Source organism: Grammomys surdaster, unplaced genomic scaffold (genome assembly GCF_004785775.1).
Source record: "Grammomys surdaster isolate TR1022 unplaced genomic scaffold, NIH_TR_1.0 126248, whole genome shotgun sequence".
NCBI classification, from domain to species: Eukaryota; Metazoa; Chordata; class Mammalia; order Rodentia; family Muridae; genus Grammomys; species Grammomys surdaster.
In genome coordinates this window covers 6,833,391-6,977,569 of record NW_021621048.1, presented here as the reverse complement: position 1 = coordinate 6,977,569, position 144,179 = coordinate 6,833,391, and the positions used below count along the sequence as shown (strand labels likewise).

Genomic DNA, 144,179 nt, shown 5'->3' with positions numbered 1-144,179 from the left:
AGACATGTGTATACCTAATGACAGGAGGAGAGGAGGGCTCACCAGTGATCAGGTAAAGGGGCAGGCAGATCCAATGTCACTCTTGAGAGATATCAACCATCTCCTCTGAATCACAGGAAAAGAGGCCAGTTGGTAGGAAAGAGGACAGTGTTTGTTTTTATGCCAATACCATGTTGTTTTGTTACTATAACTCTGTAGTACAATTTGAGGTTGGCAATACCTCCAACTGTTCTTTTATTATCAGGAGTGTTGTCAGGGAGTCCTGCAGAAGAGGAAGCTGAAATAGTGTAAGAGCCAGAAAGGATGGGAGAACACCAAAAAAACAAGGTCTGCTAAGCACAGCAGGACCAGTGCACATATAAACTCACAGAGACCGTGGCAGCATGCACAGGGCCTGCACAGTCTGGGCCTGATGTGGTCCTAGTGCTGAGAGTGGAAGTGGACACAAGCCCATATCCATCACCTGGAAGCTATCTCCAACTGATAACTTCTCACAGATAAAGATTTAGCTTTCCCCCATGGCGGCTGACCAGGTATACAACTATTCTTAAGGACAGGCTCCATGCCCAGCAGTATCTACAAAATAAACTCAGTGGTATTTTGGGGAGTGGTTTTTGGTTTTGGTTTGATTTGGTTTGATTTGTTTTTTTCCCCTTCCCTACTAGGAAAGCTTGGGGGCTGAAGCGAAAGCTCAGCAGTTAAGAACCATTGCTGCTCTTACAGGGACTCCCAAGTTCCCAGCATTCACATTGGACCACCCACAGCTGCCTGTAACTCCAGCTCTGGTAGATCTGACGCCCTCTGCTGGTTTCTTCTGGCATCTGCATGCACACACACAGCAGCTGATACTGAATAAATACCAACTTCACGTCTGTTTCAAGTGTACAAAGAAGATGAAAGTGGACTGCATGCTGGGTCACCAAAGGGCATAGATCTCAATATTTAATAAGTAACCAAGGAACTGTAGCTTCTTGAGTAAGAACCCCCTTCCTCCTTTCGTTTCTATAGACATCTTCTGTTTCTTCCCTTCACCTCACACCCTAGTGAAAGCCAGCAAGGGTGGCTCCTGGATATGTAATCACGTCTTCATTTACCCTAAAGTGCAATTTGTCCCTGTTTCCCCTACTTGTTGTCAGGGTGTCTTGGTTGGCTCCAGGGGAAAACAATCTTAATTCGCAAGCTGGATCTGCAGAAGGGAACATTGACAAAGCCCATGGCAGCAGAATGAAAACGTCTACTCCATTAAAGACCCTGTTTCATGGATCAAAGGACAAGCTACAGAGTGAGAGTATTCGAAGATTACACGGAGGATTCATGTTTGGAAAAGTATAAAACGCTCAAAAATTCAATAGTAACAAAAATCAATCAAGAAATGAACACACGGCAGGGAATGAGTAGGAGTCACATGAAGAGAGGCTCACACCACCAGCCAGGAGGGGCACATGAATTAAAATCACAATGAGATGTCTCCACACGAGACATCAAGATGGCAAAAACTTACAAAAAAAAATACGGGAACAGTATAAATGCTGACAACACTGCAGAGGAATGGGGGCTGGTGGAATGTTCAGGAAGGGCACCCACAGCTCTTTAGAGCATCTGGGTCCAGTTCACAGCACCCACGCAGTGGCTGTTGCCCACCTGTCACTGCAGCTCCAGGAGATCTAGCGCCCTCTTTTGGCCTTTGTGTCACCAGGCACACACATAACACACACACACACACACACACACACACACACAAGCAGGCAAGAACTCAGATACATAAAATAAATCTTTTTTTAAAAAAAAGAATGCAGAGCTCTTGGTCTCTTGCCTTCTTGCTCCTGCTCTGCCCCCTCACCCATTCCCCCCCCTTTCCCCACTCCCTTCCCCCCTCTCCTTCCACATGCTCATGGCCGGCCTCTACTCCTCTACTTCTCTATTCTCTCCATCTCTCTGTCTCTACTACCCTCTTAGCTCCCTTCCCCATGCCCTTAATAAACTCTATTCTATACTTAAAAAAAAAAAAGAACGCAGAGGAACTGGAATATACAGTGATAGAGTTCGGCAATTTCTCAAAAATCATGTATCAAGCTCCCACAATGCATTGCAATTGCACTCAGAAAACTCCTGAACATTAACATTTAGACTAGTTTTCATTGGGAAGGTAAGCCGGGGTCCTATGGCGGTGAAAGTTTTTACAAACTGTGTCAATTCCCTAGAATATTGCCTAGCAATAAAAAAAGGAATGAGCAACGCCACATGCAGCCACCTGAATGACTCCCCAGAGAATTTGCTCTGTGGGAACGGCAGTCCTAAATGCCCGGTAACACATAATTCCATTTATATGACATTGTTAAATGACAAAAGTCATAAAAATAGAGAGTGGCTTGGCATGGTGGCAAACATCTGTGACCCCAGCAGGAAGGAGGCAGAGGCAAGAGGCTCCTAAGTTCTAAGCATGCCTGAGCCACATAGCGAAGTCCTGTCTCAAAAAAGCAACAGCCTGGAGGTAGCTCAGTACTTTCTTAGGTGTCGGAGGCCGTGAGGTCAATCTCCAGCACTGTGAGTAAGAAGTAAAACAAGCACAGGAAAGATGTAAGTTACGGGTGGGTGTGGAGGTGAAGGTAGGTGGTGGGGTGTGGATGTGGATGCAGAAAGGGCCATCCAGGAGCCTGTGTGACAGAGGACCGCTCTGTCTCTTGACTGTATTGTGCTATGTTATGGGTGAAAGGCGGCTACAACTTCACGAGCAGATTCCAGGAAGCACAGGCTCTTTCTATTATTTCTCACAACTGCACATGAATCTGCAGTCATCTCAAAACGAACAGTTTAACTGAGAACGCACAAGTGATAAATTATGTGTCAGCCTGCTTGTAAGGACCACTGTGGTGCCACCTTGTCTGTGTGCCAGTGCCACCACCCAGATCTTAGAACTCACACTTCCAGGTGACCAGAAGTCCTTGTGTCCACACTTCCTGCCCAGCCCTGCACTGCTTCTCTGCTCACCACCCTGTGGGCTTCCCTGCCATCATTTGTACAGCTCTGTCAAAACCAAACACCATGTTGAATCTGACACTGCTTGCCTTCCCAACTCTCTCCTTAGGACAAAGAGCTCTATCCCCAACTGACTCCCCAGTTACTACAGGGGAGACCTTTATTGAGGCCGAGCTCAGGTAACATGGTCACCACTAATATCAATGTCACTTAGATACCTAACTCATTCCTGTGTCTTGTCCTTACTTCCTGAAGAGTCAAAATTCTTGTAGGAATATCCAAGTGACTGAGCTTCATTCAGGGTTCCTGCCCCAGGGGGCCAGGGGGAAAGACAAGAGGATCCAGTCCCTGCAAGGTTCTGGGAAGCTCTTCCCACCAAGCATCATTGGTAGAGGATTCTCTCTAGACAGGAAAAGGGTGCTGATGATGGGTAGCCAAAACTCCAAGTGTCCAGCCAAGGCCTCAAACTAACTGCAGGATGAAAATGTAGAAGGTTCTCTAATTCACCTCTCCCTAAAAAGTTTTCATTTCCTTTCTCTCCCATTAGGAAGTTCTTGGCATACATCAGCTCAAACAGAGATACAGGAGACTCATGTCTACAAAGATGCTGAGGAGAGAAGGAATGAATGATAGAGCTGTCCTACCTCTGTCAATCAGGGACAACAGACATTGGTGGCATAGCTTTCTCCATGGCATCAGAACCCATGGACCTTCTCAACCTTCTTTGGAGCTACTCTGGGATCACCTTCCGTTAGTCTCTAACTTAGCTGTGTTGTCAGGAGGAGAGATTCAGAGGAAGGTGCTGGTGCTGGAGCTGGTGCTGGTGCTGGTGCTGGTGCTGGTGCTGGTGGCTGAAGCAGTATTGATAATGATGTTGGCAGTGGCAGTGATAGCTGATATTCGATGAGCTTGCTATACTCCCAGTGTGATTCTAAATGCCTCTCCTTTCTATTCGACTCACAAAAAACTTCCAAGGCAAAGATACCGCTTCCACCCTCACTTTGACGATGGGGAAGTAGAAGTCTTGGGAGGTTAGAGAGCTTGCCCGAGGTGAGTGAGTGGGGAGCTGAGATTTATCCTTAGCCAGCATGCCACTTTGCCCCTTGACAGCAGCCGCAATATGAATCAATGGCTGGAGCATGCAGGAACTGGGCCTGAGCTAAGGTCTCTGTAGGAAATCCAAGTGCTTCTCGGAGTTTGCATTTTAGGGAGACTCTACTCTCAGGAAGATGGGTCCAGCCTCCTCATCATGGAAGGAGGTGAGTTCTCAGGCTTTGTGTAGACAGTTACTCCAGTTGTTTTTTGATTCTTCACTGTCAGGCTTCTTAACTCCTCCCTTTTTGCCATAGGTTAGAAGCCAGTTTCCTTGAATACAGGAGAATAGACGGAAGCAAACTGATAGTAGCTCTCTCTAGAACTTAGCAGTCGGGTTTGTTTCTAATAATTCCTGCTTGTCTGGAGCCCTGTGGATTATTGTAGCCTTTGAAGAAATGGTAGGAGCCAGCCAGTACTTCATGTTTTAATAATGAACCAAGAGCCAGTGCAACCCGAGCTTCTGAAGTAACCTCACTGATTGCAGGCACTGGGATCAAGGTGTCCACAAACCCTCCTCAGCTATGGAAACCAAGGAGAAATGGGCAGGAGGGAGCCTCCAGATGGTGTGCCCCATTGACATTAAGGGAGACTCTCAGGAAGGAAGGCTTCAGGCCTACTGCCTCCCCCTCCCCCAACCACTCTACAAACCTAATATTCTCCTACTGCTCCAGTGAGAGCTGCTTCCATGTGCTGAGTATCTAACAGGAGTCAGGCACTAGGGTTGGGGATTTAGCTCAGTGGTAGAACGCTTGCCTAGCAAGCACAAGGGTTCGGTCCTCAGCTCTGAAAAAGAAAAAAAAAAGACAAAATAAGAAGTTGGGGACTAAATACATCTGCCTTCACAACCTCTAAGGTCAGATGCTTTGAGTCTTATCATGTCAGGAAGCAGAGGCTTGAAAGCTTGGTGAAGCTCAGAGCCATCTAGAAGTAGGAGCTGAGCACATAGGATTAACTCTGTGTGTGGGGGGGATAGGGGTGGGAGTAGGAGTGGGAGGGGGGTAGTGGAAGGTGGTGCTCGGCCTTTATTGTTTCCTCTACAAGACATGGATTGCCCATTATTGGTTGCTTTTCTTCACACTGTGATGAAAATACATGGCAGACGCAACTTAGGAAAGAGTTCTTTTGGCTCACGGTTCAGAGGATCACAGTCCGTTAAGGCTGGGAAGGCAACGTGGAATGGCTTTATCCACAGTGGTGGGAGTTGGAGGGTTCTGTGCTTACCTTATGGCTGACCAGGATGGAGCACAGACAAGTATAACCTTCAAGGACCTCCCCCACTGACCCACTTCCTGTAGTTAGGCCCTGACTTCCCAAGGTTCCATAGTCTTCCCAACAGCATGACCAGCTGAAGACCAAGTGTTCAAATACAGGAGCTTGTGAGGGACATTTGACATGGAAATCATAGCACACACACTTGTCACCCGTGGTGTGTAGGTAGAATAAAGAGAACCAGACAACAGGACAATGTGACCAGGCGAGTGCATGGTCCTTCATCTTAGCCTGTCTCTGGGGGATGATTCTATATCCTCTTCATTCTCACCAAGAATCTGTTTCCATAAAGATGCATCAGACCACCTCTGCCTTCCAAGAGTTAACATGGTAGCTCAAGACTAGCTAGCTGAGATACACACACAGGTGTCTGAGAAGCTAATTAAATCAGAGCCCCTGAGAGTCTGACAGATTTATTTTAACTAGGTAGATTGTCTTACCTGGTAAGTTACCTGGTAATATCTTACCTGGAAAATTACCTAGTAAATGAATACCTTTATTTATCCCAGTGGGCTATCTCAGCAAAACGGGCTTCAGGTATGCCGCCAGTGTGAGACACAGGGCAGATACCTGAGTTAACTGACAGTATGTTTTTCCAGTACTTAGTGGTACTTAGCTCTGGACACCCCGACTGTGGTGATTCTATGAAGGCTAGGATATTCTTCAATCAAGGATGGACTCCTCAAACCTGTGGCCCCTGGAGTAACAGCTGCCCTTGCTAACTATGAAGGCCGCCTTGACTGCCTGGTGCTGCTCATTGTTCCCAGCCTGTGTTCTCTAGGGTGCCCTCAGGGGAAAGGGATCTCTGGCTCTGTGTTTGAAAGCTGCTGAATGTGTCTTAACCCTGTCACAAGATCCCAGTCTGGTTTTCCCTCTTCTCCTCGATTTCACACACTCCGTGTCTTTAGGGGAAGCGGTGGGGAGAGATACCTTTTACTTTCTTTCTGTCAATGTGACTTTTAAAATCTGCCTCTGGCCAGGTGGTAGTAGCACACACCTTTAATCCCAGCATTCAAGAGGCAGAGCATTTGGATCTCTGAGTTCAAGGCCAGCCTGGTCTACATAGTAAGTTTCAGGACAGCCAGAGCTATACAGAGATATCTTGTCTTAAAAAACCAAACCAAACCAAACCAAACCAAGACACCCTCTGATACACCCCCTCACCCTGTTCCTTTCTCCCCTTGCTGCAGAAACAACTCTTATTTTTCCAATGCCTGGACTGGTCACTTGGGACTTCCAGAGGGCAGCTCACTTTCAGGGTTGTACCCACACTTCAGGCTCCCCCTGTCCGAGGCTCAGAACTATCCTGTGATTTCTATCTACAGGAATGGGTTAGCATTTGCTCCATAACACCGAAGCACAAGAAGCTTGCCCTGCTTTCTCCCCAAGGCAAGTTCAGTCTGACTTACCAAGGCAATGCTCAGTTTAACTCATTGTTAAAGATGCTCTTGTTCCTTTAGAGGTTTTCTGGCAGCCAGTGGGTCCTGCAATCTTGAGAACTGGGGAGAACATCACTGGTCTTCAGTTCATCATGAAGACTTTCATTGTCTGTATTATGCATTTGAAATTCCTCTCTCCTGATCACATTTCTCTCCCCTACCTGAGTCACTGAGTGACATCTCAGAGGACCCAAATCCTCAGCTTGGAACCTGCTCTGAGGACTGTGAAGCAGGATTTCTAGCGGCATCCATTGCCCAACGCTGAGACCCCCCCAAACTATCAATATCTCCAGAGGCCAAAGAATCCCCCCCCAAAAAAGACCTTTTCTCCTTCCTAGAGTCTCCTCACGAGAAATGAGCAACATGAAACACCTTTGCACTTGCACTTTTCTAAGTCCAGCCTGATCCCAACCTTTGAAGGGAGGAAGCAGGGCGTGGGGCGGGGTGGGGTGAGGCTGCTGCTGATCCAGGTCCCAGGAGATGAATTCAGTGTCCAGGGTGTAGGAATGAGTCCCTGGGGAACCTAGCTGGGGTCACACATCTCATTCACAGCCTCAGGTTCTTGGTGGGGAACTAGGAGTATCACAACTTGTTCCAGATTAAGGTCCCTCAGTCCAATTTCTGTGTGACCAATTACCAGTCAGCAAAGTCTACTGCCCTACTGTGGCAGCTCTGGGGATCAGGGAGGCTATAGCAACCCATATCTGGGTAGACGGCTATGTTTAAGGATTTCACCCAAGTTACTTGTGTGAGGGAGGCTGTGGCTGTGGCGCTCTTAGGAGACGGGGCCTGGCTTGTGGAAGAAGGTGTTAGTCTCAGGACTTGGAAGGTTATACCCCTCTTGATTCTAGCTGGAGCTCTCTGACCCCTGGCCCACCATGATGGAGGAGCCTCCTTAACGTGTTCTTGCTGTCTTATCTTATCTGGGTCTCCCATCTTTCACACAACTTTGGACACTCTTAGTCTTTAATGGTGGAAGAGTGTCCCTCCATGACAGACTGTAGTCTCTGAAACCCTAAACTAAAAGAAGCCTTTCCTCCCTCACAGTGTGCTTGTTAGTATTTCTGTCAATGGGATGGGAACAGTAACTAACATAGTAATCCACAATAATCCATGTGGGGTTCTAGAGAGCAGAAGCAACTGTCCCACACCATCCCTGTGCTCAGGAGTCTCATTATTGGGCCAAGAGACTTGCAAGTCTTCTCCTTACACTTCAACAAATAGAATGGGTCAAGTCACTGCTGAGGCCCAGAGAAAGGATGTTTGGTATCTTCCCCCACCCACCTCGCTTCTTCAAGGCATTGTCTGTTTGGAGCTATACAGCCCTGGCTTTCCCTTCCAAAGGCCAAGAGCTTGCAAACACTGCAATGTGAACTCTGTATTAAACTTTTATATACTAATATATATTTTACTGAACTTTTTAATAAGCCTGGGAGAGATGGCTTTAAATAATTCAATATGGTGTTGGCCTCGAGCTGAACTATGCTACAAGTAAACGCGTATAAAATATGACACTAATATTGCATACCTTAATATCATAAATGTTTATCTTGATAATAAGCCATTTGAATTCAAGCAATGTGTGAGTTACGGTTGCCATGGCATGGCCTTGTTAAGGTTCTAAATGAGACATCAACAGCGGCCGCCACATAAAGGCCGGCGTTCATCTACATGCTGTTTGTAAGGGAACCGACTGGACGCTGAATAGCTTATTCATCAATAAAAGTTTGAAATGCCGCTTATGGGGCCATCGAATGGTGAGAGGAAGTTGCAGGAATGTGTGTTTTTCCTCAGAGCTGGCAGTTGGGACTTGACAGGAAGTCTGGCATGGGCTGGAGGTCACTCTCTCTACCCTACAAGGAGGTCTTTGTCAAAGGTGGCACTGACTCATAGTAGGTGTTCAGTAAATTCCCGCCATGACTCCTTGAGTGGCCGATGTAGGAAGGACAACTGAAGAATATACACACCCAAACCTGGCTGTATATCAAAGTCATCAAGCTGCTGTGTTCAAAATGCAGATTCCCACACCTGCCCTATAGGGACTCTTCGGACTGGCAGCTCAGAATCTCGCTCTCCAAAAACAGGAAACTTAACCTTCCTACATCTCTACTAAAGTTCCAGGCAGAGCATCTTAGAACTTACAGAGACTCTGAAGATCACCTAATCCAACCCCTAAAACCACACAGTGAGATGTGGCAGATCTAGTGGAGCAACCCAACACCCCAATCTAGCCTGGCAATTCCCAGGGCACCCCCCACCCCAATAAGTGTGTGCTCTAAGCTGAGGCCCATGTTCCCAGAGGCTTTGCCTCTTTCTTTCTCCCAGCTCAGCTTTCTCTGGTTGGTTCATTATCAGGCAGCTTTTCCCTCCCAGGAGGCCTTGGAGTTCCCTGCATCTGAGCTGAACAGGTCTTCCTGTGTCAGGAGCAACAGACGTCCCAGGTGAGGCTCATGATCTCTGCCTGGATCACATTCCTAGAGGTCACCGTGCTTGGAGCAAAGGAACCTAAAGTATTAGTGAGGACAGAGTGGAGAAATCTCCTTCCCCCAGGGGAAACTGAGGCCAGGAACCAGAAAAGGTATGGAGGTAGAGCAGGGAAAAAGAGTGGAGTAGCATTCTCCTCTCCTCACCCCCTCCGGTAGATTGCAGAAGCCAGGCAAACCCAGGCATCTCAGCAGAAAGTAATTTAACACATCAATGCTACATTGAAATGAGTCCAGAAGTACAGAGCAGAGCCCTCATGAATTTTTAAGTTGCAGTAGGTAATTTTAAAGAGCCCTCTAGCTTGTAGCTGGTATCTAGGGCTCCTCGAGACACCCCCTCCCCCGGGAGCCTCAGCAGAAGCTTGGTGGGCACAGTCATGGTGGATTTGGGAAGCCCCACTGTGGCCCTGAAGTTTTAATTATTCATTACTTGTTCCCTTTGTCAGTCTAATCCCAATTAACACCCCCCAACACACACACACACACACACACACACACACACACACACAACTCGCTCTTCCTTTGACTAGAAGGATCTGATACCCCTACTCTCTTTATATTCTCAGAGACCTGACCATGCTGTGTCTCACCTGAGGGTAGAGATAGAGTGATCAGCGTGGCCTAAGCCAGCGTTGGGGAATACTCAGGTCTGAAACAGCCTGAGTCTCTGGCACTGCAGGGCAAGCCAAGCTTGTAGCTCCTGGGTCCTCTTTGTCGGTTGGAATGAATGTCATGCATGTGAAGGACCCATCCACCCCACTGAGAGCCTGGTCCTGTTATGGATGAGGATGGTGGCCTCCTTGCTCTGAAGGACCCTCCATTCTGAGCAAATCATCAGGGCCACCATACTGTGCAGATTGGGCACTGTCCAAAGGCCACAACTGGGAAGACCAGCCAACACTAACTTGTCTGAATTCCAGCAGATGCTGTATGCTCAGAGAGAAAGCAGAGAACCAGATCATGGGCTCGGGGCCATCCCTGTTCCCAAGCTCAGAGTCAGATATGGAAAGGAAGCTATGAAGTAGAACCATGGAGGTCTGAAACATCAACATCCAGACTTGGTCTCTGAACCCAGCAGGGGGAGGGATGGAGCATCTAAGAAGAGCAAAAGACAGAATACCTGAAAGCCCCAAGAGACAAGAGATTCCAGGGCACAGCCAAGAGAAGGCTGCCAATTAGGAACAGGAAAACTTCCCATTCACCCTCCAGTCAATGCCCTGCCCTTCCCTGGCCACTCTGTGTTGCAAAAACCAGCCTCTCCTTGCTCCTGCAGCCTCTGTTTTTCAGGAGAGTGGTGTGCAAACTCCCTTCCTCCTGTCCCTGCTCCTTGCTGTTCACTTCGTTGTGGACAGCCTTCCTTACCGGCCTGACCTTTTCAGAACTCAGGTTAGGCAACACCTTTCTAGAGAAGCATTTCTCTCCCGCAGAGTAATCCATCCCTCTCTACTCTGGTCTTCTGGCCCTGGCCTGTAGGCACACACTGTGTCCTGTAGGCACACACTGTGTCCTGTAGGCACACACTGTGTCCTGTAGGCACACACTGTGTCCTGTAGGCACACACTGTGGCCTGTAGGCACACACTGTGTCCTGTAGGTACACACTGTGTGGTTCATCCGCCTATATATCTGCTTCCGTCCCTGCCCTTTGGGTTCTGAGTGTCAAGAAAGCTGTGTTCACACATGCCTGAGGCTGACTAGAAAGTTGGGGAAGGGGGTGAAGAACTGCTGATGGAAGAGAGGCCTGGCTACCCTCCCAACAGACCCAGTAGGACCACCCTGGAGCCATCCCCTCTATTCCTCTGGTCATTGCTCCTAACAACAGGAATTTAACACACCTTAGACTTAATGATTTTACCTGTCAGCTTCCTCCTAAGCCTGAATTCAAACAATCATATATATTATGGCAATGTGAGCATCTTCAGAGATAAAGATTGTGACCTTTTCACTTCTACTTCCAGACCTGCCATCCCTCCATGGTGTCTCCTGACTCCCTTAGTCAAAATATACTATATCTCTCCTTTCTCCCAAATGCTGGTAAGTTTTACTTTACATTTTCAAAAGCATGACTGAACCACAGCATCCGTTTCTGATTTTTGTTTATAGGCTGGGTATAAAAACTAAGAGTCAGGCTGGAGAAGTGTCTCAGAGGTAAAGAGCACTGGCTGCTGCTCTTCTAGGGGTCCTGAATTCAATTCCTAGGAACCACATGGTGGTTCATGACCCTCTATAATCAGATCCGGTGTCCTCCTCTGGCACGCAAGTGTACATGCAGGTAAAGCATTGTATACATAATTAACTAATATATAAACTAAATTTTAAAAACTAATAGTCACGAAGCAGGGTACTGTGGTTCTGGGTGAGCAGATATTATTGGCAGCTTAGCTAGCTACTTTATCGTGTTACGGGCACAATAAAGCTGCCTCTCTTGCAAGCTTCTTGTTCCTTCTGAAGTTTCTATTTGCCACCACCTCAAACCTTATTTACCTCCGTCACTCCATCTTTTTGTTTTCTAACTCTCTGTAATATCAGATAGTTGAACGAAACAGGTGTCCTTGACTTTGCCTTCAAAGATGTGAGCAGATACATGTTAGACTGTGAAGGGATGACAGCGGGCCGAAGGAAGTATTCTACCCCATGTCTAGTTTGGTGACCAGCGGGCTTACCTGGGTTACTCACAGGAGTGTGGATGCTGTAGGCAGCATTAGTGAAAAGCCTGCCTCAGCATAGGTGGCTGACTACTCATAAGTGCTGCATAGCTGGAGTTGTCTGCACAACTCTCAGGCAGTTCCACCCAAGAGTCTCCTCCAGATGTTGTTTTCTGATCATCTAACTTCAGGGAAGGGGCTCATAAGTCTTGTGAATTTTCTGAGCTTCCTGAGTCTTGTGAGCATCTCACCTTCCTCCAGGAAATATTTCTATCCGGTAGAAATAGCTACTTAACAGCAGACAATAAGACTAAAGACACTCACCAATCAAGCTAACTTGAGTCAGTATGTGAAGCTGATTTAGACGACAGTCATCTTCAGCAAAGTACTGTCATGCTCAAAGTCTTCTCTTGCACCAACCATTGATCCATCTGGGTCAGAACAAGTCCAAGAAAAGGGTGACCCATGTTACCCACCATTTAACACCTATCTCAATTATTTTTCTATAGCTGTGCCCAAGACACCATGACCAAGGCAAGTTATAGGAGAAAGAGTTATTGGGAGCTTACCATTTCAGAGGGTGAGTCCATGACTATCATGTCAAAGAGCATGGCAACAGGCAGGCAGGCAGGTAGGTATGGGACTGGAGCAGTAGCTGAGACCTTACATCCTGATCCAGAAGTGCAAGGCAGAGAAAGAGAGCTAACTGGGACTGGTATGAGATTTTGGAACCTCAAAACCCTCCCCCAGTGACATACTTCCTCCAATGAGGCCACACCTCCTAATTCTTCCCAAACAATTCCACCAGCTGGGGACCAGGTATTCAAGCTATTGAATTCAGCTATTCAAGCAGTTTCAGAGAAGTCCCTGAAACTGGCCCGATTCACTAGGCCACTCCCTGCCAGAGTAAAGAATAAAAGCTGAGAGTCCCCTCAGGCGGAAAGAAGCTGAGCTGCAAAGAAGACTCACAGAAGAGAAAAGCTACAGAGCCAGACTCAGACCAGACAAGCTACCTTGAGGAAGCAGAATTTTTACACAGTTGCCTGGAAGAAGTTTAGGCCAACTGAGTCTCTTAGAAAGGATACGCTCCACAAGTATTAATACCAAGTATTAAATAGCATAACCTTCAGGTCATTCTCATTCAAATCACCATACCAACCAATTCTGAGGTACTTTAACTAATGCATTCTGACTAATGTCCAGCCTGCTATCAAGTCATTCCTCACCCCTGCCCCAGCCTTTTCTCCATGAGCCCATCTGATGTTGCTGCCTTTGTGCCTGATGCCCAGCAGTGTCCTGGCCTGCAAGACAGCTGGGTACCCCATATCTGAAGTCCCTTGCCTTCCTCTTTGTTTTATCCCCCTTGTTTTGCTAAATAGCACACTTGGTTGTGCCATGTGATATTCATTTTAGAGGATAGTATTATTAAACATATGTCACCACCAATTAAGTAACAACTTTTATCACTGGGCATCTGATAACAAAGACCTTGATGTTTGACAATCTTATTTTTGTAAGATTAACATCAGTGGCCCTTCCACCCCTGCCTGGTCCTTTGGGCTGGGGCAGACACAGAGTTGATCTGCTCCTGTCCTGTGGAGATACTGAATCCTGAGTCATCCTAGAGGAGCCACTGCACTCAGAGCAGCTGATAAGAACTCCATCTCACTCCCTAAGCCCCAGAGATACATCTGGGAGCCAGGAACATTCAGGACACAGCAGCTACCCAAACCCTGCCCCTCCGGAATTCCACTTCCCTTCTGCCCCTGCCTGGTCCTTTGGGCTGGGGCAGACACAGAGTTGGTCTGCTCCTGTCCTGTGGAGATACTGAATCCTGAGTCATCCCAGAGGAGCCACTGCACTCAGAGCAGACATCAGAGTTGGTCTGCTGCTGTCCTGTGGAGATACTGAATCCTGAGCCATCCTAGAGGAGCCACTGCACTCAGAGCAGCAGACACCAAGGTGGTTTGCACTTGGGAGACATCGTATCCTGAGCCATCCTAGAGGAACCACTGCACCCAGAGCAGAAGAATTTCCAGATCCAAGAGGTGGCCTGAGTCCCAGGAGTTCTTCCACATGTGGTCTTAGGATCATAAGACCACAGAGACATCTGAACTCTGAGGAGCTCTACAACAAGCAAGATAACTGGAAATACAGACTCCAGTCTTACACAGTGAGGGCAGGTAACACTAGAGTTAACCAGATGGCAAAAGGCAAGCGCAAGAACATAAGCAACAGAAACCAAAGTTTCTTGGCATCATCAGTACCCAGTTCTCCCAATATAGCAAGCGTTGGACACCCCATCACACCTGAAAAGCAGGATTCAGAATTAAAATCACTTCTCATGATGATGATAGAGGATTATAAGGAGGAATTAAGTAACTCCCTTAAAGAAATACAGGAGAGTACAAGTAAACAGGTAGAAGCCCTTAAAGAGGAATCACAGAAATCCCTTAAAGAAATGCAAGAAAACACAAAGAAGGAATTAAACAAAAGCAATCAGGATCTGAAAATGGAAATAGAAACAATAAAGAAAGCTCAAAGGGAGACAACCATGGAGATAGAAAACCTAAGAGATCAGGAGTCATAGACCAACCGAATACAAGGGATAGAAGAGAGAATCTCAAATGCAGAAGATACGGTGGAAAATATTGACACAGTTGTCAAAGAAAATGCAAAATGCAAAAAACTCCTAACTCAAAACATCCAGGAAATCCAGGACACAATGAGAAGACCTAACCTAAGGATAATAGGTATAGATGAGAATGAAGATTCCCAACTTAAAGGGCCAGTAAATATCTTCAACAAAATTATTGAGGAAAACTTCCCTAACCTAAAGAACAAGATGCCCATAAACATACAAGAAGCCTACAGAACACCAAATAGACTAGACCAGAAAAGAAATACCTCTCATCACATAATAATCAAAACATCAGATGCACAAAACAAAGAAAAAATACTAAAAGCAGTAAGGGAAAAAGGTCAAGTAACATATAAAGGCAGACCTATAAGAATTACACCAGACTTCTCACCAGAGACTATAAAAGCCAGAAGAGCCTGGACTGACATCATACAGACCCTAAGAGAACACTATTGCCAGCCCAGATTACTATACCCAGCAAAACTCTCAATCACTATAGATGGTGAAACCAACATATTCCATGACAAAACCAAATTTGCACAGTATCTTCTCACAAACCCAGCACTTCAAAGAATAATTGATGGAAAATGCCAACACAAGGAGGGAAACTACAACCTAGAAAAAGCAAGGAAGTAATCTTCCAACAACCTCAAAAGAAGATAACTATACAAACATAATTCTACCTCTAATAACAAAAATAACAGGAAGCCACAATCATTTTTCCTTAATATCTCTTAACATCAATGGTCTCAATTCCCCAATAAAAAGACGCAGACTATCAGACTGGATACACAAACAAGACCCAGAATTTTGTTGCATACAAGAAACGCACCTCAGTGACAAAGACAGACACTACCTCAGAATAAAAGGGTGGAAAACAATTTTCCAAGCCAATGGTCCCAAGAAACAAGCTGGAGTAGCCATTCTAATATCAAATAAAATCGACTTTCATCCAAAATTAATCAAAAAAGATAAGGAAGGACACTTCATATTCATCAAAGGAAAAATCTACCAAGGTGAACTCTCAATTCTGAACATCTATGCTCCAAATGCAATGGCACCTACATACATAAAAGAAACTTTACTAAAGCTCAAAGCACACATTACACCTCACACAATAATAGTGGGGGATTTCAACACCCCACGCTCAGCAATGGACAGATCATGGAAACAGAAACAAAACCGAGACACTTTGACATTAACAGAAGTTATGAACCAAATGGACTTAACAGACATCTATAGAACATTTCATCCTCAAACAAAAGAATATACCTTTTTCTCAGCACCTCATGGTACCTTCTCCAAAATAGACCATCTAATTGGTCACAAAACAGGCCTCTACAGATACAAAAAGATTGAAATAATCCCTTGCATCTTATCAGATCACCACGGACTAAGACTGGTCTTTAATAACGACAAAAGGCACGGAAAACCCACATGCAAATGGAAACTGAACAACTCTCTACTCAATGATGACTTGCTCAAGGAAGAAATAAAGAAAGAAATTAAAGACTTTTTAGAATTCAATGAAAATGAGGACACATCATACCAAAACTTGTGGGACTCCATGAAGGCAGTGCTAAGAGGAAAACTCATAGCTCTAAGTGCCTACAAAAAGAAACTGGAAAGAGCACACACTAACAACTTGACTGCACAACTAAAAGCTCTAGAACAAAAAGAAGCAAATACACCCAGAAGGAATAGAAGGCAGGAAATAATCAAACTCAGGGCTGAAATCAACCAAATAGAAACAGAAAGAACAATACAAAATATCAATAAAACCAGGAGCTGGTTATTTGAGAAAATCAACAAGATAGATAAACTGTTAGCCAGATTAACCAGAGGGCACAGAGACAGTATCCAAATTAATAAAATCAGAACTGAAAAGGAAGGCATAACAACAGAAACTGAAGAAATTAAAAAAATCATCAGATCCTACTACAAAGGCCTATACTCAACAAAACTGGAAAACCTGGATGAAATGGACAATTTCCTAGACAGATACCAGGTCCCAAAGTTAAACCAGGAGCAGATAAATCATCTAAATAGTCCCATAACCCCTAAGGAAATAGCAGCAGTCATTAAAAGTCTCCTCACTAAAAAAAGCCCAGGACCAGATGGTTTTAGTACTGAATTCTATCAGACCTTCAAGGAAGACCTAATACCAATTCTCTTCAAACTATTCCACAAAATAGAAACAGAAGGAACACTACCCAATTCGTTCTATGAAGCTACAATTACACTCATACCCAAACCCCACAAAGACCCGACAAAGAAAGAGAACTTCAGACCAATCTCCCTTATGAACATCGATTCAAAAATACTCAATAAAATTCTAGCAAACCAAATCCAAGAACACATCAAAACAATCATCCATCATGATCAAGTAGGCTTTATCCCAGAAATGCAGGGATGGTTCAATATTCAGAAATCCATCAATGTAATCCACTATATAAACAAACTCAAAGAAAAAAAAACACATGATCATCTCACTAGATGCTGAGAAAGCATTTGACAAAATTCAACATCTCTTCATGATAAAAGTCTTGGAAAGATCAGGAATTCAAGGCCCCTACCTAAACATAGTAAAAGCAATTTACAGCAAACCAGTAGCCAACATCAAACTAAATGGAGAGAAACTTGGAGCAATCCCACTAAGATCAGGGACTAGACAAGGCTGCCCACTCTCCCCCTACCTATTCAATATAGTACTGGAAGTCCTAGCCAGAGCAATTAGACAACAAAAAGAAGTCAAAGGGATACAAATAGGAAAGGAAGAAGTCAAAATATCACTATTTGCAGATGATATGGTAGTATACTTAAGTGACCCCCAAACTTCCACCAGAGAACTCCTAAACCTGATAAACAACTTCAGCAAAGTGGCTGGTTATAAAATCAACTCAAACAAATCAGTAGCCTTCCTCTACATGAAAGATAAACAGACTGAAAAAGAAATTAGGGAAAAGACACCCTTCACAATAGTTGCAAATAATATAAAATACCTTGGTGTGAATCTAACCAAGCAAGTGAAAGACCTGTATGACAAGAACTTCAAGTCTCTGAAGAAAGAAATTGAAGAAGATCTCAGAAGATGGAAAGATCTCCCATGCTCATGGATTGGCAGGATTAATATAATAAAAATGGCCATCTTGCCAAAAGCAATCTACAGATTCAATGCAATCCCCATTAAAATCCCAACTCAATTCTTCACAGAGTTAGAAAAGGAAATTCTCAAATTCATATGGAATAACAAAAAACCCAGGATAGCGAAAACTATTCTCAACAATAAAAGAACTTCTGGAGGAATCACCATCCCTGACCTCAAGCTGTACTACAGAGCAATAGTGATAAAAACTACCTGGTATTGGTACAGAGACAGGCAGGAAGATCAATGGAATAGAATTGAAGACCCAGAAATGAACCCACACTCCTATGGTCACTTGATCTTTGACAAAGGAGCTAAAACTGTCCAGTGGAAAAAGGACAGCATTTTCAACAAATGGTGCTGGTTCAACTGGAAGACAACATGTAGAAGAATGAAAATTGATCCATTCTTATCCCCTTGTACAAAGCTCAAGTCTATGTGGATAAAGGACCTCCACATAAAACCAGATACACTGAAACTAATAGAAGAGAAGGTGGGGAAAAGCCTCGAATACTTGGGCACAGGGGAAAAGTTCCTGAACAGAACTCCAATGGCATATGCTCTAAGATCGAGAATTGACAAATGGGACTTCATAAAATTGCAAAGTTTCTGTAAGGCAAAGGACACTGTCAATAGGACAAAACGACAACCAACAAATTGGGAAAAGATCTTTACCAATCCTTCATCTGATAGAGGGCTAATATCCAATATATACAAAGAACTCAAGAAATTAGACTCCAGACAACCAAATTACCCTATTAAAAAATGGGGTATAGAGCTTAACAAAGAATTTTCAACGGAAGAAACTCGAATGGCCGAGAAGCATCTAAAGAAATGTTCAGCATCCTTAGTCGTCAGGGAAATGCAAATCAAAACAACCCTGAGATTCCATCTCACACCAGTCAGAATGGCTAAGATTAAGAACTCAGGTGATAGTAGATGCTGGCGAGGGTGTGGAGAAAGAGGAACACTCCTCCATTGTTGGTGGGACTGCAAGATGGTGCAACCACTTTGGAAATCAGTCTGGCGGTTCCTCAGAAAATTGGACATAGCATTACCTGAAGATCCAGCTATACCACTCCTAGGCATCTACCCAGAAGATGCTCGAACATATAACAAGGACATATGCTCAACTATGTTCATAGCAGCCTTATTTATAATAGCCAGGAGCTGGAAAGAACCCAGATGTCCTTCAACTGAGGAATGGATTCAAAAAATGTGGTATATTTACACAATGGAGTATTACTCAGCTATTAAAAACAATGAATTTGAGAGTTTCTTGGTAAATGGATGGAACTAGAAATTATCATCCTGAGTGAAGTAAGCCAATCACAAAAGAACACACATAGCATTCACTCACTGATTATTGGATATTAGCCCAGAACCTTGAAATGCCCAAGATGCAACTCACAGGCCACATGAAGCTCATAAAGAAGGAAGACCAAGTGGGGGTGATTCGGTCTTTCTTAGAAGGAGCAACAAAATACTCAAGGGAGCAAATATGGAGACAAAGTTAGGGACAGAAACTGAAGGAGGGGCCATCTGAAGACCATTCCACCTGAGTATCCATCCCATGTGCAGTCACCAAAGGTAGATGCTGATGTGGAAGTCAGGAAGTGCATGCTGATAAGAACCTGATATGGATGTCTCCTCAGAGGTCTTCAAGAGTCTGACATATTCAGAGGCAGATGCTCACAACTAGCCATTGAACTCATAATGAGGTTCTCAATGGAGGAGTTAGAGTGAAGACTGAAGGAGCTGAAAGGGTTTGCTGCACCATGAGGAGAGCAACAATACCAACCAACCACAGCTCCCAGGGTCTAAACCACCAGCATGGGAGCACTTAGGTAGGGATCCAGGGCTTCAGCTGAATACGTAGGAGTGGAGGGCCCTGCTGGGCATAGGTGGAAGAAGAGATCCTTGACCTCATGAAGGCTGGACGCCCCAGGGGGTGAGAATTTTGAGGATGGGGAGGTGGGAGTGGGGGGGTAGGTAGGGGTTACATCCACAGAGAAGAAGGAGGAGGGGTGAGGGGATAGGGGGTTCCTGGGAGGGTGGGGGATGGGGTAAGGGGACAACATATGAAATGTAAATAAAACATCCAATAAAAAAATTTAAAAAAAACGATTAACATCAGTGACATTCTGGAGTTGAAGTCTGAAGTCCACAGATGAAAACAGGGGCCAAGTTAGTCCATCCACAGCCTAGATTTCCACCCTTTACTCAAGATCCCTTGGGGCTGGGCTAATGCAAGATTTATAATAAGCTATCATTATTATCATTCTGGATATTAAATAGCATGAGAGGATAATTATGTGCTTGTTATGTAATTAAAAATTAAGCTCAAGGAAAGTTCTAAAATTATTCTTCAGCATCCTAGTGACTTGTTTTAGAGAATGCTGAAGCTCTCAGCACCCACTATGGGGACTAATACTTCATCTAGCAAGCATTTACTAAGTATGTCCTATGCACTGGTCTCCTTCTCAGGGAGACCAGTTGTTAACAGTTTCCTTAGAGATTTAAACATTTAAACCTACAGGGAAGCTTCTTAAAGCAAGAAGGTAAACAACTCAAAAATAGCTTCAGGAAGTTCCTGAAACTGACCAAATTCACGAGGCCCTTCCCTGCCAGAATAAAGAATAAAATCTGAGAGTCCCCATCAGATGTTAAGGAAGCTGAGCTGCAAAGTAGACTCACAGAGGAGAAAAGCTGCAGAGAAGACTCAGACCAGACCACCTGCCTTGAGGAAGCAGAAACCAGCAGAGCTGCCTGGAAGAGATTTAGACCAACTGGGTCACTTGGAAAGGATACTCTCACCAACCTGTTGGACTGCCTGCAGGCTGGGTAGTGAGCTCCGGGGTTTTAGGTTCTGTTAGTTGTCGCCAATACTGGGGTATCTAAAGGTAGTGACCATACAGTCACCCATGTTACAGTGCCTAGCACAGGACTGATCCACCGTCACAGGCCAGTTAGTGAGTTAGTTTAGTTCATGAATTAGGCAGATTTTAGAGTTCAACTAGTCCTTTCTCCTTTTATGGATCATAATAATAGTGATAAAGTTGTCTTTGAGTCATTTCTGCTCCTGTAAGCAACCCTTCACCCATATTCCTATAAGTAAGTCCATTGGTTCACCAAGTTGAACTTCGGTGGTATTGATACTTTGGTCTGCCATGGTTTCCCTGTCTGAGGTGAATATGCATGTGTGTTGCGTTTCCCCAGAAAAGGTCTTGACACATGACAGGAGTTCTCTGTTGAGAGGGGGATATAGAAAACAGGACTGATGCCGGGCGGTGGTGGCACATGCCTTTAATCCCAGCACTTGGGAGGCAGAGGCAGGTGGATTTCTGAGTTCGAGGCCAGCCTGGTCTACAAAGTGATTTCCAGGACAGCCAGGGCTACACAGAGAAACCCTGTCTCGAAAACCTTCCCCCCCCCCAAAAAAAAAGAAAAGAAAAACAGAAAACAGGACTGACCACTATGACAAGAGTAGTGAGCAATGTGACATATTAATGTGCAATGACAGTGACAAGAGAAGCCCTAAGAAAGGACCTCCCTAAAGATGGAGAATCTAAGAAAGGACCTCCCTGCAGGAAGAAGAGCCTGAACAACTCATGATGGATATGAAGGTAGGTGGGTGGAAGAATGGATAGATAGATAGATAGATAGATAGATAGATAGATAGATAAACAAATATGGCTGGGTGGGTAGATGGATGGATGGATGGATTCATGGGTGACTTAATGAGTGGGTGGGATGGCACTGGTAAGTAAAGGCACCACCCTTTGTCTAACTGGCACACACCTAAATGTAGTGACCATACAATCACCCGTGTTACAGTGCCTAGCACAGGACTGATCCACCGTCACAGGCCAGTTAGTGAGTTAGGTTAGTTCATGAATTAGACAGACTTTAGAGCTCAACCAATGCCATCAGATGCTGTCAGTGCTGCAGAAGGGACACTACTCAGGGATCCACATCGCATTTCACTGTGACAGACCACAGGGAGCTAGCATCCCTTCCTCCACCATGGAGCACTCTCTAGAGGCTATTGAGATGCAGAGAGCCTAAATTAGTTTGAAGTCAGGAAGATTGGACTAAATTCCTAGCTCTGCCCATAAATGTGCATGAGTTACTCCACAGTCTGAATCTCTTAAGAACCCAAAGGTGAAATCAGTGCACGTAAAACACCTGGCCGATGGGACATGATTGATAAATAAGGGTGCTTTTTGTTGACCAAGCTAGGAAGATGCAGAAACTGAATTCTGTTTTCTACCAACCATGCTGATCTTTTTAATTAAAGTCACAGGAGAGATACAAAGTTATGATTGGGGTTCACTGTTTCAGTATATGCAATGAAGAGTTCAGCAACTGTTCTGGAGTCTGTAGTGTTTAGAATCAGAGTGTCTACATTCTTTCTCAGCTTTAGCTGAGTGAGGCTTTCTTGGATGGCACTGAGCCATTCGTGTCCCTCACCTGCCCCCTGGTGATAAATGTGGAAATTGCAGCCTCGGTATTCCACTAGCATCCCTGCAAGGAAGCCAGGCTCACGGTTACTTCACGATGCCATCTAGTGACTGCTGCTAGCATTTTGCAGAGCAGAGAAGGGAGTTTGTGCTTGGGAAACTTTCATGGCTGGACCTTACTTCTCAGTCCAGCATTCAGTAGTTCTGTGACCGTGGGGATATTATTTCTTCAAGTAGTTTTCTCATGGCAAATGGGTATATATCCATCTCAGAGAAGTTTTATAATGAATAAGATAACGGAGCTAAAATACCTCGAACAGTAGATGCTCTCCTTTCTCATGGGATAAAAACTAAACAGACCATGATTAAGTTATCAAAACTGGATTTCTAAGTTTCAGAGAAAATAAAAGGTGTTGGTAAAATAGGTCACAGGGCATGGAGAATACTCGGTGGAATTGTTAAACTGTTCCCAGTGCAATGAAGAGTTAAGATAACATTCTAGAACAGATCTTGACCTTCAAGGGTGACCTCTGCTTCTGTGGTCAGGACTCAACAGACTGGAGATAGAGTTGCAGATAAATGGGTGGGTAAAGAGATGGGTGGACTGCTGAGGGGGAGGTATGAATGAACAGGAGAGTGGATGAGCGGATGGATGACCAAGTGGGTGGGTGAGTGGCTAAATGAGCAGGTGAGTGGGTAAGTGGGTGGACTAATGGACAGGTGGCCGGATGGCTTGGTAATGCATGGGTAAATGAGTGGGTTAGTGAATGGTAAGTTAGGTGGATGGCAGGTCATCAATCGGTGAGCAGGTGGGTGAGTGGGTGGGTAGATGTGTAGATGGATAGTGGCAAATGTTTTAGCAGTACTAGGAAAGACTGTGGTTGGATGTTCTAATCAGAATGCCATAGAAGAAGTAATTAAGTGGCCTTGGATCTGAAGAATGAAGAAGGACTTTGTTGGAGATCAGCCGGAGTAATGGTTCTCAGCCTCCCTAACGCTGTGACCCTTTAATACAGCTCCTCGTGTTGTGATGACCCCCAACCATAAAATTATTTTTCTTACTACTTCATAACTGTAATTTTGCTCCTGTTATGAATTGTAATGTAGATATATGATATGAAGGACATTTTATATGCAACCCCTGCGAAAGGGTCATTCAACTGCCCGAGGGGTTACAATGCGCAGGTTGAGAACTGCTGAACTTGAGCAAAGGTGGGATCGGGATCTTGGCCTAGAAGGGAAGGAGCCCATGCAAGCAATGAGCAGAGGCTGATGTGGAGTAGACGCTATGTGCAGAAGCCAATATGGCTTCTGTGTACAGTCAGATGGGCCAGAAACCAACTCAGGTTGGTCAGATGCACAAAGAAGTTCAGGCTGTAGTCCAGGAAATTAGTTCTGAGCAGGCAAGCACAGCGTCTCCTGGCATCCGTGCGTCTCAGCAGGCTCCACTGGGGAATGCTCTTTCATTCAGCCCATCTGTGTGAGACTGTATGAAAAATTAAATATGCTTGATCTCCTGGATTAGAGTCATTTCCTGGACAGGGTTAGATGCATTTTTAAATTCTTTCCTATTTTAGTTTCTATTATTTTAGTTGAAAAAGTGTAACTTGCAGTAAATAACTTGTAAATAAGTAACTTGCAACAAATACAAGTGCACTTGCGTTAAATGTGAACCTTTAGATGGAGGCTACAGCTCACAGATAGACGCCATGTACAAGGCTCTGGATTCAGCCCCCAGCACTGGATAAACAAGCTACTAGTCACACGGCTGTCTTTATGCTTTGGCTGTCCAGATTGTGGCACAGGCTGTCTGCAGCCTCAGGAGGTTTCCAGAATGTCCCTTCCGGGTTCACATTCACCCTCAAGTCACATGCACCTTTTCCCCTGTTATTTTTGCTTGTTCTTCATACGACTGGGATGATGTATATATGTGTGTGTGTATGTGTGTATATACATCATATGTGTACATATATGTAAATTACTATATTATATGTATGTATCATATATACACACATAACATACTGCATATGCTTACACATACATGTTTATACATTTGGGTCTGACTCTTTTGCTGGTCATATATCTGTAAGATCGGTCCATGCTGTTGCACGTCTTGTTACTCCATCCTTTTTCCTTTTTAAAAATCCACTCTCTACTGGTGGACATTGGGTTGTTGTCAGTTTGGGACTACAGTGGACAAGATGTTGATGAAATCACAAACCAGTTTTTTACCAGATGTATATACTTATTTCTCTTGATTATATACCTACAAGTAGAATCTCTGAATTACACAGTTTGTCTCCCATAAATACTGACAGTTAAAAAAATTATTCCAATTTTACTCAATTTGTAAATAATACTTAATGACGTAAGAACCTTAGCCACACTATAGGAGTGACATCTCTTAAAAGTGAACTTTCTTGTATTGCTGAATGTGTAAGGGAATGCCAGAACTCACACCCAGAAACTGCAGAGGGAAAGTGACTTGGTCAGCTTAGCATCAGTATGGACCAAGTGGATGTGACTAAAGCGACCTTAAATGGACAGCACCCAGGGGTTCGAGGGATGGCTCAGGGGTTAAGAGCACTTGCTGCCCTTGCAGAGGTTCTGAGTTCAGTTTCCAGCACCAATGCTGGGGATTTTACAGGAGCCTGTAACTTAACTCCAGGGGAACCTATGAATGGCTCCCTCTTCTGGTCTTCTTAAACAACTGCACTCATGTGGTACATGCTCATAGGCATATATACATATAAATAAAAACATGTTTTTTTTCAAACAGACAATGCCTTTTTTCAGAATCACCAGTGTCAGGCAGCTCTGCTTCCTCAGAATGATGCTTTAAGTAGTTGACTCGTGGTACCCACAGTCACAGGAGACCCATTCACATCAGTAGGATCCCAACTCACAACCAGAAAGCCTTCTTGGCCTTCTCAAATAGCTACTACCCGAGTGACAATATGCAAGGAAGGTGAAGCCTTCGTCATTCAGCCTCTTGGGAAGCCTGGCCTAGAGCTAGATAGTCCTAAAATGACTTCTCACTCATAGCAGAAATACCTCTCTATTGGAAAGATCTCACTCAGGCTAGGAATATTTCTTCCTTGAACTATAGCATCTGTCTGAAGTCCAAGTGTTCTCTACTGCCCACTTTTCTTCCTCTGTGTGTTTTCTGGTCTGGGTCCATGTCTCCACATTTGCTACCATCTTTTCATAGCTCCAGCCACATCAGGAGCCATCCTTTGTGAGGCTCATCCATAAGAACATGGGGTTCTGGGGACCTTGCTAGTGCCATTGCCATCAAGAGTTTGACTTCCGATAAAAATGAGTTTCTTTTCATAATCTTAGTCCCTGGAGCTGCTATGATGCACTCCTATATACTCTCTGGCTTGTACACAACAAGGGCTAAGTCTGTTTCTCACAGCTGTGGAATAGGGAAGTCTAGAACCAAGGTGCTTCAGTATATCTGATGTTTGGTGAAAGCCTGCTTCTTGGTCCAACCTTCTCTTGTGTCTTTGCTTGATCTCTTTAGATCCAGCCAGGGTTCTAATCCATTCACATAAGCACTATCCTTATTGGCTGTTCCATACTCAAGGGCAAGCTTCCACATATATATTTGGGGGGCAGAATACAGATGTTCAGTCCACACAAACTCCCTTTGGGACATTAAAGTCCAACAGGAAAACAAAAGCAAAGATGAAGCTCTGAGGAGATCCAGTTGATCAGGTTCCAATTTGGTATCAGAATAGATGCACTTTGGGGTTAGAGAGTCATCCTTGAGTGACATCACAATTTGGGGCAGAAGTAGAGGAACAAGATCTAGAAAGTGTGTGTGTGTGTGTATGCATGAGAATACAGGTGCATGCATATGAATGTTCATGTAGAGTCCAGCAGACAACTTTGAGTGTTGGTCCTCAGGTATCATTCATACATTTTTCTTTTACTTTTTAAATTTTGAACCATGGGATTCTCACTGGCCTGGAGCTCACCAAGTAGGTTAGACTAGCTGGCCGATGAGTTCCAGGGATTTGCTTGCCTCTGCCTCCCCAGCGCTCAGATTTCAAGAATATGCCATCATACCCACTTTTTTTGCATGGACTTTAGGGATCAAACGGCTCCTCGTGTTAACTTTACCAGCTGACCCATCTCCCAAGACCTAGCCACATCACAGCACACTCATGGATCCCTCTAGCATGCATGTGGTCATTATTCGGCACATTTGAGATTTGACCAGCAGCCTTTGGGTTATGATCACTGTACCTCAAAGAGTTTCCTGTGGTATATGTGGTAGAAAGATTTTGTTCAGCTGTGGGGAAACTTTAGATCAGATATGGAGATTTTGGCTAATCAGCTCCAATTTGCTGTCCGTCTCAGAGATGCAAAGGCCAGCCATGTAAAAGGGGGGAGCTTTGAGGAAGTCTTGGAGATTCTACTTAAGAATACAGAGCAAGCATCCTGCTGTGTGGAGGCTCATGAGAAGTGAGGGAGATGGTTTTTTAAACAAAGGGACTGTGATGGCTATTCATGGTGGTCAATTTGACCACATCTGGAATTAACTAAAACCCAAGCAGCTGGGTACACCTGTGAAGGGTCTTTTTTCCTCCTTACTTAAATCATTTGAAGTAGGAAGACCAGATTTTTAATCTGGACCTTTTGAGGTGAGAAGATCCACCTTTAATCTCGGCTACACCTTCTACTGGCAGCCTATGAAGGATATGGAAGAAGGCTGGCTCTCTTTGCTTGCTTGTATTGCTCTTGCTTGCAGTCCATTCTTTCACTGGCTTTAGAGGCTGCTGCTTTGGGATTGCGATGTATACTAAAGACAAGCTGACACATCAGCCTTGTGAACTGGACTCTTGGACCTTCCATTGGTGGACAGCCTTCGTTGGACTAGCTGGACCAAAGCCATTCTAAAAAAATCACACACACACACATACACACACATAAATATATATGTGTCTGCATATATATGCATATATACATGTTTTATATATGTATACATGTATATGTTTGTATGTGTATATATGTATATGTGTGTGTATTCACTCTATAAGTTCTGTTTATCTAGAGAACCCTGACTAATACAGGAATCAAACTTTGTGTGAAGAACAAAGGCTAGACTACATGAAGACAGAGGCTGTGTTTGGCCATGTTTGATGCCAGTAAACATGGATTATTTTATGAATAACTAACTGAATGAGTAGATGAGAAGATGGAGGGACAGAGACATAAATTTCCCTTTTTATGATGTTTTGTTTGATGACAATTTTATACACATACAATGAATTTTAGTCATCATCTTATCTAATCCCATTACCCTCTCATCCCCTCTTCCCTTTTTTTGACAGAATTTCTCTTTTCCCAAGTCTTCTCTCATTCTCTAACTTGTGTGTGTGTGTGTGTGTGTGTGTGTGTGTGTGTGTGTTTAGTTAGGCCTGCTTACATGAGCATGCTGAGAAGTTATTGACTGGGGCATGAACAACTTATCAGTTGCTACACTACCAATAAAAATGATAACTCTTCCCTCAGGGGACCATTAGCTGCTAATAGTCTCTCAGTAACAGGGCCCCAGACCTTAGCACAACTGACTCCATGATGGAAGTATTGTTCAGGCTGTAAAACTCAGCCCATAGACAGAACCACCTGCCAAAACTAACAAAGGCCTAGTCCATCAATGTCCATAGTCCTGAGAAAGTCTCAGAATGTACTAACCTTGGTTTTTGGCTTCTGTAGTTTCGCTTCTGGCTAACTGTTCTTGTTAACTGAAGTATGTTAACCAAGAATGTGTTCTTTGTGCTTAAAAGCTCACCCTGAGAAAGGCTTGGGCTACACCAGGATCCCGATCTCCCAGTATGGTTGTGGGCAGACTAATAAAGATTTCCCATTGGCTTAAACCCATGTCCAAGAAGTGCTCGTTGAAGATTACCCTACAACATCTCAGGGAGAGGTAAGAACTCTCCGAAATGTCAAAAGATGACCATAAAAGAGTGGGGAGGGGGAAGAAGAGGAAGAAGAGGAGGAAGGGAGGAGGAGGAAAAAAGGGAGGAGGAGGAAAGGATACATGTATATATCTACTTTCCTTGGTTTCTCTTTATGCACCAGAACTGCCAGATTGGTGAATGGCATGTATGTTTATTATTCCATACTGGAAGTGGTATTCTTACTGGACAGACACTTTGCATTTATGAGGTCTTATTGCTAGCCAAGTTAATAATGCACCTAAAGAAAAGAAGAGGCTTGTGCATTTGGCTAGAGCTTATTAATATGATTCAATTTTAAAAGGGCTGTTACTTCAGAGCCCTGATGTCTGGGATGCTGTTAAAGAACCATCTTTACTCCCTTCTCCCTAGGAGTCACCATGACAACAGAGAGGTACCCCATGCCCTGAGTCAATCACAGATTTGTCTACATAGGGGTTCAAATTATTCTTCTTTGTCTTCCTTGGCAAAAGTCCTGGCTTCATGTCCAGACTGAGCTGGAGTCTCAATCCGTCAATATTTATGATGACGATGTCGCCATTCATTAACAGAAACTCGATTCGCAGACATCAGCTATCCTACAAGGCACTCTGGGTACTTGGGCACTACGGTCTGGGAAGCTGACCAGCCTCTCCAAGTCATAGCCACTCTGAGCCAAAAGAGTCACATAGTCAGCCTACACAGACGACTCAGGGCTTGCACGAAGGTCTCAGGTGAAGAAACATGACACATAATGCATGGACTTCATGGTTCTGTACTGACAAGCCATCCCAGACAGGATCGGGAAACCACAGTTGGTCTCGATTTGACTTACATTCGACCAATTGCTGGGTCACCTTGGGCATGTCACTTAACTTCTTTAGCCTTTACTCTTATCCCTGTGTGAAGTGACATGAATGTTTCCCCTTGTGTGGCAAGACTTTCCCTGTGTGGAAGCAAACACACAGGTCTACTCACCCCAGGCAGAGTGCACAACAGCCCAAAGTACAGGTAACAACAAATCCAACTTGGTGAAGCAATGAGTTTTTTTGGGGTTACTTGCAGGAATATGAGTGAGGAGTTACTTATAGGAACAGAAATGACTCAAAGAGAGCTGCATCACCAGAGCCCACTCCAGCATGGGTGACAGCCCACAAAGTCTGGGAACCTGGAGCTCACTGCGCGGTTTACAGGCAGCTCAAGAGGTCAGAGAGTGCTCTTTTCAGGCAGCTTAGTCAGTCTGAACCTCTTCCAGGCAGCTCTGCTGGTCTCTGCTTCCTCTCCCCGGAAGCTGGGCTCCTCTCAGTCTCTGCCGCACATCCTCTCAGAGTGGAACACTTTTTCTTGTTTACTCTTGGAAGGGAGGAGCACAGTGAACATGGTCAATTTCAGGGACTTCCTGAAGCTGTTTTGAGTCTTTTAACTTCCTCCTTAAGGAGTTCCCCTACAGGATGGGATGCTTTAATCTGCAGGGAACTGCTGCAGAACACCACTGCTGAACCTTAAAGAATAGTAAACACCAAACACCAGAAAATGAAGCAGAGAGTTGAGGGAAGGATAGAGCTTCTTTCTCAATGCCAAGGAAGGTGGACATGGAGGTGGGGTCCCCTGGGCTGGGCAGAAGGAGGAAGTCTATGGCCTTCCCAGCCTAGAGGAACACAGGGACCAGAATGCAAAGGATTTAGGAGAGGAACCAGCTGAGCAGGGAGCAGTTTCCCACAGTGCTCCAGACCTGCTCCAGTGCCCCAATATCTTGCACAAACTCATGACAGCTGTTCCATGAGCCATCCATCAGCCTGTCAATCATGTGGGCAACCTATTGCTGTGAACTTCATGGTTACACCTTAGAGCAACGAAGGATTTCTTGATATAGGATGGGGAATTGAGAGATACTGACAGGGACAGGCCTGTGGCTTCCTCTTCTTTGCTCCTTTCTGTCACCCTCCCCACCCGCTTCTCTTTGCTCCAGCTTCCTGTTCCACCTTCATTTCTACCCCAGCTTCCTACAGCTTTCTACCCAGTCAAATGTCCCAGAATCTCCTTCTGCCATATTGAGAACATAGGCATCTCGCTAGCATTACTGTGTGTTCATGGTCTTGACCATTCACTATGTTGGGGAGCAATGGTTTGAAACCTGCATCACTACTGGAACCATCCTTACACCCCTTGAACAGGGTCAGCCACTCACCAGATTGAAATAACCAAGGCACATGTGCCACCCCCCACAAGGAGTCACCCAGTCTCAGGCTCTGTGTCTGAGAAAATAAGGCTACTTAAATTGTGCATTGCCCCCCAAAAGCCCTCCTTTCCAGCCTACCCGTGTCTCAGCCTAGTTCCTAAAAGCAAATCTCTGTGTAGATGTGAAATGTGTTTTTCAGCCAATGCTCTGGGGTGGAGCTAGCCTGGTTAGTGCAGGAGAAGAACTTAGAACTCACTGTCCTGCGCAGATGGGGTCTAAGCAGGAGAGAGAAGAGAGGAGAATCAGGGCTAGGGAAGGCTCAGCACTGAGGGTCCTCACACTGTCTTGCTTTTAACCAACCAATAGGAGAAACGTTCACTAGAGTCCTTTAGGCAGAAGAAACAAAACAAGGTGGAAGTGCAGATCTGCATAAGGTCATAGAGAACTCTAAGAACAGCAAATATATGCTTTGGTTGGCTTCTTGCCAATTTATTTCACGGTTTCATAGGCAGGAAAGTCCAAGATCAAGGGGCTAGCAGATTCATTGAGGTGCCTGTGCTAATTTACATTCCTGCTGTGTACAGCGGTTCTCTTGACCCCAGGTCTTCACTGGCATCTATTTTTTCCTTGATGTTAGTCCTCCTAACTGTGGTGAAGCTGGAAATCTCTATATAGTTTTCGTTTGTTTTTAAATTTCTATTCAATGAAATCTTGTACTTACGTTCACCTCTGTCCTCTCTGTGTGTTCTTCCATGACAGGAGGAACAAGGAAACTCTCTGAAGGTCGTTTTTATATGTGTTTGGTTTTCTCTTTTATTTATAAGTGTATACTTTAGCATTATGTGTTTGTCCATATTCAAATCCCTACCACCCCATCTTTCTGCTCCATCCCTTTCGATGCCCACCCCTCTCGCTGCCCCGCCCCTTTCACTGCCCTGCCCCTGCCTGCTGGACCCTTCTTCTTCCCAAATAGTTTCATTTCTACTTTCATTTTTTTAAAAATAATCTAGACTCTGCATATTTGAGAACACACATGATATTTGTCTTTCTGAGTCTAGCTTATCTCATTTAATCTGATGATCTTCAGTTCCGTTCCTGAAAATGACCTAATTTCATTCTTCTTTATTGGTAAATAAAACTCCACATGCATCTGTCTGTCTTTCATCTGTTGGTGGACATCTAGGCTGATTCCATAATTTAACTATTGTGTCTATTACCTGTGCTGGTTAGGGTTTTTTTTTTTTGGTGGGTTTGTTTGGTTTTGTCAACTTGACACAAGCTAGAATCATCTGGGAAGAGGGAACCCCAATTGAGAATATGCCATCATCAGATTGGTCTGTGAGTGTAAGCATTTTTTTTTTTTGATTGTCGATGATATGAGAGGGCTCACCCCACAGTGGACAATGATACTCATGGTCAGGTAGTCCTGAGTTGTATTTTTAAAAAAAGCAAGCTGAGAAAACCTTGAAAAACTAGCCAGTAAGCTGGTTTCTTTGATGGTTTCGGCCTCTGGTCCTGCCTTGAGTTCCTGCCTGGACTTACCTTCTTGGCTATAACCGAAGTAAACCTTTTCCTGCCCAAATTGTGTTTAGTCATTTTTTTTTAAATCACAGCAACAGAGAGCAAACTAAGCTATTGCCATAACAAACGAGATATGTAAGGGTCTCTGTGATATGGTGCTTTAGAGTCCTTTGGGTATATACAGCATAGCTGGTAGTTCTGTTTTTACAGATTTGGGAAGTTTCCGTATGGATTGCCATAGTGGCTGGACTGATTTACATTCCCACAGGGTAGAAGGGTTCTCCAGTTTCCGTGTCCTCTCTGGCATCTGCTGTTTGTTTTCTTGAGAAGCCATTCCAACTGGGGTAAGATCGGGAATCTCAGTGGAGTTTTTGATTGTTTTTTTAAATTTCTTTATTCTTTTAAATCTTCATACGTGTGTACAATGTATCTTGACCATAGCCACTACTCATGACGGTTACTTCCCAGCTTCAGAGCCTCCTTTTATAATTTTATAGATTTATTTAAACTCACTGAGTCCATGTAGTGATGCCCTATCTCATAAAACCAATAAAATAATAATAATAATAATAATAATAATAATAATAAATAATACATCCTGTGGGTGTTTGTCACCAGGATGGAAAGACTAGCACAAGGGTAAAGGCAGAATGTTTACAGCCTAAAGACTTTCCCCTCCCCTCAAGAGATGGCACTAATGGAGATTAACTAAACCTGTGTCCTGATCCAGCTATATACCATAAACCCCGCTTCCTTTTCTATTGCTCTACTCCCTGTTCAGCTATATGCAATAATCTCACCTCTGTGTTCAACCAACCCCATACGATAAACACACTTCCAGAGTGCTGTGCTTTCCCCATCCGAGAGCCCAGACCACCTGATCCCAGTATTTCAGTGTCAGTGTGTTTGTCTGTTTATCTTTTCTTAATTCCCTTGATGCCCCAGTAAGGTCCATCCCTGGATCTCTGAAAGGATGTGACAAGGCAAATACGTTGAAGGCTGGTCCCTAAGTATTGACATCTCCTAGGTGATTGGAGATTGAGTCAAGTTGACAATGCAAATTAACAATCACCGTAGGCACATGCTTATTTTCTTAAGAAACCGACTCTTTTCCAGACTGCTTATCCTACTTTATGATTCCATTATCAATGGGTGGGAATTTCTTTTATTTATATCTTCACTGGCACTGGTATGATTGGCATTTTTAATTTTAGCCATTCTGGTAGATAGATAGCAGTATCTCATTATTGCTTTAATTTGCATTTCATCAATGCTTAATAAGAGGAGTGTCTTTTCATGTGCTTCTTTGCCATCTGTTTATCCTCCTTGATGAGTTATCTGTTCAAGTGTGCCTTCAATTTCATTGGGTTATTTGCTATGCTAATTGACTGTGAGTGGTTCTTATTTCTTCACCATCATCCGTGTCTGTCAGCTATAAAATGTATTCTTCAAGCTTGAGGCTTCTATCCTAATTTATACTAATGTGTTTTAAAGAAAAAAATTTAAGTTTGATGATGTACTTTTATTCTTTGTATTTATGGCCCTTGACTCACTGAAGAAATGTTCACTAAGCCAGGTGCAACTAAAATCTTGTGCTAACCTTTTCCAGGAGTTATATAGTGTTGGCTATTCCCAACTTATTACACATGGACCACTTAGGTCTGTGATCCACTTCAAGTTAATTTATGATTAAGGTATGAGTTAATGGTGGAGATTCACTTTTGTATTTTGTTTTCAACTGTTGTAGGATCAATTATATGTAAACATTGTTGGCTATACATTAGTTTGCCTTTAAACATTTTGTAGAAAAATTTAAATTTTGTTATCACATTTATTTATTGGGGGAGGGAGGAAACACATGCTAGGATGCACAGGTGGAGGTCAGGGGACAGCTTGCTGCAATCTCTCCTTCTCCCACTCAGGTTCCAGGAGTAACCCTGTAAGGTTGGTTACAAGTGCCTTTTCCAGTGTCTCAGCATCTGGACGGCTCTCTTTTGTTTTGTGGGCTTTTTTGTTTGTTTGTTTTTAAAGCAATTACCTCCCCTCCCTCTTTTAAAAAAAAAAACCTCTCATGTTGTCAGTGCTGGATTTAAACTGGTAATCCTCCTGTCTCAACCTTCTGCTGGGATTATAGGTATGTACTACCATGACCAAGGCCAGCTATCTTGATTGGACAACACAAATATTCTGATTTCATCTTTATTTAGAGTGGCTTCAATTGTTCTAGGCTTTGTGTTTTTTGTTTGTTTGTTTTGTTTTGTTTTCATTTCCATATGAATTTTTAGAATTAGCTTCTGAATTCCTAAAAATTTTCTTCCTAAGAATGTGGTTTTAGGTTTCATGGACTTCACAGGCATTTTTTGAGCCTACACGCTCTAACAATATTGGTCTCTGGCCTGTGGAGTCATTTCTGTTGCTTCAGCTCTTCCCACTCTTTATTTCATTATGTAGGTTTTACACAGGTTTCTTTGATAAATTCACTACTAAGGGTGCTCTTATCAATGATTTCTTGTTGCTATTTTGAGTCAGGGTCCCGAGTAACTCAACCTGTCATCAAACCCAATAAGTGTATAAGGATAATCACTTAAAACATTCTTTCTACCTGTTAAACAGCTGAATCAAAGCATCTTTATTGTTGTTGTGTTTGCTTGCTTGTTTGTTTGATAGACAGTTGTTTCTCTCTGTGTCCCTGGCTGTCCTGGAACTCTGTAGAGCAGGCTGACCTTGAACTCAGAGATCTGTCTGCTTCTGTCTCAGGAGTTCTGGGACTAAAGGCCTGTGCCACCACCACCTGGTTCATCTTCATTTCTTAAGCAGTTAGTGTCTCACTGTAAAGAAATGTGTAGTGGAGCAAGTCAGCATCACTTGAGTGCCGCTTGTTTCCACTAAGATGGTGAATTCTTTACCGGGCCCCCTTCACAAGGGTCTAAGGGGACACAGAGATTCTGAGCTGTCAGCCACTCTGTCCCAATATAGAAGCTGGAAGCTCCTCAGAGTGGGGAGAAATGGCCACATCACATATATCTTTTTCTGACCACCTCTCCCTTCATGTATAAAGATGGAGCAGGAGGCAAGGCTCTCAAAATCCACAACAAAGCAGAGGCTCTGAGGGAACCTTGCTTTCTTGACAGCCATTCTGACTGGGATGAGAAGAAGCCTCTTGGCTTGGATTTGCTTTCCCCTAATGGCTAAAGCTGTTACAGGTTTCACTTATCCATTGGCTGCTTGTATTCCTTCTTCTTGAGACTCAACTATACAACTCATTTGTCCACCCTCCGACTGTGTTTAGGTTTTGACTTCCGTGTGTTTGACTCCTTGGTCAGATGACTAGCTTGCAGATGTTCTGTTCTGTAGGGTGTCCTTCCAGTTGTTCCTTGCTCCCTTTGTTGTGTAGGAGACTCTTAGTTTGGTGTAGCCCATTTGTCAATCCTTACGATTTCTTGAGCCATTAGCATCCCGTTGGGGAAGTCATTGCCTATAGCTGTAGCCTGAAATGTTTGCCCTACATTTTCCTGTAGTAGTTTCAGTTGCAGATGGACTTTTTCTCAACTTTCCTTTTTTCAGCTCTGTCAAGAACAGAGGGTTCTAGATGGATTTATTCCAGTTCTGCTCCTCTATGGTCTGTAATGCAAATATTTGTTGCAGATTTTGTACATATATGACAATTGCTTTATTTTTATTGTTTTTTAATTACTATCTAATTGAGGTTTTATATTTCTTGGTTTAATTTTGGTAGGTCATATGTGTCTATAGGAATATCCCGTTAGTCCAGATTTTCAGATTTATTGGCATGTAAGTGTTTTTACATCTATTTATTTAGTGTGTGTATGCGCACAGACAAGCAGGTATGTCGTCACACTTGGGGCTAGAAGATGATACTATATGTGAGTTGATTCTCTCCTTCCACCTTCACATGGGCTCATGGGATCAAATTCAGGTCATCTGGACTTATGGTAAGTACTGTTACCCACTGGGCCCTCTCTCCTACCCTTTGATTTTTTTTTTTTAACAAAAAACCCTTCTAGTTCTAAACTTTCCTCTTTGCCTTGCTGTATCCCCCAGATTTTTTACTATGATAATTTTTATTTTCCATTTATTGTAGCATTAAGAAATCCCCATCCATTTCTTCAATAACCCATTGAATGTTTAAAGCAGCATTGGGCCACCAAGATAGCTCAGTTGGTAAAATGCTTGCTGAGCAATTCTCATGAGCCAAGTTCAAATCCTCTAAGTCCACAAAAATGTATAAAGAACTGACTCCACACAGATGTCCTCTGACCTCCATACACACACACACACACACACACACACACACACAGAATATAATAGCAATAATAATTTCAATTTTAGAATGCATTGCTAGTCTCCTTGTACTTGTATATTCAAAGCTCATATGCTTTCCTTTACTATTCATTTCTAGGCTTATTCCATTATTGTCTGGTAATATTAGAGGAATTGCCAAGTCCACTAGAATCTCTTATTGGGCTCACAGAAGCATCCAGTTTTTAATCCATCCCTGTTCACTCCCCTTCGGCCTCCAGGGCTGCTCTCCAGAGTGATGGGCCAGAATCTGCTTAGAGGCCCTTCAGTAGCTTCTGGAGCAGCTGGAATCAGCATGAGTTCCCTCCCAAATGGCTTCTAGAGAGGTAGAGAAAAGCACCTTAGCTCTCACTTTATTCTTAGGTTACACAGTAGTGGGCCCATCTCTCCTGGCTGTAGGCAGCTGCTGCAGGGAGCTGAGGTCTGAACGCACACCAGGACAGCATTTGTCTTATCAGGAAGAAAATCCTTAGTGAGAAATAGCTGTTTAGACAACGCCCCCTATGGATTTCAGCCTATCGTATTAGCAGTGCAATCCCTCGGAGTGTGGAGGAAACAGGGCCATCAGTTTAGTGGCACCTTATACTTCCCTGCTGGGTGTTATTACCACAAAGGTGGCCAACATTAGTCACATCCCCCTCTTTAACAAGACCAGATGAGGACCTGGCCCTCAGGACTCACTCAGGCTTGAGAGTAGCCTCGGCCCCTCCAGCCTTCCTTTAACCAGTTGTTCCATTGACATGAGGAGGAGTTAAAGGCCTTGCTTGGCTGTGGCACAGGGGAAAGATTTCCTCTGTGTTGACCCTCCTCTGTGAAGAGTTGGTTAGAGCTGGGGTCTTCATGGGCTTCTTGAACACTTACAGGACATTTTAGAGATGCTCCATAGTCCCCTGGGGGCCTAGTTGACCTCAAAAGACAAGGTAAAATATTCTCCCTTTTCAGTCCCTCCAACCGTATCAGTATAAGCCTCCAAGTATGGCTGCTGAAGGTTGACTACACCAGCCTGGTACTTTTAATTATTGTGTGATATTTAGATAAAACTGGGGCAAAATCTAACCACTTTCAAATAAGCATTGCTCTGACATACAATTAAGCAGGGTTTTGACAGCAATGTGTTGAACTTTGACCTTAGATGTGTTAATATCACAAAGTCTCTTCTTTGATATACCTTCATGCCACTTGCTCAGACCTTTATGGCTTGCTTCAAACTTTCCAGCTTTTTCCCATTCTGGAAAAAAAAAAACCACCCCAGGCATTGCAATCTTTATCAATAATCAACAAGGCCAGCTGTGATGATGTTTCATAAGCAGTCACAGCTGGTCTTATAAAGACAGTAATTGTTTGGCTTAGAGCAGTGGTTCTCAACCTGTGGGTTGCAACTACTTTGGCAAACCTTTATCTCCAAAAATATTTACATTATGAATCATAACAGTAGCAAAATTACAGTTATGAAGTAGTAATGAAAATAATTTTATGGTTGGAGGGTCACCACAACATGAGGAACTGGATTTTTTTCTTAAAGGGTTGCAGCATTGGGAAGGTTGAGAACCACTGGCTTAGAGTCTTAGAGGGTGCAATACCACCTTAAAACACTGGACAGTCAAAAATCTCTATTTGTGCTTTGCACGATCCAGGGAATGATGTGCTTTTGGCAAGTAGCAGGCTGAGAAAAGCAGAAACATCACAATAAGACATCATTGAGTTGATATTTGCAATCTCCCGCTGACTCAGCTAAGGAGGCTCCGTTAAAACTGTGAGGCTGGGGTTCTCAGAAAGGAATCGCATCAACTTGTTGTTCTGTAGCCTGTCAATGTCACTGTAAGAGGAAAGTCAAACAGAAGCAAGGTGCCCAGGGCTTGATGTAGAGATTCGGACGATAAACATAGAGCAAAGGAGTCTCACGAAGGAAAGACCATCTCCGTCCGAGAAAAATAAATGTGGAGATGCCAGGCAGGAAGAGCAGGCATTGATACCCACCACAGTCCATCCTCATCTCCGGCTTCTCATCCAGCAGGCTGAATCCTCTTCACCTCCAGCTGTGGGAGCTACTCTCTGGCAGCAGCTTGTCTAGCATGGAATCATCCTTTGGTGCCAGTTGAGATCTGTGCTTTTCCGTGGTTCTCCCTGGGCTGCTGTAAATTTATAGGTCCTTTCCAAGTCTAGCCCTCCCAGTCTCAGCTGTTTTGTAGCTGGCTGGTGCTGGTGGCACATAGCTGGGGAAACTTTTAAGTGCTCTCTGAAAACCCTCAAATGTGTCATGCAAAATAATGTGTCAAAACCGAACCAAAACAACCCACCATGGAGGTCTAGTATTGCCTCGCTAGTCTGACATAAAAATGCATTGACCTTGGCAATGAGAGTCCATGCTGGAGTTGTCTCTGAATCTCCCACTTCCATGATTCCATTAGGCATCCAGGAACATAAAAATCAAAAAGAAAAAAAAATGGAGAAGAGGACAGGAAAATGGCACAGGAAATTCTAGGGATGGAGATGGTTGTCTAAGGTCTCAGCCATAGCAGGAAGTTTTATGGGTGGTAAAGTCATTTGGTCATCCTCATCTTGATGATGTTACTAACCAAGATGGAGGTCAAATGGCATGATTTATCCCATCTTGATGACATCATTCAGGATGGCAGCCAAGTTGCATGGCTGTCTCCACCTCAATGAGGTCACTAGTCAAGATGGTGACAAAGTAACATATTTTTTGATTGTGGTGAGGGTGGATTCCTGATAAAATGAGCCCACCCCCAGCCAGGGAACTAGTCCCTGTGAGACCCACCTGTCTCACAGATTAAATATGGATGCTTACTCCCTTTTCTTTAAAACAATCACCTGAGTTAGGTTAGCATAGCTACAGGAGGAGATAGTCCACGTGGTTTGGGTATTTTGGCCTGAAAAGCACAAAGCAAATAAGCAGAGGAAGGAATTCCATGGTTTCAGCCTCAAAAAATGGAGTCCATATGTCTTACCACCAATTGTAAATAGTAAATGCCAAGTAATGTCATCTGGACTCTGTTTCCATTTCTCCTCTGCTCATAGATCCAGACAGTTGCTAGGAAAGGGAACCCAGGAGAGAAGCAAAAGGAATAAAGGTGTGACCAAAGCCCATAGGTGGCACTGTTGCTCTGGGAATATATTGAGACAATGGGGAAGTGACCTTGATGTCATTTTGTCCCACCCAAACAGATCAGACAAATCTGTGACCTTCTGTGCTGGCTGAAACTTAAGACTTTTAGGAAACCACTTGTTAAAAATAGTTAACCCTGACTTAAAATATTGATAGCCTTGTGTCTTAGTTAGGGTACCCATTGCTGTGAAGAGACACCATGACCAAGCCAACTCTTATAAAGGCAAACATTTAATTAAGGCCCGGCTTACAATTTCAGAGATTCAGTCCATTATCATCATGGCAGGAAGCATAGTTCTGGAGAAGGAGATGAGAGTTCTATATCTTGAACTGAAGGTAGCCAGGAGACTCTCCTGTACTGGGCAGAGCTTGAGCACTAGGAGCCCTCAAAGCCTGCCTACACAGTGACGTACTTCCTCCAACAAGGCCACACTTATTCCAACAAGGCCACACCTTCTACTAGTGCCACTTCCCATGGACCAAACATATTCAAACCACATCTTGTGTAATGCTTTTGCGTAATTAGAACGGCAACTGCCTGGGCACCAAAATGTCTACTGAAGTGTAGAACTTAACCATACCAAAAGTGTGTTTGTTTTCTCTTCTTCTAAACTTGATTCAAAGTGTCCCAGGTTCTCTAAGGGAGCAGTCTGGAAAGATCACAAAGAGAGAACCCATGTCCAGAGAGTGGCATTGACATAGAGAGGTTGTTGAGCTTGGGTCTTGGAGGTCTCTTCACATTGTTCAATCTCTCCTTAATAGCAGGAGAAGTATAGTGAATAGGGTGGGGGAATCTCTGGGCTAGCCAGAGGAATTGGTTTCCCTCTGTCTGAAAAAAAATCTGCTTCTTCTTTTTGATAAATTGTTTCCTGTCTGTGTTTCATGAGCATTAACCAATCAGAGAGCCTGAGACCCTATAATGAAGGTTTCTCTCAGTCTGACTTCCAATGCTTAGTCAATCTGTGATTGATTCCTTTGTAGGGTGGTGATTGTGCTAGGTGCTCCTTTTCAGTAGGCTTATCATCAGAAATCACCAAAGACACTGACCAAGCTCAGGATTCTACAATAAATGTCATGTCTCATTCCCTCTCATCCAGCCTCTAGGATGACTAGACAACCAAGGAGGACCTTGCTGTTCTTGGCCTTGGGCACAAGAGTTACCTGGTCTCCTTGATGTTTTCTTGGGCCCTTTTTCTTATTGTAAAGAAACTTTCAATCCTGTTGTTGTTACTGATGCAAATAAAAGAGTATAGTTTACCTGAGAACCACCACAGCATGGTGACTGTCTGAGGAAAAGATCTTCACCAAGGGAAGAAATCCAAACATTCTCTCAGAGGAATTTGAAATCCAGGACAAGCCCTCATATTGAAAGAATATTGAAATGATAATTTCTGTGTGGCACAAAAGAATGCACAGGTAAAAGTACCTCAAGCAGGGCAATTTCTTTTTGCAAGAAGGGTACGCTAGAACACAAACTGAGCTAGCAAGCACCCATGGCCAAGATGGCCTCCATCTTTTAATCCTAGCAGAGGTGGTGACTGTTTCTCATGTCATTTGTGAGAGCACAGCTTACTGAGCCACGTGACTGGCCAGTAGCACTGAGGAATCTCTAGGGGTTGGACAAAGAGTCAAGTCACAAAATAGGGGAGAGGCTTAGAAAATATGGACCCTTGTTGGGTTAACTACCTTTGGTAGGGGGACATAAAGGTTTCCTACATTTATAATGACATTGATGCTACCAGAGTCATCTATTAAGCTCTTTTTGTGTGATATTCTTCCTGGGAAAATGTAATTTAAAAAAAAACAAAACAAACAAACAAACAAAAAAACCTTAAAGGGAAAAGTGATTTACGCTCATGGGTTCAGAGGTTTCAGCCCATGTTTGGCTGGTCATTGTTTCTGGGCCATGAAGAAACAGAAACCAAAGATCAGGGCAGAAGGACATGTAGCAAAACCAAGTTGCTTAACTCATTATGGCCAGGAAGCAAAGAGAGCAAGAACTGTCTGAGGAAAAGATCTATCTTTCAAAGTCACATCTCAGTGACATATGTCATTCATCTAGGCCCCATCTCCTTATAGCCCATTCAATTATGAGCTCTTCAGTGGGTTAATCTTGATACCATTAGACGCTCATGATCTAATCACCAATAGCACTAGCAACTGGGGACCATACCTCCAGCACATGATCCCCTTGGGGTAATACTTCATATTCAAATCATGACACATGTTTCTAGCATACAGACCAAGGAAGGTCACAGGGATGCTGTTCCCTCAGACAGGGAGCACCAGTGCAGCTCTTGGCATGAGAGTCTGTGGTGCTCTGTGCATCAAGTTGAATCACTGAATAAACAATTGCACGATCTGGTCTACTGCTCAGTAGAGAAGGCTGGAGTCAAAGGATGTCAGAGCCTGACTCAGCTAGTGCCCAAACAAACAATGACCTGGACACACTGTGACTTCGTATGTAGTTTTTTGAGGAGTTTCAAATCAAATTTGTTCAGCTCCTCTATGGGGCTGCTGTGATGTTTTGTCTTGTTTTTTTTGTTTGTTTGTTTTTGTTTTGTTTTGTTTTTCTTTTCTTTTCATTCTACAAGCCGGGTTCAGTGAAAGGGCCCTGAAGTGTCCAGAGGACTGGATTCTAGCCCTCACTGTCTTACCAGCTCAGTTTGTGGGTAAATTTGGGACAAGTTGATTATTCTTTACCTCAGCTCTCCTTTGGCCATAGACTTCTGCATGAATTGGCAACGACTCTCAATATTTAACCCTTTTAGCTTCCATCTTACTACTTTGGGCCCTAGGGGAGGTCTGTGGTCTCTCTTTTTCATGGACCCTCAACTCCAGTTGCTGTAGCTCGTGTCACTGTGAACTTCAGACATCTCTGCTGGGCCCGTCATCCCTTCTTGTCTCCATTCTGCATTGCCTCTTATTGTAAACTGAGAAGGCTGGACTCGGCTCATCTGTCCATTCATCTGGCTTTTGTAAAGTGCTCACTCTATAAACTTGACTGTTTTAGATACACAGCTTGCCACAGCTCTTGTCGTTTTATGACTTCTAAATGTGATTCGTGTGAGTTCATCTAATGCTTGCTTCGGTTGTCCTTAGAAAGATTTTTCAGTTGAGCTGAAGGTTTAAGAGGGGGAAAAAAAGAATATTTAGATCTACGATTCATTGAATTACTCTAATATTTTTGTGATTTTTTTCTTCTTCTTTTGGCTCACGGTCAGGTTCAGAGCCCTCTTTTATTTTTATTTAATGTGGTTATTTTGTGTTCTGTTCTCCCAGATTTGACTTTATAATTAAATTTCCCCCAGATAGATGGGAAAATGAGTTCACCCTCCCTCGTTGCTCTCGGGAGTGGGAAGGGGCTTTTATAATAAGCCTGTTGGGGTGGGGGAAGGGACTGCAGCTGGTACCAAGGAAAAAGAATCATGCATGCATAAATGAGAACGGACCACCCTGGAGTTGGGGGGTGTCTGCCTTTCTAAAACATGAACATGTTAGGAAGGGCAGCTCTGCAGCTACCTAAGAATGGACCTTTAACCTTTTGCAAGATATTTATCTCTCCGAGGTGCTGGGGTTGCAGATGTGGGGTAGACAGGACAATTTCCATTTAATATAAATATGTCAGTCAGTCTGGTGTTCGCTGCTATATGAATCGACAGAAAGCTATCCTGAATGTTTTTTATCTTAATCTTTAATATTGAACACTTAGTATTTTTCCACATTCCTGTAGTGAATGAACATTCTAGTTATAACCAAAGAAACCAAACCCACAGTGAAGAGAATTTTGAAATAATATTGCCCATCTGAACATTTTGGTGGGCAGCACAGAAATATTTTGTGGAATTAATAGATTTGGCTGTAAGGCAGAACTGTGGGCACTCCAGGTCTTTGCAATGTAGAAACTGGCTCAAATAAAGCAACCTGTTCTTCTCCCTAGGACGACCCATTGGCATGGCCTTTTGTTAACTTAGCCTAGGCACCCTGTGGCAGTGCCCCTGTAAGAAGGGAGGGGACAGAGAGCAGGTTTTATAAGTCCACAGACAAAGGAGGCTGTGCAAATATTTGCAGGCGTTTTGCTTCAGAGGCAAGATTGCCTTGAAGGTGTTCATCCGCTGATGGCTGCTCCAATCCAACTAGGGATGCTGGGGCAAAGTGGCAAAGTGTGCTGCCCAGCAGAATATTCATGACACGCCCAGTGTTTTTAGAGGGCAGGCAGACTCAGCTTTCAGTGAATGATGGGTGTTTTCTTGGAGGCATCAACGATCTGAGTGTAGTGAGTGTAGCAAGGACAAAGGAGCAGGCAGGAAGCCGCTCAGGAGGAAGGGTGAGAGTCCCTGGTATCTTGCTAGTTCTCTGTTTTATGGTCATCCAGGGGCACAGTTTGCTGCTCTAGCAGATGAGTAATGAAGGTGACAAGTGCTGTTTTGCAGGAGCATGTGACACTGTGCTGGGTGGGGGTTTGTCCTAGTCAGGACTCTCTTGGTTGCCAGGGCCAGAGAAACAGAATTTTTATTTCACTTGGAGGATAGTAGGGGATATTTGGAACACGTATTTGGATAACCAGTATTATGTTGGCACCCAGCATGAGAGAAATCTGCCCCCTCCTTCCTGCTTGAGGGTATCTGGGACCTACACTCTTTGGCACTGCCTCCCCAGCTGTTAGCCAAGTGGCTCCAGCTGCCTTAGGCACACATCCTATTTCATCACTGCAGAGTCTCTCCTTTTCCCTTCCCTGGAAACCCTTCCACCCTTAAAGGTCCTCAGGAAAGGAAGTGGGATGTTTTCTCCACTGTGGGAAGGATGTCAGTCTTTAGGGAATAGGGGACGAAGGAAAGAGGCTGGAAATGGCCAGGACTGAAGCTCAGACAATTGTGGTATCAAATCTTAACCTAGATTGCAGGATGGTGCAAAGATGGAAACCCTAAGTGCTCTGCGGAGGAAGATTCAAGCCGAGGAGGCCTGTTCCCACTTCCAATGTGTGCTCTTCCAGAAGAATGCCCCAGTCAAGTGGGATAGAGGCAAATTTTTATAGAGAAATGGTGCCCAAGTCACCTTTCATCCTCTTGTGATTGTATTGAATCTAGGACTGTCCACATATCCCATGTGAAGGGTGAGTAAGTAGCCAAGAAAGGGAACAGACCCCTATGGGTTACAGAGGTTGTGACACAGAACTGACAAGGGCTCAATCCAGAAAAACAAAACCAGGCCTGGGTAGTTTGCAGAAAGAGGCTGGTTTTGTGTTGGAGGCAGAGTAGTGAGCCTGGGTCTTCTGGAGACTCCTGTGGTCCTGATAGGGTGGTAGACTTAAGAGAAAACAAACCTGAGTCTCTGGGGTCAAGTTCCAGGCCTGAAGCTGACATGGCCTGCGCTTTTTTTTTTTCCTGATTTATTTTTATTTTTTGCTTTGGGCTAGTGTGGATGGAGCTGTCTGTCATCTGCAGCCTGTGTGAATTGTGAAGGAGTGGAACTTGGAATTAGAGCAGAACTGTCAAAGTCTGTGGAGGGAAGGAAGAGTCTGTATTGGGTAGGATGCCTGGGCTGTGGAGGTCCTTGAGGGTCAGTCCAAGTAGGAATTTAAGGGGGAGTGAGAGTTCATGCTCATGTATTGAGGACAGCTGTCAATAGTGGTCAAGGCGTAAACAGGCTGAAGGTGGTGTTGAGTCTGGGTAATACGGTGAGACTGATAGAATTAGCTAGTAGCTAGTGTCCTCAGGCAAGTGCCAGCTGGCCATCAAGGCATTTGGACAAAGACGGCATTCCAGATGGCTTGGACCACGGAGGTAAATGGAATTCCGACCAGGGAAGTAGAGTCTAGCTGATGGGGGGGGGGAATAGAGGTAGATAGAAAAATGGATAAAATATAAAGTGTTTTGATTTAGTCACTATCGAATGAGTTAGGGAAAACCAAGTGATGGTCTCCCTTGGAACTGCACCTTACAGGCGAATTGCACCTGTTTTGTTCAGGGTCAGTTCTGGGTGTCACTGTAGTCCCTAGTCCTGGAACTGACAACAAAGGCAATCTCACAATTGCAGTTGGTGAGATCTTTCTCTACAGCAGTTGAAAAAAAAAAGACCCACAAACACCAGACCAAATAAAACAATACAGCCTTACAGAACGAGTGCTGCGCGGGTCTTCGGCGGCCAAATCTGGGGCTATGCAGAAACGCCCCCGGGACTCAGCCGGGACCACTCAAGGGTGCCTGCAGGCCTTTAGGGACAAAACTACTGCGAGGTCTAGCGTAGACACAGGCCGGATGTGGCCCGCGCCGGAAGAGAAGCGCGGGACAGGCGCTTGGGTGGAGGTGGCACAGTGGCTAGGTTATGACAGTTTTGAGTCCATGAGGCACCGCGGGACCCATGTCGGTGACTAGATCCGCGGCGCGGGGTCAGGGCACGCAGTCCCAAAGCACCCACGCCAAGGCTGGGACAGGTCTAGTGCCGTGTCCGGGGCCATGGCACCCTTCTGGGTCCTAAGTCCATCGTAGCACAGGCCCTGTGCGCTCCGAGTGCGCGTGCTTTCCACGACCGGGACGGCGCGACCGGAGCCTGTCCGGATGGCTGTTTGGACACTCCGAGGCCGTGTCCCCTTCCAGGGCCCGGGGTGCGGGTCGCCGCAGCCTGCAGGTCCCGCACGGCCGCCTGGGGGTGGAGCTCCAGGGTATCCTGAGCGCGTTGGGCTGGGCAGGGACCCGGCGGTCCCGGCAGGGGGCGCTGCGGAACCCCGAGTCCGGCGGCCTGCGCGCGCCACCGCCGCCTGCACTCCCGCCAGGAGGAGCTGGCTGCCGGTGGAGAGCCCTACGCACAGCAACGGAGGCCGGGACCGTAGGCGGTGAGTGAGGCGCGCGCCGGGCCCCAGCGGTTGTGAGGCTCCTCGCTGGGCGGGCTTGTGTTTAGGGTCTCGGTGGGCGACCCCGGAGAGGTGTCCGCGATGCCAGGATCCGAATGCAGGGGCGGGCTTCCAAGCAGCGGGTGTGAGCCCTGCTGCCAAGCTCTTTCCCTTATCTACGCGTTCCCCAGTTTCCACCTCTGCCCACACCCCTCCCCGCGTCGGGGGTCCCCGTCCTCCGATCTGTCTCCCTTTTCTCAGCCCCGCACCCTAGAAGCCTGCCCGCACACCCCCTTTTCTCCCTCAAGCCCTCCCACGCCTACCTCCTCCCGGTTGCCTGCCGCTCGCCTCTCCCTCCCAGCTCTGCTCCTACGGTCCCCACCGCCACCCAGCGGGGTCCCATTCTGCCCCCGCGCTCCTGCTGAGCGACGCAGCGGGAATCTGAGCTCCGGGGTCCCCCCTTCTCCTGGCTGTCCCAAAGCAGCGATGTCCAGGTAAAAGGCGACTGCAACTTCACGGCCTGCCCCGGGGGTGGGGCTGGTACTTCCCCAGCTACCTGCTGCCTGCTGCGCCAGAACCCTGGGCCCAGCCGAGGGCCACTCCACGCTTGGAGGTTATGCTTGCTCAATGTTCTGCTTAGGACCGTGTGGTTACTTCGTTGTCTGCTTTTGCTTGGTGAACTTGGGTAGGTTGCGATTTCTAAGGAAGAAGCCGGCTTTGCCACACACAAATATGGAGCAGGTTTTCTTTGCGGCTGCGACTGGCTTTCAGTAGTACCTGTGGATGGGGAAGGATTAGCGATGCTGGGGGAATGGAGCCATATCACCACTCTCACTCACCACGGCCCTGAGAAGCACAGGGGAAGTTAACTACCCCCTCTTGGGTGGGCCAGTGTCTTTGTGGAAAGGCAAGGATGCTTTCTAAACATTCAACAGGTAAAACCAGTCAAGAATTTGGATCGGATCTGGTGCCGATAGGGAAATGTGGGATGAGTGACCCAGGCTCTCCCAAAGCCCCACCGCTTAGGGACATTTGTTGCTCTTTTCGGCAGGCCCCAGGTTGGACCCCTACTATGGATTAGACAGTGCTGAGCCCAGCCTACCCTCTGGAACTGTCGGTCGGGCTTGGCACCAGCTCCCTCCTCAGAGGTGTTGGTGCCCTGTGGTGACATCTGTGGGAAGAGGATTTAAAGCAGATGGCTTGGAAAGCCTCCTTGTCCCCGGAGAGAAGTGGAGATGGCATGGTGACAGCCAGTGTGTGTATTTACCCCTTCCCTTCTGGGGTCTTTCATTAAATCTTAGATTAAATTAATTGCCTATTCAGAGAAAGAACATATAAAGGGTAGTTCTCTTTTAGGATTGGCTCCTGGCCAGTCCGCCCTCACAGATACCTTGGGAAGCTGCAAATGGGTTCCAGTGGCAGTGTGGACCACCTGGAGCCCAGCACTCTGGGCTGTAGAACTGCCCTATCTGTATCTGTGGTTTTTCTTTGATGGCTCCAGTAGTGATTAGTTCCTTTACAATTAAATAGATAAGTAATTAGGCAAGAATACAGTGGAGCTCAGTAGGGCCCTTCTGAGTGTTCACAGCTCTCTGTATGAATCTTCTTGTCCTCACAGTGATAGGCTGCTGTCAGGCGTTCCCTCTGGCTAGGAATGGATACCTGCAGGACTGGGGTGGACCTTAGGACCTGGCCAGGTGTCCCTGCCTGGTACTCAGTGTTTATTTAAAAAAAAAATCTTCGTGCATTAGTCTTGAGCCCACAACCCATGTCCTCCACTGGGCTTCAGAAATATCTCTCAATTCAACAGATTTGAATATACATGTATATAAATGTTAAAGTCTCTCTTGCTGGAGACAGATTCACTGTCTGGTAGGGCGGGGTGTGAAGGGGCAGAGAAAGGATAGAAAGTTCAATTTCTAGGTCAGGCTCTGACAGCTGGACCTGTCCCTCACTGGGGACTCCAGACTTCTAAAGAGGGAAATAGTTCTCTTCATCCTAGAAATAGGAATGGGAGGGTGATGGACGTTCTGGGGAGACTCCAAGGCTACCTACTGAGAAGCGAAAAGTCCACCAAGACTTACCCTGAAGGCCCTAGCTCCTTCATACTATTCTCATTCATTCATTCATTCATTCATTCATTCATTCATTCATCATTCTGGCTGGCCTGGAACTCTGTGTAAACTAGACTGACCTCAGACTCAGAAATCCACCTGCCCCAGGGTCCCAAGTGCTGGGATTAAAGATTTGTATCACCACACCTGGTAGCCCTGGCTTCTGGGACATCCTCCACCTCTGCCTGGTAATGGAGGAAGCTGCTAGGGAGTTGGGTCCCTTGCAGAGCCCCACCTGCCACTTCAGGCTGTGCTGATCTCACTCTGGTGGGTGCTGCCCACTCCAGACCTGGTTACTGTGGCAGCCCAGGGGTGCTCTTGCATGTACCTTTCCGGCAGTGTGTTTTACAGTTCTGCTAGGGGGAGGGACTCCAGTGTTGGGGGGAATTGCTTTGGTCTTTCAGGTGTAGCTTTGCCCTAGGCATAGAAAGCAAAGTCTGGCCCTTCGTCCTGTGAAAGGGCAATTGGAGGAAGAGCATACCCAGAGTCCCTGCTGCTGTAGGGCCTTTGTCCACTTCGCTTGGGAATCTGGAGACAGCTGGAATTCAGCGTCCCACTTGTTTGTGGGGGCCTGTGCTGCCCTGGTTGTCATTAGCTTATCTTTCTCAACCAGACTGTCTCTGTTCAGGTTTGGCTGTTACCCAGAATTCCTGCAGCTGGCAAAAATCTGTTTTCTAGAAGGGGTTTAATTAGTGCCTGCAGTTTGAGAGTGAGAAAGGAAGGGGTGGGGGGAGAGAAAGAGAAATGCTACAGTATGAAGAGGGTGGGAAAGAAGACAGAATAGTGGAGTCTTAACCATCCAGAGAGAGAGAATTCGACTCCAGGTCCTGTCCCCAACAGGACTCTGGTTGGTAGGTAGAGAATATGCCCACATTATGGTGTAGGGAGAAAACAAGCTCACAGTGACCTAAAGAAAAGTTTTCTGGTTCTTAAAAGGCCTGGGAAGCCATCTATGAAATGAACGTGCAGATAGGAATACACTTAACTGTTGTAAGCTTGTGTCAGGAGTGTGTCCTGGGGATCTGGGCCACTGAGCCAGGTTGGTCAGGGGTCTAGCCTGGGGTGCTACCTCACTCTGGAGATGCTGTGGGAACTGTCTAGAAGAGTACTGTGCCCTCAGAGAATGAACAAGAGAATAGCCTTCAGTGGGAGAGAGGCAGCCACCCAGAACAGGGTCCAGTGGTACCAATCAGCCTGGAACTACCTCAAGTCAGCCTCTAGGGGGCACCTGTGAACCCAAGATGCACTGCAGGGTCTACTCTCTTGTCCAAAGGACAAGAGAGCCCCACCTTACCAAAACAGAATCCATCCTTGTGTTCCTTCATCCGTAGAGCTGGCAGGCTTTGTCAGTCCATCTCGGATGGGGAAGCTACTGTCTTTAGTGAAAGACCAGTCTCTTATGAAGGGAGGGACAAACCCAGGAGTATGGAAGAATTGAATGATTAAAAGTCAACAAAACAAAACAAAAAGCTTGATTGAGCCTAGTGCAGTCGTTCCTGCAGCAGAGAGGCTTGGACATCCCTCCACACACGCCTTTCACCCACGGCTGCATCCCTCAGTCCCTTTACCCACTGTACACTGATGGCACCTACACTGTGTTGGAGGAGAATTTGGAGAACTCAGATATCTAATATTGGATGGTAATTTGGGGTACCCCTAAAGTAGAACACAGACAGTCTTCAGTTTCTGGGGCTAGTTCCTCCATGCTGGATTTTTAGGATTTGGAATATTCTCCTATTCTTTCTTTGGCTCCCTCCAGAGAGTAGGGAACCATAGAAACATACAGATGCACTTAGTACTTGCAGTCACTCTCGCCACATGCACATTCACGGTTCTGTTTGCAAAGCACCGTTTTGTCATCTCCTTGCCACCCTCTGTGTCGCTATGCGTGACCAACATCCTTATGGAGAGCTGTAGCCAATAGCATGGAACCCAGACCTTTAGAAGACAGATTACAATCAGAATTATTATGCTTGGTGTCGACCGCCTCTCCTCCCCCTCCTTTTCACTTCTGCTTGTGGGGAAGGACATCGTTTATCCCAGCTTTATAAATAGTTTGATACTGTTTGTCCTACCCCCTTTGCTTTTTAGGGACCCCATCTTTCCAATTAACAGACTGCAGCGTGCTTGCTTAAGCTAGCATAATTCTCAGATCCAACACTTACTTTCAGAGACAGAATAATATTATTTTGAGCATTTTAACTGTAAGATAAAATGAATATCTTGCCAACTTTATTATTTGGAAATACAGAAGAATATGAGGAAAAATATCCTTAAGTCTCTGCTTCTAAAATCATAAAGTTGAGTTGCATTAACATTATTAAAGTTGTAAAACAGTCATTTAAAAGCTTAGAAGTTAATTTGTACGCTTTAAAAGTTACTACTAAAATGTAGGGAGATTTACATTTGAACTTCCTTAAGATATAGACAAAGGCTGGAGAGATGGCTCAGTGATTAAAAGTACTGGCTGCTCTTCCCGAGGACACGAGTTCAGTTCCCAGCACCCGCTTTTCTGCTCACAACCATCTGTAATTCCAGATCTAGAGAATTTGTTGCCCCTTCTGGCCTCTCTGGGCACTGCACACACATGGTGCCCAGACATGCATCCATACATATAAAATAAAAATAAATCTTAAAAATATATAGACAAAAAATTAGACATGTGGTCAAGTCTTAGGCCCCTATTTGTAGGTTCCATGACCTCATTAGAACTCTCTGGGAAGTCTGTGATCTATATTGAAGTGGCATGAGATAGTTTTGTCAAGTTGATGGGATCTAGAAGCACCTAAGAGACAAGGCATGTCAGTGTGGGATTATCTAGATTATCTTAGTTGAGATGGGAAGACCCACTCTAGCTCTGGGCAGTAGGGTTGTGTGGATGGGGTCCTAGGCAGAATGAAAAGCAGGAAGCGAGCTGAGCACCAGTGTTCACTCTCTGCTTCTGCCTGTGGGTGCAGTGTGAACAGCTACCTCCTGCTGCTGTATGTTTCCTACCATAATGGACTGCATGCCCTGAACCAGTAAACCCAAGTAAACCTTTCTTCCCTTAAACCGCTTCTTGTCCGGTATTTGGTCTTGGCAAGGAAAGTAATAAATATAGGAGGAATGGGACTTCAGGGTGGCTGAAAGGCTTCCCTTAGAACTGAGCTTTGTGGCAAACACCTGCGACACCGGTGCTTGGGAGGCTGAAGTTGTAGGGTTGCAGGTGTGGGGGGTCCAGCTTAAGCTACATAGACCATATCATTTTTTAAAAAATTCTTCCCTTAGAATTCAGCTCTTTTCAGCAGAGAATTGATTTGGATAATCCTGCTACAGTTGCTGGATAATCAGATGTGATTACACAGCCATTTGGAGATTGCAGGTGGCCTCTTATGTCAGGATAAGTGGGTATTGGCTTTCCTTAGAGCATCCTGCAAGTCAAACTAAACAGCTTGCATTGTTAAGATGTTCCAGGTGTGTGGCTGTCAGATTCTCTGTTGATGGTTTCCTTCTCCTTGAGGACCTGATTTTGGTTGTGGAATTCAGCACAGTGCAGTGGGTAGGACTGGAGACGCTGAGCCCAGAGTGGCTTTGTATCCTTGGGCAAGTTATGTTACTTCTATGCTTCAGTTTCCTTATTCATAAAATTGAGGTGATGCTGATGCCTACTTTGTAGTATCATGGATCTTTAATAATGTATAACCCAAGGGTTTAGAACCGGTACATGGTACATGCTTAATGAATATTAATTACTATTGCTCTTTATTCATTGTTTTAGATGCATGCTGTCTATATTGAGATGCTGGATTTAGAAATGGCTCTTAAAATATTTAGGTGGGTGCTGGGGATTAAACTTGCCTCGTGCATGTCAGGCAAACATTCATCCACTGAGTTATCCCCCTTGCCCAAGAGGATAGATATAGGATAATAGACAAAATATATATGTCTGTTCTGATGGAACAAAGGGTTTTAAGCCTGTGTTCACAGCAAAGAACTAGTACCACAGAGAAGAGCTAGCTCAGGCTCTCCTGGCTCGTGGCCAACTGCAATGGCTATAAGCGCTCAAGAGATTAGGATGAGCACCCGAGAGCTTAGGCTGGAAGAGGGGGCGAGCACCAGCTGGTGTATGCTGGAGTCATGCGATTGCCTTGCCAGCTGTTTAAATAAACTAGAAACTCATTTTCCTTGCTCTGTGTCCAACCCAGGCTTGTGATTAACATTTTAACTCATTCTTGGATACATGTCATGGGTGAGAAGTGGGAGACGGGACCGCAAGTCCAGTATTTGCTCACCTGCCAGCCATTCCAGCATTGTTTTTGCTCCCAGTTGACAGAATGCTATTCCCATTCCTGTTTCAGACTGGGTCTTCAGCTGCCCCAGAAGCCTCCAAACCTTGCTGGAGACCCAGTGTTCACTTAGAATGAAGAGCCCCTGGGGCAGCTGGAGACAGGTAATGGACTATCCAGAGGCAAGGAGTCAGACCTCCAGGTCTCTTACATCTGCCATAGCCAAGCCTTCTTAACCTGCAGACCGTGTTGATAGGTTTGGGTTTACTAGCTGGACCATCCTGCAGCTGGCCTGTCTACCCTGTGCTTTGGCAGAGCTGACAGGGGACCTTCCATCATGGTCTGTGCACTGAGAAACCTCCGTGATGGATCCAGAGCTTCCTAGATTGTTCTAAGTGTGAGTAAAACGCCTTCTATGCTGGGAACCTAGTGGCCATGTCTCTTACTGAGTAGCCTGTTCATTTCTGTCTGTTTTAAAACTGCTTAAATTTGAAATGAATGAGATTTTGTCTTAAAAAAAAAAAAAGTCTTGCCACATACTTGGACAGCAGAAATGGCAAATGATTTCATTCATGTCCAAAGAATCGAGTTAAAAGGAGGCAACTTCCCTGGCTGGGAGCTCTGACTTCTCTGGCTTTCCTCTTGATCTTTGAGCCCAGTCCTCTTTTGCCGCCGATCTGTCTGTCTCTATCCCAGTTCTTAATGGAGACTCAGACGTGAAAAAAAAAAAAAAACCCAAGCTTGGATATAAATGATTGAAGGTCACGGCCTAAATGGTTCTTTTTTTTTTTTTTCTTTTCTCTCTGTCTCCAAGGTGAAAAATTACTGACTTCTAGAGAAAGTATATTTTAGAGGCTGACTAACAACCAGCAGGCAGAAGGTGCCCTGCTCGCTGTCTCCAGCCTTCCTGAGTTCACGGCGCCTGGGTTTTGATCTGCTCGTCTTGAGTATTCTTGATCTAATGACCGATGATTATCCTGGTGCAGCTGGATTAATTGATGGTCTTTATCGACTCTGCTTACAGTGGGTAAACGCGGTCAGCTCAGCTGACAGTGCTTTCTCAGCTGGAGAAGTGTTAACTTTGGATGTGCAGTGCCAGAAAGGAGTTGAGAGCGCCTTACCTTGGTCTGGATCCCACAGGATATTGTGTGTCCTCTCAGTATATGCCCCATGTATGCACATTGACTGTTCAAGGGCCTGTCTCCCCAAGGTGTCTGGGAGTGGAGGGCAGAGGCTGCACCCAACACATCTCAGAAGCTTTTGATCTTACCACCAACAGGCATGAAATAGGGCTCAGTACAGACTGGGCGAATAGGTGATGACCGCGCAAAGCGCCCGTTGATGGGTGAGCGCCCTTGCCTGCAGGTAGTAGGGAATCGTGCTTCAGTGGCCTTAGCGAATGGCACTGTGTAGCCAAGTGTCTGAAGGTAGGAGGCTGTTGTTTTCAGCAGCTCAGGTGACAATTCTCATGTCCCTCCCTTCTTGAGTTCATTATAGGTTATAGTACAGGTGCTTCTTCATCTGCAGCGACCTTCCCCTCTGTCCTTTCTCGAACATCAGCTGAGCACTGCTCAGATCCAGTCCCCTGAAGCTTAGGGGATGGCTGTCAAGGAAACTGATGTGGGTCTGGAGTGTTGATGGGTACTGCAGAAAGCTAACACCCTGGGTACTGAGATTGCTCAGGATTAGAGGAAATCTCCCTTGGGCAAGCTGTCTGCTTCAAAAAAGGAGGTACTAGCCACATTTGGTAACTTTTATCAGGAAAGCAGACATTTTCTGAAGACCCCAGCAGAATTCTCTGACTTGATGGCCAGAAATGTATCACATGATTGCCCCCCAGTTAAAGGGGCCATGTGGATATTTATCAGGGTACACCAAAAAAAGGGTCATGCAAACACAGATCAGATTAGTTTTCATGGATACAGTGTGATAGGAATATACTTTTTGCACACATGAGTCTAACACTGGCTGTTCCTGATGGTGTGGGAGACTCTCTTCAAAGAGATGACTTAAGGACACATGTTCTATAGAAATGAGTATGCCATACTCATTTGTAGAGGTAGGAACATGGGGTGGGGGGCAGTGTTGCAGTATTTTATGGGCCAGGTCAGAGTTAGCTACTGCCACTGGCATTCCTTTGGTCAGGGCTTGCCTCAGAGCTCACACACTTTCTGCAGGGAAGGCTGGTAAATGTTGTCTGTGGCATACCTAAGAGGGAGAGGAGATGAATTGACGATTAGCCAGTCTTTGCTATACCATCTCCTCCAAAGTTGGGACTCCATTAGCAAGAAAGAAGAAATGGATATTATGGGGAAGTTGGGGGAGGAAACTCCTACAGGGGAAAAGGTGCTACAAGACTCTGTTTTAATAATTTATTTCTATTTTATGTACATTGGTGTTTTGCCTGCATGTATGAGGGAGTCAGATCCCCTGGAACAGGAATTACAGACAGCATTGAGTTACCACTGGGTGCTGGGAATAGAACCTGGGTCCTCTGGAAGAACAACTAGTGCTCTTAACCACTGAGCCATCTCTCCAGCCCTACAATATCTCTTTCACATAGCTGCTTCTTTGCCTCCATTAAGAATCACCAGATGACTCAGGAGGAGAATGGAAGGTCTTCATTCCTTGGCCCTGGTGGAATAGCTCCTGGTTGGTTCGTCTCAGTAGTTGGAGGTTATCCCAGGGGAAGTAACCTTTAGTTCACCAAGTCCAGAGGAGCCTGGGAGTGCTCCTTGCCCTTGAGCCCACCCAACATCTAAAATTTCCCTTCATCTAAAGCCCACTCTTAGCCCACTCCTGGATACAGCAAAGAGTGACCTGGATTCCTACTCTTCATGGAGAGATGTTTCTTATTTTGTGCTCATGTTTTTCAGCAAACAGAGCATTGGTGAGACGTCACCTATGTCCTGGGATTTAGTGCTTTCTTCAGTTTGTCTCATGTCACCGTGACAAGTGCTTTTCCAGCCACAGTGCTTTCTGGTGCCCCCTCCTTCCCCATTGCCCCTTTCTTCCTCCACATCTGCTGAGTACTGCAGCCTACTTAGCTCCGAGACCACTCCTTGCCTCCCAACACTGGACGAGGCTAGAGAGGAAACTGTCAGAAGCCCTTAATGTTGTTGGGCACCAGAGGACGGGTCGGCCCTGGGCACTGAGGCTGTCCAGTATTGAAGGATATCACCCAGCCTTGAATTCAGGGCAGCCATCAGAGGAAAGTGACAACTATGTCAGGTTTAAGGATGATCAGGAATAAACCAAGTCAAGAGGAGGTCATATGAGGCCAAGACAGTGACATGGGCTGATTTATGAAAACAGTTGTCTGAGCCAAAGCTGGTGTGGGCCATTCACTGGTTGGGCACTGTTGGGCTTCAGCACCTGAGGTGGCAGGAGCCAGTGCATGTGACAGATAAGGGCTCCTCTCCAGTGGCACTCAGGGCCTGGCTGTGAAGTGGTGGGGTTTGGAGCTTGGCTACTTGCAGTTCTGAAGTCGGCTCAGAGGTTTGTGTTGGAAGCTGAGAGGAGATGGGCTTCGTCACTTGTGCCGTCACCTCTCATGCCCTAGCCCTCGGTCACCAATCCTCAGCTGGTCCTGTGCCCAGGCATTACTCAGCCTGTAAAAATAGAGTCTGGCACCAGAGCGCCAGCGAGAAGTTGGTGAGGAGAGCTGAGGCTGTCACCACCTTTCAAGACACTTAACCAGTGAGAGTTTTGATGCAGGGCTTTCTGAGAGCCTGGGGAACGAGGTTCTAAAGCTGGCTTACACTTTCTCTGTACCTTTGGATTTCTACTGGTACTCTGTGCCACTGACTCAGTCAGGTTGGTACCTACCCTGACCTCAGGCTCATACCCACACACTAACTCTAAAACCCACCGAGTGGGCATGGCTTGAGAAGTCAGGGCTCCTGTGAGGCCATTAGCCACCACCCAGCATTCTTTCAGGTGCCTCCAACAGCAGGTGAGAACCTGGTCAGTCAGATAGGTGTAGGCAGATGGAGGATGGCCCTCATGGGTACAGCATAATAGCATTGTGCTGCTTCTCCTTAGGGAACTGAGGGCTGGGCTGGAAGCTGTCAGCTGCCCTCATTGTGATGAATGGTCCCACGGGCGCTTTCCCTCGTCCTCTCTCCAAGCCTTGTTTATTGCAGTGGACTTGATGGGGGGTGGGGCAGAGAGAGCGACCTTCACACGGCTGAGGCTGAAAGAACAGCTCTTTCCCTTTGCCTCCAGGGAGGTTGGTGTGAATCCATAGATGGAGTCTCTGGCCAGTGGTCCGCGTGCTTCAGGGAATGTGATGATACTAACAAGGAAGAGGTAGTCACCATCCTGTCTCAGGGCTCTGCAGGGCGCATTGTCTTGACTCTGCCACAATCCCAAGAGGCAGATAGTGCTCATTCCAGAGAACAGGAGCACCACTAAGGCAAGGTCTTGAGCTGATTTGGCTCACTAATCTCTATTTCTGCAAGTTTAATGGGCATGGCAGAACTGCTCAGTAAGTAGGTATTGTATGAATTTGGGGAATCCTCGCTGCCAGGGGAGCCGACTGCAGCACAGAGAGGCGCTGCTGGGAAGTGGTGGAGTACAAGCCTGGAGCTGTGGCTTGTGACCCAAGCCCTCTGTCTCTGCCTCTTGGGAGATAAGAGGGCCCAGAAGGCTGGAGAATGCTTTCTAGCTGCTACTGCCTTCCGGTGTGTCCCTCGGCACCTTCAGGGTGACCTTCCTGTGTTTTCACTTCCGTACTTCAGGGGTATGCTTAGATGTTCCGTGGCTCCCTACCATTGTGGGAGTCTAGTCTGGGCCCGCTTGTCCTCTTCTCTTTTGCCCGATGAGCTGCTGTTTAAAGCTTGCCATCAACAGCAAAGGAATAAGCTTCAGACCTCTCTGTACCACTCTGCCTGTCAGTGCCCCATGGGGGACCCTCTTGTTCTTCCCCACAGGGCTTGCCTCTTTAGCAATCCCAGCTAACGGTGCTCCCTGTTCCCTGCTCCTTGGCCCCTGTAGCTCATAGTGCTCCCTTCTCCATGCCTCTGGGCCCCTGCAGTCCACTGTGATGCCCACGCTCCACTTCCGTGGGTCAGTGTACCCCATGCCCACCCGTAGACCTGTGTAGCTCACAGTGCTCTCCACTCCCTGCCTCTGGGCCTCTGGAGTCTTCCTCTGTACAGTACTTTGAGTTTTGTATTTTACATCTTACCTCTTGTTCCTCGAACCTTGGCTTCTGCCAGTGTGGGGGTGCTCAGCATGAGCTGCAGCGGCCCTGCTGTTGTCTGAATCACACTTGGGCTCTTCTGCCTGCAGTGTTGAAAGGAGATACTATTTCCAGACCAGTGGCCTTTTTATAATTTACGAGGTACCTGCCTTTGAGATCTTGCTTAACTACATTGTTTTTTGTTGTTGTTGTTGTTGTTTTAAAAGAATAATGTAAGTAAATTTTTTAGCATTTCCCCCTTGAGTTTTAAAACCAATGCATTTTTATTTTATTGTTATTAATTTTATTGGAAGCTAGGCATATATACAGGCATACATATGCCTGTGATCCTAGCCCTTGGGAGGCTGAGGCAGATGGGTTACAAATGAGAGAGAGGAAAAGATAAACTGGAATAAGTAAGAGAAGCATGTTTCTAAGATTGTTGCCCTCTTCTTCAGGAGGTATGAAGCTGGGCTTCCATTTGCAATGTGTTTAATTTTCCTACAATCATAGATGTAACCACTTAACCACTAGTAACATTTAAGACATCTCTTTTCCTTCTAGGGGTTTCTGTTGTTCAAGTTGTTACTTTTAAAGTCATGTTGGAAAAGAACAAAGGCAAAGGTAACAGAAAAACAGTATGGAGGAGCACAGATCCTGCTAGAGCAAGGCCAGGAGGGCTCCCTCAGCTCTGTCCCTGGTGACTGTGTCCCAACCCACTGATGGGAGGTCAGCGTCACCATCTGATGTGACTGGCTAATAGACTGGAAGTCCAGAAAATAAGGCCCTTGCCAGGCTAACCACCTTTAATAGGAAAGAAAACAGTTTTCACAATTTTCTCTCTCTCTCTCTCTCTCTCTCTCTCTCTCTCTCTCTCTCTCTCTGTGTGTGTGTGTGTGTGTGTGTGTGTGCGTGTATCTCCCATTTTTTTCTTCAAACTCTGCCAGCATATGCTGTGTTCGTGAGGTCTCTAAGCATGGTTCAGGAAGTTCCTATCTTCCTAGGGGAACTGCTTTTGACCAGGCGACTGACCTGGCCCCACTGGAATGTTAGGTTTTCTCCCTGGCCAGAGAGTCTGCCCTTTTGAGCAGGTATCTCCTCTGAGCTGTTCCTTACTGCTGTTTTCCTTGGCTCCCCTCTGTAGAGGTGACCCAGGAATGGCTTAGGAGGCAAATTAGGAAGATCTGGGCTCACAAAACACGTTTGGCATCTCTGACCTGTAAGGCTGCCCGGAAGCCCTAGGGACAGTTTTAGCTTTAAGACATAAGACAAAATAGTCAAATTTCTTATGAGTCTTTACTTTAAACTGCTTAGCACCCCTCCCCTCCCCCCCCCCACACACACGGTAACACTGAATGCCATTCGGGAATGAGGTGATGATAGATCTTTCCTCTTCCTGCTGAAGGTGGTGTCAGGCACGGCAATCAGAATACCCCACCCCCATCCTGTGGCCTATCTAAAAGGCTCCGAAGTACATTGGGTGTTTTCATTTTTATAACAGCAAGTCCTTGACTGGAACCTGGAAATTGATGTGAGAGAGAGGTGAGGCCAAGGGTTATTCACATTACAAGTTAGACAGAAGGAACCAGGAGAAGCCACAACACCATATTATTATTATTTTTTTTAAGTTCAATCAAATTCTCTTGCTGGGTTCACAGGAGCATCCATCTCTTGACTGGTTTCTCTTCATTCCTCTCCCTTCAGCCTCTAGGGCTGCTCTCCAGAGTGATGGGCCAGGATCTGCTTAGAGGCCCTTCAGTAGCTTCTGGAGCAGCTGGAATCAGCATGAGTTCCCTCCCAAATGGCTTCTAGAAAGGCAGAGAAAAGCACCTTAGCTCTCACTTTATTCTTAGGTTACACAGTAGTGGGCCCATCTCTCCTGGCTGTAGGCAGCTGCTGCAGGGAGCTGAGGTCTGAACGCACACCAGGACAGCATTTGTCTTATCAGGAAGAAAATCCTTAGTGAGAAATAGCTGTTTAGACAACGCCGCCTATGGATTTCAGCCTATCGTATGAGCAGTGCAATCCCTCGGAGTGTGGAGGAAACAGGGCCATCAGTTTAGTGGTGCCTTATACTTTTCTACTGGGTGTTATTACCACAAAGGTGGCCAACATTAGTCACATCCCCCTCTTTAACAAGACCAGATGAGGACCTGGCCCCCAGGACTCTCTCGGGCTTGAGAGGAGCCTCGGCCCCAAAGGCCTTGCTTGACCACAGATCCACTTGAAGGCACAGAGGAAATTCTTTGTAGACTAGACATGGTTAGAGTGACTTCCCACAGTGTGCAGGACATTTTAGAAGTGCACTGCAGTTCCCTGGGACAGGGGAAAATATTCTCTCCTTCCAGTCCCTCAGTATAGGCCTCCAAGTATGATGTCTTAGTCAGTGTTCTGTTCCTGGCAAAAGATACCATGACCACAGAAACTCTTTTAAAGAAAGCATTTAATTGTGGTTTGCTTACAGGTTTTAGAGATTTAGTCCATTATCGTCATGGTGTCGAGCATGGTGGCCTGCAGGCAGACATGGTGTTAGAGAAATAGCTGAGAGTTCTACATCCAGATCCGTAGGCAGCAGGAAGAGAGAGAGACACAGGGCCTGGCTTGGGATTTTAAAACTTCAAAGCTCCCGAACCCCCATCAGTGACACACTTCCTTCAATGAGGCCACACCCAATCCTTCTCAAACATTGCCACTCCCTGATGACTACGCATTTGAGCTTATGGGAGCCTGCCTTTTTCAAACCACTACATCTGTCTGCTGAACACCCAAAAGGTTAGCAATACCAACTGGTACTTTTAACTACTGTGTGATCCTTAGATAAAGCTAGGGTAAAAACAAACACTTAAATAAACATTGATTAAACATGTATTTAAGCAGAATTTTGATAGCAACATTCAGGCATCATAATCTTTAGCAATAATCAACAAAGCCCCCTGTGTTTCATAACAGGTACAGCTGATCTTATGAAGACTTGGCTAGCCAACAGGGCAACAAATAAACATGATTACTTTGTGTGTGTAGAGAGCTCAGATCCATGTTAAAATAAGCGCATCCCCCATTGTGGCACAAGTCTCTATGGGGTTACATGCATATACAGAGTAAATGTGAATAGTCGCCTCTTCTATTTAGATATACGTACATACATACATACATACATACATACATACATGTATATCAGTAGCCTGGATATAAGGAGGAGATAGTACATGTATGCAGCCTATGTATATATGCTTCCCAAGAAGGCAAAGCAAGGAAACAGGAAGAAATTCCATGGTCTTAACTTATATCAGTTTCTTTTAAGCACCATGACCAAAAGCAAGATATACGAAGGAGGGTTTATTTGGGCTTATGGTTCCAGATCATAAGAGTCCATCATGGCAAGGGTGCTTGGCAGCAGGCAGCTGAGAGAGATCGCATCCTCAGCCACAAGTGTGAAGCAGAGAGAGTTCACTCAAAGTAGGGAGAGGCTGTGTCCTCTCAGAGCCCTCCCTCAGTGACACTCTTCCTCCAGCAAGCCTGCACCTCCTAAACCTCCCTAAACAGCACCGACAACTGGGACCGGGTGTTCAAATACTGGAACCTAGGGGGACATTCAAACCACCAGACAACCCAAGCAAAGGTTGTCCTTATGCCTTACCACAGATTGTAGCTGTGAATGCCAGACAATGCCGTCTGGATTCCATTTGACTTCCTCTGAGTTCCTAGAGACAAGCTGTTGCTCAGAAGGGAACTCCATGAAAGAAGAGAACAGAATGGAAGGTGTGCCCAGTGCCCATAGGTGGTGCTGTTGCCTTGGAAAGCACATGGCGGAACATCATGGCGGAACAAGGAAGAAGAAAATGATGTTGGTGCTGGTTGATTTTTTTTTTTTTTTTTTGCCTCACCCAAGCATGGGGTGGGTTGAGGTTAAATGGATCTGTGATCCTTTGTGTTGCTGGAATTTAAGATCCAACTGGTTAAAAATGGCTAATCCTGATTTAATCCATAAGTAGCTACATGGTAGTCCCACACGGTGTTCAGTACCCTCCTTTGTCAGGTTTGGGAAAAGTATATTGAACAGGGCTGGGGAGTCTCTTGGTCCAGCAGAGGAGTTGGTTTGCTCCTGTCTGGGGGAGTCTGTTCTCCTAGAGCTCTTTTTACCTCAGTGATTGTCTATCCTGGTTTCGTGAGAGTTACCCTCTCAGAGCCCCACCTGAAAGGAAGTTTCTTGCACCCCTGTTTCTAGTGTTTCCTTCATCTCTGACTGCTTCCTTCGTAGGGTAGTGTCCTGTGATAGGTGCTTCTTAGCAACAGGCTTACCAGAAGTCACCAAGGACACCTATGCAGCTGTGGATCAGGACTCCATATTCACGTCATGCCAGGAGAGCATCTCGTTTACTCTCTTATCCAAACTCCAGGATGACCCAACCACCAAGAAATATGTTGTTATTCTCTGTGTTTCTTACCTCTGACTTGTGCACAAGGGTTACCTGGTCACTGAGATAGTTTCCTGGAGCATCCCTGCATTGCTGAGAAACTCTCCATTCTGACATCAGTACCCATTCAAAAGTTCACTAAGACCCTGTGGAAGCTACTGAAAATATGGTGTGGGGGACATTTCTCCCAAGGGAAGGCATCCCCACACTCTGCCAGATGAATTTAAAATCCAAGATGAGATCTCAAATTGTTGGAAAAGAATAATCTTGGTGCTGCATGAAGGAACACATAAAGCAAAAGTAACTCAGCAAAGTAATTTATAAAAAAATTATTCTTATTTTATGCACATGGATGTTTTGCTTGTATTTATTGTCTGTGCCTTTCATGCAGTCAGTACCTAAGGAAGCCAAAAGAGGGTGTTGGATCCTCTGGAGCTGGAGTTACAGACAGCTCTTAGTTGCCATGGGGATGCTAGGAATCGAATCTGGGTCCTCTGCAGGAACAAGTAGTTTCTTTTTATGAAAATGTTGGGGCGCACCAGAACCCACACTGGGCTAGCATGCATGAATTGTGACGATGACCCTGTCTCTTATCCCTAATGCAGATGGCGACTGGCTCTCATCCCATTGGTGGGAGTTTGAGTTCACAACCGGATGATGGACTGACAGGTGTGGGAGAATAGAGAGCTTCAGGGCACACAAACCCTGGTCAGGGTAATTACCATTTCTCAAAGTAGCAATTGCATAGAATTCATCTTTAAAGACACATACATATACTTATTTATCTATTTTATTTGTATGGGTGTTTTGTCTGCATGAACACCTGTGTACCACGTTGGTGCCTGTTGCCTGGGAAGGCCAGGAGACCATTGGATCCTCTGAAACTTGAGTTATAGATGACGTTAGCTGCCATGTGGGTTCTGGGATTCAAACCTGGGTCCTCTGGAAGAACAGCCCATACTCTCAAACACTGATCCATCTCTTTAGCCCTTCAGTTCATTGGTTAAAGTAGCACTAGGTTCCGAGTTCTATACACTGTTCAAATAAAGTTGCCCATCTTTGCCTTAAAACAAAACCCAAATGTTCTGCCCAGCCTTTGTAATGCAGTCTTTATTTTTATGATGTTACTGAGATCACACAACACGTCGCACTATAACCTGCCTTGTAGTCTTGCTTTAACATAGAGTCTCAGTAACATTTTCCTCTTATTGCTGGTTTTGTTAATTATTCACAGTGTTTATAGAAGGCATAACATGGATGAGTAAACTCTGAGAAGTCTTTCCTCCTCTGTGGCAGAAATAACAGCTCACCTAGAGGCTGTCTCCTGCCAGGTTTTTTTTTTCCTGTTAGTTTCACACATCTTCTGGAAATTTGCATATTTATGTCAGGGTGTGCAAACGCTAAGGTTTACCTACATGAAAAGTGAAGGTACAGTGTTCTGCATGGCTTGGTCCTGGAAACCTGATTGGGGCAACAAGGGAATGAAGAAAGAACAGACACACAGATACACCTACGGGAAAGCTGGGATAGGAGGGGCTGAGCTCACTAATGGAGGACACTTACTCCTGTGCAGCAACCTGAAACTTAGTACAGGAAGAGGGTTTAGCTAGTCCAGGTGGGAGTCTCAGAGGGGAGCAGCCTCCCGTTGCAGTCATCTGAGAGGAAGAACCAGCTTGCTAGTTTTGTGCATACTGTAAGCACCCACACAAGGACCAGAGGTAGGCTTTCCTAAGTCCCTCAGCCTCACCTAGGAAAGGCTTTGTCAATGCCCACAGTGAAAAGATTTTACAGAGAAAGAGTATCTTGGCGATCAGGACCAAGGAATACCACAAAAAAAAAAAATCATACCACAAAACAGACACCATACAAGAGATTTATTCTCTGAGCAGGGATGGAAAACAGAGAGAGACAGAAACAGACAGATACAGACAGACAGAGACGCCAGGCCATGATAGCATGAGCTTTATAAGGGGTATGGAGTGTGTGCACAGGACAAATATGTGGCAATGGTGCCACGTGGAGATGGTGCTAGTGAATGGAACCGTGTCAAATTGCTTTTTACTGATGATGGGGGCCTTGGTGCTGAGCCATTGAAGGTAGGAGGAACCTGATTCTGGAATGTGGGCAGTTCTTAGTTGACTAAAACACGAGTCTGATTAAAGTACTGGGGTCTTTGACATGGCTGTGCTAATGTCCACAGCACACATTTGCTTGAGACTTCTCACATGAGGTAGTGCCATATATATATATGTATATGTATACACACATACACATATATCTATTTATATTATATTGTATTGTGTTGTGTTGTATTATATTATATTATATTATATTATATTATATTATATTATATTATATTATATTATATTATATTATATTATGGTTATCTCTTTAACACTCTTACTCTTCCAATTCTGTTCTTTTTTAAAAGATTTATTCTTTGAGAATTTCATTATACACACAGTGTATTTTGATTATATCCACTCCCACAAACCTCCAACTCCGTCTAGTCTCTATCACCATGTCTCCCTCCTAACTTTATGTCCTTTAAAAAAAAAAGCATTGAGTATAAGTACTGCTGTTCATATGGACATGGGTACAGAGGCATTCACTGGAACACGGATAACCTACCAGGGGTCACTGGAACACGGATAACCTACCAGGGGTTGTGCCCCTAAAAAAAACTGACTCCACCCCACCAGCCACCAGCTGCCACTAGCTCTGCTCTCTTGTTTTTCACTTGGCAGTATTTCTTGAACACTCAATTTCCCCACTTAAGCCCAGCCCTTTCTTTTTTACAGCTGAGTCCGGTTCCAGTGTGTACTAGAACTGTTTGTCATCTTTTTACCCGTTCTCCCATAGATAAACGACACGATTGTTTCCAGAGTCTCACAGTAACTTCTAAAGCCTTGCTTGCCTGGGAGCCTGGTTTTTTGTAGGATTCTGACCTCAGCTGTGGCTCTCCAGCTTGGTGTCCTCTGAGCTCTGAAGCAAGTGAACAGCTAGGCAGAGTCTGCATAGACTTTTGTGACTTAGCCTACGGAAGCTTAGGTAGTATCTTCCTGTCACATTCTGCTAAAGAGAGCCCTATGGCCTGCTCAGAGGACATACAACACTTCTAATGAGAGATAGGGCAGTAAAACCACCATACTTTCATACTCTCCCTCTTGCTCTCTTACTCTCCATTTCAGCCTTGGCTTCAAACTTCCCTACTTGTTATGGTTTGAATAGCAAATGTCTCCCTAGGCTCAAGGGTGAATACTTGCTTGGTCTTGGGTAGTAGCTCTATTTGGGACTAGGGTTCTGAAAACTTGAGAAGGTAGAGCTTGGCAAGAGAAACCAGGTCACTGGCGTGAGTCCTTGTGGACTACATCTTGTCCTGGGCTCCTCTCTAGCACCTTCTCTGCTCCCTCTCACTCCCCCTCCCTCCTGTCCACTACCGTATGGTGCCACCTCCGAGCTCTTCTGCCTGCATACATGAGGCCAAGCCACAGAGCAGGCTGTCTTCAACCATGAGCCCAAGCAAGTTTTTCTGTTACTCAGTCACAGCAAAGACAAAGTGACAGATACATTACCTGCCTCAGCTTTCCAGAACCTTCCAGAATGTGTTTTGAGACTTTCACCTCTCTCCTTGGGCATCTCCAGAGAGTCAGGGCTTCCCTATCTTACGTTCTTCTCTGGAGGTAGGGAGGATATCCCTCCAGGTTTGGCTTCCTAAGTACTTCCTTGTTACCCTAACTGGGTGTACATGGACAGAGTCTCCTAAGTCCCCAGGGAGCAGGACATTTCTGTATATTAAAAAATGTGGAGAATGGGAGGCATTATGGGGCTGGGTCAGAGGGTTCATGAACAGTAGGCCTAGAATAGGCCTAGAGCATCATGGGAAATAGAAGTCCAAGGGAGATACTTCTTAGAAGTATAAGATCTTTCTTTCTCTCTCTCTCTCTCTTTCTTTCTTTCTTTCTTTCTTTCTTACTTTCTTTCTTTCTTTCTTCCTTTCTTTCTTTCTTTCTCTCTCTTTCTTTCTTTTTTCCTTTCTTTCTTTCTTTCTCTCTCTTTCTTTTTTCCTTTCTTTCTTTCTTTCTCTTTCTTTCTTTTTTCCTTTTCTTTCTTTTTTCCTTTCTTTCTTTCTTTCTCTTTCTTTCTTTTTTCCTTTTCTTTCTTTTTTCCTTTCTTTCTTTCTTTTTTCCTTTCTTTCTTTCTTTCTTTCTTTCTTTCTTTCTTTCTTTCTTCTTTTTTTTCTTTTTGGTTTTTCAGTGTAGCCCTATCTGTCCTGGAACTTGCTTTGTAGACCAGGCTGGCCTCAAACTCTTGGAAATCCACCTGCCTCTGCCTCCTGAGTGCTGGGATTAAAGGCATGAGCCACCACTGCCCAGCAGGAAGAATAAGATTTTGTGTTAGGTTTTAAATCAATGTGTTTAAATGATTTATCTTACAAAAGAAGGCTTCAGTATATACTGAGGTCAGAGAGAAACAGCGTAGATCTTTATTCTGATTGAATCACTTAAACCAAGGTCGGTGAGAGGTCCTTCTGTGGTTAGTTTTCACTGAGATAGGGAGCCAAGCCAGACGAGACAGTGACGAGACATGTTCAGGACGGTGAGTTACTAAACACACGCAGTAGCACTCTTCCTAGTTCACTACACATAACGGTGCCCAGGCTGTGACTCCACAGGACTTGGAAGGCTTCTAAAACAAGCCTCCAGCTCTTGCAGGAGTCTTCTTTGCCCAAATAATATGCAGACGACTTATGCCAACAGCCACTCCCCCAAGGAGCTCAGCACCATTGACCTTAAGCCCTGTGTTGTGTCATACCACCAAGTAAGGCTGGTTGTGGCCCTTTGAGAAGTGTCTCCCATAGGCTCATGGGTTGGAACACTCAGTCCCCAGCTGGTGGTGCTGTTTTAGAGGCTGTGAAACTTAAGGAGATGGAGCCTTGCTAGAGGACATGCATGATTTGGGGAGGGATTTGAGGATTTCTAGCCTTGCTGCACTTCTTAGTCTCCCAATCTCCCTCTCCCTCTCCTTCTCCCTTTCCCTCTCCCTCTCTCTCTTCTCCCTCTCCCCCCCCCCCACTTCCTATGTGTGAAGCAGAATGTGATTAGCCAGCTTTCTGCCCCCTTCCCTGCCAGATTGGGCTCCATCCCTCTGGAGTCGTCAGCTAAAGTAAACACTTTCTTCTTAAGTTGTTTTTGGTGCTGGTATTTAATCACAGCAACAGAAAGGTAACTAAGACAGATGGAAGTATTGGGGTGTACAACAGTGCCAGTCCCTTCTTTCTTGACTAGGGGCTGAGACCAAATAACAGTTTGTGTCCCTTCCCAAACTTGACATCCATGAGTCTGTGTCGAAATGCTTTAGCACCATTTTGAAATGCAAAGGACACACAGAGTGTTTTTAATAAACTTTTTAGAGCTCTGACTCAAGAATCCCTGGGTCCTGATACATAGAGGACACCTAGGAGTGGCTCCCCACCGTTGGCCAGATCCATGGACTAGAAGGCTCATTCTGTACTGCCACAGCCATAGTCACTGCCAGCGTTGGTTGGGGTGAGGGTGCAGTGAAGCACAGTCTAAGGCCATTGTGTAACTACCCACAAGGACTAGTAGTAACCCACAGAGGGCTTCGTGTCTTGTCCTTTCTTGATCAGGGTACAGATGGTTTGGCAGTGAGCCAAGAGTTTGCCAAAACTCTTTCTTGAGTGTGCTTTCCGCCTGAAAAAGGCCTCATGAGACAAAACACCTTACCGTGGCCAACTTGTGTGCTCTGGTCCAGACATCCAGCGAAGCAAAGCCCTGGGAATGCAAGTAGCAAGAAACATGGTGTGCATGGGTGTCCCGCTTTCCCCTGTGACAGATTCACTTTGCATGTCTGTGAGTCTTAAGATTTGTGAAGGGTTTTGTTTTGTTTGCTTATTTATTTATTTGTTATTGCTTGACTATGTAGCTTTTATCATTCTGACCTTTGTTGTACACCACCTGCAAATCCAACTTTACAGTCACAACCTTTTGTTGCTGTTTGTTTTTCATTTTTTTGATTTTTTAGACAGAGTTCCTCTGTGTAGCCTTGGCTTTCCTGGAACTCATTCTGTAGACCAGGCTGGCCTCTGCCTCCCAAATACTAGGTTTAAAGATTATGCACCAGCACCACCTGGCTTTCCTTGACATTTTAAGAAACTTTTAATTGACTCAGTTTGCTTCCAAAACACAATTTTTTTTTTAAAGGCAGCTCTGTTTTTGAAGAGGCTTTGGAGAGTTAGCTATGCCACATGTATGCCGTCTCTCTTCTCCAAGTGTGGTTGGCATTCTAAACTAAGAACGGCAGCTTCAGTGCGCTGCTCCCAGAGATTCAGGAAGAGCAGAGTCTTACAGTTGGGTGACACAGACTTCTCCCAGAATGTCAGAAAGAGATAGCTGAAGTGTATGTAGAAAGTGAACTCCTAGCTTGCTGAATTCCTTGTTTCAGTCTTGAGAAATGACCAGCCACAAGGACAGTTTAACTGGGGGAGCTAGTGGGTGGGTTTCAAAGAGAGAGAGACCTTGGGCCTTGTAGACCTTGTAGTTGACAAACTTAGGGAAAAAGATTATTGGGCTTGGAGAGATGGCTCAGCAGTTCAGGGCAGGCACCTCTTGCTCTTCCAGAGACCTATTATGGTTCCTGGTACTCATATCAGGTAGGTCACAAAATGTGTGTGGCACACACAGACACACAGACACAGACACACAGACAGACAGACAGACAGACAGACACACACACACGCATGCATAAAAATAAATCTTTTTTAAAAGAAGAAATTAAAAATAGTTCATGCTTTTAAAAACACCAACTCTGTAAGTCACGAGCTTTAGAACCTTCTTGGAAAGAAATCACAGATAAATAATTCATGCTGCATATTTTAGAAACGCAAATTTGGGAATAAAAGGTCTTGTTGGTAGGACATGCAGCCTGTGGGAAATGCTGTGCTTGGTTGTCACTGCTGGATTATACCTGAGCAAGCCAGCGCTGAGGTTTTGAAAGCCTGTAATTATGACGGGATGTGCTTTGATGCCTAGATTTGAAAAGTGCAGGTGCCGTCATCTGCTGGCTGAGCTTAGGAGTCACTCCTTGGGATAATTGTGTGTGTTGTCAAACCTTCTCCAGGTGTGGGTTGTAACAGAACCTCCTGGCTACCTCCTTCTGTTCATGTCCCACTTCCCTCCTTCCCACTTGGGACTTTGCCAAAAAGTGAATCCTGATTGGTTTCACCCAGCTGTCAGAATCCATCCTTATGTCATTGGTTTGGGCTTTGACATGTGGTTCACTTCTAGCGAGGAGAGGAGGGAAGGTCTGTTGGAGGGGCTTCTAGGAGATGCTTAAGTGCTCTGGTGAAGCAGAGATGCAGAGGATTGTCCCTGTCCACTACCAGGTGTGGCAGTGATGCTTGGGAATGTGGCCTCAGTTGCTGACACTCTTGGGAGAGCAAAACCACAGGAGGTCACTAAGAGCGTAACATACAGGAAGAACCTGGCTAGGCAAGTGGTGGGTGCTTCTGAGCTGTTCCTTTAGTGCTGTGACCGTTTGCTGACAGTGTTGCTGTGTCTTGTTGGGATAGCCAGAGGTTTTTTTGCTGTTGTTGTCTACAGCCAACCCATCTTCACAGTTTCACAAATAAATAAGGGTTAAAACAAAACAACAAGGTTATAGATCATCATCGTGTCTCCTTTTGTGTCCATGAGTGACACCAAGCCTGGTCAGTAAGACTCGGTGAATGTCATAATCATCATAGTACCCAGAGGGGAGTGAGCCCCTTGAAAGGGCTCAGTGTTTTGTAGTGCCAATGGTAGGATATTTGTTTGTCTACTTTAACAGAAGTAAAATAATGATGGCTTTAAGAGATTGTGAAATTGATTGGTTTGGGGGTTAGGGGAGAAACTGAGAGTCTTTTAAAACAATTTGAGCTGAGAATCAAAAAAATCAAGGGGATAGCTTTGCCCCTTGGGGTCACCTAGGGTTTTATTCATCCATTAGGATGGTGTTTCTTATGTGAAACTGCTCATCATCACCCTGGGGTTTGGCACTTGGGAAGGGAAAGTACTGGGGAAAATGTCCAGGATGGACTGGGACATGCAACCTCCTTTTGACTTGGAATTACCAGACTATGCTCACTCACAGGTCACTGGCCAGAATTGTATTTATTACCTGCTTACAACTAGTTACCAAAGAGTTTGGAAAATACTCTCTCTGGTGATAATAATGTGTCCCATTAAGCCTAGGGAAGTCTGATGGTAAGGGGTACAGTTAGGGGTGCCTGGTCCCATAGCGTGTCTGCTGGAGTGTACAGGGAGGGCACAAGGACAGAGTGTTGGGTGCCTCTCTGAATGTGGAGCAGAATGGGAACCTCACAGGGCAAGTTCTCCAAACACCCCAGGGCCGTGAGCCAATTTTGCTCTGCCCTGACCTTGAACGAGATGACATTTAAAACCTCTTCAGATTCTGACTTTCTTTGCTATTCCCAATGGGCAGGTCTCTTGCTAGGTATGGGGAGAGAGTGAGCAGAGGCAGGGAAGAAGCAGAATTGGTGCCTTGGGTGAGCTGGTGGGCACCAAGCCATCTGAGAGTCTCGGGGCTGGCACTTATAGGCAGCAGTGCCGCCTGTTACCCTCTTCACAGCCCAGAGATCCATTTCCTCATGGGGAAAACCATAGCTCACTGAGGGTTAAAACAGAGTGCTAGACTTATACCCCTAACCCATGGCTCCCTCCTGTGTGGACGGGACTGAGCGAGGAGAGATTTAGGGGTATTGCCAGATCATTGTAGGTCCAAAAGTGTGGTGAAGAACATTGGGCCTAGTGTAACCTTTTATCCAGGACTATGCTTGGGGACTGACCTACAGTCCTGATCTGTATCCTTCCTCCTGCACCACATCTAGATGTGGTACAGTCGTGGGAAACATCACCTTTCCAGGTGTCCTAGGTGAGAGAAGTGTTTGGAGAAGCCAGGTATAGGGCAGAGCACAGTCTTTTCAGACCAGTCACATCCCGGGGATCCTGAATGTCACATGAGAAGTCTCTGCTGCATGGAGGGCAGAGGGCAGAGGCTAGCAAGAGATTGAATCTTAGCCTAAGAAACAAGGGCCGGCCGACCCACAAAGTGAGCCTGTCAGGCAAGCAGGTACTGCTTGGTGGCGTGTTTTTGAAATATGTACAGTCATAGATGCACCAACTCCAGTCCACTCTTCAGGGCAATTTCAATCGCTTCTTCCTGGGAGCCCACCTGCTGTCTCCCAGTCTAGGTATGATCTCTTCTGTGCCCTCTCCTTCCCCAGAGGCTGTGGTTTCCCGTCGCCCAATGTTTGGCTTACACCTTACTTCATCGATTGGACAATAAGCTTACTTTTAAGATTATTATTAAATAAACTCACTTTATTGTGCTGAGCTCACAAATAAAAACATCACAGAGACAGATTAAAGTAGCTACTCTAACAAGCCCTTCCCAGTCACAAACTCAATGCGTCTCACTGAACCTCTGTAACTTGTACAGTTAGAATAGCCCTTCTGAAGTCCTGGAACTTTGCTTAGTGTTTTAAACTTTGATGATCAGTTACATTTTTTATACACTTACTCAGCACAAGGAAAAGCCACGGCAGAATGGAGACTAAAAACAATTAGCTTTATACCCTCTCTCGTGACTCATGTCCTCTTGCCTGCAGCCCATCTACTTTTTGAAATGAAACTTTTTTAAAAAACTGGTTCTGTTTGTTTTTCCACTTTGAACACTGGACATGGTGGGAGCAGAGAGTCACATGATGCTTCTCGAGGCTCCACCACCCGGCTTCAACAGCAGGGAGCATTCTGCCTGCCTCATTATCCTCCCTCTAACCCCAGAGGATTTTTTTTTCTTTTTAGATTTACTTATTTTCATTTGGTGTGTATGAGTGTTTTTGATGTGTACACTACATGCAGCTGGTGCCTGCAGAGGCCAGAAGAGGACGTTATATCCCCTGGAACTGGACTTACTGATGGTTGTAGGCTGCCATGTGGGTACTTGGCACAGTACTGAACTCAGGTCCTTTGAGAGAGCAGCCAGTGCTCTTAACTGCTGAGCCATCTCCAGCCTTACCTCTTGTGTATTTTTTTTTTTTACAACAAATCTTGGTCCCATATCTTTTCTTCTATAAATCTCTAATGCATTTTAGCTTTGAGTTTCAAGGTACCTCCTTTTATCGCTGCCCCCTCTCCCCAAAAAGTCCTATGCTTGAGGTCTTTTTCATTTAGAATGGCACCTGTTGATAATCAGGAAATACTCTGTTCTGGAATGAATTGTACATTCATGTCTGAATGAGTGAGTGGGTGGATGGATGTATGGATGCATGGATGGATGGATGGATGCATGGATAGATACACGGATGGATACATGAATGGATGGATACATGAATGGATGGATACATGAATGGATGGATGCATGGATGGATGCATGGATGCATGGATGGATGCATGGATGCATGGATGGATGGATGGATGGATAGATCATGGATGCATACATGAATACATGGATGGATGGGTTGGCTTCCACTTTAGAAGCAAGCTTACAAATTAGTTGAAGATCTCTGGACCCAGACTAACTGCTGTGAGCTCAGAGCACCCATTCCAGTCTGTCCTCTGTGTTTTGCAGGCAGCTCTAGAATTCATCCATCTTCATCAGTCTCCAAGGTTAGTTTATTCTTAGCCAAGCAGCTTTGATTTTGCAATTAAACTCCATTCTGTCGTGACCTTGGAGTCCCCTTCAGAGGCAGCCTTTGCCGTGCTTGCCTCATGCTTATTTTACAATTACATGATTCTTTTTAAAATTATAATGTTCTTTACTTAGGCCCAAATGAGCATGATCAAAATGAATCAGAGTATAACATCTACCCAAAGTATTTTCTTTATTTAATTCTATCTTTCTATTTCTGGTAGTAGTACTTCAGCTGCACATATGGAAGATAATTGAATGCATATTTTCTTTCAAGTAGCCATGGTCACATTTCAAATCCTAAATTTTGTATCCTTTGAAGAAGAAACCAGAGCCTGTTGCCTGATGTGGCATTCTTGGTTCTTACAAGGTAAAAAAAAATAGTTCAGGGCTCAGCTCTGGAAGCCTCTGGTGGTGGAATCGTCGCTTAGAGAGAAGCCTTTGACGTGTCTCTTTCCCCTTGTAATTCAGAAATGGTATTTACCGTAGTGTTAGGGCGTCTGCTTATTATCTCGTGCTGTCTCAACACTGCACTTGGCTTTTGCGGCTCAGATTTATGGTAAAGTCAAAGGGAGTTGGCTGGATTTTTCTGTTTGTTTAAGCAGAAATTCAATGTAATAATTCTAGATTTGAGATATTTTTAGCCAGGGACTAGAGCTATGTTGAGCAGACACCTCCTAACAGGTAATGCCATCCTATGGCATCATATGCTGGAACATGGACCAGTTGTTTCCACCGGAATATGTTGGGGAATTGGATTTGGTTAGGATGCATGTCGGACCAAGAACATCTTTTGCATGGAAGGTAACAGGACCTGAGAGATGTTGGGGAATAGGAGAAGGGGGAGCCACAGTCCCTCAGAAGCACTCCACCCAACCAGCACAGCACTGAGTCATCCTGTGGATTTGACTTTCTGTGCTCTTGAGTAGCAGGCCATGGGGCGTCCCCCTAGGCTTAGAGCCCTGGCTAGGACCATTGTGATCTGTGTGAGTGTCACCTGTCTGAGGAGCTGCATACAGTAGCCCCCAGCAGTGCACACAGAGCTCCTGCAGAGGCATGTGCATGAAGATTGCAGGAAGGAAGCCCAGCATGATTTATCAAGGGCCTCCCTTAGCCTCCTGGCTGCCATAGCAAACAGGGAAGAGAGTATTGGATAACCAAGGCTGCATCCTGGACTCCAGCAGGGAATACTTGCTATGGTAATACGTTCGGTTCAGCAGAGCAGTGCCACTGCCATTTCCCACTGACAAGCATCACTGACCCTTTGGCATTTTAGCTATAACTGTAAACCACTGTCTTCAAATCCCTGCAGACTTTAGGTTCTTTCAACATTATTTAGCCATTTTTAGAACTAAGAACAGCACATAGTCTCCATCCCCACATTTGCTACTGAAGTGGACTCCAGAGAATGAAATGGACCCCAGAAGATGTCATGTGTCTGTCTCAGTGTTTAGGCAACCTCAAGCTGGACTATGTGCTGAGCTCAACGATGTGACCCAGCATAGGGGAACCAACAAGACCTGATCTTGCTGGAGAGTCAGATAGGGCACAGAAACCTGGTCAAGGGGAGTGGAGGAGAAACACAGGGCATGTTCCCACATGTTTACCGCAGTCAGGGTAGGCAGGAATGACAGCAATCCAGAGATTAGAAGCTACAGGGCAGTTACAGGAGCCCAGCCATCTGGTCAACCCAACATACCCTCTGTGTTTTAGGTCTGAACCTAAATACAGCCCCTTTCTCCAGATGTGCTCAGCACGTTGAAAACTGTGGACAGGATAGAGGGTGGCATCGAGAAAATCCTGGTGTGCAAATCCTGGTGTGTTCTCTGGGAAAGATGTAGGGCATTTTTCCCCTCTTTTCTGTCAGTTAGCTTTTACTTTGTATCAAGTTCCCAAAACCTCCAGACTGGACTTGGATGGATTACGCTGATCATAGATGTCTGCAGGCTTGGCTGAGCTGGAAGTCTAGGGTTCCCTCATTCATGTACAATGATTGACAGATTGGTTGTTGGAGAAAGTCTCAGCAGGCGCCATTGTGTTGGTTCCTCCAGCAGATAAGCCTGGAAATCCTCTCAGAGCCCAGTTCCAATCGGTTCAAGCCCCTGCATGCAACTCATCTGCTGTTTTCCCATTGTCTGAAACAAATCTCCTGGCTAAACTGGGAGTCAGTTTGAGAACTTGTGTCATCAGTCCGAGGATACAGAAAAAGCACGAAGTGGAAGCCATTGCTCTAAGAAATATATCATGCTGCAAACCTGGATTTAGCTCAGCAAGTAGCAGTTGTTGCTACCTGACACCCACCTGAAGACAGCTCTGAGCCACACTGTGGTGAATTCCTGAGGAAACGTCAGTGTCAAGAAAACCTGTGGGATGCATGCAGCAGTTCTAGCAGTCTGTTCTGCCAGTCACTGAGGTGAGAAATCCCCCAAGAGGCTGGAGGCAGAGAGCTAATGAAGGGCCAGATGGAGCCCAGAAGCCAAAGGAAGTCATTGTCTCCTGCATCCAGACATGGGGCTGCCAAACAGCAGTTCTAGCATAGGTGACACTGGAACAAGAGATGCCATCTGGACCCAAGAATCAGGAAGGACAGCTTTCACTCCAGCACAGGGAGATTCCAGCCCAGAGCAAGAGTCCTGAGGGCCAGATCTGAGGCAGAGCAGCAGAGGGAGAGATGTGGGTAAGAACACAAGAATGCTGAATATTCACCCATCCAACAGGAACCCAGGAAAAATGAGTGAAGAAACTCCATCCTAAACTGTTTCCCTAGAGGGAATGGATCACAGAGTGTGTAGGTGAAATGGCTCCTAACAGCCATTTTCTCTGGATTGTCTCCTACATGCCAAGGATTGTACTTAGCCTGGGATTTGGTCCACACAACACCCTGAGGCAATTAGTCCAATTTCCTGGTGAGAAACTGCCTCAGGGAGGTAAAGTAGCTGGGTCAGTCACCAAGCTTGTATGTGTCTGACCCTAGACACCCACCCAGCCCTTTCTCTGCTGCAGGCTGCTGCTGATGTTACACAAGACGTAGCATCATTAGGCAACCAGGCCTGTAGGATCCTTCTAACAATAGAACTTAGGAAGACCCCAGTGCTGCCTCCAGGGCAGGAGCTCTAAAAGACAGGCATGTAGAGGAGGAGAATGTTCAAAGATGGTATCAGCCATAAAAGATGTCAGAAGAAACCATGAAGAAAAGCCCCACTTCACTTGATGGTACAAAAGATGCTCTAAGCCTTCCTTCCCATCCCACAGTCTTTTCTTGTCTCCCTCGCTCCCCAAATTAAAAGAATTGCCAAGGCTTGAGTGACAACATTCTATTAGCCAGGAGAATGAAATAAGTGGATTGTAAGTTTGAAGCCAGCCCCTGGGCTACATGGTGATACCTGTAAAAAATAAACAAGCAAACAAATCTCCACATGAGAATCATTGTATTAGGTCATCGATAGAACCAACCCAGTCAGGAAAGACTAAGCGCCAAGGGGCTCTGAGACCCATGACCATACAAAGGAGGCACAGAAGTTCTGACACTGAGAGTGAACTTGGCCTGTGTTGTCAACAGGCTTTGACTAGAATCAGTGTGTAGATGTGTAGGAGACACTGTAACCCATAAGAAAGAACCCTAGAGCTACAGAAACATCGCCTCTCACCCTGACACCATCCTCTTAGTAATTTCCCACTCACAAGCTTCAGTTTTCTGTCTGTGCATTAGAAATGCACTCACCAACCTAGCAAAGTGTGAACAAGATGCACCCTCTTAGTGAATAGAAACCTCTGGAAATGGATGGTTGTGAGCAGTTCGAAGTCCCTGGTCCCTGGAAGAATGCAGTGAAGATTGTCTACTGCCTGGAAGGGGCCGCCAAGGTGTTTCCTACAGATGAGGGGCACCGGTGGTCTTCTGTGAGGGGTGCGTGGATTTTAATTTGTCTTGTAGCAAAAGATCTCCCCTTAAATGAAATTCTGATAGGTCCCTTCCTGAAGGAGTGGTGCACATCCAAGGGATGAGGGTGGGAGCGAGGGGTGCAGGGTTCTGGCTCCTGCCTCAGTCCCAACAGATCTACTTTTTCATAAAGAAAATTATTGAACCAGCTCACATGCATGTGCCTCACCCCAGGGAGCAAATCAGTGGCCCCGGAACATTCAGTTATGCCATCCTCACACTAGTATGCTAGCTTCTGTCTGGTTCTGTCGGTTCGGGCTCTGTGGGAAATTGTATTTGAAGTGCGTAAAGACTCGTCTGTAATAGCTATTATAAACCTATTGTTAGAATCTTAAGAATGTTTTCTAAGGAAATATAGTTTACAGATTCTACTTAAAATCCCAGTGAGAACCAGAAAGTAAGCCCAGTGTGCCAGTGAGACAGCTCACTAGGCAGGGGTGCCCCTTGTGGCCTGAGTTCAATTTCCAGGACTCCTGTCAAGATGGAAAGAAAGAACTGACAGCACACGGTTGTCCTCTGACCTGCACAGATGCCCTATGCCACGTGCACCGCTCCACCCCCAACACAAATAATAAACAGAACTCCACATGTAAGGCTGGTGGAATATTACAGTACCTTTTTTTCATGGATGGAAAATTAAGGATCTTACTCAGTATTTAAAAAGAAAAATTCTGTTACATATTTCTAATATGGTTGGAAGAGATTAGAATGGGGGAGGGGGACCAGCGGAAGACTGCAGACTTCAGCCAAGTCTGGTCTGGAGTGGGTGACGCCTCTGAGTAGTAGCCAATGAGGCAGGTTAGTATAGGAGCACACCCAGCATCCCTGAAAGCAGTATTATGGGACACATTGCAATGGCTGATACCCAGATTACGATTTGTGATCAAGGTCATGTTGGCAAACAATTCATCAAAAGGTTGAAGACTTCAGTGTTTGAGGTTATAATGGGGTGAGCTGGTTCGTATGCAGGATTTGTTGTCTGTGACGTACATGCCCAGTGAACATCCTCTGCACTTCTCTCGAGAATGCCATGTCTGTAAACATCTCTTCACCTATGGATGGCAGCAGATGAGGGGAGGACTAGCAAGCCCTTTTCACTTCAAAGAGTGTTCTCCTTGTGTTGCTGTAATTATTTAAAACCTGGTCAAGCTGACTATCTAAGAGCTGCAGCAGCTTTGCCATGTTTCACAGCCGGAGGCCACGTGCGTGCCACAGCTAACACCAGCCCTGCCACCCACAAGACACCAGCGTGGGAGATGGCTCTGTCAATCTTCCACGCTGTCTCCACAAGGCTGGGCATTGCCCAGACCAACCTGCCATGCATGTGGGCCCAGTAGGAAACTGAGACTCTAATGCTTAAGTGTTAATCAAAGGCTTTATAAGTTTGGTAATGCTCAATAACAAGATGCCCATACAATCAGAAGTGTAACCCAATACCCAACCTAGATATACTTTCAACTGCTAGAGACACGTAAACATCTGCCTCCATGTTTCCTTCTATCTCTGTTCTCTTTCTCCTAGTCCTCCTCTTCCTTCCTACTCCTCCTCTTCCTCTCCTTACTCCTCCCCCCTTAGCTCCTCCTACATCCTTGGGCTTATCTGGGGCAAAGACTTAGAGAGCAAGTGCTTATCCTCCCGCTCGGATGCAAGCCTTCCTTCCAGTGAATGGGCTAACTGGATTACTTCCGGGTGACACACTCGACTTTCTCCTTGAACACATGTTTCTTGCATTTGCTTTCTCCACAGGACGGGTTCCGGATTGGAGGTGAAACCATGAAGAGAACGTAGAACACATAATAATGCTTTACCGTAATCGCTTCTTGGTGCTGCTGGCCCTGGCTGGGCTGTTGGCTTTCCTGAGCCTCAGCCTGCAGTTCTGTAAGTATAGAGGGGGCTTGAGGGTCACAGGAGAGAAGGTGGCTTCACTGGTAAACTGAGGGCCCGGGTGTGGGCAGTGAGGAAAACCTGGAGCTTGTGCATTGTTGGTGCCCACAGTGAACAGTTGCAAGCAGGAGTCCTAAACTGACATCTTTTCTTTCTTTGAATCTAGGTCTCTGTAGCCAGACTAGTCTCAACCCAATGACCCTCCAGACTAGTCTCAACCCAATGACCCTCCTTCTTCAGCCTCCTGGGCATGTGCCACCACACTCACACCAGCCTTGGGATACATTCTTTTTTTTTTTTTTAAAGATTTATTTATTATATATGAGTACATTATAGCTGTCTTTAGACACACTAGAAGAGGGCATCAGATCCCATTACAGATGGTTGTGAAGCCACCATGTGGGTGCTGGGAATTGAACTCAGGACCTCTGGAAGAGCAGTCGGTGCTCTTAACCACTGAGCCATCTCTCTAGCCCCCTTGGGATACATTCTTTGAACTCTTATGTATATTCCTAAGCTGCTTGCTTATTCCTACAATTTTCTTTGCCATTCATCCCAAGGTAGAGAGGATCCTTCTTGATTTCCCATGCTGAGCAGAGGCATTTGGTTCCTTGAGGACCAGGTGGCCATTTTATATTCAGTCACTGATGGGGCTGGAGTAGCTCAGGATAGGGTGGGGAAATTGGGTCACTGGTATGAATCCTGGCCCCTTGAGGCAGAAGCTACCCATGGGAGGTCCCAGGTAGTACAGTAAGGACTCTCTGGGGAAGCTCATCTGTGGGCCTCCCCAACCCTCACTTTTCACTGGATCTTTATGCTCACACTGTACCCCAAATCTGTGCTCCCCACACTTGCCATGAGAGGGGCTATCTTGGAGCTCAAATCCTGCTCCAGTGTCTCCTTGATTGCAGCCCTCCAGTGGTGGTCCACCATCCTGTGTCCCACCCTCTGCTTGGCCTTTCCAAAGAACCAGTCTTGCCCTGTGCTCACCCCTACCACCCTGCCCTGGCCAGCTGGTCCCCCGTCCTCTTTCCGTCCTTTCAACCCTTGCCTCCTCTGGATACTTTCATTGCTCCCAAGGGTGGATGCTTCTGAGGTGAGCATCAGGATTTCCTGAGCCAGCTCCCTTTTGCTGGTCATGCAGCTTCCCTGTGTATCTCGGGACCCCACATGCCCTGTACAGAGTAGACATCTCTGAATGAATGAAAGAATGAATGAATGTCCACTCTGAAAGCATCTTCCTTTCCTTTGGATTCCATGTACTGGAAACTGAGGAGGTGCTGATAAAATACTGAGAACTATGTGTTTGCTGCCACCTGACTTCTCTGTTTTACCACCTCACCCTGGTGGGTTGGATACAAGTATATGTCATCCCCAGGAGCCCAGTGGGGAGGGGCCATTTCTGTTTCACTTGGAGGGGCAGAAAGGAGCAGGTGGCTCAGTCAGTGGGATGTGGTGCGTGCACAGGAGTGTGGGGACAGTTGGCCTCAGGAGGGCTGGTTTGAAGAAAGAAAGCTTTGAGCAGGCTTGCCTGATTTACCTCCAGGGTGGTATATGGTTAGACTCACCTCTGTGCACGTAACAAGCTATTCTGACCATGAAGGGGCTTAAAAATACTTATTTCATCTTTCCAGTATTGGAGGTGGTCAAGAGAAGGTGACCATAGACATGCAAAAATACTCCAGATGGCTAACAACCTGCAAAAATAGAAATCCTTCCAAAAAGTGGCTTTTGGCTTTCAGTGGTTTCATTGTTTATAGCTTTTCATTGGAAAGTTTCCATCGTTCAGTGAAGGAGGTGGGACCTGCAGTCAGCCTGAGATTTGTCCTGATCCCCGGGCGGGTTAGGCGAATGTGGCTGACTTGTGTTCCCCAGGCACCTCGCATGAGCTGGCCTGTGTGGCACTGAATGGCCCTGTGTGTCTCGCTTGTGCAACGCTTCTGAATGTCCGTCTGTGTTAAGAGGGCGGCTTTTCAGCCACACTTTTTTAAGGAAAATTTTGCAGAATAAATTGGCCGGCTGGACCCGAGCTCTTTACTCTGGAGTACCTTGCAGTTCAGAAAGCTTAAGAAATGGACGTCCGGGCTGCCTTTCTCGTTCTAGGTAAACTGTGACTTTGGTACCTGCCTCTTTCTGTAGAAATGGCAGTTATTTGCTTTATTTATTTGGCTGCTTTATTGATTGCTTATTATTATAGTGTAAGAAACTTCATGATCAACAAAACAGAGATTGGTTCATGCTTTTGTTCTTACCCAGAAATAAACAGGCTTTGTCTTAATTGCTCCTTTTGACAAATCTTTTGGATGCCATGTTGGCGGTATTATTATTTGAAACAATATAGTTGACGTTTATCAACTCTAACTTTCTGTGTGTGCTTTATGTACAAAATGTGGTTTCGTTCTTCAGAACCACTGCGTGTCTTACAACATCTCATTGGTAACTTTTCCTGTTGATGTTTTGGAGATGGAAATGATTTGATGCAGGTTAGGATTGAGAAATGGGATTATTAAAACAAGCTCGTCTTCGTGTGGGCAGTGAACGTGAGTCGTCGGGCCACAAGCACTATTAAGTATGTGCTGTGCTCGGCACTGTAGAGGCGGAGGCACTGGGGAAGGGGCCCATGCAGCATACCGTGCTGTCTATAGGATCTCAGCACATCCTCCAGAATGCTAATGACCTCCATATGCTCCTTACTGAAGTTACTTGAGGTCTTTCTTTCTTTCTTTCTTTCTTCCTTCCTTCCTTCCTTCCTTCCTTCCTTCCTTCCTTTCTTTCTTCCTTCCTTTCTTTCTTTCATTCAAAATATTTTCAGTTCCTTATTATGTACAGTGGGAAAATAACTTTTCAAATTCAAGGATCCTTTGTTAGAACACTGGAAGATAATTAGGGAATGAAGACCTCTGAATCGTTCGTTTCTGCTTTGTCTGTGCATATATAATCGCCCATTCCTCCTCGGCAGCATTCCTTCTCTGTGTGTTTTGTGCCCATTTCTCCATGTTCTTGCTGGCACTCCCCAAATGGCTGTGTGGCAGGCACACACAGGCTCTGAAGTTGTGGCCTTGATTTGAATGTTAGCTTCCTCATCGAGCAGCTGGGTCCTCTGCGTCTTCCTCTGTAAGACAGTTAATCATCGTAATTTTGCAAGGCTGGTATGAGAGCAGGCACTTCTGGAAAAGGCTTGGTTCGTGGAACCCTCTTAGTTACCTACTGCTTCTTTGCAAAACTGGTATGAGAACTTAGACTTCTGGGAAAGCCCCTGGCTCATGGAAGCTGCTGTTTCTTCTGTAAAACAGAGCTGATTATTATTGTCTCTCAAGGTTGGTTGAGAGCTTTTGGGAAAACCCTTGGCTCACAGAAAGCATACTGACCATAAGTCTGTAAGGTAACCAGAGTCCTGCCAGTGTACATGGTCATGGTATTTTGGCATCCCAGAAGGTGGTCAGGGCTAATGTTACTTCAGCTGTTTGCTGAAAGAAAACTTAACCCTAAACCTAACCTTAACCCTGATTAACCCTAACCCTAACCCTTTTAATCAGAGTGCACTGGCTGACAGTTAGTCTCTGTGGTGCTTACTCATATCTGGGAGGCATCCTCCACCTACAGTAGTGAAAGCCAGTACTGTCTTAGGGGTCTGCGATGTCTGCAGTGTCTTCTCTGGGTGAGGCGTTGGCCTGTTCTGTATAACCTGAATGGACACAGAGACGGATTTGCACTGGTCATGACGTGGAGCTTCTGAGGACTCAGTGCCAGGTCAAGGTGGCTTGGGTGGTGTATTCTCCCCACAGGAGTCAGCACACCCTGAAGGTCACTCTCTAAAGGGCATAGTGTCAGGATGGTCATTGGTCCCAATCACATTTCGTGTCTTTACACTCTAAACTCTAAAGTTTATTAGTTTTTATCATTCCTTATTGATGCAGTATGGAGTATGTGAGCTTGTTCTTTAGCTAACATTCTTGAGTTGTCACAGGGCTAGGAGTTCAGACCCCCTGGAACCACAGGCAGCTCACTGACCAATGGAGGTGCATCAGAAGCTCTATAGTGCTGGGCAGGCAAGGGGTGGGGCATGGGCAAGGGGTGGGCATGGGCAAGGGGTGGGGCATGGGCAAGGGGTGGGGCATGGTAGAGCCCACAGAGCAAGGATCCTGGAGCCTGATTGCAAACCAGATTTCCGAGCTTAGAGAAGCAGTTTGTCTTCTCAGTGCCTCAGTTTCCTTTCAGAAAAGATGGACCCTTGACTGGTAGAGTTGGTAAAGGATTCTGTAACATGTGGTGCAGTGTCTGGCACATAGTAACCCCGACATGTATTAAGTGAATGACGATCATGTGTGTGCGGCCGGACAGAGGACAAGAATCCTGGCTGGTCTAGGGAGTCAGGGAACATTTGAGGCCATACTTTAGGGAGAGTAGGGCAGAGGATGTCTTCCTTGAGGGAGGGTGGGAGTTGTTGAAGAGGGCACTGGAGAAGTGTGTCCCTGGAAGATGGAGGCTGTGCAGAGACAAAGCAAGAGGGAGCCCCAGCTGCAGAGGCACCACCATGCAGTTGGCATATTGGAGAGGGCACAGCCCAGTTCTGTTTCCCAGAATGTGGACATCTGAATGCTTAGATCATCTTTGCCTCGGGTCTTGTTTAAAATGCACATTCCTAAACAAGCAAACAAAAATGCTCGTGCTCCTGCCTTACAGACTCTGACTCGTGGTGGGAGCAGAGCCCAGAAATCTGTGTTAAGAGGCAGCACCTGGGTGTGGCTCATGTAGTGTGAACTGGTGGGAGGTGACACCAGGCGATGCAACTCAGCAAAGATTGAGGGTGGCCCAGATGCCGGCCTTGGCCCAGGAAGGAAGAAGCAGAGCCTGAAGGACCGTGGTGGGCATGGGCTTTATGACTACTTGGAGGGATAATGAAGCAGAAAGACTCTGCCCAGGAGTCTGGCTTGAGTAGTCACTAGGGTGCTGTGTTCATTCGTGTATTTATTCAGAGGTCTCCTGCAGTGCTCCACTCGGGAGGAAGACACGAGCTGAGTAAGGGAAGTGAAATGTCCAGATCATAGGTGAGGAGAGGAAGAAGGCTCAGGACAAGGCGCATAGTGGACAGAGCTCAGGAAGGAGAGGTGGGCTGGGGAGTCAGCAAGGTGCACAGGGTAGTTGGAGGCATCTGAGGGCTGTCTGGATGCAGAGCCCTGCCCAAAGTGGATCTTGGCAGAAGGCCTAGGAAAGACCAGGTCTGCTGCCACCGTTTGTGGCTTTGTACCCACCAGTGTGCAGTCTGGGCTGGGAAGGACTTGGATCGTGTAGACACTGTGAGCTTGTTTGGTTTGGCCTAGCTAGTGTTTTCAGGTTTTAAAAATTATTTACCAGTTTCACACAAATAAACTTTCAGCTCTTGTTTGAAAAGTCACTGGCCCTGGCACTGGAGACTCTCGTCTCATCCTGCTCAGTCTCCGCTGCAGTAGTGATTTTCCCTGGGAAAAGAAAGGAGACAAAGTTGAGATCCTGGGGAGGCAGTGGAGAGAGGATGGAGACAGGACAACTGGGTAGGGCTGCTTACATAGGAACTGTGCAGAAGCTAAGGAGAGAGGGAACCTTCCCGAAGGTCTCAGGAGGGCAGACTTGGGCAGCTTAGTCAGCTCTGCGAATGGGGTGGTGTGTGTGTGGGGGGGGTGTGTGGTTCTGTTGGTACCTTTTAGGAGCGGAACCAGCATTCTTCCTGCAGTCTCCAGGTGCCATACTTTGCCTCTACCTTGTAGAGATCCCCTGTCTCCTGGGAAAGAGAATGATAGCATTTGGTAGAACCCTGTGAATTAATTAAGCTGTCTCTGTACAGCGGGCTGAGAAAGAAGCAATGGCTTTGCCCTCGGTTGTTTAGACTTCCCGAGCCTCGTGTGCTCGTTATAGTTAGCCACTGGTGTGTGCAGCATCAGCTCCATGGCGGGCCCCTGAAGGCCTTTTGTGCATGACATACAACCCTGCTGAGCTCATGTTTGGATACAGGCAGCTGAGAGTAAGCCCCTGGGCTGCAGAACAGTCTGGAGCCTGGACCCAGGGAGGGGACTGCACTGCCTTCCACTCTTTGTCTTGTGTACATTTTTTTAAAAAAGAAGGCATGAACTACAACCAGTGTGTGTGTGTGTGTGTGTGTGTGTGTGTGTGTGTGTGTGTGTGTATGTGTGTGTTTGGAAAACCTTTGTGTGTTTCCATAGGCAAGGTTTAGAGATGGTAGCCTTTAGAGAGAGCAAGGAGTCCAGGCTGGCAGAGTGGCTCTGTAGATAAAGGTGCCACCAAGACAACCTGAGTTTGATTCTCAGAACTCACACAGTGGAAGGAGACAACCAACTCTCACAGGTTATCATTCACTTCTACATATACACCGTGGCATGAGTTCACACACACACACACACAACTTAGAAGCAAGCTAAGGGTCTAATGTACTGTACAGAGTTCTTATCATTCTTAATTGAGAGGCTTAGGAACAGAGTGTTTCTCATTTGGGGCTGGGGGATATTTGCATAAACATAAGGAAATGAATGTCTTGAGGATTGGACCCAAGTCTAAATGCAAAGTTCATTTGTGTTTCATATATATTGAATCACCCACCAGAGAGCACATAGAGGCTGATCTGAGGCCCCCACCCAGCACATATGTAGCAGAGGGCTGCCATGTCTGGCCTCAGTGGGAGAAGATGTGCCTAATCCTGTGAAGACCAGGATAAAACCTGATGTACCAGGGTAGGGGAATGGGGTGGTGGCTTCTTTCTCAAAGGCAGAGGGGAGGGGGGAACTCTTGAAAGAGGGCAGCATTTGGGATGTAATAGACACCCAGCTTCTAATGGCTTCCAGCCTGATAGGACCTGCCGAGGCTCTAGCCCTTCCAGCCATACTCTGCCGTGATCCCCTGGCTCACACAGGCAGCCTGCTCAGTGGAGATCCTTACTGACTTGCTACATCAGGTGGCTCATGGTGAGGTAACATTAAAATGGAGGAAACATGAAAGGCAGTATATTGTGGCTCAACAAGTTCACAAAGAGACTTGAGTTCAATTGTTTGATCAGGCTTCTGTGTATAAAACCAAGCAACTGAGTCTTCAGGTGTGGTTTTGCCCTTCCCCACCTCTCCTATAAAACAAGACCCAGCCCAGCCATTAACACAAGTGACCAAAGGCGGATAATAGAACTGCAGGCTTTTTCTTGTGGTTCTGGTTTTCATGGGCAATTACAGCAGACTTTTTTTTTTTTTTGATCCAATATAGCATGGAGACAGGAGGGTGGGCATTTAAAATAATTTCATGGTCGGAGGAGAGCTGAGGGAATTGTGGGAACTGGCTGTTAGAGGAAATCACTATTATTTCTTGGCAGATGGATGAAAGAGAGAGAACTCCAGAGTCCCTTAGATGATGGACAGAGCCTGGAGCAATGTGGAGGCAGGATGGAAGTGGTACCCTGTGCTCAGGAGCGATGCTGGCTCAGGTGAACTGAATGTCTGCAAGAGTTAGAAAAGAGGCTAGTGCTGCTGCTGAGGTGGCTGAGGGAGGCTGGCTCGCTCTGCTTCTGGGGGTGTGGACAGCAGCACTCAGTGTCCCTTCCAGATCACACATTGAAGGGAATGCCTTTTAAGACATTGTAAGGCAGGGGGTGGGTGTGTCTGGAGAGATGGCTCCATGATAAAGAGCACTCTCTGTTCTTGCAGAGGACCCAGGTTCACCCATGTCGTCGAGTGGGCTCACAACCACCTGGAAGTCCCAGTCCCAGGGGATCCGACGCCTTCTGGCCTCTGTGGGCACCTGCCTGCCTGTGGAGTACATTTACTCACACAGGTACATATACTTATATATAAATAAAAAATAAAATTTTAAAAGAATGTATAAGGAACAGGAATAAACATTTGGAGGGCAAACGTGGAAATGCCATGTCTTGATCCTTTAGCATCTTCTATGTATAGGTGACCTCAGGTCATCCACCAAGGCCACCCAAATGTAGGTACGGTCCACTTTGCTTTACAGATGGAGGTTAGAATGGTAGAGATGTCTGCCCAGAATAGGACTGGATCCCACGCCTTGCTTGCTGAACCCTTGCAGTCCCCAGCCCACCTGCCTCTCAGCAGTCAGAACCAGACAGACTGGAACACCAGTCAGGATGTAGTCCCTGAGGAGGTGACCAGCCCAGGTTGAGGTCCCACTGAGAGCAAAGCAGGTCCTGGAGCTAGGATGGTAAAATGTAGATGGCAGCCAGATCTTGGCCTTGGTTCTCAGCCTGTGAGTTGTGACCTCTTGGGGGAAGTGTGTCAAACGACCTTTCCTCAGGAGGTCAATATCAGATATCCTGCATGTCAGATATTTACATTATGTTAATAACAAATTTGTTTTAATAATAATAGCAAAGTTACAGTTATGGAGTAGCAATGAAAGCAATTCTATTGTTGGGTCACCACAACATGAGAAACTGTATGGAAGATTTCTGTATTAAACTATAGAGGAAGTTTGAGAGCCACTGCATTAGAGTAACTTGTGGGGCTTCCCTACAGGAGGAAAGGGATTGTTGTCATGATGCAATAGCATCTGCCTTTGCAGTGCTCCATCAAAGTCAGCCTGAGGTACCTGTGAGGAGAACACAGGAGGCTAAGGCTCCAACAGGTAGAGGAGGACCAGGGAGTGAATTACTTCTGCATTACTGTGTCACCATGCCGGACAGAATCGACCGACAGGGCAAGTTTCATTATAGTGCTTGGTCTCAGAGAGATTTGGGCTCATCATAAAGGGGAAAGCATGGCAGTTGGAGGCTGTGGCTGAGATGGCAGTGGTGTGGGGCCGTGTTCACACGGTGGCAGATTAGGAAGCAGAGAGCTGTATAGGAACCAAGGTTGACTGTAATCTCAAAGGACTGCCCCTGGAGCTCTCTTTCCTCCAGCAAGATCTTACTTTTTAAAGGTTCCACAGCCTCCCACCAGCCACAGAACAAGTACTCAAAATGTGAGCGTGTGGGGACAGTTCATATATAAACCATAACAACTAGTGATCAGTAGATTTTGTCTCTGCTCTGGGTCAGGGCCTTGAGATGGGGAGGTGAGCTGACACTATAGCCACTGGCTTGACACTCTGGAGGAAGGACACTGGCTGTGTCTGTGCAATTCCCAGATACTGAGCTGGCCTCAGACACTTGGCTGCAACATCCCCGCTGACCCATTCATTCTGGGGTTGTAGGAATAACTGACGTGGCCTGAGGCCTGGGGCCAGCCACAAGACAGTGCTGGGAAATTATATTGGTTCTGACTCTGGGCCATTTCTTCCATCCTGTGGGACCTGGAATAGAATCAACAAAAGTCAGAACAGAATCACCATATGTGGGTTTTGCTTCAAAGAAGTTCATATCTCTGGCGGCTGGGCCAGGCTCTCGTTAGCTGGCATTCACCTGAAGATGGTAGTGACCATTCATGGCACATTTCCTCCATGGCACAGCCTCCACCTGCGTGCCTTTCCTGTACCCTGAAAGCAGTGACCAGAGGGTGCAGGAGGTGTCATGACTAGGGACCTCCCTCTTTCCCTTAAGGTTTAAGTGGTTTCCACTCTCTTCCTATTTATTAGTGGCTGCTGGACAGATGCATAGGCTTCAGCCTGAGGACATAGGGCCAGGGCTGGTAGCCCTCGGGAAGCCCCTTGACTCCCTCTCCTTGTACACTTTCTGGCTGATGGCTAGGATTAGGGCCAGTTGAGCCTAGTCAGCACTGCCTGCTGGTAAAGCCTGGAGGCCAGGCAGAGAGAGGGAATTAGAGAAGGGAACATTTTGTCATCCTCCTGCTTCCAAGAAGTTTGCTGTTTGCTTCTGAGAGTAGAGGACTGACTTCGGGAACTTAGTCAGTATTCTGTTGCCATGAGGAGATACCATGACCAAGGCAACTCGTAAAGGAAAACATTTCATTGGGGCTGGCTTACAGTTTCAGAGGTTTACTGTATTGTCATCATAGCAGGAAGCATGGTGGCACTCAGGCAGACATGGTGCTGGAGAGGTAGCTGAGAGTTCTGCATCCGGATCAGCAGGCAACAGGAAGAGAGAGACACTGAGTCTGGCTTGAGCATCTGAAACCCCAAAGCCAGTGACAAACTTCCCCCAACAAGGCCACACCTCCTAATCCCTGCCAAGTGGTGCCACACCCTAACAACCAAGCCTTCAAATCTATGAGCCTTTGGGGGCCATTCCTATTCAAATCACCACAGGGACATAAAGGGAATGCTGTCTGTCATTTCTTCAGGACTCTGTCAGCATCTTCATTCAAGCATTACAGAGGTATGGGAAATATTATAGAGGCTGATGGAGATCCTCCTGTCTGCTTAGTGATCATGCGACAGAAAGTGTGTGCCCGTGGGTAGCCAGGTACCAGGGAGAACTTAGGTGCTGCACACGTTACTCACAGTGGCGCTGATGCAACTGAGAGTTGAGGATTTTTCCACCTACACAGTGGAACTCTTGAGCCTTCTGCCTGCCCACTCTCACTGCACATGCCAACCCCCACGGTCCGTTTCTTCCTTTCATCGAAGCTGCCATCATCTGATTTGGAACAGCAGTGTTTCTAATTGACCTGGGGAGGCGGGCGGCGCTGCAGCCAAATTACAGGAGACTTGGGCAAGGGCTGATGGGATAAGTGGGTCTCAAACGCAGCCTCCAGATATTTCCCAGCCTCTTAGCCTGACCCTGTACTCACTGTGCCTACTTCAGAAGAGCCAGTCCCTAAGAGCTTGTTTGGCAAGTGGCACAGTGCCAGGATAAAAGCATCCTCCAGCTGCAAGTACCTGCTCCTCCAGGCCCCCTCCTCCGCCAGCCCCCTCATAGGGCTCCCTGTGTGCCGTCCCTTATGGGTCAGTTGGACTAAGTCTCTTAGAGATCTGAGGTAGGTTGCTGACCACAGCAGGAAGCTACACACCAGCCTTTCAGAACCCAGAAAGCCTGTCTCCAGCTATCCCCTCTCTAGGCTGCTTGGGTAACCGAGATTCTAGAGGACTCAGTGAAGCACAGGTCAAAGCACAGGCTGCAGTGTATGACTCACAGCAGACCTTCAGCACAGAAAGCATATTTGGAAGACCTGTCTGTCCTCTGCCAGCCATTAGAGTACATTAACATGAAAGAGACATGATCTTGGCCTTCTAGGCATTTGGGGTGATGGAATAACAAACTGGGGCACCCCTGCTCATATGTACTCTGGTATGAGCCTAACAGCTGAAGCTAGATAGCCTTATGGGAGACAGATGTAGAAACCACTTGTAAACTCAGAGTGGCCTTCCTAGAGCAGGCAGCTCCCGGCAGATTCAAACAACAGGAGCTTGGGTGGGCAGAATTACAAGCAAACAGGGCCACGAGGGAGATATGCTAGGGGGTGGGCTCTGAGTGGCACAGATGCTGCCACCAGGGAATGCCACTGGGATGAAGAGGAGCTGAGACTTCACACACACCTACCTGAGAGCCACCGTGAATGCCTGGTATCTAAAGGACTCCTCAGAGAGCCCCCTGAGGGCGGAAACCCTGTCTGGATGACTCAGGGAGTTTCGAACAGCACAAGGTCACCTCAGCAAACTGCATAACGGACAAGACAAAGGAGCTCCAGTGAAAGAGGAAGCAGCAAAGATCTTTCCAGATGTAAGCTCTCGTTCTGATTGCGACCTGTTTTTCATTTGTGGTCTTCAAGCTACCGCTTCTTTGAGTCATACATGGGGCTCTTGGAACCAACCACTAAGATTCCCACTGACCTCCCAAGGCTTCACACTTGTGCTTTTGAATAATCCAGGTCTCCACACACTCTGTTCTCCTACCCCGCAAATGCCTGCTTAACTGCACCCTGCCTTAGTCTAGAGGAAGTGAGCCATAAGCCGGCCAGGGAACCAGAATTTGATAGACTCCATATAAAGCACAGTAAAGACCTGAAGGCACTGCCCAGCCAGAGGGGCTAGCTATTGAAATGCCACCATGGGCGTCAGCTTTGCTCCTCATCTCCCCACAGTAAATTAGCTCCAGGCACCCAAGCCGTGCATTGGCCATTGACATCTCCCAGCTGTGAGGAAAAAAGAGGCTCCAGCTGCAGCCAAATTCAGAACTAGGGACCGGTCAACTCCAAAAGTATTTTATTGTTGTTCTATTCAGTAAAGCCTGTAAATATGTTTATATATATTAAGATCTAGTAATGAATGTTTGTTTTTTTTTGCATATAGAACACATGTAATATGCGACTACTATAAATATATTTATGTTAAACTCAAATATTTGTAGGAAAACAAATAAAATACTTGTTCACGTGCATTTCTTCTATTCCCCAGATGGAACACACTGTGGCATTGTGGGACATTTGGTGTGTTGCTGGGCTCTCACCTAGGGAACAAATGTCTGAATTTGGTATGGTTAATCTTGTCAATTTGATAGGATTTAAAATCACCATGGGATCAAATCTCAGGGCAAGTTTGTTTACTATCTAGACAAAGGACTGCTATCTAGATTTAAGGACTGCTATCTAGATTTGCTTAATTGAAGTATAAAGACCCACCCTAAATGTAGGTAATACCTAATTCCACGGTCTGGAATCCTGGCAGAGTAAAAAGGAGAGAGGCTGATAGGAACAAGAATGTATTGTTCTCTGCCTCCTGACTGTGGATGCAGTGTGACCTGCTGGCCTCCTGCTCTTGCCGCCATGCCTCCGCTGCCATGATGGAATGTCTCTCCTTTGGCTGTGAGCCAACATAGATTGTGCCTTCCATAATTGCTTCTGTCAGATGTTATGTCCTAGCCGTGAGACATGTAACCAATACAGAAAATTGGCACTGAGAAATGGGGCCATTGCTGGGATAAATCTGACCCTGTGGCCTTTGGAACTGCTTTGTGTAAGAGTTTGGGTTAGAAAAGTCCTTGACTGCTGTAAGAGCCCTTACTGTGCCATTCTGGTGAGAGCTTGGAGCACAGAATGCTGAGGGATGCTGAGGGTGGTGGCCTGACTCAGGAGGCTTCAGAGGGAAACAAAGATTCCATGAGGAACTGAGTTAGGGCTATATTCATGTTATATTCTGGCAGGGAGTCTGGCTGCATTCTGCCTGTGTCCTGAGAACTACGGTAGAGTGGAATTTGAAAGTAATGGACTAACTTGTTTGACAGAGAAAGTCTCAAAATGGGGTAGCACTCAAGCTATTTTATGATTACTGCTCATTGTGTTTATCCAGTTCTACAAAGAGGGAAGCAACAATTAGAAGGAAGAAAAGCTGGAAAATATTTGACATTTGGCCGTTGTGGGGCGGGGGGGAAGGGAGGGAGGGAGTTGAAAGTTGTAGACAAGAAGCAGCTATAATTGTTAAGGGCCACCACCAGTAGAGAGCTACCTCTTGGTGTGCAGGAACAGTAGGGAAGGCATCCTGAGGGGAAGTCCTTTTACACTGTAGACTTCATCTTGTGCAAATGCAAATTCGTTTGAAAAGAGAGACCCTACACTGAGAAGAAGCAGGGTGGGGAAGCCTAGGGAAATGTTTCCTGGGGTGAACAGAAGCCCTGCAGCTGAGGTTCAAGGGAGTCAGCCTCCTTGAGCTTGCAGTGGAACTTGGCAGTATCACCGATGTAGAACTGGTTGTTGTGGGCACAAAAGATGTAGGATTGAGGAGAGCGTGGTGTCTCCCACCAAGTATGAGGAGCTGTTGGAAATCCCTTCAGGGAAGCCTAGAAAAGCCATTGTATGAAGTGTGAAGGTAAAGCCAAACTTGCAGTGCCGTTCCTAGAGTGTTGGAGGTGTGAGAGCCATAGGGTGTCAGCTGAGGAGTGCTGCAGTGTGTGGGGATGGAGGGGTGGGGCCGGAGGGGTGGGACCTCTGAAGAACTTCGGAGCCCAGATGATTCCATCCAGAACTCCGGATGCTGGATAGAGAGCTACAGGACTTGTAGTCATCTTGTTCAAAGTTCAGTCTTGCTTTGGCCTGCTCATTCCTTGCTGTATCCCAGTTCTTCCCTTTTGGAATTTTATTCTGTGCCATTGTATATTGTGATATGTAACTTATTTCTTGTTTTATAGGAGCTCAGTTAAGAGATTGCTCTGAGTCTCAGGTGATACTTGGACTTTGGATTTTCAAACAGTGTTGGAACTATTAAAGATTATGGGGACTTTTGAGGTTGGACTAAATGTATTTTGCGTTGTGAGATGGCAGTGAGCCTGTGGGGATAAGGAGAGAGAGATTTGGGCTTACAGGTAATGTGTTTGCAACCAGTAGAGTCGTAAGGGTTAATCTTTGTTGTCAGTTTGATGGAATTTAGAATCATCATGGAGAAACAAATCTTTGGGAATGTTTGTGAGTAATTATCTCGATTAGATTAACTGAGGTGGGAAAGCCCACCCTAAGTATGAGTAGTAGTGTTCCGTGGGCTGGGGTCCTGCATCAAGTAAGGGGAGAAAGCTAGGTGAGCATATATGATACTCTTTTCTGTTACTGGGTGGAATGTGACCAGCTCCCTCCTGCTGCTGTGTCTTCCATGATGGGCTGATCCCTCAAAGTGTGAGCCAAAAAACAATGTCTTAGTTAGGGTTTCTATTGCTGTGAAGAGACATCATGACCACAGCAACTCTTATAAAGGAAAACATTTAATTGGAGCTGGCTTCCAGTGTCAGAGGTTTAGACCATTGTCATCATGGTGGACGTGGCTGCATGCAGCCAGACATGGTGCTGGAGAAGTAGCTGAGAGTTCTACATAGGAAAGGCAGCAGGAAGAGAGAGTGACACTGGGTTTGGCTTGAGCATCTGAAACCTCAAAGCCCACCCCCCAGTAACGCACCTACCTAACAGTGCCACTTCATTATGGGCCCGTGGTGTTACTGTTCAAGTGTGCTTTTTCAGCCTGGGGACATATCTATATCTCATTGGTAATTTTCTTTTGCCTTTCTGTAGTTACTAATTTGCACATCCATTTGTGTTTTGTTGGCTGTTGGTGTTTGCACTTAGCCTGTTTGTATCCTGTACTGAATCTTCAGTTGGAGTGTTCTTCTGTACTTAAGGTTTCAGTCACTTGTCTGTTTTGTATGTTGCAAATGTTTTTCTCCTAGTTGTCTTTTACCTTTTTTTTTTTTTTAAATAGCATCTGTTTAGCAAGGGGATCTTTCAGACACTTATGTAGAAGAAATTAGGGAACTCAAGCTGATGTAGACTAGTGATTAGTTTCTGTTTCAGCTATTGTTTGAGTATGTGTGTATTCATAAATATATACAAGTATATTTTTATTATGTGGTTGGTAAGCCTTTAGAAGTCAACCAGGTTTGTGGGGTTTGCACTTATTTGCAAGCATGTCCTACCATAGTCGATGCTGCAAATGTGACTGCTACACACAGGGGTCTCTAGAGCCTCTGTGAAGCTGCAAAACCACTTACCAATCATGGAAGGACTGGGGACTACTGAGATAGGCTGTCCGTGGAAAAACAGACGGACAGCTGCATAGCCCCAACCTGAACAGGGAGAGACCTTCCCAATCACAAAGAAAAAGCATTAAGGTTCCCCTGTTGCTGCCTTCAACTGATTCTGTGTCCACCCTGCCAAGGTGAATGCTGTCATTGATAGCTTAGCCAATCTCCCAGTCTCCCATGGGGCCTGGGGCTCACTGATAGAAAGACTGATGCCAAGTAGACAAGCTATTACGTATTGTGTGACACTCGACCCCCACAGGTGACCGGGGAGGAAACAGTTAGGGGTCCATTCACTGCACATGTGGACCTTTGTCTCAGGCTCTCTTCTGTGAAGCGATCTCATGAGGACTAGTGAGCAGATTCCTGATACAGGGCTCTAGGGACCACGGAGTGTGGTTGGATGGTATTAATTGAGGTGTGACACACTCCATTTAGCACTTAACAGGCGCCAGTGGACAATGCCCCCCCTCCCATAGAGTTATGGGAGCTAAAAGCTTGTTGAGAAGAGGGGCTGTGTCATCATGCACAGTTACTTCCAGTAACTGAATAGTGAGGAGTACGTTCTCCTCACCCACGCCAAGGGAGGTCTGTTACTCAGGAAGACCCAGGCTGACTTCTTGTTCTGCTAAAGTCCACCCTAACTGAAGGAAAGAACACCCCTGTGGCCTTCAGCCGTCCGCGGCCACAGCAGCTGATCTAGCATCTCCTTTACCCACTCTGCTTTCTTTGCAGTCCACCTGATCCCAGTGTCCACCACAAAGAATGGAGGAAGCAGCAAGAGTCGGAAGAGGATCATGCCTGACCCCGTGACAGAGCCCCCCACCGTAGATCCTGTTTATGAAGCTCTTCTGTACTGCAACATTCCGAGTGTAGCCGAGCACAGCATGGAAGGTAGACGGGTGTATGACCTGTCGCTGTCTGGGTAGCCTGGGCCTCAGGACCCAAGTAGACATCCTGGGGACTAAGTTCTCTAAGCAGCATCAAACAATAAGAAACTGGCCAGCCTGGCCTCAAATCCTGCAGCAAGCCCTGCCCTGTGCCTGGGGATGGGCTCCTGGGTCTTAGCCCACTGTACTGAGTAGTGGATGTAGCTGGTCTCTGGTGAGATGTGGGTAAGGCAGGCAAGGGCTTGAGGCTGACCCATCTCTGCTTCTCAGGGCAAATCCACTATTTGCTTAGCATGTCCACAGGGCCTACAGTCTTGCTATAAAGGAATGTGAAAATCAGGTTTCACTGTCAGGTTTCACTTTCTTCAAAGTGTATCATAGGGGGTGTGGGATGCATGCATTTGTGTCCTGCTGTGTTTCCTGACGGAGTTAAAAAGCAGATGTCTGTTGCTAGGGTTTTTATGAGCCTCCCCCAGTCTCTGCATGTGAGACATTAGGCACCACGTGTACATCTCACTGGCCTTCAGCTGATGGCTTTGGGGGCTCTGGGACATGTCGGTCCCTCCCATGAACCTCTGTCCCACCTTCTGGGGCTTCTTCAGCATCACCCACCCAGCACAGCAGCCTTCCATACAGTTTCAAGGCCCTGAGTAGCAACTCCGCCATTTCTGGGTTGCCCTGGGTTCTACCTCTTCAGTAAACCAGCCTGGGCTTGTGCCACCCTTGCTAAAAAACACTTGCTTATCGTGTGGTAACTGGAAGATGTGTCTCTCTCACAGGTCATGCCCCCCATCATTATAAACTGGTCTCCGTTCACGTGTTCATTCGCCACGGGGACAGGTACCCACTGTATGCCATTCCTAAAACAAAGCGGCCGGAAATCGACTGCACTCTAGTGGCGAGCAGGTAAATTGCACTTTTTTATGAGTCATCTCATGCATTCTGCTGTGTTCTGTGCAGCAGAGCATTATGGGAGGGAGGTGCGAGCTATGCTTTGGTGGGCGCAGACTGTTCAAAGTGTTCACCGTCTTGCATTGCATGCTGTTGTGTTGTCTCCCTTGGGAGACACAGACATTTATTCAACCCAGATGGGACACTGATGACAGATCAGAAAAATAACTCCAACCAAGCCCAGCTTTGTAAGCCAGAGATTTTAGTGGGGTTACCTAGAAGAACATGGGTGACTCAGAGGCTATTGCCTCACTGGAAAGCCCACCCCAGCATGGGTGATCACTCAGAATGCTTCACCCCTCTTCACCCTGGACAGCTCGCAGGCACTTTCTTCTCTCCCCTTAGTGGTTATTTCCTGCTGTTAAAATCTCGAACAGGGCCTTGTGAGTCTTGTAACTTTCTGAGCTTCCGAGTCTTAAGTTTTGTATGTCTTTTAAATTTCATTTGGCTTCCTGACTCCTACGAGTCTCCCTTCTCTCTCCAGGAGAGAATGTCTGAATTGGGAGAAGAGAGCCAAAGACAGGCCCAGAGCAGAGAGGGTATCAGTTTCAGGCAACTCAGAAAATACACTGAGGCCCTAGCCCCGTTCAGTCCGAGACCCAGCCTCTCATTCTGATGTTCCGTGTAAGAAAGAAGAGATAGTGTGAGCAATGGGTGGAGGTGTTCCATGGAGGCCCCAGCCACATCAGTCCCTTGGTCTCGATGAGCTCAGCCCCTCCCCCCACAATGGAAACCAAAGCTCACCAGGCAGGGTTGGAGGTGAGGGGCAGATGATGCACACGCACGCACGCAGCTGCTGAGGCCTGTGAACGTAAGATAGTGTTCAGCCATTTAATTTTTCACACATTACAGGCAGCACTGTCTTAGTTGAAAGCCCTTAGGATGAAAAATAATTGAACAGAGAATGGAAATTGTGTGCATGGAAATTAGAAGCAGTTAGCAATAAATGATGCCTTGGCCGTAGCCAGTGTGTCTGGGGGCACATAGCATCCATCCTGTGCGGAGTTTACCATGAGACTTAGGGAAGTACCCGGAGGGGGGGGTGTTGTTATTTTGATAGAGTGCTCCTGAGGTGCCAGCCTGCCTATGCAGGACCAGCCCAGTAGTGGCACCATGGATTGCTTGCCTGCAGCCAGGGCTGCTCTCTGAGCACACAGAGCTGGAGGTTTCAGATAACTCTTGATATTCCAGACCCCCTAGGATTTGGGAACTAGTCAATGAAGCATTTTAAGTAGAAAGACTGTGAGATTTTACATGTTCTCTCTTGTGCTCGAGACTACATGGCTGCTAGCCTGGGGATCCATGTTTTCCTTGCCTCATTGAATTAACAAGGTGTGTACCCTAGTGTCTCCTGTTAGGGGACTGTGAACACCCTGCCTCTCCCCATCGGGACTGAACCCTCTCTCTCCAGCCTGGCATTCAGACTTTCCCCTGTGATTCTCTCTCTGCTCCCCAGCACCCCACTTCTCACAGCACCTTCTCCTTCATGGCTTTGTACCAGCTGTGTCTCCCTCCTGCTGTCCTCCCTGCTCACCCCACTTCCACAGTATCTTCAAGACCTCCTTAGAAGTTCTGTCTTCCAGGCAGCAGCCTCTCATCCCTTATGTGGAACACCGGGGTGGCTCTGTGGCTGTCTAGGGAACTGACAATACCCACCCCTCACTGTAAAGGTGCAGGGACATACAGGAAGGATGTCAGAACAAGTGAGGGAAGTCTAGTATAAAAGCCATCCTAGCTGGTGTAGAGCCGGGGCAAGGATGGAGGCTGCTGGTTACACTACACTTTAACCCTGTGGATGGGGAGCAGGGAAGGGGCAGCTCAGAGGAGCCATTGCTGTCCACTGGGGGCAGCCAGGTGTTGTGTTTACAGCCAGAACTGCTCTGCTCCTACCTATTGGCCTTCCAATGAGCAGCCTGAGGACATGTGGGGCACTGGGCTTCTGCGCTAGGCAGCATGGCTGTGGGGCTTTATGGACTGTCACATGCTTCAGTTCCTTAGCTGTAGTCTCCTTCCTCTTGCATGGAGTTGCAGTTCTACCAGGAGAGTCCAACTGGTACAGCTCAGACCCCATACAGTCACTATGGGGTTACTATGGCTATTCCCAGAGAAGGGGCCTATTAGTCTGGGCCCCCTGGGCACCCTGCAACTTATCTTGCCAAGGGGACTCACCTCTGCCATCCCCAGGCCTGACTGCTCCCAAATCACCGAGCCCAACCCAGAACCCGTCCAATGACAGCTTTTGGACTTGATAGCCGCAGAATGAATTTGTAACCTCTGTGGGGATCACAGGATACATTTCCTGTCACCATGCTCCTGCTGATAGAGTTGAACCTTGGCCATTGTATCCCTGAAGCCTTTACAACCTGTTTGACACAGGGCAGATCCCTTCCCCTCTTAGAGGCACCGTACTCCATCCTGGAACAAGGGATGTCCTGCCTTTCTTATGTCAACTTTATGTGTCCAACTAAAGGAGGGAACAGGTAAGTATGTGGCCTGCACAGAAGCTTCATCCACGGTGATGTGACATCACCCACAGCAGCCTAGAGGCCACCTTGTCTGTGGTGGTTTGAATATGCTTGGCCCAGGGAGTAGCACTATTAGGAGGTGTGCCCTTGTTAGAGTAGGTGTGGCTTTGTTGGAGGCAGTGTGTCACGGTGGGAGTGGGCTTGAAACCCTCCTCCTAGCTGCCTGGAAGCCAGTCTTCTGTTTGCCTTCAGAACAAGATCGAAGCACCATGCCCACCTGGACATTGCCATGTTTCCCACCGTGATAATATACTGAACCTTAGAACCTGTAAACCAGCCCCAATTAAATGTTGTCCTTCTAAGAGTTGCCTTGGCTATGGTGTCTGTTCACAGCAATGGAGACCCTAACTCAGACATTGCCTAGGTGCTTTCCCTGAGGTGGGTTATTGCTGGAGCCAGTTCAGGCCTTGGGAACTCTGCTTTAGCAGCCTCACTCCTTGCTCCTCTTCCTGTCCACTGTGCGTTTGCAGGAGCTACCCTAAGTCCTTTGTGGAAAGGACACAGTGCACATGTTTAACTACAACAGCCCTCTTCCTCCGGCTGAGTTTTCCTCCATTTTGGTTGCCTCTGGTACAGCGGTCTAGCCACAACAAATGGAAAACTCCACATGGTTGCGGTGTGTTGCGGAACCTGCTGTATCTTATTGTCAGTCGTTATAATAACTCACCATGCCTTAGAATTAAACCTTATCATGGGTACTATTTGCACAGGAAAGAGCAGGGCAGATGCAGGGGCTCAGGCTATCTCTGGCTTCCAGCAGCTCCCCACACACTCAGATGAAAGAAGTCACTACTTAACATTTTTAAATTAAGCCCATCCTTAAACACAGTAAGGCTTGGCTTACCACTGCAAACATGTACTTAGGGAAGGGGTGAGCAGGCATGCAGTGTGTAGACCTGCTCTGGGCCCCCACCCCAGCAGTGCCTGCTGCCTTCCCAGATGCTGTTTTTGGCTCATAAATTAGTAATTTTGTGGTTTCCTGCTAGGCAGTAAGGCCTGGAAGGTACCTACTACTTTGGTCTATCGTTGGAGATGTCTGACTTGCTGGTGGGAGCTAGATGTGTCCATATATGTCTTTTGCCTTAGAGTACCTATGCACAGTACTGAGCCCCATTGCCTTTGTAGAGGAAGATGGTTCCCCATGATTGCTATGTGCTGTGTTAGGAAAGGTTCTATTTCACCCTCCCAGTATTACAGTTAGTCAGTATTGGAGGTATTAACCATGTGAGTGCCATGCTTTTTAAAATTAATTATTTATGTATGTATGTGAGTACACTGTTGCTCAATTCAGACACACCAGAAGAGGGCATCGGTTCTCATTATAGATGGTTGTGAGATACCATGTGGTTGCAGGGACTTGAACTCAGGACCTCTGGAAGAGCAGTCAATGCTCTTAAACTGCTGAGCCATCTGCCCGAGGAAGAAAGTGTCGTGCTTTTAAATGCCCCTTTTACGTTCATAAAGATGAGTGTGCTTTTCTACATCCAAGAAAATAAAACAGTCCTTTCAAACATTTAGATAACAAATTTAGAGTTATGCCCCTTTCCTGGACCAGACTACATGGTAGCACACAAGTCACCAGCACACCAGTTACATAAGAGTAGTGGAGATGTCCTATGAAGACCTGGGAAGAGAATGTTCTAGATGGAAGGACCAGAAAATACAGTGGGCCTGCAGCTTGCAGAGCTGGGCATGCATGAGTAACACTGGGACTAGTCTGGCTGGGAAGGTAACAGGGTAAGCAGGCATCTAAAGCACCATAATAGATGGGCTATCCTGCCCTCGGGGGCCACTCACGTCTGAAGATCCAGGTCTCTGTCATGCTGGTGCTGGGTCAGTCAAGCAGAGAAAGAAGAGAAGAAAAACTGGAGTGGAAAAGGCTTTGGTAGTACACTTGGGGCCTGAGCCAGCAACCCACAACTCAGCTTATGAGACTGTCTTAGTTAGGGTTTTATTGCTGTGAAGAGATACCATGACCCTCAGCAACACTAAATAAGGAAAACATTTAAGTAGGCCTGGCTTACCGGTCAGAGGTTCAGTCCATTGTCATCATGGCAGGAAGCACGGCAGTGTGCAGGCAGACATGGTGCTGGAGAAGGAGCCAAGAGTTCTACATATGATATCCCCAGGCAACAGGAAGAAAGAGCAAATCACTAGGCCTGGCTTGAACTTCTGAAATCTTAAGTCTACCTGCCAGTGACACATTTCCTCCAGCAAGCCACACCTACTCCAACAAGGCCACACCTCCCAATTGTGCCACTCCCTAAGGGCTATGGGGAGCATTTTCATTCAAACCATTACAGAGAGGGGATAAAGAGTGAAGCCACTCTGAGGAAGAGACCAAAGGTTGTGCAGAAGTCAGGTAGCAGCCAATGAGAAACTGCTCATTAGCAGTCAGACCCACCCAGGCCACATGGGAACTTGGGGGTTTTTAATCTCACCTCAGTGGCAGGAGTATAGCACCAAAATGGGTCCTTCAGACTGCAACCCTACTGGGGAGCCTGGGTTCCAGCATACTGCAGGAGGAGTGAGAAGGTAGAGACTTCTGGCAGCCACAGGGTGTGTGAGAACAAGTTGGTGTGTTAGTCATGCTGTTCTGTGGAAGTGATCTCAAAGCAAAGCCTCGTCAGAGGCAGAGCCCATATCCTGAAAGCCATATCCTCGGCCCTTTGCCTTCAGCCTCATCAGCCACCCTCCTCGCTCTTTCGTGTACTAATCCCAGTGTACTTTCCACACGTGAGCACATGGCTGCCTGGGACTGTGTCCTCTCTCCAGGAGATACACAGGCAGTGTTAGGGCTTCTTCCTGTCACTAGGATTGTAAGATCTGCTTAGAACACTTCATTTAAAATGACAGGGTGCTCCTCCCCCACTCCGCTCTCCTCTCCTGCCTTCTCTCGCCATAGCATTTATTATTCATTCTCTCTCTCTCTTTGTCTCTATCTGTCTGTCTGTCTGTCTGTCTGTCTGTCTGTCTGTCTGTCTCTCTGTGTGTCTGTCTGCCTCTCTGTCTCTCTGTCTCTCTTTGTCCCTGTCTGTCTCTTTGCCTGTCTTTCTCTGTTGTCTCTGTCTCTGCCTATCTTCCCCCACACACACCCCTCTCTCTCATATACATGCATGATTACAGGATTTCTTGTGTGGTGTGATTCTCCAGGCTGGAATGTATATTCCCTCCCTGAGTCAGAGAGGTTCTTTCTTACTTGTGTTCATTGCTGTTACCACCCAAGTACCCAGGACAAATGTTTGTTGTTAAATGAGAAATCGACTGACGTTGAACCTAGAGAATGTCACCATTGTCGTGGAGGGGGTGACCTTGGAGAAGGTCAGGTAGGATGGGTGGGCTGCATGACTGGGTGGAGTGAAAAAGCAGAGACAGGGCCACATTACTGATGGCGATGTCCTTTTGGGAGCTAAGAACACTGGAGAGGAGCTCTGGCTTCAGCTCCAACGTGGCCTGTGAGCTATCTCCAGAAACGCAAGGAAGAGTGTCTGCCGGGCAGAGGGCTGTGCAGTTAGGGCTTAGGAACATTGGCATGCTGGTTTCCTTGAGCATCTTTAGCATGTGGGCAGCAGATAAGGCTAAACTGGTCTCAGGCAGAATGAGGAAAGCAGACAGTTGGCCATATCAAGTTTCATAAAAAGGCCCAGAAAAGTACCCTGGGATTGTCTTTTTTGTAAGCTTGTTTTGTTGAAATTGGAAACAATCTATTCTTTAGTTGGTTTAAGAGTTTTAGATGTAATATAAATTCCTTCTGGTTTCCAGCCAGGTGAGCTTTTAAGATTACACTTCTGTAATAGCGCTGCTGTCCCAGGTCCAGGTAGCCAGCTCTGCAGAACCCAGATCACAGCTCGAATGTTCTATTTTCTCTTGAATGTGATTGGCCATGGGATTCTGCCTTGAGCATTGTGGGATAAGTACACTGGAACAGGGCATATAAAAATGTGTATAAGAACTCCCAAGCAAACGACTTGCAGTAATTTTTTTTATTGTCTTGGTTGTCAACACGATGGCAGATTCCCTAGGAGGCCAAGGTCATATGAGTTATGCTAAGGAGAAATACATCCTCAGGTAGTCAGGGCCAGTGAGGCTTTGTATCAGAGGAACTCAAAGGCACTGTGCCCTAAACAAGGAGGTTTACCTCTTCCTGTGTAAGGGTAGATTTCTGCCACTCAGCCCATCTAGCTATTCAGGGTGAGGGTCCTTCCTGGTTGTTGGCCTTCACTGCTCTCCAGCAACGTCTCACAGCTGGCCTGGGGTGCTCCTTTGCCCACACAGCTGCCAGAGGAAGAACAGGGCAGGAAGGTGCCAAAACCTTGGAGTGTGACGTGTACTTCAGCAGTGGGTGCTAACCACGTAGCCAAGTAGAAATAACAGAATTTGGCACGCAACTATACCCTCACATCACCTACCACAGCCTTTGTTTTCCATATTCCCATTGAAATCAAGGTATTATAATAACCGCTATGGCGACATAGTAGTCATTATTCTGGGTTAAGGAAGATGCAGACATGATATTTTCACAATACGTCTAAGAATGGGATATGTCACAGTTGCATTCATTCCCACATGGTTTTGGAGCATCTACCAGATATGCTCTGGGCTCCGGGGATGGAGGTAAGGGTGAGACCTGAGCAGTGGGAACCAGGTCAGGCCCCAAGGACTCGGATGCCTAGTCTAGTCTTCCTACTATGAAAAGAATACAGCCACTAGTTATCTGTCCTGTAAATGTTTCTCTTCTGTGAATCTTCATATTTGTGTCCCCTGAAAGCAGTTGTAATGAAGGGAGGTGATGTGGTTTTGTGGGAGAGCATGTGAGACAGGCTCAACATATTTAAAGCTTGGGTTTCCATCTTAGTGCTGCAAAACAGAAGAAGGGAAGGAGAGCTGTAATGAATATCATTAGAGAGTGCAGCATCGTTAAACACTCAGATGCCCCAGAACCTGGAACATCTCAGCAAAACACATGCAGGAGTGAAATTCCATTTCTAAAATTGGCAGCCAAGCGTTTTCAGAGCCTCAGAAGTCCCCAACTGAAATAATGCCCCAGAACAGAAGATTTGAGTTGTTTGGATGGATAGCCAGTGTTGATGTGAATTCACGTTGACAGCCGTGTTGTTGGTCTGGACATTTTATTTCCTGGTTTATAAACATTTATGTGCCCGGCCTCAGGCAGAATAAAACGTGCTCTGTTCCCCCCCGCCCCCAAGAGACACGATTCCCGGCAGCCATCCTGGGGGCTTTATTAGACGCTCTTGCATGTCTAGATTAGCAGACTCTAATTTTAAAACATTTTTTAACATGGATTTTTTCAGCTTTCTGCTTGTGAGAGATGTAAATCCATTTGGGCATCAGTTTTTAAAGTATTTCCAAAGTTAATTAGTCTGTCAGACAGCAGGGGTTTGCCATTAGAACAATTTATCTGCTGCTCTCATGCCAATTTGCATGCGGTTTTCTTGCCATTGGCTCTCTCTGTCCACTTCCATTCAGCTGGAAATGGCACACACACACACAGGCCATTCTACTATTCAGAGAAAAGGCGTGTGTATTCACAGGTCACTTAGTTACACCGAGAGAAGGTATACTACTCGTAGGTCATCGTCATCTAGGGAAATCGTCTATTAGTGATGGATAAAGTGTGTTCTGTGATCTCACACCTCACAGCCTTTCTAGGCACTCGTTACTGCCTAGCATTAAGTGAGATGTTTTATTTGCAAAGTACACAGCAGCCTGTACAGGACTGGAGAGGTTGGGGCATTGGTTATCTTATTTAGTTAATGTTTTTTCGAAAAGAGTTTGTTCCAGAGGTCAGAAACGGTAATGAGACAAGTCCTCCAGGAGGGTGTACAAAAAGGGACAGAGATGGGAAGGAGCGGAGTGTGTTATACGCTGGGAGAAAGGAAGATGTCTGGCTCTGTGTGGCCAGAACACCATGTCAGAAGGAAGCGGGCAGGTCTGGACATTTTATTTCCTGGTTTATAAACATCTATGTGCTCAGCCTCAGGCAGAATAAAATGTGCTCTGTGCAGGCCCCTCTCCAGAAGGTGGCGATGTGAATATGTGAGAGGGGACGTGGCTAATGTTGATTCCTCTGGCTGTGGAGCAGGTGAGCAGGGCAGGGTTAAGCTGAAGAGGGCCCCACAGCCATCCAGGCGAGCTGTCTAAAGTCAGAACCCAAGGCATGGCTGTGAGGGTGAGGAGAGGAGATGAGGAAACCATAGGTCGAAGAGTTGACAAGCCTTGTAGGTGACAAGCAGCAGGGTAGGAAAGGAAGAAGTCGGAGCAGCTTCCTGCCTATTGCGGGACCCAGAGGCAGCAGGATGTGGGACATGCTGGTGGAGGGCAAAGCCAGATGCCCGTGTACTGTAGCTATCAGAGGTTGGGGACTTGGGTTGACCTCCACTGTGTGTATATGTATCCGTGGTTACATCAGAATGAAATTGTAACCTTTAAAATGTTTTTTCCTGTATTTTTATGCTTATGGGTATTCTGCCTGCATGTATTTCGATACACCACGGAGACCAGAAGAGGGCATTGGGTCTCCTGAGGCTAGAGTCACAGATGATTGTGAGCACCATAGGGTGCTGGAAATCAAACTCAGATCCTCTGGTAGAGCTGCCAGTACTCTGAACTACTGAGCCATCTCTCTGGCCCTGAAACTGGAACTTGAAAATTACTGAGCCTTGGGACCTGTTTTTGAGGCAGTGGAGGCTGTGACACACACAGGCTGTGGTTGCTGGTGTGTGACTGGTTTGGAGCGTTCTAACTACTGTTTCTGTTGTCCCTTTAGGAAGCCGTATCACCCTAAACTGGAAGCTTTCGTTAGTCACATGTTGAAAGGGTCCGGAGCCTCTTTTGAAAGCCCCTTAAATTCCCTGCCTCTCTATCCTAACCATCCTCTGTGTGAGATGGGAGAGCTCACGCAGACAGGTACGTACGATGGCTGGCTGGTCACTGTCCCTCCCACATGTCCCTCTGCTTGTATCCATTAGAAGATGACAGATAGGTAAAGTCCTCCAGGATGCAGGATGCCTGTGTTACCAGTTAGCTCTGTGGGCCTGGCTGTATCCAGACAGAAATCGTAAGTTGGTGAGCTCTTTCAGGGCTGGTAGTCCTGGGCCTTGAGTGCCCAGGGCCCAGGGACTGGAATGCCAAACACAGGTTTTTAATCTCAGAGCTTTAAAAATTAAGAAGTTACTGCTCTGGGCTTAATGCTAACAATCCCAGCACTTGGCAGGCACTGTAGACCTTGGCTTCTAGCAGCAATGAGTGGCAGCAGCAGACAGAGCAAACAGACAGTGCAAAGCCACTGCAAACAATGCCTTCAGTGTTAAAACTCACAACCCACTTAGGGTGCAAGGACTCTCGGCCCTGTAGTGACTGTGTTACTCTTTAACCTGGGCCCACACTTTCTGTCCTGTGGCTCTGAAATTCTCTCTTCGGCTCTCTACCTTCTCTTATCTGCTCTCTGTTTCTTCAACTGCTGTCCCCTTTGAAGTCGCCACTGCCTGAGTGGCTGTGCTGCCACCTTGGCCACTGCTCTGCAGTGATAAAGAGTCAGAGTAGACAAGGGAAGGCTGTTCAGAGGCCCTTCCTTGGACCTTGCAATACGAGGGGGCAGTGCAGGAGGGCTGACTAGAAAAGCAAGCTGAACAGCCAGGAAAGGGGGTATCTTAGTTAGGGTTTTACTGCTGTGAACAGGCACCATGACCAAGGCAACTCTTATTAAGGGCATTTAATTGGGGCTAGCTTACAGGTGCAGAGGTTCGTTCATTCCAGTATCATCAAGGTGGGAACATGGCGGCCTCCAGGCAGGCATGGTGCAGGGAGGAGCTAAGAGTTCTACATCTTCATTTGAAGGCAGCTAGGAGAAAATTGGCTTCCAGGCAGCTAGGTTGAGAGTATTTAAAGCCCATCTCCATAGTGACACACCTACTCCAACCAGGCCACACCTCTTAATAGTGCCACTCCCTGGGCCAAGCATATACAAACCGACACAGAGGTATGGCAAGCTTGTTTGCACTAATTATAGCTGTTTCCCCACAAGTAAAGGACTGATTGCACCAGTTACAGGCCTCTGGGCCACAAGGAAAGGCCTCTGGCCTGAGAAAAAAGGGCTGCAGGATTGGCTAGGGCTCACCAGGCTTGTCTTACTTACAATGTCGCTTTCTGAGGCTGCAGCAGACTATCTGTCCTCAGCTGTGTTTGTAGTGGTCCCCTAAAGCTTCAGAAGTGTCCTCAGGGCGACTGCAAAGTGTCCAAAGCAGCCAGGCTGCCATGAAGGCCATCTGGCCAGTTGGTAGGAAAAGGGCCCTTGGCTGACAGTTCCCTGCTCAGGCTGCCAGGCAGAGGAGAAGCTGTCAAACAGCCTGCTCCTGGTTTTTAGTCATTTTCAGAGAGCATTCAAAGACTGCTTAGAATTAACTTAGTAATAAAGACTTAACAAAAACTCAACACAGAACTAACAATCTTAATAGCATTTAATAGTATTTAACAACACTCAGTTGTGTTTAAACCCCTATGTCAGTGCCCTAGGGAGAGGTTGCTCTTCTGATGTGTCTTATATGGACTGAGACCTCAAGGAACTCAGAGACACCAAAGTATCTATTAAAACATCTGCTTTCTTAAAATTAAAAATAACTTTATAGGCAAGATGGCTGTCATGAGTAAACTGGGTCTGCTGCCAAGCCTTGTGACTCAGGTTCAATCCCTGGGTCCTACATGGCAGAAGGAAAGAACTGGCTCCTGCAAGCTATCTTCTGACCTCTGTGTGCACACTGCGATACACATGTGCACTCATGTGCACACAAAATACATAAAAAGAAAATTAAATAGCCTTCTTGTTACAGAAGCATTGGTGTTCATGAGTATAACTTACAAGAAGACAGTAAAAGAAGAAAGACCACAGTTCCACTAAGAGCTGGACAATTAGCTGTGGAGATGGTTGGGTGGATAAGAGCACTGGCTGCTCATGCAGAGGATCCAGGTCCAGTTTGGTTCCCAGCACCCACAAGTAGGCTCACAACTGTCCATAACTCCAGTTCCAGGGGATCTGACACCCTTTTCTGACTTCCCTGGACATCAGGTACACAACTGGTGTACATACATACAGGCAGGCAAATGTTTGTAAAGAAACAGACTCTTGATGCTAAGCTTTCTTCCCATGCACATGCCGAGGTGTCTTAGTGAGCCCTCGCTTCCATCTTCCATTTCATTACAGAAGAATATAACTGGAGGTAGACAAGATAGCTCAGCAGGTGACGGTGCCCACCTCACTTGGGGGTGGAACTCTCTACACCATTGGGACACTTGAACATGAATGACATAATTGGTCATACTGCCCGTGAGTAGTTCACTTCTTCAGAGGATTCCCACCAGTTACTGAGGTGGCAGTCCCTCACACTCTGTAGGCTGGAGGCAAACCCATTTTTTTCTTTCGGGTTGCCCTCTCCTACTTAGGGATAAAGCTTTCTCATTTCTGTAAAAAGTTTTCTCCTTGTTGTCCGTGGTGTGCAAAGCCCAGACAGTGTTAAAGGGAAGGTAAAAGTCTTGCTCCCACGTTCCACCCACCTCACTTCTGCGCCCTCCATTCCAAAGCAGCTGTGAACACGTGTTCTTGCTTTTCCTTCTTTTTCACTTAAAGGGGGCATGATAAACATACTGTCTCCTTTATGGTTCTTAAAACACTCTGTCTGGGTATCTGGAACTGCAGAGAATGAGCTAGCTGGCTGAGCTTAGAAATCTCCTGTAGAGCCAGACTGCGTGCCCCCGAGGTTAGCAGGCCCTTCAGTTAGGCATGCTGACAGCAGCATGGAGGAAATATCCCAACTGTAAGTAGACTAGGCAGAAAGCAGGAAATGGCAGGTAAGGCAGATTTCATGTACCCATCCCTGCCTGAGGATGCTGTGTCCCTGGACAGTACACCGGTCCTTGGGTACTTGCTAATTACAGTTCAGATGCAGGATTCCTAGTCTCTGCTGGCCCTAGGGAAATGGGGAGTCCAGTGGGGAGAGGCTTGTGACAAAGGCTGTCTTCCACTCCCCATCCTTACACTAGCTGACACAAGCCTGTTCTCACAATTTCTACTTCTGTGTTGGCAAACAAGCCTCATCCTGCTAACTTCAACTTGCTATAGAACATTCCAGAGACAGGCGCTGGTCGTTTGTGGCCCTTTTGCTAAACTTGCAGTAAGAAAGTCTCTGTGTCCGCTGGTGTTGCAGGAGTCGTGCAGCATCTGCTGAATGGCCAGCTGCTGAGGGACATCTATCTGAGGAAACACAAACTTCTGCCAAACAACTGGTCCTCAGACCAACTTTACCTAGAGACCACAGGGAAGAGCCGCACCCTGCAGAGCGGGCTGGCCCTGCTCTATGGCTTCCTCCCAGAGTTTGACTGGAAGAAGGTTTACTTCAGGCACCAGCCAAGTGCCCTGTTCTGCTCTGGAAGCTGCTACTGCCCGCTGAGAAACCAGTATCTGGAGAAGGAGCAGCGACGCCAGTACCTGCTCCGTCTGAAGAACAGCGACCTAGAGAGGACCTACGGGGAGATGGCCAAGATTGTGGACATCCCCACCAAGCAGCTCCGGGCAGCCAACCCCATCGACTCCATGCTCTGCCACTTCTGCCACAACGTCAGCTTCCCCTGCAGCAGAAGCGGCTGCCTTGGCATGGAGCACTTCAAGGTGATCAAGACGCACCAGATAGAGGACGAGCGGGAAAGGCACGAGAAGCTCCTGTACTTTGGGTATTCCCTCCTCGGGGCCCACCCCATCCTGAATCAGACAGTTAACCGGATGCAGCGTGCTGCCTCGGGCTGGAGGGACGAGCTGTTCACCCTGTACTCCGCTCACGATGTCACCCTGTCTCCCATCCTCAGTGCCTTGGGTCTTTTAGAAGCCAGGTTCCCGAGGTTTGCTGCCAGGCTGGTTTTTGAGCTCTGGCAAGACCGTCAGAAGCCCAGCGAACATTCCGTCCGGATTCTTTATAACGGGGCTGACGTCACCTTCCACACCTCCTTCTGCCATGACTTCCACAAGCGCTCTCCCAAGCCCATGTGTCCTCTTGAGAACTTGGTCCGCTTTGTCAAAAGGGATATGTTTGTAGCCCTGGATGGCAGTAGTACTAACTATTACGATGCATGCCACGGGGAAGGGGCCTAGGAGGTGTCGGCACAGCGGTGTTTTATTGCTGGTTCTGTCTGTTGCTAAGATGTCAAGGTACGGAGTTCTAATGGATGGCATCAGGTGGGGTGAGCATGCTCATGGGTTGAGGCAAACAGGAAGCACATAACACTATGTTACTTGGTACAGAATAGCCAGTTCACAGAGGAAAGAAGGTACGTGTTCACGGCCGTGTGCAGCTTAGAATGCCAACATGAGGCTCAGTACTCACAGTTGCCAAGCCAACCTTAAATATTTTTTGGCCTGCCATGGGACCAGCAAACCTCTGCCAAAATCTTCTTAATCTCGGACATTTACCTTAACCTTGTTGAGTGGAAATTTTCCCAGAGTGATGAGTTCAGAGTGTACTTGGCAGCCTTTTTCTGGAGGGACCAGAAGGTAGGTCAGTATCTTAGACTTTGTAGACCTGAAGGTCACAGAGACTATCTGTCATACCTTCTCAGTTGTGCTCTGGTGACGTGACGATCCATAAATGGGCATGTGTAGTTCCACAGGCCAAACAGAATGGGCGGCAGCCAGCTCGGGCTCACGGGCTGTGTTGGCTGACTCATCTTTAAAGCAGCCTGTACCGCTGTACTTTGTCACTTTGAGAGCCGACTCTCCGCTGTTCAGCAGGTCCTATGGTAATGTCTGCTAGAAGCACACTATTGGGTCTGTATCTGATGTGATCATAAGCCCAGGGAAATGAACACTGGGTCAGAAAGCGTGTAGGAAATTGTTACAGTACTTGACACTCATGAGGGTCGTGGCACAAAATAGCTTTAAGTGTGTTTTAGATATTTGTCTGCTGTAGTCTATTGGCTGCATATGCTGGGATTTTTGTATTCCATTTAGTATTTTTATAGTCTAGGAAAATATTTTCTGAGACCAGTTTTAGATGTGTTTGGATTCTTATAGAAATATTCGATTCACTGCACCTGCTTGGTGGTTGGAAGGAGGCCAAAAGCTCAATTCGGTGCCCCCCCAAAATAAATAACTAATGACTCATTCATTCCCTTTGACAAGCTGTGGAATTGGGTCCATTTTTAAACCATTTTCATCAATTTTAAATGCCAAATTCCAATTGATTTTTAAAGAGGTTTCTAGAAAAAAAAAAAAAAACTTTGTTACTCCGTAGTTAAATAATCTTTCTAAAGTGTTTTATATCTTAGGTATAATTACAACTCACTCTGTGGCTCCTGGGTTAACGGTGCTAGTTTGTTCCGAAGACGTGGCCCATGCAGGTGGGACTCTCCAGCTTCCGCATTCCAACCTTTCTCTTCCTTTGTGTCTGGTGTTGCATTTGAACACGGTTTGTTTTTAGAAATAAAAATTTTTGAATTCTTACAGTACAACTTACGGTGTGTGTCTGTCCGTCCCTCGGGTTCTTTACAAGAGAGAAGCAGTGTTTTAGAATTTCACTTTTAACTGCTTGATGTAACGCAGAAGACTGTAGACTTGTTTTCTCCCCCCCACCCCCACCCCGCAAAAAGCCTGTTCGGGTTTCTTTCTCCCACTCACAAGCTGTCAGATTTAGAACTACTAAACACAACTTGAAGATTTAAAAATAAAAGCAAAAAAGAGGGAATTTTAAAAACATGGACTTGTGACGCCTGTTGTAAGAGTAAGTATTTTGGGTAAGAGCCAGCATCAAAGTTTATAGAAGACGGTTTTACCTCCTGAGACACTGGCCACGCCACGGACAGAGCTCTGAAAACCTTCGTTCCACAGCACATGAATGCAGAATATGAAGCTGACCATACGCATGGCTACTCCCAGACCTTGGAATCTCGGAATTGATCTAATGGCATCACTCATGACCGGCCTGGGAGTGTACACGGATGTAGTTAGCTTCATGTTTTTATATTAAAATGAATACACTCTGGAAAATAATCCTAAGCAACAACTTCCAAAGTGGAGCTCAGCCTTACAGGGAAGAAACAGTCTCAGTTTCGGCCTCAGCCTCAGTTTCCCCCACTGTACTCTCTCCACATGCTTGCAACGGCGGGTGTGTGGGGGCTTTTCCGCCACACAGAGGAACAATCGATGATTTTGCCCCTGGATGCCTTCCAGTTCGGTCCTGAGATATGTATGTACCTATGGTGTCAGATCCCTCAGGTTGAGCGCCCAAAACGGTCACACGTGACTGCATCTCAGCAGGTTTTACCTGTGCCTCTGACCAACTGGCTGTAAATTTAGGTCTGCCCACCCCCATCCCCTGGGCTTAAGCCATCACAGAGCTTCGGGAAATGCCAGTTTATTACAAGAGATGTTGCAGAGGAAGAGACGCGTAAGGTGTGGGGGAGGGGCACGGAGCTTCCAGTGCTGTCTTGCAGAGCCACACACGGCCTGTTACTCTCCTGTATCTAACTGCCCAGCTCTCCAGACTCTGTCCGTTAGATTTTTATGAAGATTTCATCGCATAGGTGTAATTGATTGTGCCTTTGGCCACTGCTGATCAATATGACTGACATCCGTCCCATCTCTGAAGGTTGAGGGATGGGGTTGTAAGTTCCACCTCTGATCATGCCTTGGTCTTTCCACGAAGCAGCCCTCATACTGGAGCTATCTAAGAGACCACCTGCATCAGGAGACTTACTGTAGCACACAAAAGAAGTGATCCTAGAAATCCTAAGGATTTTGTAGGGGAATGGACCAACATCAGATATGTCACGATACATATCCTCTGGAACCAGTTCTGTGAGCTGCTGGACAAACATTGCTCTAAAATTTTCTATGGAGATGTCCAAATATGGATAACTTAACAACAGAAACAAGATCATTCTGGATCTATTGTTCCAGAACTTGATTTTAAGGGCTTATTTTTAGGGGACTAGGAGGATGCCTCCTTGGTTAAAGTACTTGATGCTCTTCCAGAGGATGTGGGTTCAATTCCCAGCACCTACATAGTCACATGGTGGGTGTTCACAACTCCAGTTTGGGGGACCTGACATCTTCTGACTTCTGTGGGCACCAGACACAGAAATGCTACACATACATTCATACTAGCGAAACACAAAAATAAAATTGATTAATAAATTTTGTTTTGTTTTTTTTGAGACAGGGTTTCTCTGTGTTCTTGGAACTTAATCTGTAGACCAGGCTAGCCTCAAACTCATAGAAATTTGCCTGCCTCTACCTCCAAGTGCTAGTGTACCCAGGAAGAGGCTAAGCTGCCATGGTAAGACGCTTTCCCTATGGCCTCTGAGGCCGTCCTACCAGATCATGATGTCAATAAGTTAATTAAACAATGGGGTTCCAGCAGTTACAAATTTAAATCTAAATGGTTAGGGACTATTTCAGCCATCCTGGCTTATTTTTGTTAAAAGAAAACAATGTAACTTCTTTGTGGGGGGTGCAATAGTGTATTCAACCACCAGGGGGCAGCATCAAATAAGTTTTTGGTCTTTAGGGTTAGGTCTGCCTTATAGAAAAGTAGGTTAACTTGTGTTTTAAGATGACCAACTATCCTTGTTTGCCAGTCATGGAGGAGTTTCCACAGGCAAGCTATTCAATGCTGACAACTGAGAAAACCTAAGGCAAAGTAAAGCCAGTGACTCTGGAGTTACACATTAAAACAAATGTTTTATATCGTTCACATTTTATAGAAAAGTTTGGATGATTCACAGAGCTAGCTGATGTGAAGCAGAACAGGGTTAAAGGAGCATGTTTTCTTTGCTTATTTGTTTGTTTGTTTTTGTTTTTCAAGACAAGGTTTGTCTGTATAGCCCTTGCTATCCTGCAACTCACTCTGTAGACCAAGCTAGCTTCAAACTCAGAGAACTGTCTGCCTCTGCTGGAATTAAAAGTGTGTGCCACTGGCAGGCTAGGACCATGTTCTTAAGCAGGATACCTTATAACATGCCTCCGAACAATTCGGGTCACTGTCAGGTTACATGCAACCCAAACCTGATCACCATGGCTTAAGCAAATGAAGCCGTCTGTCATTTCAAATGGGTCCAGCATGCTATCAGGACACCAATGCCTGCTGATGTCACATGGGCAGAACAGGGACTCCTTGCTTCTAAGAAAGTAGGGACTTTATTAGGTGCATTGCCACATTCCAAGTGGATTAATTACTTTTCTGTTGCTGTGATCAAAGCAACTTACACAAGGACAGGTTTATTTTGGGGTTAGGGTTCTAGAGGTATGAGTCCAGGATGGCAGAGCAGAGGTAGCAGAGCAGGTGGGTATAACAACAGCTGAGAACTCGTATGTTGAACTACAAACAGAAGGCAGAGAGGGCAATCAATAAGATCAACACTGGCTTTTGAAATCTCAAAGCCTTCTCCCAGATACAATTCCTCCAACAAGACCACACCTCTTAATCCTTCCTTCCCCGGGCTCCAGGCTAGATCCAGCCCGCAGGAGGCCCCCCCACTCTGTTCTCAGCTCTTCTGCGGCTCACCCAGAGCAGTGTCCCAGAACTTCCCTACAGCCTGACACCAGTGATGGCATAGGGTGAGCACGGTCAACTTCCTTTGTTCTGCCTCCCCGAGCGGCAGAGCCCTGTGGCAGAGTGGACACTGGATCCCAAAAACCCTTCACCAGGACGAGACTGTGTCACACTGGCCAGACTAGAGCATCTATACAAGACCACAAAGTCCCGCCTCCAAGGTGACACACTTCCTCTAACAAGGCCACACCTCCTTCAGCAATGCCACACCTCCTAGGAGTGCCATTTCCTGTAGGTCAAACATATTCAAACCACCACACAAACCAAATACAGAAACACATAGAAAAGTTCATCACCAAGATCAAGTTGCCTTTATTCCATGGGCGCTGGAATGATTCTGTATATGCAGGTCAATAAATGGAACAACTCATATAAATGGGCTTAAAGACAGAAAACTCCGTGGTTATCAGAATAGAGGCAGAAAAGAGACTTTGATACAATTCAACATCTCTTTATGATAAAAGCCCCAGAGAGACAGAGATGGACAAAACACATTTCAACATAATAACGACTGCAGATGACAAACCCATGACTAATATTATCCTAAGTGAAGAAAAACTTGAAGTAATTCTATTAAAATCAGGAATAAGACAAGGCTGCCCGTTTTCTGCATTCCTAAGTGATAAGACAGAGAATAAGATAAGAGAGGGGAATAGAAGGGTTTACAGATGGAGTCAACGTAACCCAGTCTTCAGATTGTAAGATTCTGTTCATAATAGACCCTGAAAAGTCCACCAGAAAGCTCCTAGACCTGACAACCACTTTCATCAAAGCATCGAGATACAAAACTAACATAACAAAAAAATCAGTAGTTTTTCTATTTACTAGTGACAAACACACAAAAAGAGAGATCAAGGAAACAATTCCATTGACGATAGTTTAAAAACAATAAAATAGTAGAAAACCTAGACTAGGAGGTGAAGAGGCCTCTGCAATGAGAACTTTAAAACAAGGAAGAAGTTGAGGAAGATGTTTGAAGATGGGAACATGCTCATGGATTGAAAGACTCAATATTGTGAAAAGGGCCGTCTTACCAAAAGCAATTTAGAGGCTTATTTCAATCTCAACGAAAATTCAAGTGGCATTCTTCACAGAAACAGAATGAGCAACCTTAAAACTCACATGGACGAACAAGAAGCCAAAGAAATCCTGATCAAAAAGAAGGATTTCTTGTTGTAATGGAGGCATTACAATACCTGCTCTCAAGTTACACTCCAGAGCCATAGTGATTAAAATGGCCAGGCACTGGCACAAAACCAGATAGCTAGGTCAATGGGAAATAACAAGCGAGTCCGATGTGAGCCCACACAGTTACAGTCACTTGAAAGGAAGACAGCATCTACCCTAAATGGCGTTGGGAAAACTGGATATCCACATGCAAAAGAATGAGACTAGACCCTTAGCTCTCACCCTGCATATAAATCAGCTCCAAATGTAAGATCTGAAACTCTTAAAAAAAAATTGGGTAGAAGAAAGAGGGTGGAGTATGCTAGAGGGAGTAAGTGGGAACCTGAGTGATACGGTCGTAAGTCCAGCACTGACAAATGAGACATCGTGAAACTAAAAAACTTGTGTACAACAAATCAACAGAGTGAGAAGGCAGCCTGAAGAACGGGAGGAAACCTTTACCAGCAACACATCCAGTAGAGGATTAATACCAAGAACACCAATAGAACTCAAGGAACTAAACACCAAGAAAACAAACAACCCAGGCTGAGCGTGGCGGTACACACCTTTGATTGCAGCAGGCAGAGGCAGGCAGAGCTCTGTGAGTCTGAGGCCAGCCTGGTCTATACAGTGAGTTCCAGGACAGTCAAGGCTATGTGGAGAGGACTATGCCTCAAAACCAACAAACAACATTTTAAAAATTAAAAGAAAGAAAACAATGAAATTAAAAATAGACTATAGATATGAACACAGAGTTCTCAAAAGAAGACAGACAAATGACTAGTCACCATTTTTAAAAGTGTTCAGCATCAATAGACATCAGGAAAATGCAAATTAAAACTTTGAAATTCTGTCTCACCAGTCAGGCTTGCTATCACAGAGAAATGACAACCAATGCTGTTAAGAATATGAGGACAAGGGACCCCTATGCCCAGTGAGAATGTGCACTTGTGCAGCTCCTGTGAAAGCCTGTGATGAGGCTTCTCAAAAAACTACAAACAGAATCACCATTTGATCCAGCTATACTACTCCTGGGCATATACCCAAAACACTCTATATTACTTTAAAGATACTTGTTCACCAATGCTTATTTGCTGCTGCAGTCACAATAGCTAGAAAATGTGATCAGCCTAGGTATCAGTTAACAAATGTATGGTACAAATAACATCAAAGTATGGTACATATACACAATGGAATTTTCTTCAGCTGTAAAAATTGAAATTATGAAATTTGCAAGTAAATGGATGAAACTGGGGAAAAAATATACCGATTGTGGTAACTCAGGCTCAGATCAAATGCCGAATGGTCTTTCTCATATGTGGATTCTAGCCTTGAATCTTTAGATCTATATGTTTAATTTGGAGGACCTGTAGAAACCAGAGACCAGAAAGGGCCCAGGGAAAGGGATATCTTCAGGAGAATACTGAAAGTGGAGGTTTAGGGGAGTGGAGAAATGGGGTGAGGGTGGGTAGAGGAAGAGTTAACCAATACAAAAGCATGAAGAAGCCGTATTGAAACCTACAAGAGTAGAAGGGAGATATCTTACTTAGCTGAATAACACTGCTCCTAGATGCCATGATTAGTAAATACAAATCTCAGGGCTAGGTGTGGGATCTCTCCTCACACCTTGTTGGGCAGGCAGGCCCTAGAGGCAACCAAAACCAAAAACAAAAACAAAAACAAAACCAGGTTTAGCTGGACATGATCGAGCACTCCTTTAATCCCAGCACTGTGAGGCAGAGGGAGACAAATTTTCCCTCTGTGGATTTGAGTCTAGCCTGGTGTACACAATGAGTTCCAGGACAGCCAGGGTTGCACAGAAAGAGCCTGTCTCAAACAAAACAGACAAACACCCCAAACCCAAAACCAACCAAACAATGCCCTTCCCACAAAAACCCCACAGGCTTTTGTCATCGCTCACAGTTTCCCAGCAGAACTAGATAAGACCTCATTGCAGAAGACACCAGACACTCTGATAAGAAGATACAGAGAAACCAAGCTGAGACTGAGTGGGAAGCTGGCTAGCCTTCATACTGCTACAAGATATCAGCTGGCTTTTTCATCTGTGAACCCAACGAACTACAGTATCAATCCATCAGGAAAGATGTGCCCACTGGTACAATACCGGCACAACTATTACAGGCACAACCAACTGCTCAGTGATTTTATTAAAATCTGATAGTGTAAACTCAGTCAAAAAACCCATAGTTAGGAAGTGACAGGCCCTAAAGAGGACATTTTTACCATCCCTTATGGACAAAAGAAGAGATGGAAAGAATAAAAGAGCTAGAAGCTATGGAGAAAGATGGTAAAACGCTGTCTTCTGTGTATGACACAGTCATTGCAATCAGCAGCTGTGGAACCTGAACTAGACCCACGCAAGACTGGACTTTAGCAGCCAGTTATGGGTTGGAGAGGTTCATGGGGTCCTCCCCTGCCCTCCTGAGCTATTGTCTATTGAAGGATTCTAGGAAAGAGAGAACGACTGTTTTCAGATGTGTATACTAGTGGGTCCACCAGATTCCATTTTGTAGTTCCTTACTCGTGGTCACACACGTGGCCTTGGTAAACTCAGTGGGCACAAAGCAAAACGAAAAGACACAACTGTAGGAAAAGTTAGGTAGAAAGAAAGAGTAAACATGAATGGAGGGGACTTTTAAAAAAGGGTAGGGAGTAAAATTAATCAAATGTATTACATATATGTATAAAATTGTTAAAGAACAAACTTTAACAATATACATTATTATTCATATAAATATATAATATATGATGTATGATGCATAATGTATAATATATAATTGTAAATATTTGAATATTTGTATAATGTATATTCATACATATTACAATATATATTACAGTGAAACTATAATTAAAATACTTATGGCACTTGCTTATCATGCATTCAGGCAGGGCAGTCTGTGTGTAATGGTTAACCCTTTATTGTGATTCCTTACTTATTTGCTTACACAGATAAGCCAAACACACCACATCTCCCAACATTCAAAATCATTCGATACTAACACAAGTCTTCAAAGAAAATAACTGCGAATTGCATTAAATGTTGCTTAAATTATGAATACTTGCAAAAATAAAAGAAAAAAATTTTTCCCAAGGAGCTTTGTTTTGAAAAACTAAGCAGTAGAAATAAATCTTAAGGAAATAATCAATGAAACTATCAGTTTTTTGAGATCTGGGGGATAGACTGGCAAAACTGCAGCCATGAGAACCCCTCACGGGAGCAAAGACCCCTCTGCTGAGTGGGATAAGCCTGGCTGAAGGAGTGCAGAGAACTAAGACCCATGTCAAGTAAGAAATAAACTTTGCGATGAGCTGTCCGACTGAGTGTTTCTAAATGACTTTGGTTTTTTAAAAACTGAAGTATGCCACTGTGTTTTCTCAGCAATGAATGAAAAGGTTAGTGTCACACACATTTGGAAACCCACAGTGGGTACTGAGTGACTCGAGGTCACCCCTCATGTGGCATTTTAGAAAGTTAGCAAATGGCATGGCTGTGTCAAAGCTGCAAGCAGCGAAGCTCTCGCAGGGTTCCATGCCTTCCCCGCCCCCCTCCGTCAGCTCTGCTGCTCCCACCTCTGTTTTCACAGATGGTAATTCCTGGAACTCAAAGTCCTGTCTCAGAGAGGTCTGTCAGAAGGAGGTCTTGGGAAGCATGCTCTTCTCACTCTACTCTTGAATGAATTTTGGATGCTTTCTTCAGAACCTTCTCTAGATAGGCTTCTCTGCACAAGATGCCAGTGGATGTTGTTAAGTAAATCCAACAGCTGTCAAGTTCTGTGAACCCCAAGCAGGCCCTCAGTCAGGAGCTGGCCGTGTGGCCACTGCTGGATCTCCTTGATGAGCTCTTCTCAGACATCGGCAAGGACAGACCATACCATACTCCCAAACCCCCATCCTCCAACCGCTGGGGTACCACCTTCACAGTCATGACCCCCAAGTGCATTTTTTTATAACAAACCCACACTGGAGGTAACTAACTCCTCCCTGAGGCACCAACACAATCGTGATAGTAGTGTCCTTGTGACTTTAATAGCCTCTAATTAGCCCCCTCCGCTCACCGCTGTTGTATCAAGGACTAAGTTCCCAACATATGAACTTTGGGGACACAGTCAGCCAAAGTATAAGTATAGGCATCGTTGTGGCTCTGTGCACGATGGCTTTGGGGTGAGTGTGTGCACCTGCATGTTCTGTGAATGGATTATACACGTGGGCTTGCTTGTGGGCCTTTCATTCTGTTACTGCTGATGTAAAAGTTCTGCAGACATGCCAGCGCCTCCAGCAGAAAACATAATTTTCAAGATCTTCCTTTACCTCACCCCCTCGTCTGCCGCTCGGTCTGTTTCTGCACTTACGTCCATAAATACAGAGCCTTAGTTCCCTGCATTTAAAGCAAAACCTCAGAAAACAGAACTTGGTAAAGGAAAACAAATTTATTTACATTCTGACCAAATTGGGGGATTGGTGTGGGGAGAAGCCCAATTCTTCTATCTCAAATGTGCCTATGGCTGTGTCTCCCAGGTAGTAACATCCTCTCTTGAATATGCCGGCCTGAAAGGATCTCGCATTGGAGGGAAAGCCTCATTTGCTCTTTTAGCTTGGGTGGAAATCTAGAAAAAAGATGTAAGCCAATCATGAAAATCTCTTCTTTGAACCTAGACACTTGGGCCATTCTAAAGTCTCTTAGGTAAGAGCCTTTGTTCCACCTAGGTAGGAAGAAATGATCTCAGATACCTGTAGCAGGGGCTTGTTTCCCAGCCCAGGAAGGTTATTTCTGGACTTAGAGAGACAACACTAGCAACTGTTTCAAACCCCAGCTGGAGAATCAATAAAGCCCAGAAGAGTTGGGAACTCAAACCAGTGTTTAAACCATGCAGCAGGCTATCCTTGGTTCACTATCCTTGGTGACAGCCCAACCCCTCAGGTCTTGAGGAGTCTGCACATGGGAAATGCCTTCTCCCTATTCCAGAGACCCTCTGCTGCCTGTCTTTCCCTCTTACGTAGTTCCCATGGATTCTCCACTCCAATGCCAAGGCCTCCTCAAGAATTGGAACTATGGGGCTGGCTCAGCGGTTTAGAGCACTAGGTGTGCTTCCAGAGGACCCAGGTTCAAGTCCCAGCACCCACATGTCAGCTCACAACTGTCTGTCACTCCAGCTCCAGTGCATCCAACACCTCACACAGATATACATGCAGGGGAAACACCAACTCACATAAAGTAAATATTAAAAAGAAAAAAAAAGAACTGGAACTAGTTTGATTCTAAAGAAACAGAGGTTAGTATTCTGCTACAACACTCTCTGTCTTCAATACAGACTGGGAAATAGGAGGTCTGACCAAATGATAAGAGTCCACATCCGTGGTCCTTACTGTATGAAGAGAAACAGAGGGTCTGCGAGGAAGCTGCAAGGTAGGAGATGAGCTCTTTGCTCGAAACCCCATCAACTGGACGGGGAACAGCTCAGGGGATAAAGAGTTTCCTGCAGAAGCATAAAAACCTGGTTCGGATTTACCAGCCTGAGTAGTCACAGACCTTGTAAACAGTAGCCTTGGCAGACAATACCAACTTAGATAAGGACAAGTGAGTCATAGGCAGAGTCATAGTGACTTGTCCCCTGAACCTTCACCTAGCTGATGCCCTGTTCTGAAAGATATCTGTATTCCCCCTGAACACCCACGCTCTGGTGTCATCCCCTTCTCCACATCCTACCTTTTTGTGTTTATAACCCCTGTGTGAATAAGTAAAAATTAGGATTTGATTTTAAAACAAAACAAAACAAAAAAACCTGGTTCGAATCACCAGAAGCCACGTAAAAGCGGGGTGTAGCAGTGGATGCCCAAAAACCCAGAACTGGGGTCCAGGGCATAGGTAGGAGGATCCTGGTAGTGTACTGGCTAGCCATCCTGGGCAAAACAGAGAGCTCCACATTCAGTAAGAGATCCTGCCTCCAAAAAATCATAGCATAGATTGACAAAGGAACACACCCAATATCAATCTCTGGCCTCTGAATATGCATGAGTGTGTGTATGTGAACAAACACACACACACTCTCTCTCTCTCTCTCTCTCTCTCTCTCTCTCTCTCTCTCTCTCTCTATCTCTCTCTCTCTCCTTCCCTCCCTCCCTCCCTCCCTCTTTCTCTCTCTCTCTCTCTCTTTCACACACACACACACACCTGACTGTTGCCCAGAACAGAGACCCACAGGCAAAGTTGAAAAACTTGTCATAGTGATATTTTTAATGTATTAAGAAACCTGTTAACAGGGATAACATCCGAGTGTTTACAAGAGGAAAGGGCAGCGTCCTGCTTTGTCTCAACAGGCTACCCAAGGCCTTTAGACATCTAGGTTTGCCCCATTGTGTTCTCTGGATCCTTAATTACTCTCACTAGGACCTTGCTTACATCCTCTTCTGTCTACTGAATGCACCAAGTTTAATCGTGCCATGTATATTCATGGAATTTTTTTTAGGTGTCATTTTGTTTGAGACAGCAGGGATAAAAATTAATCTGCCCTAGATTTCCTAAAAACAACCGAGTCATAAAATCTGCAGCGACTTCAATTTTACGTTAAAAAAATGTATTATGTGCTAAAAGGACTGTTCTTGGCATGTCTAACTATAAACGTTAAGGGGAGTGTGTGCGTGCGTGCGTGCGTGCGTGCGTGCGTGCGTGTGTGTAGGATGATTTTAAACTTGAAACTACGTTGTTAGAGTACGGGAACTCTTTATTTATTGTCTTTCTGCCTGTGCCATCCTCTTTTGTCGGGTTTTTAAAGGATTTTATCTTGGCTAGTTTGATACTTAAGGTTAAAGAAAAAAGTCACTTAAAGACCAAACAACTGCTTCCTGCCAAGCTTGCTTCACACTCCACAAGACACAGACTCGCTTATCTCTGTGTCTTAGCATGTTTATGTAGACATGTAAGGAAGAAAAGCAAACCAAAGGAGACAAACACAAAATGAAGCAGAGGGGCAGATTTTATCCTGCCTTTGATTGAAGAAAATGAAGCGTCTTAAGTACTGTTAACGTGTTTCATCTATATTTCAGATATACATTCCTGTGGGTTTTTTTTTATCAGAATATACTCATTTTATTAAGAAATAATTTTTTTTTAAAAAATGAGACGAAAGGATTCATTAAGTAAAAAAAGAGAGAGATGGACACTTAGAGATATCTGTTTACTATAATAAAAGGTTATTTATCCTAAGTTTTGCTAGGTACTCATTTCATCAGTGGTAGGAGGAAGCTACAATGTGTTCTAGTTACCATTCTGTTGTTGTGATACTGTCTTATCAAAAAGTAACTCAGGGGAGTAAAAGGTCTTTTCAGGTTACGTTTCCAAGTCACAGTCCTCCGCTGATGAAAGTCAGAAGAAATCCCAAGGCAAGAATCATAGAGAAACTCTGCTGACTCACTTACGGGCTCATGTTTACCTAGCTTTCTTACACAGTCCAAGACTACCTGCCTAGGGAGTGATACCACCCACAGTGGGCCGAGCCCTCTCTCTCTTATATCAACTAACATCAAGATAATCCCTTATAACAAACCCAATAAAGACAATTACCCAATTGAGATTCCCTTTTTCAGGTGATTCTGGACTGTGTCAAATAGACAGTTGATGCTATCTAGGTCACAGTGAGATCTCAGACACTACAAGTTAACTTTTAAATTTGGCTTTTGAGGTGTCTTAGAGTTTCTGTTGCTGTGATAAACATTATGACCAACAGAAATTTGGAAAGGAAAGGGTTTATTTTGATTGTACTTCCAGTTAACAGTCTACCACTGGCGGAAGTCAGGCCAGGAACTCAAGCAGGACAGGAACCTGGAGGCAATAATACCTGATGAGGGATGCTGCTTACTGGCTTACTCTAAATGTCTTGTTCAGCTTGCTTTTTTATAGCACCGAGGACTGCCAGCTCAGGGGTGATACCCCCACAGTGAACTGGGTTCTCCCCCATCAATCTTCAATAAATAATAATAAAAGAAATGCACTATGGTCTTGCCCGCAAGCCAACATTGTGAGGGCATTTTCTCAACTGAGATTTTCTCTTCCAAAACCACTCCAGCCTATGTCAAGTTGACTAAAAACTAGTTACAACAGAGTCAAAGTAGAGAGGAGACTAAGTTTACTCCATTGCCTTCCCTTGTTAATCTTTTCAATGGGGAAAGATACTGACCTAAGTATCTTTTCAAAGAGCTCAGGGGAAGTGATTACAAACACAAGGGCAAGCCCAATTAACTGCCTTAGCTGCAGGGAATAATGTGTTTTCCCAGACAGATAATCAAATGACCCCTCAGGGGCACCCAGGCAGAAAAGAGCCCTGAGGGGCAACACCGCCTGCCGTAGCTGTGGGAGACATGGGCACTGGGAAAGAACTTCCCTTGGTGGAAAAATGATCACTCCTTCTGCCAAGAGCAATCTCTAGCAGTTCTGCCCGGAATGAAGCTATTCTGAAGAATTGCTGTGGCCCTGTCATTGACCATCAGACTACTGACACTGTGGGCCCCAGGACACTGGAAGCTCCTATGAAAACTAGACTCCTGAAAGAGATTTCATACAGTTCTGAGACCCTGTCTAGCTAGGGACCACATCCTGACTAGGACTGTTTACGTATGGCTACATCTTGCTTTCTACAGAAACCTAAATTTTTGGGGGGGAACCCAAAGATGGGCTTACGGATTACTGGACCTTTTTTCCTTCTCCATGTGGCTATATTGAAAATTTTCTTTTTCTGCTCCTCCTGCCCCACTGCCACTTCTGAGACAGGGTTTCTCTATATTGCCTTGGCTGTTCTGGAGCTCCCTCTATATAGACCAGGTTGGTCTGGAACTCAGAGATTCACCTGCCTCTGCCCCCTGAGTGCTGATATTAAAGGTGTGTGCCCACTACCCCGCTCCTTTTTCTGCTTTTTCACTTTTCTGTTTAATTGGCTTCTTAGGATGGATAGAGTCCTAGTTTGCTAGGCTTGCCAGAGCCCACGCTTTGACCATAACAACTCCAGTAACAAGTCACTGTAGCGGGCCATAATGATGGTTCTCCTTAAAGACGGAAGCTGCTCAAATATTCCTAATGAGTTTCTACCAAAGCAGCTACAGATAATCATTCATATACTTTGGGTGACTCTTGATAAAATATGTAGAAATGATCAATTTTTTCCAACAATAGGGCACTGCTGTCTCCTTTAATCAATAACTCAGGGTTCTTACTAGATGAACTTGTATAGGAAGCAGTGTTGGTGGGAGATGTCCAAAAGGCAAAAGAACTACTGCTAAGCCCAGCCTTGGGAATCAGCCTATACATCTTCTATTAATGAAGCATAACACGGAGAATCCCCAGCTGAGCATTAGGGGGGCGTCCCTAGCAGCAACTCATAGCGTCCCTACATACACACGAGAACATGTAGCTCTCTAGGACATTTATAAGCTATAGCAACTGAAAGAACACTGGTACATGAACACACTGGTACTTTAATTACAAAGATATATCCTGTGATATTTGCTGATACCTTCTCAGGATGGACAGAGACCTACTCCACTCAGACCGAAAGAACTGATGGAGTTTTCTTCTAAAATGAAGTCTGTCCCTCCTGAGTCCCCACAGCCCAAATAACATTTTAAAGGCAAAGATAACTTACATTTGAAAACTGTTAAATGATTTAACAGTTCTGTTCAAACAGGTCAAAAGAATGTGCCAATAAAAGCCCTATTTATAAATCTATCCATACTTGTAACATTACTTTATGTTTATTTTATTTTGGCATGTTGGTGTAATATATATTCCATGATTACAGCATCACACTGTTGAGGTCTGGCCTGTTGCTGTGTGTTGTAATGCTAAGTGTGGGCCCCCAAGACCTGGTTGCCTCAGAGACAAGAGAGTCTGCAGACAGACCCAAGTGAGCTTATGTAACCTTGCCCCCAAGTTATTTCTGATTGGCAAATAAAGATACCAACAGCCAACAGTTGGGCAGAAGTGACATAAGCAAGTTTTAGGGTTCACGGGCCTGAGGGGGGGTCAGAAGAGAACCACTGAGAGAAGACAGAGAGGAGGAAGAGAAAGATACTGTGGGTTAGAAGTTAAGAAAACATGGCCCCATGGGCTGGCCAATAGGAGTTAAGAACAGCCCAGATGAAACATAGTAAGTCATAACTCAGGGTTATCAATAGGAAATAGATTTTAGTAGCATTGAGGGTAGATATCTGCCTAGCTCTAGTGCTGATTAAGGCTTAATTGTAAATATAAAAGTTGCGTGCATCTTTTATCTGGGAACTAAATGGTCAAAGGTGGGATAGAAACCCCAACCTGGGATTGGAAACTTCTACAACATCTCACTGCTTTCCTTTTAATCTACCCCACCACTGGGTTTCCTCTTGGGATTGTTCTGGTTTTAGTACAGTGTCAACATCTAACCACCACTGTTTTGTACAGCCCCAGGATCTTACTGCTAAACTCAGAAGCTAAAAGGTGGGATTGCTGTACTACAAAGCTTGATGGCCCTAGACAACAGGAAGGGAACCTGATCAACGTTCAGGAACAAATTGTTTTTGTGTCTTGTTGGGTACAGCAGTTCCAGAGTGAACTCACTGTGACGTGGAGGTTCCAGCCAATTCCTGACACACAGGATCCAGATCTTTCTCCGACCAGTGGGTAGAATAAAGGATGTTGTGGTAGTACTTAGGCAGAGACTATTCCTCCCAACAGCACGGAAACAGTTATAGCAGATGGATCCCCATCCTTCAATTCCCTCCGCTACCCCCAACCACAGTGCTCATGAAGGAATCCAGGCAGGAGATAGGTCAGAGTGTGATTGAGAAGGCCTTAGAGCAATGGGTCCAGAATCACCATAAGTGGGGGAACTCAGCTGCCAAAAAGGAAAGCTTGGAAATTCAAAGGCTGAGGCTGACTAAATCCAGCCACTGGCACTGATGCAGAAACCCTCTAGTGTTTGAAGGTGGCCTATGAATCATTCTAATAATTAAAATGCACACCAGAGTCGAGACTTAAGATTCTGATGAGACATTGTGAGGGCAAAGTTATGTTTTAAGTTTTAATTACTGTGATTAAGAGATCTATAAAACAGAAATATCTCTAACCTGTAAGCCCCACTTACCCAAGGACAGACAGCTTCCTGGAATGCTGGGGGATACCAATCGTATTAGATAACAAGCCACACGTTTTCACTTCTGTAAATAGGAGTTGGGTTAGTCACCCCAACTGCACAGGATGTACTTGATCACACGTAGGCAGGAGGTACATAGGGAGAAAGTACATCAGGGTGTATGCTTGTTCCCGATTGGACGAAGGTGGGATGTAGACTTATGAGTATCACCTTTAGAAGCACCTGAACAACGCAATCCAATGCTATTCTCTGGGAATCCTGGGTATGGACCTGGTCAGCGTCCAGCATCCTGGACAGCATTTAATAAATCTTGCTTCACATTTGGCTCAAAAACTCTAGAGTGGTCTTACTCTCACCTGATGGGTGTAACAACATTCCATATACGAAGCTCTAGGAAGAAGTTTTTCTAGAAGCTGCCTGGTGAAGGGCATGGGATGTTTTGCTGAAGCGGATGTTTGAGAGGATGTGTGATGTTTAGAAAGCGTGTAAGTGTAACCCTTCAGGCGGTGGGCAGTGCTCTGGCGTTGGTTCACCTTGCCACACTTTACTGCTCTTTCATGACCTTCACTTGTTGTGACTTTGTAGAGAGAAAAGTGACAAAGAATTTCTCGTGGTATTCTGGCTGCTTCTTGCCGCTTTTGTGGACTCGTGCTGATTCAGCAGAGCCTCAAGGTTTCTTCTGGACCAAACCATTGCTACTGACTCCTGTTTGTTGTTTGCCAATTGGACTGAACTGCCGCTACTGATTCATGTGTGATGTTTTGATTTGGACTGCTGTTATCCTGGATAATGAAGATTAAAACTTCCCCAAAGATCTATTTCTAAACAGGTCCACATCCCCTTGCCCTAGTAACCATCTTCTCCTGCTACCTCTGGTGGGTGGGCTAGAAGGAAGGTTGAAGCATTTAAGAACCCTAATCAAAGTAGATTTTTAAAAATCTAAGCTTACGAGGGTGGGGGGTGACATGGAAGGACTGGGGAGTGAGTGTGACTGAGTTCATGATGTGAAATTCCCAGAGAATCAATAAAAATGTTATGTTGGGAAAAATGTAAATATTAAAAATAAACAAGTTACCTCAGTAGGGCAGGCTAAGGACCTGGCTAAGAGACTACCCCTAAGAGGTAAAGTACTTTTCCTTCCCAGGATTCCTGCCTCCGAGTGCAGGCTCTACCATCCACCCTCAGGTTTGCCTGGGTCTGCCTGCCAATCTGAGTCCTGATTCAGAGATCATAACTTTTCCTTTTTCTTCTCTCTTTTTCTTTTGGATGCTAGCCAGATCCTTTTAAACTCCCTGGTACTTTGGAGTTCCCTATTCTTATTCTTTCTCTATAACTCCCTTCCCCACCATGTGATTGACGACTTGCCTGTGACTGATCGCCATGCTGGCTTCCATCCTGCCTGGAATGACCACCATGATGACTTATCTCAAAGACCTAACTTCTTACCCTTCTGTCTTCATTTTCCTCCAATAGGCAGCTGCCAGAGTCAAGCTTGCCTGCCAGGGAGTTTTTCTTCTCAGACTCTATCGTCTCAAGCATCCCTTTGAGTCTGTAAGCATCCATGATTCACAGAAGAATGATACCCCACACTCAAAGAGTATTTTATTCTGAAGAAGTCCAACATGCTGGGGTCTCCCATTACCAAGACAGAATGGTAACCAAGTGAGCTCCCAGGCTTGATTTAAAGCACATTGAAATTCTGGGGTAAATGAGCTTTGTCTAACTGTGTCTCTAGGCCTTCTGGATCCATTATCAGGGTGTGAAGGCTTGAAACTGTTGCTGAAGAATCTATGGATAGATGAGCTTTGTCTTACTCTATCTCTAGGCATTCCAAAAGCATTATTGGGTGTGAAACCTGGAACCTGGGGTTTTTTCTATTTGTAATTGACTTGCCTGGGCTTGCCCAGTTCTTAAGCCTAGTCTCCTTAACTGCCAATTTGAAGTCTGTTGTGAAATCAGCCTATCCTTCTCAAGTCCATGCTTAACTTCTTTTAATAATGAGACTAAACTCCCGAAAGGGGACACATATTTCCTGGCTATCATATGGTGGCTTCCCCAAGACATTCCAGCAACACTCCCACCCCCACCCCCACCCCTGCCACCAAAACGAATTCATTAATCTGCAAAGAATATCAGTCTGTTCCTTCACCTCTAGGTGACATCAAATGCATACAGAGAAAATCCCGTGTTGTGCAAACGATCCCCCAAACCCATATTTTATGACATAAGAACCCCTTCCTTGTGCAGCAGTGAACTCCTGAATTCTCCTTTGGTCAGACCTGCCTCCTCCCATGGAAGTGTATCTTAAACCTCTGCCACTGCAATTGTGTGTCTCCACTCAAGCCCTTGTTCAAGACCATAAAAGCCATTTGGGGATGCCTACTGAACCCCAACATCAACATTAGTAGAATTCTTCTAGAAGTCAAGTATTAGGTTTGGATGAGGTGAGACATGGATTTCTGGAGACTAATGTGCTGACTAGTGTTACGTCAACTTGACACAAACTAGAGTCATCTGAAAAGCAGGTACCTCAATTGAGAAAATGCCTCCATAGGATCCAGCTATAGGGACATTTCTTAATGAGTGACTGATGAGGGAAGGCCCAGCTCATTGTAGGTGGTTCCATCCTTGGGACAGTGGTCCTGGGTTCTATCAGAGACTAAGCTAAGCAAGCCATGATGAGCAAGCTGGTTAAGTATGCATTAGGTTACCTTTTTAAAAAAAAAAAAAGATTTATTTTATGTGCATGTGTGAGAGAGTCTGACTGTTTGTGCACCACATGCATCCACATGCCCGTGGAGGCCAGAGAGTGAACCAAACCATCTGGATCTGTAGTTACGGTGGATCTGTGAGCCACCGTATAGGTGCTGGAAACCAAGCATAGGTCCTCTGCAGGGGCAGCAAGTGCTCTCAACTGATGAGCCATCTCTTCAACCCTAAGATTCCTTTTTTACCCCCTATAACCTCTCAGTTAATAGCTGCTTGGGTCAGAACCTGGGCCCTGGCAGCCCCAACAACTAGGCTCAATTAGACAATAGTGAGATGTGGTCCCTCAGATCATTTACTCTGTTCTGTCTCAGTCCCAGTGTCTCCTACAAGGTCTTCTGACGTGCTCAGAACTGGTGAGATCTCTTTCTGGACACTCCTTCTCCAGCTGACACAGCCTTCCCTTCTCCCAGCATACCAGTTCCTTGATGATAACCCAGCAGCCGGCAGAGGAGTGCATGGGACTTTCTTTCGACTCTCGTTACTCCTATTGTAGCATTTTGACTTTAGTCACTGTGGTGGTTTGAATGAGAAATATCTCCCACAGTCTCAGGCATTTGAACATGTAGCCCCCAGTTGGAAGAGTCGTTTCGGGAGGTTTTGGGGGTGCAGTCTTACTGGAGGAGGAGTGTCACTGGGGGCAGGCTTTGACAGTTAATTCTCCCACCACGTCCAGCTCACTGCCCTCTGCTTCCTGCTTGTGGTTCCAGATATGAGCCCCCAAGTCCCTGCTTCTGCCACCATGCCTGCTTCTGGCTGCCATGCCTCATTCCACCACCAGGGACTCTAATCCCTCTGGGGCCATGAACCACAGTAAACTCTCTCTTCCTCCAGTGGCTTTGGTCATGGTGTAATGTAACAGCAACAGAAAAGTAACTGATACAGTAACTTTGGGAAGGACTGGCGTAAATAACTCTATTTTGACTACGACAGTTCTCCCCTTTTCTCTGAATTGTGTTCTCTGAAGACAATCTGATAAATCACCTTGGGGTTTGGCTTTGATTGCCCCTCATCACCAGGAAACTGCTTTTTTTTTTTTTTTTCAGATTGGTCAGATCACACTTGTGTGTATGTGTCTGTGTTGGCGGGGAGGGGGGAGTGGCAGGTAGAGGAGCTAGTGTCGAAAGCTCTTTTGTGGTAGCCAAATTTAAGCACCTGGGAGTCTAGAATCAAAGGTGACTGGGCTAAGTTCACCTGGGCACTATTCCCAGTTCTTGGTGCACCTGGCAGAGTTCTTTGCTTCTAGGCCATTTTTCCGCCTCTGTAGGCTGGGAGCTTTCTCTTTAAAGGTCAGTACTAAGTCCAGCCTCTTGTAGTGTCTGTTAAATACACTAAATTTATAATTGAAAGTGGTGAGGTTCTTCTTTCTCTTCTTTCTTTATATAATATCAACAGATAACAGATATAAAAATTGCAAGGAAAATACAAAACACAACCAACAAGAACATATTTTAGAGTTAGAATTTTGCAAAAAGTTTGGCCAGTGACAAGACAAGGTAGTTTAGTTATTGCCACTGTCTAAAGCATAGCAGTAGGACTTTCTATATGATCAGTGTCTACTCCCTTTATGTGAAGAGTAGTTCTGCTTAGAATACAGTGTTTGAGTCATGCTACTGCCCAGAAATGAGGCTCATAATGGGAGCACACTTGGACCAAAAATGATTTTATGTGACTCCAGCCTGGTAAGGCATTCTGCATTGTCAATGCAGAACACAGGTCTCCCTTCAAAAAGAGCAAGACAGAGTTTATCCTGGAGCCAAAAATGAGTGACCATAGCCAGGATAGAGAAGTTCGTAACTCCAGTTCCAGGTATCTGGCGCCCTCTTGTGGCTCTCTGGTGTTCCTACACACAGTGCACATAGGCTCATGCAGACACATACATATACACATAATGAATATAGGTAGGTAGAAAATCATATAAACATTCTTGAAGCTATAGATAGTCACATTGATCTTATAAGATTTACTTTTAAAGCCTCTTGTACCTATATAAAATTTTCATAGCTCACCTAGATTTTAAGAAATAATCCACAGATTGCTATAAAATGTTATGCCCAAAGTAAACAATTGTATATACTGTTAATTTATCCAATTGTCTTTTTTAAAAATTTGGCCTAGGATAAGGAAAGATCATAAAATTAGATAATTAGATGTTTTGAGTTTATGAATACTGACATTATCCTTCAATAATGACAATTATAAAAGTCTTTGGAATATTAGTTTGTGTGTAACCTTAGTGTACAGCCTCATTTGTATGTATATTTATAAAAATATATCATAGTACAGTACAAACTATAGGTGTCACTAATAGCCATAAACATTGTATAGCCGTTAAAAAATCATTAGCCCGTAAAAAAATCTTAATTTTTTCTCCAAATCTTTTTTACTTAGGGTTTGACAACACAAAGACTTTTGTTAGACAAAAATTACAAGTGTTTGCATTAAAACAAAATCTAACAGAAAAAGTTTCTAAAATTCCTCCATCATGTTACATATCAGACTTCTTGCAAGTCATATACAAAGACATTTTAAAATTACATAGGTGGGAACATGAGTCAGGCACAATTCAGCAAAGTAGTGCACAGTAATCCGTTAAAACACAAGTGTAGCATTATATTACATATATCGAAAGTTCATTTTCTGCTATGAATCCATCAGATCATATGTCTCCAAGAACTAGAAACCATGATCTTTTCGAGGATTCTAGAGCAATAGAAGTCTCAACCCGGGAAAAACAGAAGCATGCTTGCGTACAGGGACCTATAGGAACTACAACTCCCAGAAGCCTTTCGACAAGGGCTGAATTTCCCAGAAAGCTTCGCCCCCGCCCACCAACTCCGCTTCCCCTAGGACAGCCTTAAGTAGAAAGCGGAAAGAGAAGCTTTGCAGTAGGTAGGACCCTCTGGGGCCTTTGAAGGGTGTCGGCCTCCAGGGGTCGGTTGTGAGTCACAGAAAGCCAGGCTTTGTTAGAATGGCCTGATATGGTTCTGAGGCTGCTCAGGCTGGTTCCATTTTCCCTGCTGGTCCCGTAGGAAACAGACCATAGTTTCAGCTCCTCCTTATCTGCGGCCAGTCTCCCTCTTGAAAGAAGTGACAATCTTGAACCTCCAGGCACATCTGTAGGCTGTCACGTGTCACGGTTCTTCTCTTGCAGCTTCCGCTGTGGCTGCAGGCTGTAGGAACAAATGTGAACAGTACCGTGGCTCCCGACCATGTTTTCCTGTGGAAGATAAATTTTCTGTGGCCCTGCCCATCCAGTTCATACCAGCGAATACCTGGGGTTCTGGAGGTTGTTAGTCTCCTTGCTAAGACTGTCCACTCAGTGTCATTCCTCAGACTTTAACCTATTCGGGACCCCAGCCTTTTTTGGTTTTGTTTTTTACATCTTTCCCCCTCAAAGCATGCCAGCCCTTACGGATCACACCCCACCCCACTCCCCGCTGCTGCCGACTATGAGGAAGCTACAGGACGCGAGAAGGACTGAAAGTTAATAGGGGAAAATGGGAAGGTTAAACAATGATCGTGAGAGAGAATGAAGCCGAACGCGCGTCACTGACAAGCTAACACCGCGTTGTTCTCATTAGAATTCTTTCCTCCCTCCCTCCCTTCCTCCCTCCTCCCCTCCCTCCTTCCTTTTCCCCTCCCTCCTTCCTTTTCCCCTCCCTCCCTCCCTTCCTCCTTCCCTTCCTTCCCTTCTTTCTGTTTCACTATGTTATCCTGAGCTGGCCATAGCTGACCAGGCTAGTCTTGAACTCATAACGATCCACCTGTCTTGGTCTCCCAAGCACTCAGGTTAAAAACACATACCACCCTGCCCCTCACTTATGCTTTATATATGACTGAGTAGATAAGGCTGGCCTCCTGAATACTGGGATTATAGGCCTGGCCCATTATGCATTGCCATTAATGCTTTTGGCTTTTTCCTCTGCATCCTGGGGTCCTAAACCCAGTTCCTTGCACATGCTGGATAATTGTACCAATAAGTGGTAAACCCTGTCCAGAACTGTGAATGTTTATACAGCCCATAGTAATTTTTTCCCCTAAATTCCTAAGTCAGGTACACTGGTCCCTAACTCTTAGGGAGCTACAATCACTGCTACTGTTCTAACTCTTAGGGAGCTACAATCACTGCTACTGTTCTATGAGACAGTGTATCGTAGGACACAATCCTGTAGTCAGTCACGAAGAATAGACTTCTCAGAGGTACTGACATGTTGCTTTCTTTCTTGAACCTTCTGGAGGTCTCTCAGACCCTTTTAGTATCAACATGGTCTAAGCTATTTATAGGAACTGGATGTAATCCCAGCATGTGCGCTTGGAGGACAGGAAGATAACACCTTTTAAGGCATCCCTGTCTGCATACTAGGCTCAACATCAGCCCAGGGTACATGAAACCCTTTCTCAAATCCCCACTCACAAAAAGGAAGAGGAAAAAGAAACCTGTTTTCACAGTAATAATGGCATTTGCATTTTTTTAAAAAAAGTTATTTTTGTTGCTGTTGCTGTTGTTGTTGTATGTCTTCTGTCTTGGGAAGTTTAGTTGGGCCCCCATACAAAAGGATTACCACAATCGGGTTTGTTGACTGCTTATATCCCTTCATGGAGAGCTGGGGAGGATGACAAGACCCTCTCCTGAATATCCAGTTGCTCCCTACCAATTTGTTACATGCACTTCTGCCTTAGTGGCATGTGGCCTCTGGGAGTGGCTGGAGTATTTAAGCCTGGCAAGATTAGGGAAGAGGGCTCCATCTATGCAACTTCAGGGTAGGCCTCATCCCTGATGGGTAAAATCATTCCAGGTGCAGCCTTTAGGGGAGGAGACCCTTCATCCCTGTAAGGAACCCCTTGCCCCTACTTTCTGTAAGTAAGCCTGTGAACTCACTGGTTCCCCAGAGAGAACTTTGGCAGCATTGTATCTCAGTGGGTCATTGGGACCTTAGGAGGAAGGACAGACCTTGTTTTCATCCTCTGGAGGAAAGAAATTTTAGATATATGTATTTACATCTTAAGTGGTGGATAAACGTGACCATTGACACGTTGGCATCAATGAATCAGGCACTGAACTGTGTCTGCAGCTGCACTCTTGACTTGTAGAAATAAGACCTAGAAAGCTGATGGTACTTTAAAATGTCCTGAATGAGCTGTATTCATTTTACTAAGATCTGAACCTTAAAGACATGACTCTCTAATCGTCTGTGTGTCAAAGTAGGAAGTATTCATAAAGCAAAAGTTGGAAAATGTAATTTTTAAAATACAGGAAATGAATAATGAAACGGGGCACCGTGTACCTCCGTCTTTTCCTGTGTGTCTTTTTACCCCACACACAGCGACTTAAGACAACAAATATTTATCCTGGTAGTTTCTCTGTGTTGAGACTTTGGAAATACCCAAGTGGTTCTAATTTCTGCTTCCAAGATGGTGAACTTACATGGTTGTTGACACAAGGCCTTCGGTATTGACCATAGGGCCTCCCATCAGGCTTTGAGTAAAAGCTAGTTTTACCCAGATCATGTGATCCAGGAAAGCCAAAGCAAGATGGAACCCTCGATGTAATTATGATCTGCAAGTCACACTCCGTAATGCCTGCCACACTCTCTTCATTAGAAACAAGTCACGCTGTTAAAAGTATATGTCTTAGTACATCTCCCTGTTAGAGTCAAGAAGACATCAAGATCTACCCCTCATCCCATCTAAACTCCTCAGTAAAAGAGTTGAGTAAGTAGTCAGTTTAGCAGTTCTGCCTTCAGCCACACTCTGAATCTAAACTCATTTTAGGAAATCATAAAGACATCTAAACCCTAACTTCCAAAACCCATTGAGCTAAATCCCAAGCCCCTTAGGTCTCAGTTAAACTGCGGGTCATGACGCCATTTATATTATAACTAAATTGTTGGTCATTTGGCAATAGCTGAAGGTCTCTGAAGGCACAGCAACCAAAATTCATGTAAAAATCAAATGTATAAGAAATGCCACATGGTTCTGGCAGGCTTGCCTGTGTGGGTGCATTTGGGCGAGCACCAAAGCCTTGGTTCTGAACATATGATATGTACACTTTGCCATAAGCATGCTTCTGCTGTTTTTGTACTATGTGTTTATTCAAAATGACATTTTTAGCATTGACAATGGTAAAGCCAGAATTGTATCAACCAACCTGAAAAAGAGTGACTATGCCCAATCCTGCAGTATCAAATGTGCCACCAAGATCTGATGCTTTGTGTAAAAACAAAAGGACACTTTTGTCTTTAATAAATTACATGGAAAAGCAAACAATCATTTTAATCAGACTCATGATGTCAGTAAATGTTTGACCACATAACTACTTCATAAACTTACATGCTTGCTTGAGACTGACTAAAGATCAGACATAACAGAAAAGTTAAGAAACCCTGTGCATTTAAAAAACAAATAAAGGAGGTCTGGGGAGAGTTAAGAGTTCAGCAGTTAAGAATATTTCCAGAGGGCCCAATTTCAATTCCCAGAACCCATGTGACAGTTCAAAACTGTCTGGAACTCCAGTCCCAGGGGCTCTAACACCCTCTCCTGGCTTCTGTGAACACCAGGCATACATGTGATGTGCGAATACATATGCAGGTAAAGCACTCATACACATCAAATAATAAAAAGAAAAGAAATAGAAAGACAATACAAAGGAAACAGTGAGGTATAGAACTAGCCAGGCGTGGTGGTACACACCCTTAATCCTAGAACTTGGGAGGGAGGGCAAGTAGATCTCAAGCAAGTTTCAGGGCAGCCTGGTCTTTCTAGTGAGTTCTAGGCCAGCCATGGCTACATAATGAGACCTTGTGTAAAACAAAACAGAAAGAAGTCATTGCTTTGAAGTATTTGATACAGAGATAAATGTATCTTAGTGAGACCTAGTCTCAAAACATAAAGTAAAAAGGGATGGGGGGTATAGACCAGTAGTAGGGAGATTGCCTAGCATGTATGAATCCCTAGGTCAGTCCTCATACAATAATGAAATTAATAAATAATAAAAGGCCAGCCCCTGCTATCCTCAGGACCCACCTTAATAGCCCAGTTTAGTTCGGCCATCTCTTTGAAGGCTCTATTCCAAAAACAGGCACATTCAGGAAGACTGAGAAAACTCCAACATACAAATTTTGGGTGACACTAGCTCAGAACAACCTTCTCTGCACATTCTTGCTCTCTGGGTGTCCTCTTAGTAGAGAAAGCCAGTAACTACTGGGCTCTCTACTTCCTTTAAAAGAATGCCCACACAAAGCCAAACATGGTGGCACATGCCTGTAATCCTAGCTGTAGGGGATTTGCTAGCTAACAAAGAGAGTGATATTTCTCAACAAGGCTGAAGTACTCATGGCAGGCTAGCCTGAAACTTTTTTCCTTTCCTCTAAGGAGAGCCCAATGTCCTCTCACCCACTCCCAACTTGGAAAGAGTCTTGTTCTCCAGAACTCATCTTCATCCATAGTATTGACCCTTAGTTTTCTGGAACACTCTGGATTTTTACCCTGTTCTAAAGTTGCAAGGGCATCCTTTACCAGAAACCTAATCTGGTTTCACCTAAGCTTTGCGTCGTTGTCTACTAGTTTGTACTTGTGAGCTCCAAAAGGAAATGGATTGTGTCACATTTATCTGTCAGTTTCTCTTCAGTACCATCTAGATCACAGTATGTGATCAAAAACAAAAAAATCAGCAAACAAAGGAAATCATACCACATGTCTGTCCACAGCATATTCCTCCCAAACAGGCCGGGAGATAAGCCATTCATCTCTCATTCCGCGTAGCACTGAGGTTCATGTGTTGAAGACTGGATCCCCTCAGTCACTGGAGTTTTTAGGAGGGGGTGGGCAGGAGGGAGTCTGGGTGGAAGAAGCTGTTTATCAGGGGCATGCTTTAAGCATTTGTTAGGACTCTGGCCACTTCTCTTTCTCCTTCTGTTTCCTGACCACCATGAGATGAGTAACTGTGCTCTACCATGTGTTTCCCACTGTGACGGTCTGCTTTCAGACTGGCCCCGAAACAATGGAGACAAGTGATCACAGACCCAAACCTCTGAGATCACAAGCCAATGCTACCCTTTCCTCCTGTAAATTGATTTCTGTGGGTTATTTCGTCATAGCAACAGATAGCTAACTAATAACAGCAATAACTCTTCCCCTTAGCTCTTCTGAGTAGTTATGTGTTCTATACCTGCTTATCAGGGTTAAATGCTCTTTTTCCTTTTTTCTTTACAAAGAGTCCCTTACTCTCACCAGCAAACCTATCTCTAATCCATAATCCAGCCTGAATTCTCAGAGAGATCTGAGTCTGTCTGTCTGTCTGTCTGTCTGTCTGTCTGTCTGTCTGTTGAGACAGGGTTTCTCTGCTGCCCTGCTGTCCTGGATCTCTGCTCTGCTGGCTTTGAAATCATAGATCCACCTGCCCTGCCTCCCCAGGGCTGGAATTAAAGGTGCATGCCCATCAACTGGCTAATTCTGAGTCTTAGAAGCAGCAGGTTTCCTGTTTATGCCTCTGGACTATACTGTATGCCTGACACAGGGTCTCAAATTTGGATTTCCTTGTCTCGGTTTATTGACTCCTCTAAGCCAGGCAGTGGTGGCACACACCTTTAATCCCAGCACTTGGGAGGCAGAGGCAGGTGGATTTCTGAGTTCAAGGCCAGCCTGGTCTACAGAGTGAGTTCCAGGACAGCCAGAGCTACACAGAGAAACTCTGTCTTGAAAAAACTCCCCCCAAAAGAAAAAAATACATATAGTCTAAGAACTCTAAATAGGCTAGGTTAGGGATTTTGGTGGAATCTTATAAACATCTGGGTATCAGGCAGAAAACATTGAGTAGATGCTGATTTGGGAAACCTGTGGGTATGAACTGAATCTATAGCAGTCAAGACAGTGAGGGAATCAGCAATTCACAAAGCTTATCCACAGGCAACTGCAGACAGTCAAGGATAAGATGCTGCTGCCAACCTAAAACGTAGAAGCTTACAGAGTAGATGATAGGTTATTCCACTCAGCCTTGATATTCCAAAGGAGCTAGGCAAGGCCATCAAGTCTGGGTTCCAGCACTACCTTCTTACCACAATCCCTCCCTATAGTCTACAAGCTTTCAGCATGCTGGTGAGTTTTAAGTTCCCTAAAAACATGCATTTCCACTAACCTCAATATACCCAATACTATCTTCTGTAATGGTGGTACTCAGTAAGCATTTGATGAGTGGATCTACAAATGTATGTGTTCAGATGTACATATGGATAGACGGACATACAAACAAATCCTTCTCCGTCCGTCATGCAGCAGGCACTACCGGTTCCCACGGGGATTTATCTTTGTCGTAGGTCTCTTTGTCTAGCCACCTGCTCCTTGATATATTCCTGAGAGCCCTTAGTCATTTGACAGCTTTGGTGAGTAGCTTCTTATTAACTAAACCGTTGCGCCACTTGCTCTCCTAACCTTAAATTAATTTGAGTTAATTCTTAACTGTTTCCCTTCCGTATGTGTGTCATGTAATGGTTTTCTTTATCTGATTTTCCCCAGTTTCCTGTACATTTGTGGTTTGTGCTAGGGCTCTGTAGGTGGGGACTCAGGCGGCTGCATCAGACGAGAGTGAGCACTTGAGTTCTCTAGAAAGCTTTTCTGGATTCGCCGGGTGACAGCCAATCGATGTCCATTCAAACCTCCTATCTAAGGTTATTGATGGAGGGAGACTAACTCCCCCAGAGCCAGTTCTTGGAGAACAGAAGGATGTTGGCATAGCCAGTCCCGGAAGAAGATGAGCTACGACAGCTAAAGGTTGGTGGCGTGCCTCTAGCTCAGCAAAAGCTCTCCGTGTTGGCTTTCTTTGCCAGGAATTCCGATGGTGTCTTTTTCTCTAAATGAGTTTTTGGCAGGCAAGAAGGAAAGATTTTAAATCAACAGCCTAAGCTTCACAGAGTCCTAGAGTTTAGCTGCCGTCAGTTCATCAGTGTCCAGTGGTGCTTATCTGACACACTGGTGTTCAATATGCATTCGGGAGAGGAGGGAGAAAGGACTGGAGGCCAGGTGTGAGTGGGAAGATGCCAGCGCTGTTTAGAGAAACATGTTGCTGGCCATCTTGTTTTCCAAACCAGCCAGGTGCATTATCACTAATGCCCAGAATAGTTCAATCTGACATCACTTTGCAAAATGATAAAGGATAAAAGAATGACAAACGGAACATAGTCTTTAGTGCTTCTGTGTAAACAGTAGTGATCATGCTTCAAGATACAGTCAGAACTTCTTTCTAATGTTAGCAGTCTTTTGTTCTGTGTCTCTGCCGATCTTCCAAAGGAAATGAGCTAAGCAAGATTTGTTTCGGGTCAGCAAACCTGTGTTTTGGGGGATAGATGGGAGCTGACGGCGGAGACAGTAGGGTTGACTCCAACCAACTGTTCCATTTGGCATTTGGAAAAGGTCAGCTCATCAGAAATGGTGCGTGGAGGAAATGCACTAGGCTTCCTGCTGTTGAGAGAGATTAACCACAGAGTAATTTGGCAAGCGCTTCATCTATTTAAGCATGTATCAAGGAAAAATAACGCAGTTCAGGAGGAGAAAAAAAAGGAAATTTGCTGTATATGTGTATATATATATATGTATATATATCAAATATATATAATACACACACACACATTTCCTTTTAGTATCAGCCTTTCATGTATTTCAGATCATACAGCTACACAATTCAGGTCCAGAAAGTTCTCTTTGAACAGCACAGACACTGGATGGAGAAGGGAATGCTAAAAAAAATAGTATCGCATTTACAGTCAAAATCTCAAGGCTAAGACTGCTTCTTCAGCAGCCCGGAGAACAATTTATAGAACATGAAAACACCCCACGTTAGGAAAATTCACTATCATTTCAGACTACCATGTTGGGAGAGGCCATCAAAATAATGTATGGGAAAGTCTGAAAACATCTCTGTAGGGAATTCAGAAGGAAACAACCCTCCCCTTTGATACCGGTTTCCCGTAGATTTCACTGATGGAGCATATGCGTGCTAGGCTGAATTGAAGCGTTCGCCAGGGGAGTTTGGACTCGTGATCCTCATAAGTGTATTAAAAGCAAACAAGCAAATGATTGTTGGTGACACAGGTAGTCTCTGGCTCAGAACCAGCAGAAGGGACACATGCACCACCTTAGATGGCAGGGGTTATTCCAGAAATTAAAGGAAACCTAAAGTTCTAACATTCAGTCTATGTTTTTGTCCCCTCTTTTTCGCCCCACCCCCATCTCCTTTAACCATTTGTACTGCTATTTAGCATGCTTTCTCTTTAAGTCCACAGTCGTTTGGGACTTGACTACATTTAAAAGGAAATGGTGGGCGATACCACGATAATTCATCTCTTGTGACTATTCTTTGCCAAACTCTTCGATAACAAATAAGGGAAGACTGTTTCCAAATAAATCCTGTGAAGTTGAGACACACTGGGAGAGAAATCAGACTCCTTAGAGCTTGTGGGAAATGTGAGTTATATGCTCAGATTGCAGCTTGCTTTTTGTGGTTTTATTTAAGAAGCAAGTTAATGTTTACATGACATTGGACTTCAAAGTCCAGGCAATAAGGAGAAGAATGTGAGGGAGAAAAACAGTTTATTTGTGAAGAGGCAGGGGATTGTGGGAGCGGGGAGACATAGCCACCGTGGGAATTGGATGGGGGGGGCAGGTTCTTATCTTATCAGGGTACAATGATTTTTTTAAATTAACATTATAAAATTTTATTACGCAACAATATAAGTAGTGTGTTTCCTGACTTCCAAGACAGTTATTCTTGTTGGGGTTCTGCCAAGACAGTTATTCTTGTTGGGGTTCCAGTTTTGAAAAAGAACAGGCCTCTTTCCCACTGTCAGAGTGTGGGACTCTGGCTCCTCTCCACAGCCATGTGATGTTTGTTCTCACTAACTCTTCTTTGCAAGACCACTTTTGGTGGGTGCCAATGACTGCTCTTCGGGGAACAAGGAAGGACTTTGTGTTAAATAGAAAAAATATCTCGAGTTCTACTTCTCAAATATTTCCTCTGATACCTTCTTTTTGGGGGAGGTAAAGGCCACTTCCGCCTGACTGTGTGGTTAAACCAGCCACACACGAGGCACTAGCGCGAGACACACAAGCATGAGTGTTTGCCAGGCGGGATCCTGGAAAACATCCACTCAGGGTTGCTTCAAGGGAACCTCCAGATCAGAAGCTGAGTCACCTGACCAGCATGTTATGATTTTACCGTGTAGTCCTTTAGAGCTGTGCACACTTAGATACATTTAAATATTTTTGGCTGAGCCATCTCTCCAGCCCGTATTTAAATATTTTTAAGATATATTCTTATGTGTATGAGTGGTTTGCCTGCATGTATATCTGTGCACCACATGAATGCCCAATGCCTATAGAGGCCAGAAGATGGAGTTGGGTCCCCTGGAACTGGAATCACAGATCACTGTGAGTTGCTGTGTGGGTGCTGGCCATTAAACCTGGGCCTTCTGGAAGAGTAGCTAGTATGTCTAACCACTGATTCATCAACTCTCCAGCCCCAGTAGATAAATTCAGAAATGCTAAGTCCCATTAAAGTTGTCTTAGAATCAGACTCCATGCTTAACAGGACTATGTGTTTTTGAAACTGTCTAAAAGAAAGCTGAAGAGATGCTTTCTTGCAACAAATGCAGGGTGAGATCCAAAACTCTTGAGTATCCCCTCCTGAGGAGGCAGGACATAACTTCTGCCCCTTCAAAATGGCATGTGTCCAGTGGCTTCCTTCCAAAGAGTATAGTGCAGACAGGGAGAAGACAGACAACACCTACTCATCCGATCAATATTAACACCCACAGGGTGTTGACAGTCCCTACCTTGATAGGTCTCATGATGTGTCTTGATGTCACTTCACCTCTGGGGTCTCCCTCCCAAGTCCAGAGAGAACTGTGAGAAAATTATCAAACCAAACTAAAGGAAATTCTATAAATATTTGACTATTACTCCCCCAAAACCAGCTAGATCAGGAGTTCTCAGCCTTCCTGAGACCCTTTAATACAGCTCCTTATGCTGTGGTGACCCCCAACCATAAAGTTATTTTTGTTGCTGCTTCATAACTGTTATTTTGCTGTGGTTATGAACCATGAAGTAAATAATTTTGGAGACAGGTTTGCTGGAGGGATTGTGACCCACAGGTTGAGAACCACTGTTCCAGGTCATTTAAAAACAAAGGCATAGGGAAACCGTACAAGGCCAGGGGAGCCTGAAGGAAAGTGACAACTAAGTGCGTGTCACCACCACAATGCTTCTGTAGAACAGAAAAGGGAGGTTGACTTAAAATTAAGGAAGCAGAATAAAGCTCAAGCTTAAGCCTAGAAATTCATTGGCACTGGTTTGTAAAACAAATTTCCCACCTATAAAAAGAAATTGAGGGCAGGGAGTGGTGGCACACGCCTTTGATCCCAGCACTTGGGAGGCAGAGGTAGGTGGATTTCTGAGTTCGAGGCCAGCCTGGTCTACAGAGTGAGTTCCAGGACAGCCAGGGCTATACAGAGAAACCATGTCTCAAAAAACCAAGAAATTAAGGAAATTTTTTTTGGTAGGAAGAACTGTCTATTGGATAGTTGAGAATTTTTCACACTATAGTATTTATTTATTTATTTATTTATTTATTTATTTATTTATTTATTTATTTTATACGCATTCATACATCCCTGCTCCCAGCCCAGTGACACCTTCTCTCCCAGGTAACCTCTTATCTCCTTCACAGACTACCTTGTACATAGCCATCATCAAAGGTGGTTTCTTCCTACACTTGCATATGATAACCGTCTTGTTTGCCTGCAGAAACTGCCCAGTCTATGAACATACCCACTGGATGAAAGGTGTCTCCCCACAGTTAACCCACATGAGAATCAAGTCTGGCAGGGTGCTCAGTGCAACCCCACTCCTGTCCTTGCCGAGCTCATCATTCTGTGGGGAGGATTGGGGGTCAAACCCATGGCTTCATGTATGCTAAGCAGACTTTACTCGAGCCACTCAACTGCTTCTTATAAATATCTATTCGACAAAAGTCTCTATTCTGAGGAATGATGTCATCACCCCTATCTACTTAATCAAGGACTTGCCTTGGACTCTTTGTACATCCCATAGAATCATTAAACTACCAAAGGATACATTATGTGTCTCAGTGTCCTGGATCTGGGCCTTCCTGCCAATCTCTGCAGCTAAGTCACTGGGTATCACATCCTATTCACAGAGTTGGGATTATCTCCCTAGCTGACCCGTTATCTCCAGCCCTGTGTGCCCTGTGAGCCCCACCGAACCCTGAATGTACAGGGATGTCTCCAAAACAAGGTTCAGCCATGATACTCTGCTGTGACAACCCTCAGACTCTCGGTCATTCCTGGGCTGGATTGAGGTTGCCTAGCCTCATCCACTAAATCTGTCACTATTCCCACCTCATCACCCTGCCCTGTTCCCAGCCCACCTTTCTTTGTTTCCTCCAGGATCTCTACTCCTGCTAGGTTCTCCATATTCAAAACAAGCCTCTTCAGAAGTCTTGTACCCTGACATGGGAGCCCTTAGTTTCATGGATGCTCCTCAGAACGCTACCATTCACACCAAACTCTGGCACTGGACTCAGTAGCTGACTGGTCTAAATACTAAAAATGCAACACTGAAAAAGGGTGAGGACCACAACTTCTTAGGCTACTCCACTTCACACACTGATTTTCTGATCTTCTCTCTTGGAAGGCAAGGGCATACTGCCCAGCACTTGGTACTCAGAAATACAGCGAGTTAGTTCTACTTGTGTGTGTGTGTGTGTGTGTGTGTGTATGTGTGTGTGTGTTGTGTGTCTGTGTGTGCTGGGGATTAAATCAAGGTCTAACCTGAGTTTGGTTCCCAGCATCCACATCTGCCTACGACTCCAACTCTATGGGTATCAAATACCAACAGCTTCCATCAACACCATATTCATGTGCAGAGCCACATATACACTGGTGCATACATATTTAAAATGAGGGTTAAAGCACGCTAAGCACTTGCTCTGTCAATGAGCTACATGCCCAGCCTCTGAACAGCACACATTTAGTGACACTGACACATTGTGGTCTCTGCACAGCTTCAGGGATTGAAGTAACTGGGGCAGTGAGGAACTGGCGATAGGACAGACACACAGGCATACCTCCAGATAATCTGGGAT

At 45.6% G+C, this 144,179-nt stretch overlaps 1 protein-coding gene across 3 annotated transcripts; it reads left to right on the top strand.

Annotated features, from left to right (window-relative positions):
• The first annotated feature begins 45,969 nt into the window (after window positions 1–45,969).
• On the top strand, window positions 45,970–110,853 carry Pxylp1 (2-phosphoxylose phosphatase 1). Of its 3 annotated transcripts, none has more exons than XM_028758955.1 (6): window positions 45,970–46,085; window positions 78,455–78,586; window positions 94,716–94,874; window positions 95,650–95,776; window positions 105,134–105,273; window positions 108,564–110,853. In XM_028758955.1, the coding sequence occupies exons 2-6, from the start codon at window positions 78,508–78,510 to the stop codon at window positions 109,499–109,501; spliced, it is 1,443 nt and encodes a 480-aa protein (XP_028614788.1). In that variant the 5' UTR covers window positions 45,970–46,085; window positions 78,455–78,507; the 3' UTR covers window positions 109,502–110,853. The 3 variants fall into 3 exon arrangements, with proteins under 3 accessions (XP_028614788.1, XP_028614789.1, XP_028614791.1); XM_028758956.1 differs by lacking the exon at window positions 45,970–46,085 and adding an exon at window positions 47,218–47,337; XM_028758958.1 differs by lacking the exons at window positions 45,970–46,085; window positions 78,455–78,586 and adding an exon at window positions 80,587–80,695.
• Window positions 110,854–144,179: the final 33,326 nt, after the last annotated feature.

Excerpts from the sequence above, each read along its gene's own strand:
- Pxylp1 (XM_028758955.1), top strand. The coding sequence starts at position 78,508 with ATGCTTTACCGTAATCGCTTCTTGGTGCTGCTGGCCCTGGCTGGGCTG. Across the intron at positions 94,875-95,649 it reads AGCCGAGCACAGCATGGAAG|GTCATGCCCCCCATCATTAT; the intron begins GTAGACGGGTGT and ends TCTCTCTCACAG. Across the intron at positions 105,274-108,563 it reads GGGAGAGCTCACGCAGACAG|GAGTCGTGCAGCATCTGCTG; the intron begins GTACGTACGATG and ends CTGGTGTTGCAG.